This window comes from Aegilops tauschii, chromosome 1, assembly GCF_002575655.3.
Source record: "Aegilops tauschii subsp. strangulata cultivar AL8/78 chromosome 1, Aet v6.0, whole genome shotgun sequence".
Classification (NCBI taxonomy): domain Eukaryota; kingdom Viridiplantae; phylum Streptophyta; class Magnoliopsida; order Poales; family Poaceae; genus Aegilops; species Aegilops tauschii.
The window spans coordinates 124,403,073-124,547,251 of record NC_053035.3 but is presented as its reverse complement, the minus strand read 5'-3'; the positions used below and the strand labels follow the sequence as shown (position 1 = coordinate 124,547,251).

Genomic DNA, 144,179 nt, shown 5'->3' with positions numbered 1-144,179 from the left:
TCTTGTTAAGCCTAATGCATCCCTCGTAGGAAAGATTTGCAGCCAAGCGGGGCGGGGAATAACAAGTTGACCTTGCCTGTGTATTCCTCAAAAAAAAGTATAGCTGGGCTAGCCATTTTCAGCTTGAAAAAAATTAATATCTGGGCTGGATATCTGGCCTGGGCTAGACGGGCTAGAGCCCGCCCAGTTAATACCCTGCTCTCCTCTGAACAACAACGAAAACATCGCTCAAGAAAAACTCTGCAGTGCTCACACCTCAAAAACACAAATACTGCTCGAGTTGCTTGGTCCCAGCTGTCGCCCGCTCCTTGTGCAATTCTCTCATTTATTGACTACATAGGTTGACAATGGTGTGGGACCGTGATGTCAGGAAACCAGGAGGAAGCAAAAAAATATAGTTGTACATAATAAGGAGGCACTTGTGTATGTACGGCTATGGCCCTAGTGGGTCCCTACTGTCATCAAGTCAAAATAAAGTCATCTCCTGAATCCTCATGTTCGTTGACCATGTTGACAATGCTCGACGCCACTGCGAGCGCAACAACTCGAAGGACGACGGAGAGGGCCTTGCGGGCCCTATGGATGGTCTGATATAGCGCCCGCTGCTCATTCAGGAAGCCAGGATCATCGGACACCTATGAGAACCTTCGAGAGACTGAGACGGCATGAAACAGTAAGGCCGCGCTTGGGAGCTCTGGTTTATTTCACACCTGTATTAAGATACAAGTGTAATTTACTACAGGCATAATTAAACCGAGGGCCCGAGGTCTGTAATGAAAACTGGCGAGTTACACGTGTAATTTGAGAGACTAGTGTATATTTTACTAGTCCAAATCGACCAACCAAACGCTTCGCCCGACACCATCTGCTTTTATTTACAAGTGTCAGTTTTACAAGTGGTTTTGGTTGGAAAACAACGATCCAATCATGGCCTAAGATGATGAGTTGGTTGGAAGATCATATGGTTTCACTTCTAACCTACCCGAGTTGTCGTATAGGCTATGAATGAAAGATAAGACAATGAACTTCTTAAGCACAGAAACAACATAAGAGGATGATCTTCTTAATATGCAAATCACAGGCATTAGCTCAACATGCAAAACAATATGAAGCATTATTCTCAGGAGGCATGGTGAACAGCTCGTGATGCCGCATGCCACAGCATTCCAAGCTCAACTTTGCAATCAAACTCACAAGGCCTGGCATTACATAGACAACATTCAGAACAAACTCTTAAAATACCTTACATAAGTTAACATTCATGTGACTATGCATCTCAGCAGAGTAAATATTTATTTCTGAACTGAAGACAGGAATAGGAAAAAAACGATCGACGTTGCTCACAACAAAGGGTGTCCCACTCAAAAATATCAAATTCATGTCTTCTAGCTAACATCAATGAGCAAAATTTGACAAGGTTTTTCAATTCCAATATATTAAACTAATGTCTTCTTGCTAACATCAATGATTAAACTTTGACAAGCTTTTCCCATTCAAAATATGTAATGCCTATGATTGTGGAACGGGCAGGGTTTGTCATCAGTTTGTCATCTGATAGTCCGGTGGCTCAAGGTGACGACGAATGATTAGAGAACCATTCGATGTATTGTGCATTATGAAGTATTATGGAGGACATGAACCATCTAAACATTTTCTTCAGTTCCACTAAAATCAAGCTGAGCATCCCTATGGATTTCGTATTTATATGCTGCAAGAAAACAAAGACACGTCAGCACACACATGAATATTGGTCCCAGTGTCAACCCACAATCAGTGGACTAACAAACTAAAAGTACGGTAAACAGATTACCATACCCAGATGCCCCATCATTGTTGCTTAGAATGACATTGACAGACTTGGATTCCTGTCATGGCTTCTTGTACTTGTTTGGGCACTTTTTGCCCAGTGCACTCCACGTGTTGTAGAGTTGCCTATGCTCTCTGCAGACTAGTCATGTCACCAGCGTCTACTAATACTCTGTAAAGCTTCTCGATCATTCCTTCTATAATGTAGCGCAAACAGTGACTGCTTCTTTCTACAAAGTGGTAAAACCAACTGGACCCACTAATGCAGCAGTTTGCCTTAGACACATTGGCTCCTTTTGTGCAGTTCAACTAAAATTAAAGTCGGAATAAAACCGAGCTTTAATTTTGATATCCCTATAAGCAACAATAGGTATAAGGGAAACAATTACTAAGAAATAACGGTTGATGACTTGTACTCCCAGAAGAAAAACATCTACTGATCTACCTTATCTTAATGGGAAACAAAGCAGGAGAGTAGCAATTCTCCATGCAGAGTTTGTTGTAACAAAGCAACAAGCATCGTGTCTGTGTTGGTACCATTTTTGTTCACTACTTAATGGGAAAAGAGAGCAATACAATAGCTTCAATTCAACATTTATTTAAAACAGTACCAATACAAGTAGCACAGCATCTCAAAGCACATTGCACAATCTTGAGGATGAAGGCCTGTACTGACCTTTCATGAGACAACCAACATAAAATACGAATCTACCAACACGAATAGGAAATCCAATCTCGTTTTGTGCAGTTGCACTGAAATCAAGCAAAGTTGCCGGTGTGACATTTAAGTTTGCTATAGCAACAAGTTGAATAGATATCCCTGTTTTAAAAAAGGAAAAAAAGGAAACAATTACTGGCCAATAAAGGAGGATGAAACATGCGGCCACAAAAAGAAGCATCTACCTTATCTTGATGGAAAACAAAGTATAAGATAGTAGCATTTCTAAAACGGTTGCATTGATTCATATTAACAGAGAAATTCTCTTAAAATAGTTCAGTAGTTAATTCTAAGAGTGGCATTTCTTAATTTTACCAGCGGCATTAGATTAAGAAAAAGCATAAACAGTTCCAGGGGAGAGTGGGCGCAACAACACCATGTGCTTCCATCTACTTATAAAGGGGGTGATGCAGAGTTTGTTGTAACAAAGCAACACGCATCATGTCTGGGTTGGTACCTTTTTTGTTCACTACTTAATGGGAAAAGAGAGCAATACAATAGCTTCAGTTCAACATTTATTTAAACAGTACCAATACAAGTAGCACAGCATCTCAAAACACACTGCACGATCATGTGGATGAAGGCAAGTACCAACCTGTCATGACGCACACAAGATCACCTACGAATCTGCCAACACGAATAGGAAATTCAATCTGGTTTTGTGCAGTTGCACTGAAATCAAGCAAAGTCGCTGGTGTGACGTTTAAGTTTGCTATAGCAACAAGTTGAATAGATATCCCTGTTTTAACAGAGGAAAAAAGGAAACAATTACTGGCCAATAAAGGAGGATGAAACAAACGGCGACAAAAAGAAGCATCGAACTTATCTTGATGGAAAACAAAGTAGGACAGTAGCATTTCTAAAACGGTTGCATTGATTCATATTAACAGAGACATTCTCTTAAAACAACATTTGTTAAGAATGTAATTTACTTTTAACAGTGGCATTGCTTGAATTTTCCAGTAGCATTCTTAGATTAACAACAGCAAAATAGTTGTATGGGACATGCCAGCACCATGTGCGTCCACACGTATAAATGGGTGATGCAGAGTATGGAGCCAAGCAGCATATCTGGGTTGGTCCCATATTTGTTCTCTTTGAACCTTTTTCCTATGTGAGGGCAGCAAATCTAGTCCTGCACAAACTACCCGGCCCCCCAGTTTCTTTCCCTTTTCAACAAAGAGATCGGCTCCTTACAGATGTGTGTACTGGGTTACCCCCTTTTTCCCTTTTCGACCAACAAAGCGGCTGGATAGCCAGTCTATACTACTTTCCCTCCCTCCTTTCCTCATGGAACCACATCCTAGATTCATGCTCCACCCCACCGCACCCTTCCTTCCTCTTCGAACCAAGACCTAGATTCGACTATAGAATAAAAAAAGATCCGCATGCAGCTAGAGCAATGACGGTTTCAAAGAAACTTATACCTCAGGGTCGTCGGGATGTGGCAAGCCATGCGGCGGGAGGCCGGATCTGCCCACACTACATATGGCAGCAAGGAAGAAGGAGTCGGTGGCCCTCCCACAAAGGCGCTGGGTGAAAGAGAACAGCGCAGCCGGCAGTGGATTGCCTCCCTCGCCGAAGGCGATAGAGTGAACGCTGCACCTCCTCCCCTTCCCGGTGCGACGGGATCCGGGCGCCTCCTTCACGAGATGTGAGGGGGAAGAGAGAGATAGAGGCCAACGCAGTCTTGTTTAGATCTGGTGAAGAGGGTGACTGGGTGAGAGACTGTGAATATAGAAAACCCTAGCAAAGGAACGCTGAGCCTCCAGCGTGTATATATATGTAGTGCGGCAAGAGTGTGGAGAGTGCAAACTCTAACGAACAAGCGCTGAGGCTCCAACTTATATAGTACTACATATATACTATAGTACGGACTGAGCTCCAGTGCCTTAACTGCACCTGCTTTTGGCTGTATGACAGGTGGGCCACATTGTGGGCCCACCTGTCATAAACCCAAAGGCAGGTGCACTAAGTCAATGAAGCTGCGTCCATATAGTACTCGTGTATACTACTAATATATAGTGGAGTGATTTTCTTATTCTCTCCATAACAATCGTTTTAAATTGTGTAAGTACGAAACGAAACTCTTAATTTAACGTACCAGTGAAGAAAACTACTACATCCGATGAACTAACGATCCACGCGTCTTGGTCGCACTTCCTGTCTGGGGCGTGCGGTACACTACCCTCTCTTAAGTGAACAACCACACATGCGCCAAATTATCGGAACCGTGTGAGAGTGTGTACAAATAAAGAATTTTAATTTCAATTATCGGAAAGGTTTGAGAGTATGTACAGTTTTCCCTCTCTCAATAATTATGGTTTGTTTTGTTCAACCTAAACTTGGTCAAACTTTACAAAGTTTGACTTCAGTCAAATCTAATATGCGGAGTAAATAAAAATGGAGGGCTACTACGTCCATCCGTGTTTTTAGTCCACACCATTTTTAATCAAAGTTAATAGCTGCACAAATAAAATTACAGGGGAGCTCAAGACAAAGTTGTGAGAAGGCTTAGAAATCAATACAAAAGTTATGCTCGTAGTACCAACGTCGATCCTTCTTCGAGGAAACATTTGGTTCATAGCCAATTGTGTGATAAAATTGCACCAACGTGAAAGACGACTGCGTCTCCAACGCAACCAAGGTGAACTGATGAAGGATATCATCTTTGTGGGTAACAAGCAAAGACCACTGATGGAAGACGGCTTGTTTTTCATGGAAAATCGATCAGCTTCACCAGTCGACGCAACCATGAGGCGCAACCATGAGCATCGATAGGTCATCGTGGTGATGCCTCATCCATTTGGCATCAAGTTTGGGTGAGGAACCTATGAAGTTCGACAAATCCTCACTGTTGTCTGTTTCTTCTCATTAATCAAGCTCGAGCAAGGAAGAACCACGTGGCAGAGGATAGTGAGGCGGAACAACAATGGCCATCCAATTTTGTGCAGTTCTACTAAAGTTGAGGAAGACATGCCCGGGTATGGAGATACGCATCGCTGTTTGCAAAAATATAAAAAAGGCATATAGTGTTGTTATTTTTTTTTGGCAGTGGTACAAGATTAATAACGACATCTCAATTGTCAATAAGAATTAATGAAAAGTACAACAACAAACAGAAGCATCATGATTATCTTGATGGGAACTAAACCAGGATACCTGAGAAAAAAAGCATTTCTTCATTTAACAAGTGATAGTATTAGATTAGCAGCAGCAATAGGAGCATATGGACAATGACCGCACAACAACCATGTACTTTTTGTCGAAACAACATGTGTACCTCCATCGAGGCATAAAACAGGACAACTTTTCGTGTGGCATTTCCCTATAATAGTAGGTGATGTTGGACCAGCCGACGAACCCTAGCTACTATACATGGGGAGCTGGGGAGTAGTTGCATAGAAGAAAACCCGCATGCAGCGACCTGGGGAGCTGGACCAATACAAGAAGTTAAAACTCAGGTGAGCGAGATGTCGCTTAGGCGGGCGGGCGGGATCTGCCCCCACGACGACAGCGAACAAGGGCGAGGACCTTCGTCCGCGCCAGCGCCGGCTCCGAGAGGACGGTGCGCATCGGCTTCCTCCATCGCTGACGGCGATAACGTCAACGCTGCACCTCACCTCCAGCAGCGGACGGGATTCGGCCGGATCTGTGACCACCGATGAGGTGAAAGATAGAGTGGACACTGTCATCTTGTTTTGATATGGAGAGGGTGAGAGAGCAAGACGCGAGAATTGTTGGCCATCAAAGAGGGTTTGTCGCTCGCATTGCAGTGGAGGAATCTTTTTTTTACCCACACACCATAGAACAATCGTTCTACGGTAATTTACATTAATATAATAAAGTACATGGGGGGTCTAAGCTCCAAATATCAATATCAAGACCAACTGCCTTGAAGCTACAAATATGGTGAGGATTAGGAATGAAGATCTGGATAGATCTCGGTTTGGTTTTTTGGTGCGTGAGATTAGATCGCTCATGGCACTCCGAAATACTTGTATTGCTCATGTTCGATGAAACAACAACATTTTCAGTCATACTTTAGCTCATTATGGTAGGACTAGTGGTCGTATCGCTGTTTGGCTAGGTTCAGGCCCTGATGGCATTGTTGAACTTTGTAACTCCAAGTGTAGTCTGGCTACGTGGGTAATACAAGTTTGTTCCCGAAAAAAAATACATCGACATGCATATCCGTGTTTACGTAAAATTCCATCTCCATCTCCATCTCCAATCATATTTGTCCAACTCGCACATTACTTACGTTGTTAATTATATACGCAGCAATATTAACGTACAACATCTCTTGTTTGCGGGCGTCCGGACCGCTGCCACGCCCGCTCTTGACCAACCCAAACCCTCTTCATCACCCGCACGTGCTTCCCGCCCGAAACGGTCAGTGCCGCATTCATGCCCGGCCAGAGCGGACGCGACCTCTCACTGGCGCCGGCATTGAAGCGGCGCGCCGGCCGAGAGAGCATCGCCCGCGCCGCTTCCCGTTGTGCGCGACTGCTCCGCGTTCAAAGGTCGGAATAGCCGGCCACAACATGCATGTAAAAAGTTCTTGGGAGTCCGTGCTATAGCTAGCTGTCCTCCCCCAACTCGTCAATCACTTCCAGTAGTGCTAGTACTCCATGGCGCGATCCATCGACAAGCGGGCGGGAAAGTTATCGTATACTCGGTTTGCGGTGAGTGGCATGCCGAGCGACTGTGTGGGGTCGAGCCGTGGAGGAGGGTGAGACATGAACGCGACAAACGTGATTTAAACGTTGGTTTTGTTCGATGGCGCGATCCAACAAAATGAAACGTTGGTTTCTCTTCGTTTCCATTTTTTCTCCGGGAAAACGGAAAATTTCCACTCCATTTTCATTCCTACTCCAAGGTTGCCCCGTTACAACATTCCATTAAATACAAAGGAAAACTAACACGCATGCTGATGCATCTCAATGATTCACACATCATAGCCAATATTTACTTCACAACTAAAGACAAAAGTTGTGAGAGCGTGTGCAAAAGAAAAACTACTGATGGGGTCACTACGACTTAAACCCTAAACCCTAAACATGATTTAATTTCCTGGCTAGGTAGAACCTGTCGAAGGAAAGATGGCTGGCACCCTCGGATCATACGATGCTTTTGTGCAGTTCCACTAAAATCGAGCTGAGCATCCCTGATGGCAAAGATATTAAAGAAGTGTGATTAGAATAATAGTACTGGCACTAGTTCATGAGAAATAAACTCATCACAAATATAAGCCGGTAGAAGTAAAGAAAGATCGACATGGAGATGGAGCTACGTGGGGAGCTGCGGCAGTGGAGCAAGCCGGCTCCAAAAGGAAGATGTACTACCTGGGACGTCGAGCTGTAGCTAGAAGGGAGGTTGGGAGGCGGCATCAGCCCATACTGCGGGGACCCCCGATTGGGACGCATCGACTGTGGGTTTTCTCCCTCGCCGATGACGACCGCGTCTACGCAGAACATTGTTCCCTTCCCCCAGCGGCGGGATCAGGCCGGATATGTGACCAGCAGTGTGGCCACCGTCGTTCTATGCTTGTGAAGAGAGAAACCCAAGCAAGCAGGCTTGTAGCTTAGGCTCCTTCTAGTGTATATATAGTGGTTTTATTTTTCTCTCCATATCAACCATTTTATATTGCGTGTGTGTCATTGAAGAGTGAAATGATGGTTGCTTCTTCCGACTAACTTACTGTGTGATTTGACTGCTCCTTAGTGGCCTCTACACGTACTCCCCCTACGTGTATGACCGTTCATGTGTCTCACTTCTACTTATCTCTATTTTCTTGCATGACACGTGAGTAGACAAGATGCGCATAGAGGAATTGTGTTACTGCACGTTGTTACGTAGTACTGTACTACTAGTACGTACTCCCTCCTTCCGGTTCACTACCGGTACTCCCTCCGTCCTGGCTTATTGGTCCCCTTTGTACTCAATTCATGGGCTCGTTTTCCTCAAGAAATTGTCTTTACCAACGTATTAATATCGGGAATGCATGCGTGAACAACGAATCATTAAACCTTGCATGCAACATTTTGACAAAACATTGACTTATGAACATGTGAATGTAAGGGACTACAACCTCGTGCATGCATGCAGCAGTCACACATACACATGGACGCAAAAACGCGCGCGACGCCCTAATGGATGCATGTCCAAGCACACGATGGAACACACACGATCACGCTCAAGTGCTCAACCTACACGTGCATGCACACACATACTCAGCCAGGGTTAGCTAGTGACCGTATAAACACCGGAAAATGTATATATTGAGCACAATGAGCGTATTATGAAGTCCACTGACCGTATATTTACAAATATACAGTGACAGACAGTGTATTTATCTCGTTTGAAATTAAGCCATATTAACCGGAAAGGAGGCAGTATGGACTAGCATTACTTTGTTGTGTCCCGTCAACTTGTCGAACGAGGAGAAGCTTGCAGGACGGGAGAAGCTTGCGTACGGTGGCTCGCAGGACAAGGAGAAACTTTTGACTAATGCAAGCTCTCCCTCGCTCAGGCGGTGGACGTGCAACCGTTAATTCGGTGTCAGATTGCCAGAAGCATACACTATACTAGTACTAGTATTATTGTTCTGACTCTCCGAAGAGGCGAACAGCCAAGCGCAAAGTTTACTAGTACTAGTACTACTACTATAGAGGTATGTACTATACTATACTAGGAACCGGATGGAGGAGCGTCTGCACTCTTATTATATTTTAAAAATGTGATAAAGCAATCTTCAACACATTTGGTTCTCTTCGAGGGTTCTCGCATGTGATAATGGAAGTTGATTGTATGGAACACTCACCACAATTCTCTCTTAATTCTGGCTCAGATCCTTTTACAAATAGGAGCGCTCGGTAATATTTCCTCTTTTTTTGTTATTCAGCATGTAAACAGGTCAACAAACCTTGCGGCGCATCTTTGTGCGAACCGTGCGTGCTGCACTTTGAATGTGGCCGAAAGCTGGCTTGATGAAACACCTCGCTTCCTTCTTTTTTTTGTAGGGTACCTCGCTTCCTAGTGACCAGTCTCTTGGCTGATCGTCCTAAGAATGCTTATATATGAATAAAGCTCTCTCATTTACCCGCAAAAAAGATTAAGCCATATTAACCGGAAAGGAGGGAGTATGGACTAGCACTACTTTTTGGTGTGTCCCGTCAACTCGCAGAATAACGAGAAGCTTGCAAGACAAGGTGAAGCTCCCTTACGCCTTTTGACTAATGCAACCTACCCTCGCCCAGGCGGTGGACATGCAGCAGTTCATTCGGTGTCAGATTGCCACAGGCATACACTGTAGTACCCAACATGCGGAGTACCATCATTGTTCGACTTCACAAAGAGGCGAAGAGCCAAGCGCAAGGTTTATAATTGTACGAGTAGTACTACTACTAGAACCGCATGGTGGAGCATCTGTACTCTTATTTTATTTTAACTCTGATAAAGTATACATTTATTCGGGAGAAGGGCGGAAAACGGCGGCCGAATGGTAGTGTTAAAAAACATCGAACATGTAATGATGATATCGATCAACCATGCTCGAATATATCTTGGCCTCCATGCGAGCCCGTCTGTGTGTTCTCGCTCCTAGTCTCTATCAAGGAACGGCGGGTTGGCCATTTTGCCGTCAATTGAGATCGGTTTGCTCACACTCCGGTCCCACATGTTAGTGATATGCCAAGAGGAAGTGCATTGACCGACTGGCCATACGCGTACTTGGTTTTGCACCTTCAGGCCATGCTTGGAATGGTTGTATTTCAATACGGAGGGGTATAACTTACACCTGTAAGTTACTGGCCGTTGTGCAAATTCCAGCCGGAATTGAAACTTCGGGCGCAGGTGTGTATTTTTTACAAGTGTATTCAAAAGAGAAACGGTGATCCAAACAGGGCCTCATACTACTCCTCCCTCTATCACAGTTTACAGGGCGCGCTTCATTCTGGTGCATTTCTCTCCATGCATTTCCACCACCAGAGAGACTTTAGAGCGTATTGATGGTTGCTTCTTCCGAGCAACTTACAATGGGAAAGGTGGGGCTTATGATTTGACTACTCATTACTACTCACAATTGGTGCGGCGCAACAACCGGACTGAGTCTCCCATGTAGTTGTGCACTACTCCCTCCGTTCTTAAATATACTACGGAGTATTTGTCTTTCTTGAGATTTCAACGAGTGACTACATACGAAGCAAACTGAGTGAATCTACACTCTAAAATATGTCCATTTGAAATTTGTAAAAAGATAAATATTTAGGAACGGAGGAAGTATAATTTTGTGCATGGCACATGGACCCGGATGCTCAAGAGGCTTCTGGCAATGCTATCAAGATTCCAGCATTTGTTTACATAATTGACGTACTATATAAATAATTTTCCAACGACATGAAATTGTACAATGCTCTGAGCTTTCAGCTTCTGTTTCGTGTGTCTTGCCATCGATGCTCTTTCGGAAACAATAAAAAACTAACTTCCTTGCTAATGCATCTCAATGATTAGCAGATCAGAGCTAATATTTACATCACAACTGAAGACAAAGTTGTGAGAAGGTGTTAAATTAAAATTGATCCATGCTTTCATTGGCAGCAACGTCCCCCCAGCTCTGTCTAAATCAACAAGGCATGTCGGGAAAAAAGTAGTTGTCTAGAGCATGCAACATTCCGATCATTTTGTGCACTTCCACTAAAATAGAGCTGAGCGTCCCTGTTCCAAAGATATTAAGTGTGATTACGATAATAGAGGACTGCTGATGAAACAATAAACACACAAATAGAAGCCGGTCACCTTTGCAGTCTCTCTTAAGACTAACTAGTTGGAGAAGATTAAGCAAATAGTTGGAGAAGATTAGGCTCGGAGTTGGATGAGGAGGATAGAGCAAAACCAATCTCCCTTTGTGCAGTCGCACTGAAATGTAGACGTTGCCCGTGTGACATTTTAGTACTACTGCACAAAACACTCTTAAGAAAAAAGTGATTTTTGGAGTTCACCAAAAGGTCGCAATAGCAACAAGGTGAAATGCATAGTCCTGTTTGCAAAAAAGAGGTAGAAAGGAAACAATTACTGGCCAATAACAGTTGATGACACATGCGACGACAAAAAAGAAGCATATTCCATGTCCTAAGGGAAGATAACAACCCGGTTGTGTTTGTCTAAAACGGTGTGAGGACGAGATTGCAATATGGAAAGTATGTCAGACGAGCTACGTTTTGGGCAAAGAACTATGTTAGATCCACATGCAAGACTTTCCACATGCAGCGACGTGGGAAGACGGGCAGTGCAGCAAGGCAGGAGGGGATACCTGGGGGTCGTCGGGATGCAACTAGGTGAGTGGCGGCGGGCGGGATCTGCCCATACTGCGGCAGCAAGCAGGTGGCGTAGGCCCTACCGCATCGGAGCTTGGTCAGAGAGAACGACAGGTACCGCAGATCAAGACGTGCTGCCTCGGCGCCGTCGAACGGAGAAACGATGCACATCCTCCCTTTCTGCCGGCGGACGGGATGCGGCCGGATCAGTGACCAACGGTGAGAGAGAGAGAGGCCACTGCCACCTTGTGTGAGATACTCTGAAGAGAGACAAGCCCAGGCAGGCGGGCTCCATTGTATATAGTGGAGCGGACTACCTTTTTCTCCATAAAAATCATTTTATATTCTGTGTATGTGCCATTGAGCGATATAAATTTATTTAAAAATAACGCGCCAACGCATCAAGTTGAACTTTGTTTCGTGCACGCGTGGTACTCGACCTCCGTAGGTAAACAACCGCTACACGCGTTCAAATTAGCACGTGGGCTGCCATTTCGTACAGAAATGAGCTCCATCGTGTACCCGCGTGGGTGTGGCTGGGCACAAAGCATGAGTACGTGCACCTATTCTCTTTGTGTACGTACACCACCTACGTGGGGTTGTGTGAGAGAGATACAAACGTAGAGAGATATAGTGTGTGCGTTCGTGAGTGTTTTGGGGGGGGGTATCAATCAAAAAATGTAACTATGCAATGTGTGTGAAAATAGAGTCCTGCATATATCATATATATAGAGGGGGCGATCACGAGAAGAGAGTGGAGGTATCATCGGCTTGAGGTATCACGGGATGATGTGTGTGTGTGTGTGCGCGCGCGATCGATAAAGAGTGCCATCGAATTTTTGTGTGCCCACGTGAAAGATATAGGGTGGCTGGCCTACTGGAACGTGAGAGGGGACAGGTGTAGTTTGTCTCTGTGGCATGGATACCTACCTACAGCGCTCGACTATCGGTGTGTGGTGGTGGGGGGAGGCCTTATTAACTATAGAGGTACAATGGATGGTATATGTGTGGAGGAGGAGAGAGGCCAACCTTATGTATTAAGGAAGATCGATCGGCATCCATGCATATGTGTAGGAGAGGAATAAGGTTGGGAGAGAGACAGAGCTAGAGTGTTGGAGGGGGTGGTAGTGGAGTTGCTTCTAACAAATGGTGGGAGAGGCTTGCTAGACAAACGGAGGGCACGCCTGCAATATCAATAAGAGAGGGGATGGCTGCCTGTCTATGCGCGTCCGTGTGAGAGACGGGTCAGGAGCCATGCACGAATGATGAGGGGGACGATATGGCTGTGGTAAGCAGACATAACTACATAGGAAGATCAATCGTCCTCTGCCAGAGAAAGGAGAGACATAACTTGTGAGGTACGTTGATCGATGGGTGGGGGGAAATAGTTAAAGTCGACCTAGGTATATGTAGGGAGATCGATCGGTATACATGCATGTATGTGTTAGAAGCAAATAAGGCCAGGGGAGAAGGATAGAGAGAGAGGGATGCATCTAAGAGGTGGTGCGAGAGGCATACTATATCAAGGGGAAGGAGTGTGCGAGTATGAGATCGATGAAAAGAGTGGTGGGAGTGAGGCATGGACGGTGAGAAGAGAAGAGGGGAAGCTTGTGTTTGTGGTAGGCACACCTGGCTAGAGAGGCATATCGATTGATGTGTGCCGTAAAGAAGGAGCTGGGGGCCCTACACACACCGTGGGTGAACGACCTAAAGTGAAAAGACGAATTTGCGCGATGGAGCTAGAGAATGCTGAGGGAGGGTGAGAGGGATGTGGGCGTGTGCATGCACGAGAGAAAGTTGGTGCTAGCTACAAAGATATAAGAGGATTGTGTGTGTGTAAAAGACGAATAGAGATCATAATTCATTATAAAAAGCGAATTCGGATATTTGAAGAATTTATCATAGTGTTTTAAACCGACGCATGCGTGAATATATATATAACGGTGATACACATGGTGTGCTTATGAACATGTTATACTACATATAATATATTTTATCTCTACTCATAAAAAACAGAGTTGTTGATGATGGTGTGCCTGCCATCCTTCAATATAGGCCGTCTAATTTATATCTGACGGATAGGAAGGAAACTATGGCAATTTTGAAAAAAGATACCAACACCCCTCTCCATATTTGCAAATAAGGCCTCCCCTTGATCATGTTGATGTTCCGTGGAACGCATGGGCATCTTGCTAGTACTACATATAATATATAGAGCATTGATTATAGTTTGGGCTAATGTGTGGCTTTTGCAGCTTAGGGCTAAATACTTGTCATAATGTAGGGGGCGGGGCACTATACTTTGTGTGATAAACACGGTGTACGTATGGAACATGGTTTAGATTATGAATATATAGTTAGTACATCAAATGTACTATTATTTGGAATCAACATCAAGTGTATTCAAAAGATTGAATTCGAGTTCATATAGTACACATAGTTCATATCTATCTCTATAGTAATCATGTGGTGTGTTGTTAAGGTAATACACGAATGATGGTTGAAGTTGGCAACAATCATGATTGTAGACTCTTATTGAAATAGATTAACAAATTCAAATTCAGTTCGAATTGCAGCGGTAGTATAAACATTTGGAATGCACTAAAATGTTGGTATGAGTAGGTTACATGCATTATACAGCCAGCGAAAAAATTTAATTGGACATAACATGGATTCAAACTCTCTCTTTGTGTAGCTTTGAATAGCATTTATATAGTAAAACGGGACAAGACTCTCTCTTTGTGTGGTGTGAATAGTTTTTATTTTTTCGTTTTTTCGTTGAGGGAAGTGCGAATTGATTTGGTATGTACAAGTACAATATTACACGTTAGGCTTGTCCCTAAAATTCAACCCACGCCTTGTTATATCCCGAAAATTCTGATATCGTGCTCCCAAAACTGGCGCCTTCACAACCCGCGCCTTGCTATCCCGAAATTACAACGCGCGCGAAAACTCCTTCCAGCTGCCAAATCCCGACACGCGAAATCCCCCTTCTAACCCTGAGCCGAAAGGGCCGCTAGTTCAAATCGGTGGGGGTACTTTTGTAACACACCCTACATTTTGGACAAGCGCGTCCCTAAGTCATGGTTCCCCCCTCCCATTGCCTCCTTTTCGCCATTCAAAATCCCAGGCCGCCATAACCTCTCCGCTCCAGCCGCGAAACCCCACCCTCCTCCGTCCGCCAACTCACCGCTGCCCAGCCGGAGCCTCTTCCCCGACGACGTCGTCCACCGCGACAGCTCGACGTCCCTCATCCACCTCCCCGGATGAGGATCTGTCGTCCATCTCGTCGTCCCGCCGGTTCAGCCGCCCTGTCCTCCACATCCAAGGAGCTGCTCCGACGATCGCCTCATCTATCACGGCTGCTCCATCCCCACAACGCCACCTTAACCTGGTCCACCGGAACCGCAGCATTCTCACCGATTCTTGGGTCGAAGCCGAGGCCTACTCGGCGCCACCAAAGACGTTGTACACTCATCGCATCGTACCTTCTCCTTAACTCGACCTCCCGGCGCCGATGGTGCTCCATCCCGCACTCCCATGGAGCAGCTACCTCGAAGCCGGCGCCGTGGGCGACATCTCCACGGCGGCTCTCCCCCAGTGCGAGGCCCCATCGACGGCGACGTCCATACCAGCCAGATCTGTTGCTTCTGCTCTGGCTCTCGCTTGCTCGTGCTCCTGCTGCTGCTGCTCCGGCTCTCGCTCGCTCGCTCGCCCAGCTGCTGCTTCTCCGGCTCTCGCTCGCGCTGCTGCTCTCCCCCTCGCTCATACTGCTGCTCTGCTCCGATTTAGCTACACTTCAGTCGACTGAATCGACTTCTGGGACAGTCGATTTTCAAGGGGTGGGGGGCTCGTCGGAGTTAAGGAAGAACCACCCGCAGCGTGGAGGGGGGCTCGCCGGAGAGGTACCCCACTATCTATCTTAGGGTTCTGGGTGGGGGCGGTGCTCGCCGGCTGTGGGGGGCGCGGTTGTGGGGCGGTGGCGTGGGGATCGCCGGAGAAAAAGCTTGGTGCGGGCGGGGGGGCTAGAGTGCCGGCTGGGGCGGCGGCGGACCGGCGATGGGGAGTTGTTTCGGGGCAGCGAGGTGGCGCGGGGTTCGGCCGGTGGTGGTTGGCGGCTCAGGGGGGTGCAGGTTGAAGATGAACTGCAGGCCCTCCCTAAACTATCCCATGTGAAGTGCCTCTCTGCTACCATTGCGTTCAGTTTCAACAGTAACATTCAGATTCCACAGTAAATTTCAACTTTGACAGTTTAGTTCAAAGTCAACAGTTTTTACCTCATCTGTTGTAGCCAGGTGGTTTTTGGTGATGTAAATTTTACATCTATCACTTTTTGGTAATGCATTTTACATCATCTATTGGAGATGCTATTAGAATCCTACTTGAGATTAACGATGGCAAACCCTCCCCCCCTCTCTAGATTGTAATCTTGGAGATGCTATTAGAAATATGAGGCAGATTTAGACGCAGCTGACCACTCCTATTTACCCCCAAGATGTTTGCTCTAACTTGGCATCATGATGTTAGTCATATCATGCATATGTTGCCTTGCAGTGCCTACTTTCGACATCATATATGTCATCTGCTTAGTTTAGACATGTTCTGTAATGCCACCTGTTTAGTTTCAATATCATATATGGGAATTATGCAGTCTCATGTCTTTTAGCCAGCCATAATATATGTGAAATGTGCAATGCCATCCTGTTTAACCAGGCATCATATATTTGAATGATATCTAGCCCATCCTTTTCTTCATTAAATTTCCATTTGTCGACAATGTTTGTACATTAAACTACTCTTCCTGTGAATCAGCCATTTGAGTGGGTGATGGAAAAATCTGGAGTGAAAACAAGGCCTTCAGAGCAGACAGTGCTACCTGTCGAAGCAGATCTCTTGTTGGGTCCCGATAGCTCCTCATAGATGGATTCAGAGACAGATGACCAGTCCTATTCCCCCACCGAGGTGTATGCTCTAACCTGGCACGGTTCTACTGCTTTATCATGCATATGGTGTCTTGCATTGCATAGTTTAGACATCATATATACAATATTCAACACCATGTTCTTAGTTCAGACATCATATATGCGAATGCCCTCTGCTTAGCATATAAATCACATATGTGATGCGATCCTGGTTACTTAGATAACATGTATGTGAATTATGTCATGCGATCCTATTTAGTTAGTCATCATATCTTTGAATTATGTTATGCTATGCTATCCAGTTTAGATAGACATCATTTATGTGAAATTATGTCATGCTATCCGTTTTAGTTAAACAATATACATGTCAACTATTTAATGCCCTCTTTTTTCGACACTATCTATTGCATCTGTCTCTCATACAATGTCTGTACATTCAACTATGTTTCCTGTTTATCAGCCATTTGAATTGGAGCGAGTGATGGCAGTATCTAGCCGAGTAAAAACACGGTCTTCAAATAAAACAGTGCTACCTCTTGGTGGAGATAGCACCCCGGTTGTACATGCACGAGAACCAGCCCTACCACACATAACCCAGACTCTCGCAAATTTTACCCCTACTGCGATGGACAGAGAGCCAGCTTCACCCAATCTAACCCCAACCCCAGCAGATAGTAACCCAGCTCCTGTTGACACAGCACCATCACCACCACAGAGCTCCCAAACAAGAGCAGTTGGTTAGGCAGCTCCAGTGCCCAAAGCGCCAGTACTACCACGGTGAACCCCAACTCCACCAGTTAGTACACCTATTCATGTGGAGGAAGCACAACTAGCCATTCATAGTTTAGCATCTATCGCATTTGATGTTGTTAAATCCTATGTGCGTATCTTCCCATCATGGAAATATTATACTGAAGATGAAGGAAAATGCCAGTTGCAGGTGTTTGTCCAGGAGTTATGTGTGAGTAATGTTATTCATGGCAATTACTTTGCTTTGTCCCATACATTCTACCTCCATGATGGTTATAATACAGCAAATTTTCCCATTTTTCTCTATAGAGAAGGACTGATTTGGAAACTCAGGATGAGGTAACCTGTGCTAATACCTCTGCTATCTTCAAGAATGCTTGGTGGCAGTATCTGAATTACCTGAAGAAAACGTACTTCACTGGCAAAGAAACTCATCAAAGTCCCTTACGTTCTCCTGAGACACGTTTACTAGACGATGACTGGGAACGCCTTGTTCTTTACTGGTCCCGAACCAAGAACGTGGTAAGGTCTATGAGCTCATTTTATTTTAAGTACTATATGCTTGCGTCTTACTGTACTCTGTTCATGTAGAACAAGTGCTTAAACCTGAAGAACAACTGTTCTCATTTAAGATTCAATTGCTATCGTGTATACCGCTTTGCTCTTGTATCACTATATTTACTCATACAAACTTATTTTTAAATTGAACGATCCAATGGAAACTCCAATGGTACAACAGGTATCTTTATGCATGTTTCTTTAACAGGTTTCCTCTTATAAATAGCTCTGTTGATTTCAATTTCAATTGTGTATACAGTTGACTTCTCATATCATGCACATTACTAGCATCATAACAGGGCCGATAGTGTTGTTGTACATGTAGACCTGTGGTACCCATCTGAAATCTTGTTATGCCGTGTAGTTTCCCACTCTTTGTATTCTTTTCAGTGCTGCTTTCTCTTGAACTGATATGATTTGAACCGTGTCACTATTTTGATTTGGCAAGACAATGTAGTGACCATAGGACATAGATATATGTTTGTTTGATTCTTTTATAATGTACTACTTGGCAATAGAAGACTTGGTAGTTTAATCTTGTCCACCTTACTAATGAACCGGTTCACCAAAATGAGTTTCATATACTAGTACATGCTAAACCTGTTATGTGTCTGCTTGTTTCTTCTTTTAGAATGCTGACAGAATATTGGGGAAGAGTGCCTTATTAAGCAATGATAAAGGAAGTAATGCAGATAAGGTTCAGGATCGTGAGACATCCTTTTTGATGTCCAACAAAGCTGATAAAACAGCTAAGGAAAACTATCTTGAAGACAGTGAGGCAACCCCAAAGTCTTGTCTTGGTTTAGTGTTCGAGTTACTGGCCACTACCGCTTGCACAAGCTATTCAAACTCACTGTCTGAATCAGTTCAGTTTCTTGAGTCTCAACTACAAGCTGAAAGACATCGACCAGCTGTGCTACGACAAGAAGCGGAAGGACTGCGGAAGTCCCTGGAGCATTCAGACGCATACTTTTTGGTGCAACAGCAAGCGTTGGAGGATTTTAGTGCCAAATAGGACAAAGCTAATAAGCATGCTAAACTTATTGCCAGCATGGTGGATACCCAGGATAACATTTCTTGAGCTCTTCTGAAGTTGTTTCAGTTATCGACTTGTTTTGCTGCCGCGTTTATTTGCACTGGTGGCCAATTTTGACGGCCAATGTATGTAATATGCTGCTTTGTTCCCTATATTTGCACTGGTGGCCAACTTTGATGCCTAGTGGATGTAATATGTGTAATAGCTGTAATAGGCTAGCATAAGTTGCTTGCTTATTTATTTCCTTATTGTCTTGTTTATTTGTTTGCTTGTAGTCAGTGCAGTTCTTTTTCCGCGGTTTGCTAGTGGCCACAATAACCTATTTTTTAAAACTAGGCCACAATAACCATGGGCTACATATTTACTGTAGTTACCGTGGGCCTTCTACGGGCCGTAGAAACAATGGGCCTTCTACAGGGCGTAGAAACAATGGGCCTTCTACGGGCCATAGACACAATGGGCCTTCTACGGGCCGTATCATCAATGGGCCTTCTACGGGCCGTATCATCGATTGGTCAAACATGGGCCAATAACAGACCACATTATGGTCGTAAACGGGCTAGAGTTGGAATCGTCCGTTCATGGGCCGACCATAATAGGCCATAGTTAATCGGCCGTATTTGATGACCCTATGAAAACGGCCCAACATATTAAAGGGCCACAAATGGGCCGACTGTAACCACGGGCTGAATTTGGCCCACAAGCAGAAAATGACAGTAACGGGCCGTAAGCGAATGCTGGAAATGAGCCCAAGAATAAATGGGCCCTGAGAAGGCCGAAAGATAACATGGGCTGGAAACGGCCCAATGGAATAATGGGCCGTTAATTGGTATAAAGTGGTACACTGTTCATTACGGGCCAGTTTCACCACGAGCCGTTAATCGGCCAAGAGTTACAAAGGGCCTCATATGGGCCGAAAGACTTCATGGGCTATACATGGGCCAGAAGTTAAAACGAGCTGCAATCATACTGGACGGCCCAGATGATGCTACTGGGCCTAATTCAGATAGGTCGTAACGGGCCCTGGGTTAGCGGGCTGTAAATGGGTTATATTCGAACAACCTGTTAACAGGCTTTCCATGGGCCGGCCCGCCACCTTTTGACCAAGTCAAACGGGCCGGCCTTTTCACAGGAATGGGCCTCTGTTGGGCCGTGCCACGTGTCGATGTATCATAGGCGCCTTCGGTCCAATGAGTGGATGACATCTGTCCCAACGGTGAGCCGACACGTGTTCCTCTAGCCAATGATGATTTTACACGTGGAAAATCCCCATTGGTCGGGGCTGTTAACGGGTTATCGGATCCAAAATCGGACCCGATAGCGTAACGGCGAGCCGTTATGGTGAATGCCACGTGTCGGTCACCCTTCACGAAAGCACTTCTATGACGAGTGATTTATCGTCATGGAAGTGGACACTTCCGTGATGATATTTCTGTTAATGTCATGGAACACTTCTACGATGTAGCGACCAGACCTCAAACAGTCTGATCTCTGTGCATAAGTGTCATCCCTGGATCGGTAATGCTGACACGCACAGTACTTGAAGGATTTATAACAGAGTAGCAATCACACACTTATTACATCGAATGTCTCAAAAGAGAACTTATTACAATAAATATGGCTTAAGGCCATCTAAAACGATAACAGCGGAAGGCTTGGAAGATAAAGTGAGTCCATCAACTCCAACGGCATCACTGAGTGAAAGACCACGACCTAAGGCTCCTTACTCGTCGTCTGAAAAGTCTGCAACATGATACGTTGCAGCCCGAAAACGGGTCAGCACATGAATATGCTGGCAATGTAACACAAGAGAGTAATGAACAGAATAATGCTATCACTACATGCATATATGGCTGGTGGAGGCTGTATGGTTAATATGTTTTTGCGAAAGCCAATTTTCCCTACAACAAAGGAATATATTTTATTTAACTACAAAGTTTGTTGAAAACATTGAGATTGGTAAACGCCATCTCAATCCCAATTAAAAGATAATTAATAACCCAATCAAAATTAATCTTGTAATAGAGTGATGAGATCCACATGATAATCCAAGAACCAGATACTCAAGACGTCCATAACCGGGGACACGACTAACCACGATTAATTTGTACACTCTGCAGAGGTTTGCGCACTTTTCCCCACAAGACTCGATCTCCTCCGTTGGATTTCTCGCACTACATGATGTTTGAGCAACGGATGACCGAAACACAGTCTTTCAAAAGCGTTAGCACCTTACGATGGGTAGACAGTACCACCTACATCCCCTACATCTGCTAGTCTACCACTGTAAGAGTTCACACAACTTAATCAACTATGCCAGAGCCCATAATGGCTTGTGGCTACACACGGAAGCTTCTAGCATGAATAATCTCATGATCCCTTTGAGCCTGGGTGGCAGTCCATAGGAGAATCACACGGTACCCCGGGATTTCCAAAAATACAGGCAATCACTGGATTCCCCAGGTGCCTCAATCCACCCAGATGTGTATTAAAGTTGCAACCTTAAGTTTACCATTAATTAACAATACTCACAACTGTCATGAATATACTCCAACCCAATCCACGTGTACGAGCATAGCATAGCAGTATAAGCAACGTAGAAGTAACTCCCAAGGTTTGAATGCAGGGCAATAGGTTCCTACCTCATCAACTACTTCCCAATACCCACATGTTATCAATCCTACTCATGCAATGTTTGAGGGTGAAACTAATGCATAAAAACTGGGTATGAAACGGATATGATCAAAGTGTTACTTGCCTTGCTGATGATCCGCGAAACCTAGAGACTCGTAGTAGCACGCTTCGCACTCCGGGTACTCTATCGCAAACAAACAAGCATACAATAAGCAATCAAGAAAGGGCACGGGTAAAACTCAAATAAGAGATCTAACCAGAAAGTTCAACTTAAGAACTCCGGTTTGCAAAAAGAATCAAATCAAACGAAGCAACAAAACTCAAACGATGAAAGAAACAAGCTTCGTTTACTAATCTGGACTAAAGTCAAATTTTACAGTAGCAAAATCTTGTTCAAGTTGGTTAAACAGAAAGAGGGTTTCGAGACGAAACTCTAGGCGCTTGAATCGCCTGATTCCGTTAAATGAGCGAAAAGTTAAACTAAAATGAACATCGGATCAGAAATCGCGATCGAAAATAATCACGGAAAATTCGAGAAAAAGAAAAACTGACGAACAGGCTAACAAACGAACGTTCGCTATCTGCGGCTAAACGATGAAAACCATTCGTTAAAACGAACGTACGAATGGGCGTTCGCTAAATAACTAAACCAAAAAAAAAACCGAACCGATCTAATCTAAAAAAACAAATCGAGGTTTTCTCTAAAAACCAAACGGTTAACCGAACAAAAAACGACGACGAATGGCGGCGGTGGCGGCTACCTCCGGCAGCAGTCCGGCGAGGCGGGGCGGCGGCGAGCGGCGGCGGCAACGGCGGCGGCGGCGGGCGGCGGCTAGGGTTAGGGTTTGGGCGCGGGTGGGCTGGCAGCGGCTAGGGTTAGGGTTTGGGCGCGGGTGGGCTGGCGGCGGCTTGGGCCTCGGGGCGGCGGCTTATAAAGCCCCCCGGGCGGAGTCCCGCTCGGGTACGGTCCGGATCGGTTTCTCTCTTTTTTAAAATAATTCCGACATGCAGAAAAAGAAAGAAAAGAAGTACTAAACTGACTCCAAAAATCCCGAAATAAATTTTCCCCGTCCTGTAAAAATAGGCCGGACAAGGTGAACATTTATTTGGGCCTAAAGTGCAATTTTGAGAAACGCATATTTTCCTAATTCAAATAAAATAACGATAAAACTCCGAATAAAAATCTTATTTGATTTTAATATTAAATCTCCGATATTTCTTTATTTTGAGGAAGTCATTTTATCTTCTCTCTTTTATTTTAATAAAAGAAATATTCAAAGAGAAAAATAATTAAAATCAAACAATGCTCTTTTCAAAATTCGAGAAAAACTCGAATATGAAAATAATGAAATGCCCAACTCTCTCCGTGGGTCCTTGAGTTGTGTAGAATTTCTAGGATCAAACCAAAATGCAATAAAATATGATATGCAATGAGGATCTAATGTATAACATTCCAAATTGAAAATTTGGGATGTTACAAACCTACCCCCCTTAAGATGAATCTCGCCCTCGAGATTCGGGTTGGCTAGAAAATAGGTGAGAGTGATCCTTCCGTAGGTCTTCCTCCCGTTCCCAGGTGGCTTCATCTTCAGTATGGTGACTCCACTGAAGTTTGCGGAACTTGATAACTTTGCTGCGTGTAACTCGGCTGGCAAACTCGAGAATCTTGACTGGCTTCTCCTCGTAGGTCAAATCGCTATCCAACTGTATCGCTTCCAGCGGCACTGTATCTCTCAGAGGAATATCAGCCATCTCTGTGTGGCACTTCTTCAACTGAGAAACGTGGAACACATCGTGAACTCCTGACAATCCTTCGGGCAATTCCAACTTGTAAGCAACTTCTCCCATACGTTCCAAAACTTTGTATGGTCCCACAAAACGTAGTGCTAATTTTCCCTTAACTCCAAAACGCTTCACTCCTCGAAGTGGGGATACACGAAGATACACTCTGTCTCCAACTTCGTAAATTGTCTCCTTGCGTTTAGAATCCGCATAACTCTTTTGCCTAGACTGGGCTACCTTGAGTCTATCGCGAATCAGCTTAACCTTCTCTTCAGACTCTTTAATCAAATCTGGTCCAAACAACTGTCGGTCTCCAACTTGGTCCCACTACAACGGTGTTCTGCACCTCCTTCCGTATAGTGCTTCGAAAGGTGCCATCTTCAAACTAGCTTGATAGCTGTTGTTGTAAGAGAACTCTGCGTAAGGCAAATTATCGTCCCAACTAGATCCATAATCTAGTGCACAAGCTCTCAACATGTCCTCCAGAATCTGATTGACTCTCTCAGTCTGTCCATCTGTCTGCGGGTGAAAAGCTGTACTGAACTCTAGCCTGGTTCCCAAAGTTTCATGCAACTGATTCCAAAACTTTGAGGTAAACTGGGTTCCTCTATCTGATACAGTGGTCCTCGGAACTCCATGTAGACATACGATCCTGGTCATGTATATCTTTGCCAACTTAGCACGGGTGTAAGTGGTCTTCACTGGGATGAAATGAGCTACTTTCGTCAAACGATCGACTACAACACATATGGAGTCATAGCCTGAACGAGTCCTGGGTAATCCCGTAATAAAATCCATGCCTAGCTTATCCCACTTCCATTCGGGTATCGGCAATGGTTGTAGCAACCCTGTTGGCTTCTGATGTTCTGCCTTCACTCTTTGACATACATCACAAACTGCTACATACTCTGCAATATCCTTCTACAATCCGGTCCACCAGAAACTATCCTTCAAATCCAGATACATCTTGGTATTTCCTGGGTGAATCGAATATGGCGAATCATGGGCCTCTTGCAGAATCAACTTCCTAATCTGCTGATATTTTGGCACATATACGCGGTCCTCAAACCATAAAGTATCGTGCTCATCCTCACGAAATCCTTTAGCTTTTCCTTTGCTCATTCTTTCCTTTATTTCGACTATCTCCTTGTCCGTCTTCTGAGCTTCTCTGATCTTATCCATCAAAGTAGACTGAATCTCCAATGCTGCTACATAGCCTTTCGGAACTATCTCCAAACATAGCTCGCGAAGGTCATCTACCAACTCCTTGGGTAACTCTCCGGTCATGAGTGTATTGACATGACTTTTGCGGCTCAACGCATCGGCTACTACGTTAGCCTTTTCGGGATGATAATGCAATCTCATATCATAATCCTTATTGAGTTCTAACCATCTCCTCCGCCTGAGATTCAACTCCTTCTGCGTGAAGATATACTTCAAACTCTTGTGATCAGTGTATACCTCACAATGGTTTCCGATGAGAAAATGTCTCCATGTATTCAACGCATGCACTACGGCTGCTAACTCGAAATCATGCGTAGCATAATTTAACTCATGGGGTTTAAGCTGTCGTGAGGCATATGAAACAACTCTTCCCTCCTGCATAAGTACGGCTCCAAGTCCTCGACGAGAAGCGTCGCAATACACCTCATAATCCTTGCGTTGATCTGGCAGAATCAACAATGGTGATGTAACCAAGCGTCTCTTTAACTCCTGAACACTGGCCTCACATTCCTCAGTCCATTTAAACTTAGTGTCCTTCTTTAACAACTCCATCATGGGCTTTGCAATCTTTGAGAAATTCTCAATGAACCTCCGGTAGTATCCTTCGAGTCCAAGAAAACTCCGAATCTCTCCAACTGACATGGGTGACTCCCAATTTGTCACAGTGACTACTTTGGTGGGGTCTACTGCTATTCCTTCTCCGGATATAACATGTCCAAGAAATCCAACTTCCTTCAGCCAAAACTCACACTTGCTGAACTTGGCGTATAGCTGATGTTCTCTGAGTTTCCCAAGTACTAAACGCAAATGCTCTTTATGTTCTTCTTCATTCTTCGAGTAGACCAGGATGTCATCAATGAACACCACGACGAACTTATCCAAAAACTCCGTAAACACCTTGTTCATCATGTTCATAAAATAGGCAGGTGCGTTAGTCAGGCCAAATGACATAACGGTATACTCATATAGCCCGTACCTCGTGGTAAAAGTTGTCTTAGGTATATCCTGCTCTCGAATCTTCAGCTGGTGGTACCCTGATCGCAGATCGATCTTGGAAAACACCTTAGCTCCTTGCAGCTGGTCAAACAAATCATTGATCATCGGCAGTGGGTACTTGTTCTTGATCGTCACCTCATATTATCCTTGATAATCAACAACCATCCTTAACGATCCATCCTTCTTCTCCACTAGAAGTACTGGGGATCCCCAAGGTGGCGAACTTGGGCGAATATAGCCCTTATCCAGTAACTCCTTAATCTGCTTCTTAATTTCCTCCAAATCCTTTGCGGGCATTCTGTACGGTCTCTTAGATATTGGCCATGTGCCTGGCAAAAGCTCAATCAAAAACTCAATGTCTCTATCCGGTGGCATGCCTGGCAACTCTTCTAGAAATACATCCGGAAAATCCTTCACCACTGGTACTTCCTCCTGTACAACTCCTGATATGGAATTTACTTCAGTCCTATTCGGCACATGCCGGGATACATACTTGATCCTTCTTCCTTCTAGGGTGGTGAGCAAAATCGACTTACTGGCGCAGTCAATGTTCCCTCCATACTTCGATAACCAATCCATGCCTAATATCACATCCAATCCTTGTGACTCCAATACTATTAGGTCTGAGGGGAACAGGTAGTTACCAATCCTTAATGGTAACCGATCACACCATAGGCTGGCCATATACTCTGCTCCTGGCAAGGTTACTAACATGGGTGACCTAAGGGCTTGGGTTGGCAGTTTAAACTTATCCATGAATCCCCTTGATATGTATGAATGCGATGCACCAGTATCAAAAGTACGACTGCAGTAAATGACTTAACCAAAAACTTACCTATTACTGCATCTGGCTGGGCTTCAACCTCCTCCACGTTAACATGGTTCACTTGTCCCCTGGTGAAAGGGTTGGGCTTCTCCCCAGAGCTTCCATTGCCGTTTCCATTCTTAGCTTCAGGACACTCATCGGCGTAATGTCTGGTCTTCTGGCACTTGTAGCAAGTAACGTGGCTTAGATCTTTCTTGGCGGGTGTTGCCGGGTTGGAACGGTTCTGCCCACTACTTCCTCCATTACCATTCCCATTCTTGGGGCCACTATGATTGTGCGAACTTCCTCCATTATGAGTGTGGACTCCATGGTTATGAACAAGTCCTCCCAAGTTCGGGGTGAAACGGGGTCTCTGCTGAGCTCCAGAATTATACTTCCCTTGTCCATACTTCCTCTTGCGGCTGTCAATCTGCTGCTGCTTCCCTTCAAGCATGAGAGCTCTATCTACCAACTCCTGGTAGTTATTGAAATTTGCCACCATCAACTGCATGCCCAGCTCATCATTCAGTCCTTCCAGAAACTTTTCCTTCTTAGCTGCATCTGTAGCGACGTCATCCGGGGCATAACGTGCTAGCTTACTAAAGTCATCCACATACTAGCCAACAGTGCGGCCTCCTTGGCGTAAGTTACGGAACTCACGCTTCTTCATGGCCATAGCTCCTGCTGAAACATGGGCAGTACGGAAAGCCTACTGGAACTGGTCCCATGTCACAGTGTCAATGGGGTAAGTGACTATTAAATTCTCCCACCATGATGCTGCGGGTCCATCTAGCTGATGTGCGGCAAAACGCACTCTCTCCGCATCTGTGCATCCTGCAGTAGTCAACTCCCTTTCAATCTTTTGGAGCCAATCATCTGCAAAATCGGTCGGTGCTACTGGAGAACACCGGCAGATTCAGCCTAAGAAAACGGGCTAAGTGATCAACTGGTGGTGGTGGTGGGTTGTTGTTGTTGTTGTTGTTCCCCTGGTTCTGATTCTGGACTAGTATCTGCATCAATGCATTCTGCTGCTGGATCAACTGAGTGAGCTCCGGTGGGAAAGCAAATCCATTGTCGCGTCTCGGAGTCATCTACTGGGTTTAGAAAAGATGAGAAAACAGAGTAGAATGAGGTCTAGGGGGAAAACACTACCCATATGCACATGAGACAAACACAAACATATCACTCAATCAATCAAACAAGGGCATACAATCAGTCTAGAACTATCGTTACAAAAGTGCTCGGACTATAATATATACATGGTGGAATTCTACTACTGATAGGGTGGTCGACTAGAAAAATTGATCGGTCGAAGACTCCATGATATCTGCTCCAGCTTCATCAACATAGTCATCTTCGCTATCGTCAGGGTCCGAGTCAGTGTCATCGATGATGATGTAGTTCTCAGGGCAAGTGGAACCGTCATCTTCTCCTCCTGGCGCGGGGTCTCCCATGAAAACTCCTAGCTTCCTTGTGGTCGTCATTCTTCTCCACTAGTACGACGATTTCCTCCATGTAATCTTTGCGTGTAGCCTTGAGTTCTTCCTCCAACTCCGTGATCCTTGTCATCGCCTTCTTCAAATCTGTCATGCCTACGCACATCTGGTTCTCCTGGCGACGAATGTGCTGGTTTAACTCCTGGATAAAAGCGGCAATCGATCTATCCCTCCTGGTGCTGATCATCTCCCATTGCTCATCTCGGCGCCCACAAATCTGATAAATAGTATCCTTGAGATCATTGTGGTAAACTTGTCCAATGTGTCCCATGGTAATGTGAGTTGCCATACTCTTTCCTAGACTCCAGGTTGGTGCATCAAAGGAAAACTCTATGGGCTCAGTGACTGGCGTGAATGTCCTTCCTGGAACTTGAACTTGAATCATCCAGCGCTCCTCTTCTGGTAAAGTGGCATTGTAAGTCCCTGTGAAGCTTCGTATTCCGATGTTCAGGTACCTAGTGACTTCCTTCAAGTGGCGTCCAAAAGGGGTGTCTTCATCCGGTTGCGTGAACTTGATCCTTGCATCCGCCATCCTAAAGAGTAGAAAATGGAGAGGAGTCAGAAATGAGATGAGATTAGTGATCTAGGGCTTTAGCTTAGTGGTCGTGTCCTACAGTCAGTGTGTGCTCTGATACCATCTTGTAGCGACCAGACCTCAAACAGTCTGATCTCTGTGCATAAGTGTCATCCCTGGATCGGTAATGCTGACACGCACAGTACTTAAAGGATTTATAACAGAGTAGCAATCACACACTTATTACATCGAATGTCTCAAAAGAGAACTTATTACAATAAATATGGCTTAAGGCCATCTAAAACGATAACAGCGGAAGGCTTGGAATATAAAGTGAGTCCATCAAATCCAACGGCATCACTGAGTGAAAGACCACGACCTAAGGCTCCTTACTCGTCGTTTGAAAAGTCTGCAACATGATACGTTGCAGCCCGAAAACGGGTCAGCACATGAAATATGCTGGCAATGTAACACAAGAGAGTAATGAACAGAATAATGCTATCACTACATGCATATATGACTGGTGGAGGCTCTATGTTTAATATGTTTTTGCGAAAAGCCAATTTTTCCCTACAACAAAGGAACATATTTTATTTAACTACAAAGTTGGTTGAAAACATTGAGAATGGTAAACCCCATCTCAATCCCAATTAAAAGATAATTAATAACCCAATCAAAATTAATCTTGTAATAGAGTGATGAGATCCACACGATAATCCAAGAACCAGATACTCAAGACGTCCATAACCGGGGACACGGCTAACCATGATTAGTTTGTACACTCTGCAGAGGTTTGCGCACTTTTCCCCACAACACTCGATCTCCTCCGTTGGATTTCTCGCACTACGTGATGTTTGAGAAACGGATGACGGAGACACAGTCTTTCAGAAGCGTTAGCACCTTACGATGGGTAGACAGTACCACCTATATCCCCTACGTCTGCTAGTCTACCATTGTAAGAGTTCACACGACTTAATCAACTATGCCAGAGCCCATAATGGCTTGTGGCTGCACACATAAGTTTCTAGCATGAATAATCTCATGATCCCTTTGATCCTGGGTGGCAGTCCATAGGAGAATCACACGGTACCCCGGGATTTCCAAAAATACAGGCAATCACTAGATTCCCCAGGTGCCTCAATCCACCCAGATGTGTATTAAAGTTGCCACCTTAAGTTTACCATTAATTAACAATACTCACAACTGTCATGAATACACTCAAACCCAATCCACGTGTACGAGCATAGCATAGCAGTATAAGCAACGTAGAAGTAACTCCCAAGGTGTGAATGTAGGGCAATAGGTTCCTACCTCATCAACTACTTCCCAATACCCACATGTTATCAATCCTACTCATGCAATGTTTGAGGGTGAAACTAATGCATAAAAACTGGGTATGAAAGGGATATGATCAAAGTGTTACTTGCCTTGCTGATGATCCACGAAACCTAGAGACTCGTAGTAGCCCACTTCGCACTCCGGGTACTCTATCGCAAACAAACAAGCATACAATAAGCAATCAAGCAAGGGAACGGGTAAAACTCAAATAAGAGATCTAACCAGAAAGTTCAACTTAAGAACTCCGGTTTGCAAAAAGAATCAAATCAAACGAAGCAACAAAACTCAAACGGCGAAAGAAACAAGCTTCGTTTACTAATCTGGACTAAAGTCAAATTTTACAGTAGCAAAATCTTGTTCAAGTTGGTTAAACAGAAAGAGGGTTTCGAGACGAAACTCTAGGCGCTTGAATCGCCTAATTTCGATAAACGAGCGAAAAGTTAAACTAAAACAAACATCGGATCAGAAATCGCGATCGAAAATAATCGCGAAAAATCCGAGAAAAAGAAAAACTGACGAACAGGCTAACGAAAAAACGTTCGCTGTCTGCGGCTAAACGGTAAAAACCGTTCGTTAAAACGAACGTACGAATGGGCGTTCGCTAAATAACTAAACCAAAAAAAACCGAACCGATCGAATCTAAAAAACGAATCTAGGTTTTCTAAAAAAACCAAACGGTTAACCAAAAAAATTTAAAAAAAGGGCGACGAACGGCGGCGGCGGCGGCTACCTTCGGCGGCGGTCCGGCGAGGCGGGGCGGCTCCGGCGGCGGCGGGCTTCGGCGCGGGCAGCGGCGACGGGTAGCGGCGGCAGCGCAGGCAGCGGCGGCGAGCGGCGGGGCAACGGCGGCGGCGGCGCGCAACGGCGGCGGCGGCGCATGGCGGCGGGCGGCGGCTAGGATTAGGGTTTGGGCGCGGGTGGGCTGGCGGCGGCTAGGGTTAGGGTTTGGGCGCGGGCGCGGGTGGGCTGGCGGCGGCTTGGGCCTCGGGGCGGCTCGGGGCGGCAGCTTATAAAGCCCCCCGGCAGAGTCCTTCTCGGGTACGGCCCAGAGTCGGTATCTCTTTTTTTTAAATAATTCCGACGTACAGAAAAAGAAAGAAAAGAAGTACTAAACGGACTCTGTTGAGGATATATACCTTAGAGTCACCCGCCAGGAGGGGCCGGGTTACTCATAATGGTCATTGCCAGAAGCCCGGCGCCAAGCTTGAAGACGGTTGGCCAAAGATGGGCTTAAGACCCGGATATGGTTTAAGGCCCGTAAGTTACATCACTATTATGGTAGAACTTGTAGTGTAAGGCAAGAATAATTGAGAGTCCGAGCCGGACACTCTTATGAGCCGGCCGGGACTCTGAGAGCCGCTGGGCGTCAACCTCTATATATAAAGGGACGACCCGGCAGCGGTTTAGGGAGAAGAAAGATCTCATCGAGAGCCAGGCATAGCAGTTTAGCTCCCTGGTCATCGAAACCCCAATCAATACCACCTCAAACTGGACGTAGGCTTTTATCTTCACCGTAAGGGGCCGAACCAGTATAAACCCTCGTGTTCCTTGTCCCGCTTAACCCCTTCAAGCTTCCTAGCGGCGATGGCTCCACGACTAAGTCCTAGCTTGAGGACATCTGCCGTGACAATTCCATGACAGACTCCAAAAATCCCGAAATAAATTTTCCCCATCCTCTAAAAATAGGCCGGAGAAGGTGAACATTTATTTGGGCCTAAAATGAAATTTTGAAAGACGCATATTTTTCCTAATTCAAATAAAATAACGATAAAACTCCGAATAAAAATCTTATTTGATTTTAATATTAAATCTCTGATATTTCTTTATTTTGAGGAAGTCATTTTATCCTCTCTCTTTTATTTTAATAAAATAAATATTCAAAGAGAAAAATAATTAAAATCAAACGATCCTCTTTTCAAAATTCGAGAAAAAGTCGAATACGAAAATAATGAAATCCCCAACTCTCTGTGTGGGTCCTTGAGTTGCGTAGAATTTCTAGGATCAAACCAAAATGCAATAAAATATGATATGCAATGAGGATCTAATGTATAACATTCCAAATTGAAAATTTGGGATGTTACATACGAAAGCACAGGTATGACTATCTCGATTCTGTCATAATATCATCATGGATGTACATGCATGACAAAAAATGTGACCTACTATGACAAACACGTATCATCACGGAAGTGTATCTTTTTTAAGTGTAGGGGGCGCCCCCCTGCCTTGCCGCCTCCCGGCCACTCCTCTGACCTAACCCTTGGCCCTATATATTCACATATATTCCAAAACCACCAGAAGCATCCATGAAAACACTTTTCCACCGCCGCTACCTTCCGTTCCCATGAGATGCCATCTTGGGGCTTTTTCCGGCATCCTGCCGGAGGGGGATTCGATCACAGAGGGCTTCTACATCAACTATATTGCCCTTCTGATGAAGCGTGAGTATTTTACCTCAGACCTACGGGTCCGTAACTAGTAGCTAGATGGCTTCTTCTCTCTCTTTAATTCTCAATACCATGTTCTCCTCGATGTCCTTGGATATCTATCCGATGTAATCTTCTTTTGCGGTGTGTTTGTCGAGATCCGACGAATTGTGGATTTATGATCAGCTTATCTATGAATATTATTTGAATCTTTTCTGAATTCTTTTATGCATGATTTGATATCTTCGTAATTCTCTTCGAACTATCGATTTAGTTCGGCCAGCTAGATTGGTTTTTCTTGCAATGGGAGAAGTGCTTAGCTTTGGGTTCAATCTTGCGGTGTCCTCACCCAGCGACAGTAGGGATAGCGAGGTACGTATTGTATTGTTGCCATCGAGGATAAAAAGATGGGGTTTACATCGTAGTGCTTGAGTTTATTACTCTACATCATGTCATCTTACTTAAAGCGTTACTTTGTTCTTCATGAACTAAATACTCTAGATGCAGGCAGGAGTCGGTCGATGTGTGGAGTTACAGTAGTAGATGCAGGCAGGAGTCGGTCTACTTGACACGGACGTGATGCCTATATGAAGGAAATATGCCCTAGAGGCAATAATAAAGTATTATTTATTTCCTTATATCATGATAAATGTTTATTATTCATGCTAGAATTGTATTAACCAGAAACATAATACATGTGTGAATACATAGACAAACAGTGTGTCACTAGTATGCCTCTACTTGACTAGCTCGTTAATCAAAGATGGTTATGTTTCCTAGCCATAGACATGAGTTGTCATTTGATTAACGGGATCACCTCATTAGGAGAATGACGTGATTGACTTGACCCATTCCGTTAGCTTAGCACTCGATCGTTTAGTATGTTGCTATTGCTTTCTTCATGACTTATACATGTTCCTATGACTATGAGATTATGCAACTCCCGTTTACCGGAGGAACACTTTGTGTGCTACCAAACGTCACAACGTAACTGGGTGATTATAAAGGTGCTCTACAGGTGTCTCCAAAGGTACTTGTTGGGTTGGCGTATTTCGAGATTAGGATTTGTCACTCTGATTGTCGGAGAGGTATCTCTGGGCCCACTCGGTAATGCACATCACTATAAGCCCTGCAAGCATTGTGACTAATGAGTTAGTTGCGGGATGATGTATTACGGAACGAGTAAAGAGACTTGCCGGTAACGAGATTGAACTAGGTATCGAGATACCGACGATCGAATCTCGGGCAAGTAACATACCGATAACAAAGGGAACAACATATGTTGTTATGCGGTCTGACCGATAAAGATCTTCGTAGAATATGTAGGAACCAATATGAGCATCCAGGTTCCACTATTGGTTATTGACCGGAGAGGTGTCTCGGTCATGTCTACATAGTTCTCGAACCCGTAGGGTCCGCACGCTTAACGTTACGATGACAGTTATATTATGAGTTTATATGTTTTGATGTACCGAAGGTTGTTCGGAGTCCCGGATGTGATCACAGACATGACGAGGAGTCTCGAAATGGTCGAGACATAAAGATTGATATATTGGACGACTATATTCGGACACCGGAAGTGTTCCGGAGAAGTTTCGAATAAAACCGGAGTGCCGGAGGGGTTACCGGAACCCCCCGGGGAAGTATTGGGCCTTAGTGGGCCTGAGGGGAGAGAGAGGGCAGCAGCCCAAGAGGTGGCGCGCCCCCTCCCATGAGGAGTCCGAATTGGACTAGGGGAGGGGGGCGCGGCCCCTCTTTCCCTCTCCCTCTCCCTCTCTTTCCTTCCCCCTTCTCTCTTCCTAGTTGGACTAGGAAAGGGGAGTCCTACTCCTACTAGGAGGAGGACTTCCCCCTCCTTGGCGCGCCCCAAGGGCCAGCCGGCCTCCCCCCTTGCTCCTTTATATACGGGGGCAGGGGGGCACCTCTGAACACACAATTGATCTACGATCTTTTAGCCGTGTGCGGTGCCCCCCTCCACCATATTACACCTCGATAATATCGTTGCGGAGCTTAGGCAAAGCCCTGCGTCGGTAGAACATCATCATCATCACCACGCCGTCGTGCTGACCAAACTCTCCCTCAACACTCGGCTGGATCAGAGTTCGAGGGACTTCATCGAGCTGAACGTGTGCTGAACTCGGAGGTGCCGTGCGTTCGGTACTTGATCGGTCGGATCGTGAAGACGTATGACTACATCAACCGCGTTGTGATAACGCTTCCGCTTTCGGTCTACGAGGGTACGTGGACAACACTCTCCCCTCTCGTTGCTATGCATCACCATGATCTTGCGTGTTGCGTAGGAATTTTTTTGAAATTACTACGTTCCCCAACAGTGGCATCCGAGCCTGGTTTTATGCGTTGATGCTATGCACGAGTAGAACACAAGTGAGTTGTGAGCGATATAAGTCATACTGCTTACCAGCATGTCATAGTTTGGTTCAGCGGTATTGTGAGATGAAGCGGCCCGAACCGACATTACGCGTACGCTTACGCGAGACTGGTTTCACCGTTGCGAGCACTCGTTGCTTAAAGGTGACTGGCGGGTGTCTGTCTCTCTCACTTTAGTTGAACCGAGTGTGGCTACGCCCGGTCCTTGCGATGGTTAAAACATCACCAACTTGACAAACTATCGTTGTGGTTTTGATGCGTAGGTAAGAACGGTTCTTGCTAAGCCCATAGCAGCCACGTAAAACTTGCAACAACAAAGTAGAGGACGTCTAACTTGTTTTTGCAGGGCATGTTGTGATGTGATATGGTCAAGACATGATGCTATATTTTATTGTATGAGATGATCATGTTTTGTAACCGAGTTATCGGCAACTGGCAGGAGCCATATGGTTGTCGCTTTATTGTATGCAATGCAATCGCCATGTAATTGTTTTACTTTATCACTAAGCGGTAGCGATAGTCGTAAAAGCAATAAGTTGGCGAGACGAGAACGATACTACGATGGAGATCAAGGTGTCGAGCCGGTGACGATGGTGATCATGACGGTGCTTCGGAGATGGAGATCACAAGCACAAGATGATGATGGCCATATCATATCACTTATATTGATTGCATGTGATGTTAATCTTTTATGCATCTTATCTTGCTTTGATTGACGGTAGCATTATAAGATGATCTCTCACTAAAATTTCAAGATAAAAGTGTTCTCCCTGAGTATGCACCGTTGCGAAAGTTCTTCGTGCTGAGACACCACGTGATGATCGGGTGTGATAGGCTCTACGTTCAAATACAACGGGTGCAAAACAGTTGCACACGCGGAATACTCAAGTTAAACTTGACGAACCTAGCATATGCAGATATGGCCTCGGAACACGGAGACCGAAAGGTCGAGCGTGAATCATATAGTAGATGTGATCAACATAGTGATGTTCACCATTGAAACTACTCCTTCTCACGTGATGATCAGACATGGTTTAGTTGATTTGGATCACGTAATCACTCAGATGATGAGAGGGATGTCTATCTAAGTGGGAGTTCTTAAGTAATATGATTAATTGAACTTGAATTTATCATGAACTTAGTACCTGATAGTATCTTGCTTGTCTATGTTAATTGTAGATAAATGGCCCGTGCTGTTGTTCCGTTGAATTTTCATGCGTTCCTTGAGAAAGCAAAGTTGAAATATGATGGTAGCAATTACACGGACTGGGTCCGTAACTTGAGGATTATCCTCATTGCTGCACAGAAGAATTACGTCCTGGAAGCACCGCTAGGTGCCAGGCCTCCTACAAGAGCAACACTAGAAGTCATGAACGTCTGGCAGAGCAAAGCTGATGACTACTTGATAGTTCAGTGTGCCATGCTTTACGGCTTAGAACCGGGTCTTCAACGACATTTTGAACGTCATGGAGCATATGAGATGTTCCAGGAGTTGAAGTTAATATTTCAAGCAAATGCCCGGATTGAAAGATATGAAGTCTCCAATAAGTTCTACAGCTCCAAGATGGAAGAGGATAGTTCTGTCAGTGAGCATATACTCAAAATGTCTGGGTATAATAATCACTTGATTCAACTGGGAGTTAATCTTCCGGATGATAGCGTCATTGACAGAATTCTTCAATCACTGCCACCAAGCTACAAGAGCTTCGTGATGAACTATAACATGCAAGGGATGGATAAGACAATTCCCGAGCTCTTCGCAATGCTAAAAGCAGCGGAGGTAGAAATCAAAAAGGAGCATCAAGTGTTGATGGTCAGTAAAACCACTAGTTTCAAGAAAAAGGGCAAAGGGAAGAAGAAGGGGAACTTCAAGAAGAACAGCAAGCAAGTTGCTGTTCAGGAGAAGAAATCCAAGTCTGGACCTAAGCCTGAAACTGAGTGCTTCTACTGCAAGCAGACTGGTCACTGGAAGCGGAACTGCCCCAAGTATTTGGCGGATAAGAAGGATGGCAAGGTTAACAAAGGTATATGTGATATACATGTTATTAATGTGTACCTTACTAATGCTCGCAGTAGCACCTGGGTATTTGATACTGGTTCTGTTGCTAATATTTGCAACTCGAAACAGGGGCTACAGATTAAGCGAAGATTGGCTAAGGACGAGGTGACGATGCGCGTGGGAAATGGTTCCAAAGTCGATGTGATCGCCGTCGGCACGCTACCTCTACATCTACCTTCGGGATTAGTATTAGACCTAAATAATTGTTATTTGGTGCCAGCGTTGAGCATGAACATTATATCTGGATCTTGTTTGATGTGAGACGGTTATTCATTTAAATCGGAGAATAATGGTTGTTCTATTTATATGAATAATATCTTTTATGGTCATGCACCCTTGAAGAGTGGTCTATTTTTAATGAATCTCGATAGTAGTGACATACATATTCATAATGTTGAAGCCAAAAGATGCAGAGTTGATAATGACAGTGCAATTTATTTGTGGCACTGCTGTTTAGGTCATATCGGTGTAAAGCGCATGAAGAAACTCCATACTGATGGACTTTTGGAATCACTTGATTATGAATCACTTGGTACTTGCGAACCGTGCCTCATGGGCAAGATGACTAAAACACCGTTCTCCGGAACTATGGAGAGAGCAACAGATTTATTGGAAATCATACATACAGATGTATGTGGTCCGATGAATATTGAGGCTCGTGGCGGATATCGTTATTTTCTCACCTTCACAGATGATTTGAGCAGATATGGGTATATCTACTTAATGAAACATAAGTCTGAAACATTTGAAAAGTTCAAAGAATTTCAGAGTGAAGTTGAAAATCATCGTAACAAGAAAATAAAGTTTCTACGATCAGATCGTGGAGGAGAATATTTAAGTTACGAGTTTGGCTTACATTTGAAACAATGCGGAATAGTTTCGCAACTCACGCCACCCGGAACACCACAGCGTAATGGTGTGTCCGAACGTCGTAATCATACTTTATTAGATATGGTGCGATCTATGATGTCTCTTACTAATTTACCGCTATCGTTTTGGGGTTATGCTTTAGAGACGGCTGCATTCACTCTAAATAGGACACCATCGAAAACCGTTGAGACGACGCCTTATGAACTATGGTTTGGCAAGAAACCAAAGTTGTCGTATCTTAAAGTTTGGGGTTGCGATGCTTATGTGAAGAAACTTCAACCTGATAAGCCCGAACCTAAATCGGAGAAATGTGTCTTCATAGGATACCCAAAGGAGACTGTTGGGTACACCTTCTATCACAGATCTGAAGGCAAGATATTCGTTGCTAAGAATGGATCCTTTCTAGAGAAGGAGTTTCTCTCGAAAGAAGTGAGTGGGAGGAAAGTAGAACTTGATGAGGTAACTATACCTGCTCCCTTATTGGAAAGTAGATCATCACAAAAATCAGTTTATGCAACACCTACACCAATTAGTGAGGAAGTTAATGATAATGATCATGAAACTTCAGATCAAGTTATTACTGAACCTCGTAGGTCAACTAGATCAAGATCCACACCAGAGTGGTACGGTAATCCTGTTCTGGAGGTTATGTTACTAGACCATGACGAACCTACGAACTATGAAGAAGCGATGGTGAGCCCAGATTCCGCAAAATGGCTTGAAGCCATGAAATCCGAGATGGGATCCATGTATGAGAACAAAGTATGGACTTTGGTTGACTTGCCCGATGGTCGGCAAGCCATTGAAAATAAATGGATCTTCAAGAAGAAGACTGACGCTGATGGTAATGTTACTGTCTATAAAGCTCGACTTGTTGCGAAAGGTTTTAGACAAGTTCATGGGATTGACTACGATGAGACCTTCTCACCCGTAGCGATGCTTCAGTCTGTCCGAATCATGTTAGCAATTGCCGCATTTTATGATTATGAAATTTGGCAAATGGATGTCAAAACTGCATTCCTGAATGGTTTTCTGGAAGAAGAGTTGTATATGATGCAACCGGAAGGTTTTGTCGATCCAAAGGGAGCTAACAAAGTGTGCAAGCTCCAGCGATCCATTTATGGACTGGTGCAAGCCTCTCGGAGTTGGAATAAACGCTTTGATAGTGTGATCAAAGCATTTGGTTTTATACAGACTTTTGGAGAAGCCTGTATTTACAAGAAAGTGAGTGGGAGCTCAGTAGCATTTCTGATATTATATGTGGATGACATATTGCTGATTGGAAATGATATAGAATTTCTGGATAGCATAAATGGATACTTGAATAAGAGTTTTTCAATGAAAGACCTCGGTGAAGCTGCATATATATTAGGCATTAAGATCTATAGAGATAGATCAAGACGCTTAATTGGACTTTCACAACGCACATACCTTGACAAAGTTTTGAAGAAGTTCAAAATGGATCAAGCAAAGAAAGGGTTCTTGCCTGTACTACAAGGTGTGAGATTGAGTAAGACTCAATGCCCGACCACTGCAGAAGATAGAGAGAAGATGAAAGATGTTCCCTATGCTTCAGCCATAGGCTCTATCATGTATGCAATGCTGTGTACCAGACTTGATGTGTGCCTTGCTATAAGTTTAGCAGGGAGGTACCAAAGTAATCCAGGAGTGGATCACTGGACAGCGGTCAAGAACATCCTGAAATACCTAAAAAGGACTAAGGATATGTTTCTCGTTTATGGAGGTGACAAAGAGCTCATCGTAAGTGGTTACGTTGATGCAAGCTTTGACACTGATCCGGACGATTCTAAATCGCAAACCGGATACGTATTTACATTGAACGGTGGAGCTGTCAGTTGGTGCAGTTCTAAGCAAAGTGTCGTGGCGGGATCTACGTGTGAAGCGGAGTACATAGCTGCTTCGGAAGCAGCAAATGAAGGAGTCTGGATGAAGGAGTTCATATCCGATCTAGGTGTCATACCTAGTGCGTCGGGACCAATGAAAATCTTTTGTGACAATACTGGTGCAATTGCCTTAGCAAAGGAATCCAGATTTCACAAGAGAACCAAGCACATCAAAAGACGCTTCAATTCCATCCGGGATTTAGTCCAGGTGGGAGACATAGAAATTTGCAAGATACATACGGATCTGAATGTTGCAGACCCGTTGACTAAGCCTCTTCCACGAGCAAAACATGATCAACACCAAGACTCCATGGGTGTAAGAATCATTACTGTGTAATCTAGATTATTGACTCTAGTGCAAGTGGGAGACTGAAGGAAATATGCCCTAGAGGCAATAATAAAGTATTATTTATTTCCTTATATCATGATAAATGTTTATTATTCATGCTATAATTGTATTAACCGGAAACATAATACATGTGTGAATACATAGACAAACAGTGTGTCACTAGTATGCCTCTACTTCACTAGCTCGTTAATCAAAGATGGTTATGTTTCCTAGCCATAGACATGAGTTGTCATTTGATTAACGGGATCACCTCATTAGGAGAATGACGTGATTGACTTGACCCATTCCGTTAGCTTAGCACTCGATCATTTAGTATGTTGCTATGGCTTTCTTCATGACTTATACATGTTCCTATGACTATGAGATTATGCAACTCCCGTTTACCGGAGGAAAACTTTGTGTGCTACCAAACTCCACAACGTAACTGGGTGATTATAAAGGTGCTCTACAGGTGTCTCCAAAGGTACTTGTTGGGTTGGCGTATTTCGAGATTAGGATTTGTCACTCCGATTGTCGGAGAGGTATCTCTGGGCCCACTCGGTAATGCACATCACTATAAGCCTTGCAAGCATTGTGACTAATGAGTTAGTTGCAGGATGATGTATTACAGAACGAGTAAAGAGACTTGCCGGTAACAAGATTGAACTAGGTATCGAGATACCGACGATCGAATCTCGGGCAAGTAACATACCGATGACAAAGGGAACAACGTATGTTGTTATGCGGTCTGACCGATAAAGATCTTCGTAGAATATGTAGGAACCAATATGAGCATCCAGGTTCCGCTATTGGTTATTGACCGGAGAGGTGTCTTGGTCATGTCTACATAGTTCTCGAACCCGTAGGGTCCGCACGCTTAACGTTACGATGACAGTTATATTATGAGTTTATATGTTTTGATGTACCGAAGGTTGTTCGGAGTCCCGGATGTGATCACGGACAAGACGAGGAGTCTCGAAATGGTCAAGACATAAAGATTGATATATTGGACGACTATATTCGGACACCGGAAGTGTTCCGGAGAAGTTTCGGATAAAACCGGAGAGCCGGAGGGGTTACCGGAACCCCCCGGGGAAGTATTGGGCCTTAGTGGGCCTGAGGGCAGAGAGAGGGTAGCAGCCCAGGAGGTGGCGCGCCCCCTCCCATGAGGAGTCCGAATTGGACTAGGGGAGGGGGGCGCGGCCCCTCTTTCCCTCTCCCTCTCCCTCTCTTTCCTTCCCCCTTCTCTTCCTAGTTGGACTAGGAAAGGGGAGTCCTACTCCTACTAGGAGGACCCCCCCCTCCTTGGCGCGCCCCAAGGGCCAGCCGGCCTCCCCCCTTGCTCCTTTATATACGGGGGCAGGGGGCACCTCTGAACACACAATTGATCTACGATCTTTTAGCCGTGTGCGGTGCCCCCTCCACCATATTACACCTCGATAATATCGTTGCGGAGCTTAGGCGAAGCCCTGCGTCGGTAGAACATCATCATCGTCACCACGCCGTCGTGCTGACGAAACTCTCCCTCAACACTCGGCTGGATCGGAGTTCGAGGGACGTCATCGAGCTGAACGTGTGCTGAACTCGGAGGTGCCGTGCGTTTGGTACTTGATCGGTCGGATCGTGAAGACGTACGACTACATCAACCGCGTTGTGATAACGCTTCCGCTTTCGGTCTACGAGGGTACGTGGACAACACTCTCCCCTCTCGTTGCTATGCATCACCATGATCTTGCGTGTGCGTAGGAATTTTTTTGAAATTACTACGTTCCCCAACATATATTTCATAATCATTGCCTTGGATATCGTCATAACTTTGCGCTTTTCTATCAATTGATCGACAGTAATTTGTTCACCCACTGTATTATTTGCTATCTTGAGAGAAGCCTCTAGTGAAACCTATGCCCCCCGGGTCTACTTTCCATCGTATAAGTTTCTGATCTACTATTTTGCAATCTTTTACTTTCCGATCTATAAACCAAAAAACCCAAAAATATTTTATCTTTTGTTTATCTATCTCTATCAGTTCTCACTTTTGCAAGTGACCATGAAGGGATTGACTACCCCTTTATCACGTTGGGTGCAAGTGTTTGATTGTTTGTGCAAGTATTGGTGATTTGTGCGTTGTCTCCGACTGGATTGATACCTTGGTTCTCTAACTGAGGGAAATACTTATCTCTACTTTGCTGCATCACCCTTTTCTCTTGAAGGGAAAAACCAACGCAAGCTCAAGAAGTAGCATCTGCGGAGACCTCGCTAACGCCCGCGGCTTCCAGCTCTGCAATAGTGCTTGGCGACTAGCCCGTCATTGCTACGGGGATGGGAGCTGGGATTGGTGCGCGGGTAGCAACCGCTCCGGCCAGCTCATTCAGGGCCATGTCCATGAGGCCCCATTCCTCCTTATTTTCTATCTCGTTCGGCTCGGAGTCGACTTCACCAAACTGGAAGACTACTGGCAAATGATCTTTCTGCGCCATGGCATTGGTGGAGGTCTGCGAGAGGGGAATGGGAAGCGAACAGTAAGGCCACCCGTATTAAACAGCGTCTCGGGCGCCATTAATGGAGAGGATGCGAGCAAGGCGGGCGGAGATGGAAGTCAAAGGTCTCACTTCCCAGTAAGCCTGTGCAGCGTACAGCTCGCACGCTTCCCGATGAGCCTGCAAATTGGAGGACAGCTTGCACGCCTCTGGTCAGCCTGCGCAGCGGACTGCGCTCGCACGCCTCCCGTTCAGTCAAGTAGCTGTCCGCACGGCACCTCCTAGCCATTAAAAGAGTGACGTGTGGCGTCATGTGAATGGTTAACAGAATGCACACGATTTAAATTATACAAAATGTTTGCGATGTTAAAGTGGCAGCTATTTGTTTCAAAAATGCCTTTGTTGGCTGTTATTCGAGTGCGCCTTCTCTCAAAATGGACACGAAAAATACCACATCATGTCGGGTGCCATTCCATGATAGCATGCCAAGTTTCATGAATTTCAGACGAGTTTTGGATTTACTAGAATTTATAAACAAAGTATCTCAATGTTTTGCGGGCAATGAACAGGGCCCTAGTGTTTGAAATTAATTCCCATTTCTTGCATGAGACCTAAGCATGCACCCAAGGACACACATTTGATATGTCAAGCCATTTTTCTGCACTGGAGGATGTGCATGTAGTTCAAATTTGAATTATGCACATAAAATGCCTAGAAAACTCAGTTAATGTATAAAAATGTCCAAACGAACTCCGAAATAGCAAATTTTAACACGACACTCCTGTGGCTCGATGTTGCCACTAGGAAAAAAATTGAAAAAAGGAAGAGGCAACGAATATCGTTTCATCGACCAAGGAGGCACATTCCCTACCGGAACCATGAGTCTTGTTGTCAGAAGCTCTGGTATGTGAGAAGCTTACACCCAGACCTGCCCCAAATGGGACAAAAAATTTACCACGACATGTTGATGCCGTTCGATGATAGCGTGCCTAGTTTCATGAATTTCAGATCTATTCTTCTCGATACAAATTGTTATGCGGATGCCATTGTTATGCTTGTTCATATTCATCCTGCTTTGCAAAAGGTGTTTTATGAACTTCCCAATATTAATCATCCAATAGCTAAAAAGATTGCGACCATTATCCTTATGCGGGAATTTGATTTTATAATACAAGAAGCTAGGGATATCTTTGCTTTCTATAAAAAAATATGTTGAACACCCTTCGATTGAAGATATACTCCGTGATAAAGAAACTATGCGTAGTTTGGAATCTAGGGATTATCAATCTTATAGTGAAAATCTTAGGAGGAGAGTTCCTTATTCAGAAATCTCTAAAGCTTTGTACCTTGAGGCTTATGAGGAGTTTGATTGGATTACTAGGGGAACTTATGTAGGATTTAATAGGGATTGGTTGAAAAATATGATGAAGGAACCCGTTAGAAACGAGATACGTGTTTTATATATGGTGATGATCCCGACTATGGGTTTATGAATGTTAAAATTACCAATCAAAGTCCTTTTCATGATTTAAGTTCATCTACTAGGACGGAAATAAAGGAAAGGATAGATTTGCTAAGGTGAGTTTTGGAGAATTTGTTGAGAAAAGAATTGCATACTGAAGATGACAATACCTAGATCTATCTGTGTGTTTGTATGCCTAGCTAAGGGCGTTCAACAATAGCGCTTGTTGGGAGGAAACCCAATTTTATTTTTGTTCTTTGCTTTTTGGTTCTGTTTTTCAATAAATAATTCATCTAGCCTCTGGTTAGATGTGTTTTTGTGTTTTAGTTAGTGTTTGTGCCAAGTAAGACCTTTGGGATGGCTTACGGTGATAGTTGTTTTGATCTTGCTGAAAAACAGAAACTTTTGCACCCAAGTAAATAATTTTCATTTATTACAGAAGCGTGCTTTTGATCTGATACTTTTTGCACAAGATTGGTACAGAAATTGCTGAGGTTTCCCTAAATTTTCAGAATTTTTGGAGTTACAAAAATATTCGAGAGTTACAGATTACTAGAGACTGTTCTGTTTTTGACAGATTCTGTTCTCTATGTGTTGTTTGCTTATTTGGATGAATCTACGGGTAGTATCGGGGGTATGAACCATGGAAAAGTTGGAATACAGTAGATATTACACCAATATAAATAAAGAATGAGTTCACAACAGTACCAAAAGTGGTGATTTATTTTCTTATACTAACGGAGCTTATGAGATTTTCTGTTGAGTTTTGTGTCGTGAAGATTTCTAGTTTTGGGTAAGGATTTGATGGACTATGGAATAAGGAGTGGCAAGAGCCTAAGTTTGGGGATGCCCAAGGCACCCCAAGGTAATATTCAAGGACAACCAAGAGCCTAAGCTTGGGGATGCCCCGGAAGGCATCCCCTCTTTCGTCTTCGTCTATCGGTAACTTTACATGAGGCTATATTTTTATTCACCACATGATATGTGTTTTGCTTGGAGCGTCTTGTATGATTTGAGTCTTTGCTTTTTAGTTTGCCAGAATCATCCTTGTTGTACACACCTTTTGAGAGGGACACGCATGAATCGTGATTTATTAGAAAACTCTACGTGCTTCACTTATATCTTTTGAGCTAGGCAATTTTGCTCTAGTGCTTCAATTATATCTATTTAGAGCATGGCGGTGGTTTTATTTTATAGAAATTGTTGAACTCTCATGCTTCACTTATATTATTTTGAGAGTCTCTCTAAACAGCGTGGTAATTTGCTTTGGTTATGAATTTAGTCCTAATATGATAGGCATCCAAGAGGGATATAATAAAAACTTTCATATAAAGTGCATTGAATACTATGAGAAGTTTGATTCCTTATGATTGTTTTGAGATATAGAGATGGTGATATTAGAGTCATGCTAGTGAGTAATTCTGAATTGGAGAAATACTTGTGTTACGGTTTGTGACTCCCGTAGCATGCACGTATGGTGAACCGTTATGTAACGAAGTCGAAGCATGATTTATTTATTGATTGTCATCCCTTGTGTGGAGGTCGGGATCGCGTGATGGTTAACTCCTACCAACCCTTCCCCTAGGAGCATGCGCGTAGTACTTTGTTTCGATGACTAATAGATTTTTGCAATAAGTATGTGAGTTCTTTATGACAAACGTTGAGTCAATGGATAATACACACTCTCACCCTTCCACCATTGCTAGCCTCTCTAGTACCGCGCAACTTTTGCCGGTGCCATACACCCACCATATACCTTCCTCAAAACAGCCACCATACCTACCTATTATGGCATTTCCATAGCCATTCCGAGATATATTTCCATGCAACTTTCCACTGTTCCGTTGCATGGCCATCCTGATACGTCTCCAACGTATCTATAATTTTTTATTGTTCCATGCTATTATATTATCTGTTTTGGATGTTTAATGGGCTTTAATATGCTCTTTTATATTATTTTTGGGACTAACCTATTAACCGAAGGCCCAGTGCCAGTTTCTGTTTTTTTGCCTATTTCAGTGTTTTGCAGAAAAGAAATACCAAACTGAATCCAAACGGAATGAAACCTTCGCGATGATCTTTCTTGGAACAAAAGCAATCTAGAAGACTTGGAGTTGAAGTCTGGAACTCCACGAGGCAGCCACGAGGCAGGGGGGCACGCCACCACCCTCGTGGGCCCCACGGAGCTCCACCGACGTACTTCTTTCACCTATATATACTCTTATACCCTAAAAACATCATGGGGAGCCAGGAAACCACTTTTCCACCGCCGCAACCTTCTGTACCCGTGAGATCCCATCTTGGGGCCTTTTCCGGCGATCTGCCAGAGGGGGAATCGATCACGGAGGGCTTCTACATCAACACCATAGCCTCTTCGATGAAGCGTGAGTAGTTTACCACAGACCTTTGGGTCCATAGTTATTAGCTAGATGGCTTCTTCTCTCTCTTTGGTTCTCAATACAAAGTTCTCCTCGATGTTCTTGGAGATCTATTCGATGTAATATTCTTTTGCGGTGTGTTTGCCGAGATCCAATGAATTGTGGATTTATGATCAAGTTTATCTATGAATAATATTTGGTTCTTCTCTGAATTCTTATATGCATGGTTTGATATCTTTGCAAGTCTCTTCGAATTTTCGGTTTAGTTTGGCCTACTAGATTGATCTTTCTTGCAATGGGAGAAGTGCTTAGCTTTGGGTTCAATCTTGCGGTGTCCTTTCCCAGTGACAGTAGGGGCAGCAAGGCACGTATTGTATTGTTGCCAATTAGGATAAAAAGATGGGGTTTATATCATATTGCTTGAGTTTATCCCTCTACATCATGTCATCTTTCTTAATGCGTTACTCTGTTCTTGTGAACTTAATACTCTAGATGCATGCTGGATAGCGGTCGATGTGTGGAGTAATAGTAGTCGATGCAGAATCGTTTCGGTCTATTTGACACGGACGTGATGCCTATATTCATGATCATTGCCTAGATATTCTCATAATTATGGGCTTTTCTCTCAATTGCTCGCCAGTAATTTGTTCAGCCACCGTAATACATGCTATTTTGAGAGAATCCACTAGTGAAACCTATGGCCCCCGGGTCTCTTTCTTATTATATTGCATCTCTTTTATTTACATCGCATCTCATTTACTATTTTGCAATCTTTACTTTCCAATCTATACAATAAAAATACCAAAAATATTTATCTTACTATCTTTATTAGATCTCACTTTTGCGAGTGACTGTGAAGGGATTGACAACCCCTTTATCGCGTTGGTTGCAAGGTTCTTGATTGTTTGTGCAGGTACTTGGTGACTTGTGTGTTATCTCCTACTGGATTGATACCTTGGTTCTCAAAAATTGAGGGAAATACTTACGCTACTTTGCTGCATCACCCTTTCCTCTTCAAGGGAAAACCAACACATGCTCAAGTGGTAGCAAGAAGGATTTCTGGCACCGTTGCCGGGGAGATCTACGCTCAAGTCAAGACATACCAAGTACCCTTCATAAAATCTTCTCCCTCGCATTACATTATTTGCCATTCGCCTCTCGTTTTCCTCTCCCCCTCTTCTAAAACGATTTTTGAACACCTTTGCCTTTTCTTTGCCCTCCTTCCATTCGATCTTGTGTTACCATGTGCCTTCTTTTTGCTTGCATCTTTGCTTGCCAAAAGTTTATGGATCCTCATCCCCTTCCTAATCTTTTTGAGAGATCCAATTATTATGAAACAATTTCTTGTCGGGACCCCGATTCCAAGTCACACCGATCTAGCCTGTAACACCTCATATCCCTTTGCGGCCTCACGCACGATACTCCCACGGGTGTCGCCTTACCATGGCCCGGGACCGTTTGCGCCTTTTGGCTCACGTATATGACAATGTCGCTAGCATCCATATGACAGAGAACCCGGGCCGACATGGCTAGTCGTGAACCCAAAGCGGCACTAACGTATGGGAACAGGCATACATGAATCAACATCGAACGTGTCGGTCAGCAGCGTGCGAATCCGGGCTGTAGCACTGGGCTAACAGGACTCCGGGAACCCGGGCTGTAGCAGGCTAGGCAGGACTCCGGATGTCACCGCATGACATTTCCCGAAGGGACAGACACAGGAACGATATGAAACACATGCCGGCCAGTCAAGTGTCCAGAGCAGTAGTGCTGGGCTAGCAGGACTCCGGTGAACCGGGCTGTAGCGGACTACTATGGCTCAAGGAGGCACTAGACTACATTTCCCCATAAGAGAGGCTGCTAAGGATAGACAACTAGATTGTCGGATCCCACACATACCAAGCATTTCAATCATACACACAATATGCTCAATATGTGCAAATACAACATGGCATCACAACAAGACTCTACGACTCAGAGTATTTATTCATTAGGCTCCGAAGAGCCAGATATTACAAACATGGGTCTCATGACCCAACATTCAGAGCATACAAGTCAAAGCACATGCGGAAGCTTAACATGTCTGAGTACAGACAACTACAAATGAAAAAGGCTGAGAAGCCTGACTATTTAGTAGATCCTGCCGAGGGCACAAGATCGTAGCTGAGGTAACAAGCTAAACGTCGAAGTCCACACGGAACTACTAGCGAGACTGACGTCTCTCTGCAAAACATAAAATAAGCAAACGTGAGTACAAATGTACCCAGCAAGACTTACATCAGGACTATCTATATATGCATCGGTATCAACAAAGGGGGTGGTGGAGTTTAACTGCAGCAAGCCAGCTTTGACTCGGTGGCTATCCTGAACTATGACTGCAAGTAACTCTTTTGAGGTGGCGCACACGAGTCCACATATTCACCATATCAATACACCACTATGGATCCGCTCCCGTCTCCCTACGAGAATGCCATCCATAGCACTCACGCTTATTTTGCGCATTTTAGAGTATCCACTTTCACTTGTCTATGAACTGTTATAGGCAACCCAGAAGTCCTTTACCGCGGACACGGCTATTCGAATAGATCATATTAACCCTGCAGGGGTGTACTTCGTCACACACGCTCTCGCCACTTACCACCATGTACACGTCGTGTACCTCGGCAACCTTCAAGCGGAAGCCTGGCGAGGGAGTCGGCCACGACCTGACTAACCACACAAGTCTCTAGTCCAGGTTTATCGCCTATTCGGGTTCCATCCGCAAGGAGATCCGGCCGGGGTGTCGCTCACGGCCCCAAACGATGTGTGCAGGGTTCCCGAGCCCACCATCCGGGTGCCACTCGGTACACCAGGCCACGTGTGCCTAGTCTGTCCCAAGCCCACCTGTACCGGGTGCCACTTGGTAGACTACTAACACTACCTACAAACACCAGAAACTAGTTGCAACTCCTGGACAGAGATCAGGTTGATTAATAAGTCGAGAGGGGCACTTAAGCATTCCAATGCGTGGTAGTAACTGTTCATGGATCACAAACACAGAACTCAGTTCCTGAGGACGGTTTCAATGAGACAACCCACCATGTACTCCTACATGGCCTCTCACCGCTACCTTTACCAAATCGTGTTCACACACTTAGCTCTCAACAGTAGGACATGTTCACCAAATTCCAATTCATTCCCGATGAATCAGACCTGACTCAACTCTAAGCAATAGCAGGCATGACAAACAAGCATGAATGAGTAGGCACATCAGGGCTCAAACAACTCCTACTCATGCTAGTGGGTTTCATCTATTTACTGTGGCAATGACAGGTCATGCAGAGGATAAAGGGGTTCAGCTACCGCAGCAAGTAACAGATGAATCGTTGTTGTCCTAATGCAGTAAAAGAGAGCAGGAGCGAGAGAGCGGGATTGTATCGGAATGAGCAAGGGGGTTTTGCTTGCCTAGCACTTCTGAAGATAGCATTGAGTCTTCAGTAGTGTCAACGATCACAACGCCGGAACATCGTCTATCGAGAGGGGACAAATACCGGCAACAGAGAAGAAATACAATCAATGCAATGCGCAATATGATGCATGATCATGACATGGCAATATGCTGTGGTTTGGGCTAATGCAACTAGCAGCAAGTTAAATGGAGTTGGCTTGAATCAAAGATTCAAATTCAAACTCCATATGTGATTTCTTAAATGCCATTTAATTGAATTGTCCTAAACAGTAGTCATAAGTTGTTCTAACATGCATGGAAATGGTACAGATGGATAGATTGGATTTTTCTGATCATTTTTCATATATAAATGTTTTCCATCTGAGTTATAGATTATTTTCTATGATTTTTAGAAGTTTATAGGATTTTCTGGAATTCCTGAATTATTTTAAATCCAGAAAAAGATTAACTGCGTCAGCACTGCGTCATGCCTGTGTCAGCAGGTCAGCAGCGCTGACCAGGGTCAAACCTGACGTGTGGGGTCCACACGTCAGTGACACCTGGTGCTAACCCGCGTTGACTAGCACTTTGACCTGCTGCGGGGCCCATTGTCAGTGGCTAAGGGCGGCTGAGCTGGCAGGGATTAGCGCTAATGACTGCGCCACGTCGGTCCTCGCCGGAGTTTCGCCGGCGACAACCAAAACTGCAGCGGCAACTCGCCGGACTTGAGCTACAGACGGCGGCTGGACGCGCGAAACCCACCAGGAGGTAGCCCATGCTCTTCCGCATCCAGAGGAGGTGTCAGAAGGTCGCGGGGTGGCCTGGTTCGCCGGCAGCGAGCACGAATGCGGCGGCCGGAGTTCGGGCACTGATGGTTTAGGCGCTACAGCGCGTTTCGAGGCGAACTGGTGGGGTCTGCGGCTTCCTGAGGAAGCGCTGAGCACGCCTACGTGCTCTGGTGCGACGTGCGGGTGTTGCAACCGCGGCGGCGACATGGCCGGCGGCGGGGAGCACTCGGCTCCGGTGGTTGATGCGGCTAGGGGGCAAATCAGGCAACGAGGCATGGGGGAAACGGTGCAACGGCTCACCGCGGTTCTTCTGGTGCTGCTGGCGGGGCAAGGGAGGCACGGGGTCCGGCGAAACGACGGTGGGGATCACCGGCACCCGAGGTCGAAATCGGCGGCGTTGGAGATGCAGCAGAGCTTCTGGCGCCGTGTGACTCGATGGAGAGGACGACGACGTCGTGGCGGAGCTTCTGGGCGCGTTGGTGAGGCGAGGGGAAGGCGGTGGCCGCGGTGGTGGCGATCGGCGGCGACGGGCTCGCTCGGGTGGCTGCGGCGCGAGCGCTGGGGGGAAGAGGGAGGAACCAGAGAGAGGGGGGGAGATGCAGGGGTGTCGTGGCGCTCTTGGCGCCCTCCAGCAGCAGCGGCGGCAAGCAGGAGGTGGCCGCGCGCGTGCTGGCGTGCGGAGGCCACGCGCCCCTGCCTACTGGCGTGAGGTAGGGGATGACTGGCATCTCCAGTGGGCTGGGCTGCTGCAGTAACGGGCCAAGGTAACTCTCTCTCTCTCTCTGCTTTCTGTTTCTGTTTTCTATTTATTTCTCTGTTTTGAATTAGTAAAAATACTAATTCATTTTGTAAGATCCTGAAAATAATTGTGGGCACTTTTGGAACTATTTCCAACAGCCCTCAAATGCTTTCAAGATTATTTGGACAGTTAAAATATTTTATAGAATTTAAATGTCCACATTCAAATACTTATGATTTAATTCAAAAATCCAGAATGTCCTAGAAAAAGTGTGCACCATTTTGCCAGGGGTTTTAGCCCAATCCAGAAATGATGAACATTTTATGAAGGCATTTTGGGATCATTGAAAATATTTCATTGTGACCCTAGTTGGATTTCATTTGGTGCTAGGGTTTGAACATCCCCATTTCAAGTTTAGGCAAAATTTAAACATGATGCACCAACCAAGCTAGTCCAAGTGCATAGCAAGGTTAGGGATGTGACAACTCACCCCCACTAAACAAAAATCTCGTCCCGAGATTCAAGCGTAGGGTAAGATGAAAGGGGAACACAAACTAACATAATCTTCACGATCCAATTGTTCTTCTCGAAGATGTTAATTCATTGCATCATCTTGATCTTGACATCTTTTCTTTCGGGAGCTTCATCCAACTATGATGACGGAAGAGAGGGAAACTCTACAGGATTGATCTTCTCGAAGATCGAGCTATGCAAGATCAACTCGCGGAATGAGATGCTGAAACATCTCGCGTTGAGACACAAAACACATCGAGAGGGATGGAAGAACAAACGATGAGATTTGACTTGGTGGGCAACAATCCTACGCTTAGGTAGGATGGTGCATGGGTTCCAAAGCAGCGAGGAGTTAATTGCCATGACTCCATAACGGGGCACCTTAGGAAAGGTGACTCGTAGAATTCTTCCCTTAAGTGGCAAAAAGAATTACTTTTGATTCAGAGATCATTGAAACTCTTTATACCAGCCCAAGGCAAAACGCAACAATCGTTTGGCGGAGTACGAAGGATGGCACAATGGCGGTGCAAGCTGGGAACAAAATGCAAATGATGGGAATGATTCTAGTAACTGGGGAGAAACCCAACAGTAGAGAGTGATTCCACTATTGGAAAGGTTATAACATAACCGAGGAGATTGGGGCCAATCCCAGTTAGTGCTGACGATGACACCTAATGCTTGCGCGTGCTCTCAAGAACTTGAGCATTTCCATATTCATCAAGTTTTACCAATATCCGTGCCGAGGATCCTGGCATCCTTACTTCCATGATGAATAGTGATGGACAATGCGGATACAAATGAAGATAACACCTTCTCAGACTTCCCCTTAGTGAGGCTAAGGAAACAGAATCTGGATGATCGACCAAGAGACATTTAGCACTCCGCTTCTAATGTTCTCCTCGATGTGCTAGTGCAACCCATTTGTTAAAATGGTTTGGTACGTAGAACATCAAGTAAAAGGTCGGACTTCGGGAGCACAAGAGTCCATAAGGAATATCTACGGAAGTAGAATCTTATGAAATCCTTATGGAGAGGTGGCCAACTTCCTCAATCAAGATACTATAATAATAGGTCTTCCGGTTGGGTGTGTTGGCCACGACATCCACTCTACTGGTTACCGAGAGACCAATATTATAGCTCTTGGGAAACGTTCCAACCATCACATCTGCCCGAGATTCAGATCTGGTTGGTGGTAGGATATTCCAGACTCATCGAGTCTAGGAAGAAAAATGAAGGTCTGCAACACCAACTGACGAGATGACGTTGCGAGATTCTCAGGGGATGAACTACGATAGCAAGCTCCAAAACATGAGCTGGTTCTGCTACAACATGTGAACACGCTGTCCCAGACAAGCATGACCACATAGTAGTCTTACAAGAAAACACTACCGAGCTCTGGTTGGGAACCATCATTAAGATAACGAAGTCTTGTGCACGTCCGTCCGGGCCCTTCAGGAGTAGCGCATGAACTTCTTTTCTTTGAACAAATCAATCAGTGGCTTGGTGTGCTAGGAAATACCGATGGGATGGAGGTAGCTAATCTCTCAAGCCATGGTATACTTCGCATGTGCATGACTGACTTGAGATGATTCCAGAGGAAGCAAAACTAACTTTCTCGAATTCACGACGGCAACTTGCACCTAATGCACGTGAACTTGGAGAAAGCCACTTCTTGCACCAAACATATACCTCATGAACAACATGAAGGCAATGGTTACAAAGTTTTCAACACTAGGTTGATGTTCAACATGAATTAAGGAGGGGACAAGATGTTGTTGATGGGCTCAATAGCCACTCATCGGAGTTTCCATATCACTGGACTTCCACCATCATGTGAACACGGTGATAGCATTGGTCAGACCAAAGATGTAATGGTGGATGCTCGAGGAATCAACCACGAGTAAGACAACATTACGAACATCGTTGGTTCTGGTTTGATTTGGTAATAGCCCATACTCAAATCAAAGTTTGGTTAAGAGGATAGGTCCATTAATTGATCACGAGGACCAATCGTTGAAGAAATCATCTTTCTACAACAAACACACACAAGAGATATCCTTTGGAAAGAACTAAGTCAGGCAAGCTTTTATCTTCCAACTCTCCAAGTTGTTGTTTAGCTTAACCAACTAGCTCAAGGTATCCAACACAGATTCTTGGAGAAAGAGTGGTTTATAGGAAAACCATTTGATCACGAGCTCAACATAGCGGTCAGGTGTCAACCTGGTAACACTTCCGAGAAGATATTCGAGAAATCACGAACCACCGATATGTTACTAAGCTCGAGAACAAACTTGCTTTTCAGGGCAAAACGATGTGAACAAAAAGAGCGAGGAATTGATACAATCCTAACTCGTTGACCAAAGAGTGCACCAGGAAAAATGGACTAGGTAACATGATCAATCTCAGGATGATGATTGAATAACTGGCACGCTAAGGATGAGAGTATTGTCATTAACTACCAAGCAACGAGTTGCTCAGAGTATTGATTTCACACATCACGGTTCACTTGTCGGTATTCCGGTTGTGACAACACGGAACCGAGGAATGAATAATGATGGCGAGAAGTATCACTTAATCAAGAATTCATAAGAGGTGGTGCAATTCTCATGACACTCTTGACATAAAGATGGTGACGCTCCAAGGTAGAGGAGAGCAAAAGCTGGATTGGCATTTTGGCCTGCGGAATACACTTGCTTTGACCCAATCCTAGATATGGACGAGGTACTGGAGTTTGTTTCTCCTAGTCATTCCGGATTAGAATGGCTTGACAGACCACAAGAATAATAGGCATCGATAACACAAATGCACAATTACTCCTGACTATCAATTGATAGACGAGGGCCGGAATACAGCTAAAGAGGGACAACCCAAAAGAACATATGATTATCTGAGTTGTGGATGCATGGATTAGTATGTCGAACAAGTTCAACATATTTCTTCCGGATAACCCATGCAGAAGGAGAAGGACTGGCAGATTCACAATGTGAATGGAGAACTCGTCATGAGCACTCTGGTTGTGATCTTTCGGTTCAAGAGAACTTCTGCCATAAGCAGTTCGTGGTATTGGCAGAACGATATACCACGGACCTCGAGGGCTAAAGCAAAGGTTACTAATATCTTAAAGGAACTAGCAACACTATCAACATGAAGTAAGTAGGTGAATCTCGAGTTCAAGAACCCAGGAGTAGAATACCTACTACTAAATAGCATCATACGGGATGCTTTCGAGAATAATGGCCAGAATCATCACACTGGGGATGCAAGCATTGCTAGATTACTAAGTGGTCCTCTAAGACACCTAGGGTCATAATAATAACTCCAACATATCTGTCAAGGCAACAGAGTACCTCAACTCAACGATTAGTGTGGTTAATCTGGCCCAAAGGAACATCGAGAACGGAAAGAAGGAATTTGCAAATGCATCAGATTATTTAGAAACCTGGGATGACTCGGACAGTATAACGGCTGTAAAAGCTCAAAAGATTTGAGACATCCTGCAAAAATGGTGGCATAACCATTCAGAATCACAATATCAAGGTTCTGGGATGAACTGTCAACTCATGGAAGTAGTAGAAACTGAACTGAGGCTTGAAACCAACAATCCTACGAGTCTACGGATTAGTAACACGTGATCCTGATAGAAAGATGAGAAGCCTAGTTCTTAATCCCCGCAGAAGAGAAGAGGGTGACTCAGATCAGAAGGGCATAAGGTAAAGCAGTAAAAAGAGCCTTACGTTCCCTTCCACAATCAATTCCCTTATATAACTAAAGCATTTCTAGACTCAACTTCGACCAGTTTGGCTTCGTAAACCTACAGGCAGTCAGGCTCTGATACCAAAGCTGTCGGGACCCCGATTCCAAGTCACACCGATCTAGCCTGTAACACCTCATATCCCTTTGCGGCCTCACGCACGGTACTCCCACAGGTGTCGCCTTACCATGGCCCGGGACCGTTTGCGCCTTTTGGCTCACGTATATGACAATGTCGCTAGCATCCATATGACAGAGAACCCGGGCCGACATGGCTAGTCGTGAACCCAAAGCGGCACTAACGTATGGGAACAGGCATACATGAATCAACATCGAACGTGTCGGTCAGCAGCGTGCGAATCCGGGCTGTAGCACTGGGCTAACAGGACTCCGGGAACCCGGGCTGTAGCAGGCTAGGCAGGACTCCGGATGTCACCGCGTGACATTTCCCGAAGGGACAGACACAGGAACGATATGAAACACATGCCGGCCAGTCAAGTGTCCAGAGCAGTAGTGCTGGGCTAGCAGGACTCCGGTGAACCGGGCTGTAGCAGACTACTATGGCTCAAGGAGGCACTAGACTACATTTCCCCATAAGAGAGGCTGCTAAGGATAGACAACTAGATTGTCGGATCCCACACATACCAAGCATTTCAAACATACACACAATATGCTCAATATGTGCAAATACAACATGGCATCACAACAAGACTCTACGACTCAGAGTATTTATTCATTAGGCTCCGAAGAGCCAGATATTACAAACATGGGTCTCATGACCCAACATTCAGAGCATACAAGTCAAAGCACATGCGGAAGCTTAACATGTCTGAGTACAGACAACTACAAATGAAAAAGGCTGAGAAGCCTGACTATTTAGTAGATCCTGCCGAGGGCACAAGATCGTAGCTGAGGTAACAAGCTAAACGTCGAAGTCCACACGGAACTACTAGCGAGACTGACGTCTCTCTGCAAAACATAAAATAAGCAAACGTGAGTACAAATGTACCCAGCAAGACTTACATCAGGACTATCTATATATGCATCGGTATCAACAAAGGGGGTGGTGGAGTTTAACTGCAGCAAGCCAGCTTTGACTCGGTGGCTATCCTGAACTATGACTGCAAGTAACTCTTTTGAGGTGGCGCACACGAGTCCACATATTCACCATATCAATACACCACTATGGATCCGCTCCCGTCTCCCTACGAGAACGCCATCCATAGCACTCACGCTTATCTTGCGCATTTTAGAGTATCCACTTTCACTTGTCTATGAACTGTTATAGGCAACCCAGAAGTCCTTTACCGCAGACACGGCTATTCGAATAGATCATATTAACCCTGCAGGGGTGTACTTCGTCACACACGCTCTCGCCACTTACCACCATGTACACGTCGTGTACCTCGGCAACCTTCAAGCGGAAGCCTGGCGAGGGAGTCGGCCACGACCTGACTAACCACACAAGTCTCTAGTCCAGGTTTATCGCCTATTCGGGTTCCATCCGCAAGGAGATCCGGCCGGGGTGTCGCTCACGGCCCCAAACGATGTGTGCAGGGTTCCCGAGCCCACCATCCGGGTGCCACTCGGTACACCAGGCCACGTGTGCCTAGTCTGTCCCAAGCCCACCTGTACCGGGTGCCACTTGGTAGACTACTAACACTACCTACAAACACCAGAAACTAGTTGCAACTCCTGGACAGAGATCAGGTTGATTAATAAGTCGAGAGGGGCACTTAAGCATTCCAATGCGTGGTAGTAACTGTTCATGGATCACAAACACAGAACTCAGTTCCTGAGGACGGTTTCAATGAGACAACCCACCATGTACTCCTACATGGCCTCTCACCGCTACCTTTACCAAATCGTGTTCACACACTTAGCTCTCAACAGTAGGACATGTTCACCAAATTCCAATTCATTCCCGATGAATCAGACCTGACTCAACTCTAAGCAATAGCAGGCATGACAAACAAGCATGAATGAGTAGGCACATCAGGGCTCAAACAACTCCTACTCATGCTAGTGGGTTTCATCTATTTACTGTGGCAATGACAGGTCATGCAGAGGATAAAGGGGTTCAGCTACCGCAGCAAGTAACAGATGAATCGTTGTTGTCCTAATGCAGTAAAAGAGAGCAGGAGCGAGAGAGCGGGATTGTATCGGAATGAGCAAGGGGGTTTTGCTTGCCTAGCACTTCTGAAGATAGCATTGAGTCTTCAGTAGTGTCAACGATCACAACGCCGGAACATCGTCTATCGAGAGGGGACAAATACCGGCAACAGAGAAGAAATACAATCAATGCAATGCGCAATATGATGCATGATCATGACATGGCAATATGCTGTGGTTTGGGCTAATGCAACTAGCAGCAAGTTAAATGGAGTTGGCTTGAATCAAAGATTCAAATTCAAACTCCATATGTGATTTCTTAAATGCCATTTAATTGAATTGTCCTAAACAGTAGTCATAAGTTGTTCTAACATGCATGGAAATGGTACAGATGGATAGATTGGATTTTTCTGATCATTTTTCATATATAAATGTTTTCCATCTGAGTTATAGATTATTTTCTATGATTTTTAGAAGTTTATAGGATTTTCTGGAATTCCTGAATTATTTTAAATCCAGAAAAAGATTAACTGCGTCAGCACTGCGTCATGCCTGTGTCAGCAGGTCAGCAGCGCTGACCAGGGTCAAACCTGACGTGTGGGGTCCACACGTCAGTGACACCTGGTGCTAACCCGCGTTGACTAGCACTTTGACCTGCTGCGGGGCCCATTGTTAGTGGCTAAGGGCGGCTGAGCTGGCAGGGATTAGCGCTAATGACTGCGCCACGTCGGTCCTCGCCGGAGTTTCGCCGGCGACAACCAAAACTGCAGCGGCAACTCGCCGGACTTGAGCTACAGACGGCGGCTGGACGCGCGAAACCCACCAGGAGGTAGCCCATGCTCTTCCGCATCCAGAGGAGGTGTCAGAAGGTCGCGGGGTGGCCTGGTTCGCCGGCAGCGAGCACGAATGCGGCGGCCGGAGTTCGGGCACTGATGGTTTAGGCGCTACAGCGCGTTTCGAGGCGAACTGGTGGGGTCTGCGGCTTCCTGAGGAAGCGCTGAGCACGCCTACGTGCTCTGGTGCGACGTGCGGGTGTTGCAACCGCGGCGGCGACATGGCCGGCGGCGGGGAGCACTCGGCTCCGGTGGTTGATGCGGCTAGGGGGCAACTCAGGCAACGAGGCATGGGGGAAACGGTGCAACGGCTCACCGCGGTTCTTCTGGTGCTGCTGGCGGGGCAGGGGAGGCACGGGGTCCGGCGAAACGACGGTGGGGATCACCGGCACCCGAGGTCGAAATCGGCGGCGTTGGAGATGCAGCAGAGCTTCTGGCGCCGTGTGACTCGATGGAGAGGACGACGACGTCGTGGCGGAGCTTCTGGGCGCGTTGGTGAGGCGAGGGGAAGGCGGTGGCCGCGGTGGTGGCGATCGGCGGCGACGGGCTCGCTCGGGTGGCTGCGGCGCGAGCGCTGGGGGGAAGAGGGAGGAACCAGAGAGAGGGGGGAGATGCAGGGGTGTCATGGCGCTCTTGGCGCCCTCCAGCAGCAGCGGCGGCAAGCAGGAGGTGGCCGCGCGCGTGCTGGCGTGCGGAGGCCACGCGCCCCTGCCTACTGGCGTGAGGTAGGGGATGACTGGCATCTCCAGTGGGCTGGGCTGCTACAGTAACGGGCCAAGGTAACTCTCTCTCTGCTTTCTGTTTCTTTTTTCTATTTATTTCTCTGTTTTGAATTAGTAAAAATACTAATTCATTTTGTAAGATCCTGAAAATAATTGTGGGCACTTTTGAAACTATTTCCAACAGCCCTCAAAGGCTTTCAAGATTATTTGGATAGTTAAAATATTTTATAGAATTTAAATGTCCACATTCAAATACTTATGATTTAATTCAAAAATCCAGAATGTCCTAGAAAAAGTGTGCACCATTTTGCCAGGGGTTTTAGCCCAATCCAGAAATGATGAACATTTTATGAAGGCATTTTGGGATCATTGAAAATATTTCATTGTGACCCTAGTTGGATTTCATTTGGTGCTAGGGTTTGAACATCCCCATTTCAAGTTTAGGCAAAATTTAAACATGATGCACCAACCAAGCTAGTCCAAGTGCATAGCAAGGTTAGGGATGTGACATTTCTAATGACGTGAGTGCACTAGATTATATTTATGAGGTTTGCTTGAAATTCGTGAATCTAAAAATTGTGGTGAAGTGTTGAAAGAATAAATTTATAAAGTGATTCACGCTAGCTCCTTGAATAAAAAGCATGATTGCAATGATTCTACTATAAATTCTATTAATGTCAATTGTGCTAATAATATGCAAAACCCTAAGCTTGGGGATGCTAATTTTGCTATGTCTACTACTTGTTGCAATGATCATGATTGGGGTGATTCTTCTTATGATCTTGAAAATTTATTTAAGCCCCATGAATAATATGAGATTGATAATAGTGTTTGCACTAATATTGAAAGTGGGTTTGGAGAGGTCATGACTTTAGTTAATGTTAATTCCACTATTTTGGAAGATTGTCAACTTTGCATGCATGTGGTTCATAAAGAGAATATTTTATGTGATAGCTATGTTGTTGAATTTTCTTATGATCCTACATGTAATTATTATGAGAGAGGAAAATATGGTTGTAGAAATTTTCATGTTACTAAATTACCTCTCTTCATGTTGAGAATGCTATTGTTTCTTTCTTCTTCCTTGCATATGCTAGTTTTTGCTTGTCTTGATAATTTGTTTGCTTATATGATGCCTGCATAGGAATCATGTTAGACTTAGATGTGTTTTTCACATGCTTCATGATGCTTTCTTTGTGTTTCAATTATTATCTTTCATGTGAGCATCATCGAAATCTTATGCCTAGCTAGGGGCGTTAAACAATAGCGCTTGTTGGGAGGCAACCAAATTTTATTTTTGTTCTTTGCTTTTTGCTCCTGTTTAATAATAAATAATTCATCTAGCCTCTGTTTAGATGTGGTTTTATGTTTTAATTAGTGTTTGCGTTAAGTAGAACCTTTGGGAAGACATGGGTGAAGTTTTTGCGATCTTGCTGTAAAAAACAGAAACATTTGCGCTCATGAGATTAGCTGCTATTTTTTACTGGAGAGCGATTTTCGGTTGATTCTTTTTGCAGATGATTAATAGACAAATTCCTCACGTCCACCAATTTATTTCAGAATTGTTGGAGTTACAGAAGTATTCGAACATATCATATTGCTACACACTGTTCTGTTTTGACAGATTCTGTTTTCGTTTGTTGTTTGCTTATTTTGATGAATCTATGGGTAGTATCGAGGGGTATGAACCATAGAGAAGTTGGAATACATTAGGTTTAACACTAATACAAATAAAGAATGAGTTCATTACAGTACCTTAAAGTGGTGGTTTGTTTTCTTATACTAACGGAACTCATGAGATTTTCTGTTAAGTTTTGTGTTGTGAAGTTTTCAAGTTTTTGGGTAAAGATTTGATGGATTTTGGAATAAGGAGTGGCAAGAGCCTAAGCTTGGGGATGCCCAAGTCACCCCAAGGTAATATTCAAGGACAACCAAAAGCCTAAGCTTGGGGATGCCCCAGAAGGCATCCCCTCTTTTGTCTTCGTCTATCGGTAACTTTACTTGAGGCTATATTTTTATTCACCACATGATATGTGTTTTGCTTGGAGCGTCTTGGATTATTTGAGTCTTTTATTTTTAGTTTACCACAATAATCCTTGCTGTACACACCTTTTGGGAGAGACACGCATGAATCGGAATTTATTAGAATACTCTATGTGCTTCACTTATATCTTTTGAGCTAAATAATTTTGCTCTAGTGCTTCACTTATATCTTTTTAGAGCACGGTGGTAGTTTATTTTATAGAAATTATTGATCTCTCATGCTTCACTTATATTATTTTGAGAGTCTTTTAGAACAGCATGGTAATTTTCTTTGGCTATAAAATTAGTCCTAATATGATGAGCATCCAAGATGGGTATAATAAAAACTATCATATAAAGTGCATTGAATACTTTGAGAAGTTTGATTCCTTATGATTGTTTTGAGATATGAAGATGGTGATATTAGAGTCATGCTAGTTGAGTAAATTGTGAATTTGAGAGATACTTGTGTTAAAGTTTGTGATTCCCGTAGCATGCACGTATGGTGAACCGTTATCTGATGAAGTCGGAGCATGATTTATTTATTGATTGTGTTCCTTATGAGTGGCGGTCGGGGACGAGCGATGGTCTTTTCCTACCAATCTATCCCCCTAGGAGCATGCGCGTAGTACTTCGTTTCGATAACTAATAGATTTTGGCAATAAGTATGTGAGTTCTTTATGACTAATGTTGAGTCCATGGATTATACGCACTCTCACCCTTCCACCATTGCTAGCCTCTCTAGTACCGCGCAACTTTCGCAGGTTCCATACACCCACCATATACCTTCCTCAAAACAGCCACCATACCTACCTATTATGGCATTTCCATAGCCATTCCGAAATATATTGCCATGCAACTTTCCACCATTTCATTTATTATGACACGCTCCATCATTGTCATATTGCTTTGCATGATCATGTAGTTGACATCGTATTTGTGGCAAAGCCACCATTCGTGATTTTCATACATGTCACTCTTGATTCATTGCACATCCCGGTACACCGCCGGAGGCATTCACATAGAGTCATATTTTGTTCTAAGTATTGAGTTGTAATTCTTGAGTTGTAAGTAAATAAAAGTGTGATCATCATCATTATTAGAGCATTGTCCTAGTGAGGAAAGGATGATGGAGACTATGATTCCCCCACAAGTCGGGATGAGACTCCGGACGAATAAAAAAAAGAGGCCATAAAAAAATAAAAGCCCAAATAGAAAAATGAGAGAAAAAGAGAGAAGGGACAATGCTACTATCCTTTTACCACACTTGTGCTTCAAAGTAGCACCATGATCTTCATGATAGAGAGTCTCCTATGTTGTCACTTTTATACTAGTGGGAACTTTACATTATAGAACTTGCCTTCTATATTCAAATGATGGGCTTCCTCAAATTCCCATGGGTCTTCGTGAGCAAGCAAGTTGGATGCACACCCACTTAGTTTCTTTTGTTGAGCTTTCATACACTTATAGCTCTAGTTCATCTGTTGCATGGCAATCCCTACTCACTCACATTGATATCTATTGATGGGCATCTCCATAGCCCGTTGATACGCCTAGTTGATGTGAGACTATCTTCCCCTTTTTCTCTTCTCCACAACCACCATTCTATTCCACATATAGTGCTATATCCATGGCTCACGCTCATGTATTGCGTGAAGATTGAAAAAGTTTGAGAACATCAAAAGTATGAAACAATTGCTTGCCTTGTCATCGGGGTTGTGCATGATTTAAATATTTTGTGTGATGAAGATAGAGCATAGCCAGACTATATGATTTTGTCGGGATAACTTTCTTTGGCCATGTTATTTTGAGAAGACATGATTGCTTTATTAGTATGCTTGAAGTATTTTTATTTTTATGTAAATATTAAACTCTTATTTTGAATCTTATGGATCTGAACATTCATGCCACAATAAAGAGGATTACATTGATAATTATGTTAGGTAGCATTCCACATCAAAAATTCTGTTTTTATCATTTACCTACTAGAGGACGAGCAGGAATTAAGCTTGGGGATGCTTGATACATCTCCAACGTATCTATAATTTTTGGTTGTTCCATGCTATTATATTATCTGTTTTGGATGTTTAATGGGATTTAATATGCTCTTTTATATTATTTTTGGGACTAACCTATTAACTGAAGGCCCAGTGCCAGTTTCTGTTTTTTTTGCCTATTTCAGTGTTTTGCAGAAAAGGAATACCAAACGGAATCCAAATGGAATGAAACCTTCGCGATGATCTTTCTTGGAACAAAAGCAATCCAGAAGACTTGGAGTTGAAGTCTGGAACTCTGGGTGGCAGCCACGAGGTAGGAGGGTGCGCCCAGGGGGGTAGGCGCGCCCCCCACCCTCGTGGGCCCCATGGAGCTCCACCGACGTACTTCTTTCGCCTATATATACTCTTATACCCTAAAACATCAGGGGGAGCCAGGAAACCACTTTTCTACCGCCGCAACCTTCTGTACCCGTGAGATCCCATCATGGGGCCTTTTTCGGCGATCTGCCGGAGGGGGAATCGATCACGGAGGCAACACCATAGCCTCTCCGATGAAGCGTGAGTAGTTTACCACTGACCTTCGGGTCCATAGTTATTAGCTAGATGGCTTCTTCTCTCTCTTTGGTTCTCAATACAAAGTTCTCCTCGATGTTCTTGGAGATCTATTCAATGTAATATTCTTTTGCGGTGTGTTTGCCGAGATCCAATGAATTGTGGATTTATGATCAAGTTTATCTATGAATAATATTTGGTTCTTCTCTGAATTCTTATATGCATGATTTGATATATTTGCAAGTCTCTTCGAATTATCGGTTTAGTTTGGCCTACTAGATTGATCTTTCTTGCAATGGGAGAAGTGCTTAGCTTTGGGTTCAATCTTGCGGTGTCCTTTCCCAGTGACAGTAGGGGCAGCAAGGCACGTATTGTATTGTTGCCATCGAGGATAAAAAGATGGGGTTTATATCATATTGCTTGAGTTTATCCCTCTACATCATGTCATTTTGCTTAATGTGTTACTCTGTTCTTGTGAACTTAATACTCTAGATGCATGCTGGATAGCGGTTGATGTGTGGAGTAATAGTAGTAGATGCAGAATCGTTTCGGTCTACTTGACACGGACGTGATGCCTATATTCATGATCATTGCCTAGATATTCTCATAATTATGCGCTTTTCTATCAATTGCTCGGCAGTAATTTGTTCACCCATCGTAATACATGCTATTTTGAGAGAAGCCACTAGTGAAACCTATGGCCCCCGGGTCTCTTTCTTATTATATTGCATCTCTTTTATTTACATCGCATCTTGTTTACTATTTTGTAATCTTTACTTTCCAATCTATACAACAAAAATACCAAAATACTTATCTTACTATCTTTATTAGATCTCACTTTTGCGAGTGACCGTGGAGGGATTGACAATCGGTCCCTCTCTTTGTTGCCTGTTGCAATTATTTGATCTCATCGAAATATGCAATCGGTCCCACCGAGTTTGCCTGAACAACTCTCTGTTTGCAATAGGTCACCGAGATGAGGTTTTGCCATCACCCTAGCACATCGGTCCCACCAAGAATCCTAACGTTCACATTTTTAAACTGAATCGGTCTCACTGAGTTCTTATATTCGGTCTGACCGAGTTGGGTCATTTGTGTGTAACGGTTAGATTTTGTGTGGAGGCTATAAATACCCCTCCACCCCTTCTCTATTCAAGAGAGAGCCATCAGAACGTGCCTACACTTCCACTACTCATTTTCTAAGAGAGAACCACCTACTCATGTGTTGAGACCAAGACATTCCAATCCAACCACAAGAATCTTGATCTCTAGCCTTCCCCAAGTTGCTTTCCACTCTAATCATATTTCCACCATAGACAAATCTATGACAAAGAGTTGAGTGTTGGGGAGACTATCATTTGAAGCACAAGAGCAAGGAGTTCGTCATCATCACACAATTTATTACCTTCTAGAGAGTGGTGTCTCCTAGATTGGTTAGGTGTCACTTGGGAGCCTCCGACAAGATTGTGGAGTTGAACCAAGGAGTTTGTAAGGGCAAGGAGATCGCCTATCGTGAAGATCTACCCAAGTGAGGCAAGTCCTTCGTGGGCGATGGCCATGGTGGGATAGACAAGGTTGCTTCTTCATGGACCCTTCGTGGGTTGAAGTCTCCACCAATGTGGACGTACGATAGCGCCACCTATCGGAACCACGCCAAAAATCTCCGTTTCTTCATTGTGTTTGCACACTCCAATCCCATCCCTTTACTTTCTTGCAAATTGCATTCTTTACTCTTTCGGCTGCTCATATTCTTGTCATGCTTGCTTGAAATGTATTGAGAATGCTTAAACTTGTGCTAAAACTCCACCTCAACTTAAAGAACTAAAAAACTTCTACTTTTACTTGTTGAGGGTCTAATCACCCCCCCCCCCTCTAGACACCTCTTCTCGATCCTTCCAGCTTGTTGTCAGAAGCTCTGGTATGTGAGAAGCTTATACCCAAACCTGCCCCAAATGGGACAATTTTTTACCACAGCTTGTTGATGCCGTTCGATAATAGCATGCCAAGTTTCATGAATTTCAGACGAGTTTTTGGTTTACTAGAATTTAAAAACCATGTATTTTAATGTTTGCGGCTGAGCGACGGTGGCAAGGTGTTTGACATTCATTCCCATTTATTGCATGGGACCTAAGCATGCAACCAAGGACACAGATTTGATTTTTCAACCAATTTATATACACTGGGGCATGTGCATGTAGTTCAAATTTGAATTATGCACATAAATGCATAGAAAACTCAGTTAATGTATAAAAATCTCCAAATGAACCCCGAAAAATTCCAAAATTTAACACAACACTCATGTTGTTCTATGTTGACACTAGAAAAAAAAATTGAAATCAAGAAGAGGCAACGGATATCGTTTCGTCCAGAAAGGTGAAACATTCCCTACCGTAACATGAGGCTTGTCGTGAGAAGCTTATACCCCAACCTGCCCCAAATGGGACAATATTTTTACCACGACCTGTTGATGCCGTTCCATGATAGCATGTCAAGTTTCACAAATTTTAGACGCGTTTTCGACTTACTAGAATTTTAAAACCATGTATCTCAATGTTAGCGGCCGAGCGACGGTGGCAAGGTGTTGACATTCATTCTCATTTCTTGCATGGGACCTAACCATGCATCCAAGGACACACATTTGAATTTTGAACCCATTTATATGCATTGGAGCATGTGCATGTAGTTCAAATTTGAATTATGCACATAAATGCATAGAAAACTCAGTTAACGTATAAAAATGTCCAAATGAACCCCGAAAAATTCCAAAATTTAACACGACACTCCTGTTGTTCTATATTGACACCAGAAAAAATTTGAAAGCAAGAAGAGGTGACGAATATCGTTTTGTCCACAAAGGTGACACGTTTCCCTATCGGAACCATCAGGCTTGTTGTGAGAAGCTCTGGTTTGTGAGAAGCTTATACCCAAACCTGTCCCAAATGGGACAATATTTTTACCACAGCATGTTGATCCCGTTCCATGATAGCATGTCAAGTTTCATGAATTTCAGACGAGTTTTCGATTTACTTGAATTTTAAAACCATGTATCTCAATGCTAGCGGCCGAGCGACAATGTCAACGTGTTTACGTTCATTCTCATTTCTTGCATGTGACCTAAGCATGCAACCAAGGACACGCATTTGATTTTTCAACCCATTTTTATGCACTGGAGCATGTGCATGTTGTTCAAATTTGAATTATGCACATAAATGCATAGAAAACTCAGTTAACGTATAAAATATCCAAACGAACCCCGAAAAATTCCAAAATTTAACACGACACTCTTGTTGTTCTATGTTGAAACCAGAAAAAATTTAAAGCAAGAAGAGGTGACGAATATCGTTTTGTCCGCAAAGGTGACACGTTTCCCTACCGGAACCATGAGGCTTCTTGTGAGAAGCTCTGGTTTGTGAGAAGCTTATACCATAACCTACCCCAAATGGGACAATATTTTTTATCCCAGCATGTTGATGCCATTCCATGATAGCATGCCAAGGTTCACGAATTTCAGACGAGTTTTGGATTTAGTAGAATTACAAAAACAAGTACCTCAACGTTTGCCGGAGAGCCACAGTGTCGTGGTGTTTGAAATTCATCCCCATTTCTTGCATGGGACATAAGCATCAACCCATGGACACATATATGATTTTACAACCCATTTTGGTGCACGAGAGCATGTGCATGTAGTTTAATTTTTAATTGTGCACCTAAAATGCCTAGAAAACGAAGTTAATGTATAAAAATGTCCAAACGAACCCTGAATAATTCCAATTTTTTTGACGACACACCTATAGTTGCCTGTTCACTGCAGATAAAAGTTCTAGAAATTCAAATCAAGAGGAAAAATCAAGTAGATCGCACATAATTTATTATCACCAACTGTGTGAGATGCAGCACAAAAGATCTTGGAGCACCGTCGGAGTATAGTACGCATATGGCTTACACGAGAAGGTGTGTCGGCTACAGTCCACAGCCGGTGTGTCAAGCACACTAGCTCACTCCCCCAAATATCATTTCACTGTTCAATCATCGCCGGTGAAAGATGGGGACGTGGACCCGCGTCATGAGGGCAAATTCGGCGGCCCACTCCGACGAGAGCGCGGCCGCAGTCGCCATGCGCGTGCTAACAAGCTGCATGAGCGCGGCCGCAATATGCGACCGGGCGGCCAAGGCAGCCCAAACGGCCGCAGTTGCTTCTCAGGTGGCGGCAGCAACATCTACCTCAGGGATAGAAACTAGAGAGCGGCACAGTAGCTGTCTGTTCTGCAGCGGCGGCCTTAGTCCTGATGGAGGCCGCCCACGACCATGTCGATGCCGCCCACGCCCAGCTCGTGGCGGTCACCTCACAAATCGAATGAAGCTTCTCCGACAACGGTCGGCAACCCATGGCCGAAGAGTTGGCAATCGCCGAGAGATTTCGAGCCTGTCCAAGCCCAGACCCACGCCCAGCTAGTGGTGGCCTTTTCCAAAGAGATGGCGGATGCGGATGGCGAGATGCTTGTCGAGCATGATGCGATTGACGCCATGGAGCCCCTTCCCCAGGAGATCGTCGGGCTGGAGCTGGACATGGAGGAGGCGGCGGAGATCGATGAGCGCCAGCCGGAGTACTACTCTTTGTTTAATTTAGAGTGTCATTCTCTAATTTCTGAGGTTAATGTTTAGGTCAGCTAGCTCTGTTTAATTTCTGAACTTGCTCGATTAAGAAGTGTGGGTGTGTTGTAGGCTCCTTTGTGTACCCAAATTATGCAATGATGTGGATGACCACTGTAACCAGGGATATTCGGACCAAAATTTGCACGTTCAAACTCATCACACACGGGGTAAGCTATATGAATTGTTTGTGATGTTCACATATCATACACAGTGCTGAATAAGGGACCATGTCTGATGACACTTTGCACGCCAGTTTTTTCGCTGCACCGATCCAAAAATTTTGGCTTCCGCGAAAATATCTACCTCCCCCCCTACCAAAAGCCAAATTTCCCTTTTTTCCGCCTTCCTATACAAGTTGAAACCTTTACTCCTTGCTTGCAGCGCCGCCTCCTCGTCAGCGACCCTCCTTCACTTTGCTCAGCCTCGTCGATCCAGGCAGGTTATTCACGCCCGACCCCCATCCTTCTCCTCCATCCACATCCCACATGTCCCGACCACCGGTGCGACACCTTCCACCCAAATCACCGACCCCTCCCCAAAATAAGCGCCGCCCTAAGCCATGGTACACGCAGTATAGCCAGGACCTCAAGGAGCATTTGGCAGCGGAGAAGCAAATCACGGCCGCACACGCGGATGAGGTCGCGATGGCTGCCATTCATGCCGACCCCCAGATTTTGGAGGAGCACCTCGCCGTCGAGGCCACCGTCGAGGCCTCGCGCGTCGTCGTCGCGACGCGGTTGGCTTCTTTAAATAACAGTTCATGGCGTTTTCTCGAGGCCACCGTCGGTGCCTTCGACGAAGACTATAAGGTGTTTTCTCAGCGTGCCCATGCTTACTCAACTCGAGAGCCAGTAGGTTGGTGCCCGGAGCGGCTCAGGCAACTCACCACTACGACGAGGGCACCCAAGATGTGGAGGCCTCGCCCTCTTCCATGTCCAAGGAGCCAACCATCATCGATATCTCTGACAATGAGGAGTAGCTTGTCTTATTAGCTCACTGTAAGGACCTATGTCTAGTTTGCTAGCTACGCCGGTTAAGCATGCTCGGTTTACCCATTGCATGTGCTGCTCCTGCCTTTCCTTAACAAATTCTGGTGAATTTTCATATCTACTTTTACCATGAAATCTGTTGCTCTAGTGTATATGTTCTATATGTCGTGCAATGTGGTGCTCACTTATTAACTGTTTGATTAATTAGTTATCGTGTTCAGTTAACTGTTTGGTTCAATTATGCAAATGTGATGTTCAATTCTTCAGGATGCAATTTTGTATTGTCTTCCATGTGAGAACTAAATCGAATTTACCTGTTCAAAATACATGAGAAACAAATACAATTGCTATATTTCCAAGTGGTCAAGCATGTTTGGTTTGGTTAACTGTCTGATCTTCTAGTATGTTATATATTGTGCAATGTGGTGCTCAGTTAATGTTTGGTTCATTTATTGTGGTGTTTAGTTAACTTTTTGGTTCAATTCTGCAATGCAATGTTCAATTGTTGTGGGTGCATTCTTCTTTGTATACCATGTGAGAAATAAATTGAATTTGGCTGTACTAAATACGTGAGAAATAAATACAATCGCTATATTTCCAAGTTGTTAAGCATGCTTGGTTCGGTTAACGGTCTGATCTTCTATTAGGAGTATGTTATATTGTGCAATGTGGTGCTCAGTTAATGTTTGGTTCATTTGTTGTGGTGTTTAGTTAACTGCTTGGTTTGATTCTGCAATGCGATGTCCAATTGTCGTGGGTAGAATTTTGTATTGTTGTGCATGTGAGGAATAAATCAAATATGGATGCACTTAATACATGAGAAACATATACAGTTGCTATATTTCCTAGTTCTTAATCATGCTTGGTTTGGATAAATGGGTTTTCCATGTGGATCGAATTAATCTGATGAATCTGCAATGTGCTTATTTTTCGTCAACATATTTTACTGATAGCATGCGAACCCTCACTTAACCTAATCACTAACTAGTGTATATGTGTTCCAGGGAAACAATGGGAAGCACTGAGGTTTACGATCGAGGTTTGCACATGCATGGCCCTTTGTCTAATAGCACATTCTTGTCAAATTGCAGGAACCATTCTAATATTTAGGTTTTTAACAATTTGGTCTTGCACATGTTGGTCCTGTTGTCAGAGGTTTTGATCCACTGTTCGACCCTTTTTGCATATGGGGAAATGAGTTGTCCATGGATATCAGTCAAGTCAAGAAACTCAGAAAGATTGTTAGGATAAAGAAATTAGCGACAAAAACAACAAGATCTTTGTCTGCACAATGAAGAAGACATCAGTTCACTATAGGATGGTACTAACTATTATACCTTGGCTTTTTTACTCCCTTGCCCCATTTCCAGTCTAGAGAAGATATTTATGCACATCCTTGTTTTCAGGCCTTTCGAAAGCAGTTCACTGATGATTACCTCTCAAACCACCTGTATGGTCAGGAGGCGAGGAAGGTATTCATACAACACCCACGGTTCAATATTGAAGTGTTCTTGAAGAGGACGAAGGATGGACCGTCAATCATCCACAGGCACTGGCCTAAAGTTGCAAAGACCTTCAACATCAATGAAGGCTCAATATTTGCCTTCCGCTTCATCTGTTTTCCAGATGAGATTCATCTGTCTATGTACCGTCTATGATGCTAATCTGGAAAGGTTATAGATGTTCATGTGAAACTTGGTGCTGGTGCAATTGTGTAATGGGGTATCTGAGTGCTGAAGCTATATGATGTTGTACTCTGATGTATTTCAATTTTGAAATCCTGCTTCCTTAATACAAAAACGAAATATATTGTGTGCTTAATATGAAGTGTCAATTAGATTAATAAATGGATTATTAATAATAGGACAATTAGCCTGCTAATGGCCAATTGGGTTTTTCTATTGCAAACGGTTATTGAGAAAACACCGTGGGCGATGACCTTAGACAACACACACAATTTCTAGGAATAAAATGTGTTGGATCAATGAACAATCACACATGACTTCCTCTTGAAAATTGTTTGCGTTAGGCTACCTTGCGCAAACGTTTATCACATAAAAAGTGTGTGTGATGGACAGTCTATGCCACACAGTTTCTTCTACACACCGTGTGTGATGCATTCAATAACGCAAATGATAAAATTGTTAATGTCGTCTGTAATGGCAACGCTATCACAAACGGTTTAATGGGGAAAATTGTGTGTGATGTACCTGTGAACAGAAACATTTTTGGAGTGACTGTGTGGGATGTATATACGAACAGAAACGTACTTCTTGGATTGACTGTGTGGGGTGTACATACTAACGGAAACGAATTCCTTGGATTGACTATGTGGAATGTACATACGAATGGAAACGTTTAGCCAGGACTGACTGTGTGGGATGTACTTACCACTAGAAACGATTTGGCCTGTATAATTGTATTTTTAGCACAACTTTACGTGTAATCGTATTTGACCGCTCACCTGTCGCACACGACCTCATTTTGCCGAGCATGTGTGATCGGAGGGCCTATCCCCGATGGTTTCTGGGTTGTGTGGGAAGGACCCCCCTATCGCACACACTCACTAGGTGACGGTTCAAAATGCTGTCACGGAAAGGGGTTAGAACCGTTTGTATAGCACCTCACTGTACCAGTGATGAAACACCAAAAGAATTAGTTGTACTTGCTACTCATGGAGATGGGGAACTTCCTAAAACCATTGATGCTCGTTATGTGGAAATATTGAACACTACTTTGATAATCCTGATAAATCCTCATTCAACTTGACAATGGGAGATAATTTGGATCACTGGGAATACTTTAGGGATTATCGCTTGTCTCAAAAAGGGAAACTCTGATGGGATCAAATTGATTATTTGCAATGATATGCTTGGAATTCACGCTTAAGGTATGATTATACTTATTGTTCTAAGATGAAGGCTCCACACCTTCCCTTTCAATGTGAATTTGATGATAATGAAACCTTGGCTTCTTATCCTAATGGTGTATATGATTACTATGATGTGGAACAAGTAGAAGAATTTGTTGCTTTTAAGGGTGCTTATGAAACTGAACCTTTGTTTGAAAAGTATGAAGATTGTGATGATGCTCTTTACAGATCTGGAAATTATTCTATACTTAAATATTGGTATGAGAATTATAAATACAAAGCCCATATTGATGAATTTATTGAGAAAGTCTCCGCTGTCCAAGAAGAGAATAATATTTTGCAGGAATCTATGGAAGAATAAATTGCTAAAACTGTGAGCTCATTAGATGAGGAGGAGAGTGAAGAACAAAAGGAGGAAGAGAAGATTAGCTACCCATGCCCATCTTCTAATGAGAGTAACTCTTCAACTCGTACATTGTTTAATTTTCCTTCGTGCTTACCCAAAGATGAATGCTAGCTATGCTTGTGGCCATGATGCCAATTTGAATTATGCTTATGGAGATGAATTTGCTATAGTTCCTTATGTTAAGAATGAAATGGTTGCTATTGCACCCACACATGATAGTCCTATTATCCTTTTGAATTCTCCTAACTAAATTATATCGGAGATGTTTGCTCTTATTAAGGATTATATTGATGGGTTGCGTTTTACTATTGCACATGATGATTTTGATAATTATAATATCCATATGCTTGCTGCTCCTACTTGCAATTATTATGAGAGAGGAACTGCATCTCCACCTCTCTATGTTTCCAATACGATAAAATTGCAAGAAACTGATTATGCTATGTATCGGCCTTTATTGTGTGTGCATGAATTGTTCTATTATAACATGCTGATGCATAGGAAGAGAATTAGACTCCGTTGTTATGTGTATATGTTGCTTTGTGCTCAGTACTAAATTAAAAATTATTGTTAATTAAAACTGGCTTTGATATACCTTGGGATCGGGGTGTATCAGTTACTTGAGCACTATATGCCAAGCTTAATGCCTTTAAAGAAAGCGTTGCCTTGATAACCCACAAGTATAGGGGATCGCAACAGTTTTCGAGGGTAGAGTATTCAACCCAAATTTATTGATTCGACACAAGGGGAGCCAAGGAATATTCTCAAGTATTAGCAGTTGAGCTGTCAATTCAACCACACCTGGAAAACTTAATATCTGCAGCAAAGTATTTAGTAGCAAAGTAGTATGGAAGTAACGGTATCGGTGGCAAAAGTAACAGTAGCAGTTTTGTAGTAATTGTAACAGTGGCAACGGAAAAGTAACTAAGCAAGATCAATATGTGAAAAGCTCGTAGGCATTGGATCAGTGATGGATAATTATGTCGGATGCGATTCCTCATGCAACAGTTATAACATAGGGTGACACAGAACTAGCTCCAGTTCATCAATGTAATGTAGGCATGTATTCCGAATATAGTCATACGTGCTTATGGAAAAGAACTTGCATGACATCTTTTGTCCTACCCTCCCGTGGCAGCGGGGTCCTATTGGAAACTAAGGGATATTAAGGCCTCCTTTTAATACAGTACCGGACCAAAGCATTAACACTTAATGAATACATGAACTCCTCAAACTACGGTCATCACGGGGAGTGGTCTCGATTATTGTCACTTTGGGGTTGCCGGATCATAACACATAGTAGGTGACTATTGACTTGCAAGATAGGATCAAGAACTCACGTATATTCATGAAAACATAATAGGTTCAGATCTGAAATCATGGCACTCGGGCCCTAGTGACAAGCATTAAGCATAGCAAAGTCATAGCAACATCAATCTCAGAACATAATGGATACTAGGGATCAAACCCTAACAAAACAAACTCGATTACATGATAAATCTCATCCAACCCATCACCGTCCAGCAAGCCTACGATGGAATTACTCACGCACGGCGGTGAGCATCATGAAATTGGTGATGGAGGAAGGTTGATGATGACGACGGCGATGGATTCCCCTCTCCGGAGCCCCGAACGGACTCCAGATCAGCCCTCCCAAGAGAGATTAGGGATTGGCGGCGGCTCCGTATCATAAAACGCGATGAATCCTTCTCTCTGATTTTTTTCTCCCCGAACGTGAATATATAGAGTTGGAGTTGAGGTCGATGGAGTCTCAGGGGGCCCACGAGGCAGGGGGCGCGCCCTCCACCCTCGTGGACAGGGTGTAGGCCCCCTGGTGTTTATTCTTTTGCCAGTATTTTTTATTTATTCCAAAAATATTCTCCATGAAGTTTTAGGTCATTCCGAGAACTTTTATTTCTGCACAAAAATAACACCATGGCAATTCTGCTGAAAACAGCGTTAGTCTGGGTTAGTTCCATTCAAATCATGCAAGTTAGAGTCCAAAACAAGGGCAAAAGTGTTTGGAAAAGTAGATACGTTGGAGACGTATCAACTCCCCCAAGCTTAAACCTTTGCTTGTCCTCAAGCAATTTAGTTGACAAACTGAAAGTGATAAAGAAAAACTTTTACAAACTCTGTTTGCTCTTGTTGTTGTAAATATGTAAAGCCAGCTTTCAAGTTTTCAGCAAAGATTATGAACCAACCATATTCACAATAACACTTAGGTCTCATGTTTCCTCATATCAATGGCGTAATCAACTAGCGAGCAATAATAATAAATCTCGGAGGACAACACTTTCTCAAAACAATCATAATATGATATAACAAGATGGTATCTCGCTAGCCCTTTCTGAGACCGCAAAACATAAATGCAGAGCACCTCTGAAGATCAAGTACTGACTAAACATTGTAATTCATGGTAAAAGAGATCCAGTCATAGTCAATATAAACTAATAGTAATGGATGCAAATGACAGCGGTGCTCTCCAACTAGTGCTTTTTAATAAGACGGTGATGACTCAACATAAAAGTAAATAGATAGGCCCTTCGCAGAGGGAAGCAGGGATTTGTAGAGGTGCCAGAGCTTGATTTTGAAACAGAGATAAATAATATTTTGAGTGGCATACTCTCATTGTCAACATAACAACCGAGAGATCTCGATATCTTCCATGCTACACACATTATAGGCGGTTCCCAAACAGAATGGTAAAGTTTATTCTCCCCCACCACCAACAAGCATCAATCCATGGCTTGCCCGAAACAACGGGTGCCTCCAACTAACAACAATCCTGGGGGAGTTTTGTTTGCAGTTATTTTGATTTGAGCATGGGACTGGGCATCCCGGTTAGCGGCCATTTTCTCGTGAATGAGGAGCGGAGTCCACTCCTTGTGAGAATAACCCACCTAGCATGGAAGATATAGACAACCCTAGTTGATACATGAGCTATTCGAGCATACAAAACAGAATTTCATTTGAAGGTTTAGAGTTTGGCACATACAAATTTACTTGGAACGGCAGGTAGATGCCGCATATAGGAAGGTATGGTGGACTCATATGGAATAACTTTGGGGTTTATGGAAGTGGATGCACAAGCAGTATTCCCGCTTAGTACAAGTGAAGACTAGAAAGAGACTGGGAAGCGACCAACTAGAGAGCGAAAACAGTCATGAACATGCATTAAAATTAATCAACACTGAGTGCAAGCATGAGTAGGATATAATTCACCATGAACATAAATATCGTGGAGGCTATGTTGATTTTGTTTCAACTACATGCGTGAACATGTGCCAAGTCAAGCCACTCTAATCGTTCAAAGGAGGATACCACCCTATCATACCACATCACAACCATTTTAATAGCATGTTGGCACGCAAGGTAAACCATTATAAACTCCTAGCTAATTAAGTATGGCATGAGCAACTATATTCTCTAATTGTCATTGCAAACATGTTTCATCCATAATAGGCTGAATTAGGAACGATGAGCTAATCATATTTACAAAAACATGATAGGTCGAGTTCATACCAGCTTCTCTCATCTCAATCAGTCCATCATATATCGTCATTATTGCCTTTCACTTGCACAACCGAACGGTGTGGATAATAATCATAGTGCGTGTGCATTGGACTAAGCTGGAATCTGCAAGCATTTAATACAAAGGAGAAGACAAGGTAATATGGACTCTTGGTTAAATCAACAATAATGCATATGAGAGCCACTCAATATTTTCATTATGGTCTTCTCCTCTCGACCCCCAAAGAAAAGAAAAGAAATAAAACTATTTACATGGGAAAGCTCCCAACAAGCAAATGAAGAACGAGAAATCTTTTTGGGTTTTATTTTAATTACTACTGCTACATGCATGGAAAGTAAACTAGCTAAAAGCTACAACTAATTTTTTTGGTTTTTCATAAGGTTATTCAAACACACAACAAGACGCTTAGAAAAGAAAATAAACTAGCATGGATAGTACAATGAAAAAGTATGAGCACCGACAACTAGCATGAGTGTGTGAACATGAATGTAATGTCGGTGAGAAATACGTACTCGCCCAAGCTTAGGCTTTTGGCCTAAGTTGGTCTATGCCCACGGATGGCCTAGCGGATATCCAAAGTTGTAACTAGGGTCGTACTGAGATGCAGCAGCTACTGCCTCAAGAGCTGCAGCTTGGAGGCGAGCTGCTTTCGTCCTCCTCTCATACTCGTTTGCATCCTCCCTGGTTATGACATATCTCCCTTTTGCCTGAAAGTTAAAGAAAGTAGAATCTGGGAGGGCAATGTGAACAGTGCGCCGCCTGTCAAAGATTAGTCGGTACTTGAGGAACTGTTTATTCCTCTCAATAAACTGATGGCGAATCATAGCATTATAATCTAAATAAGCAGGAGGTAACTCCATATCATTTTCATGAATGGGTACCTCAAGATAGTTAGCTAAACGTGTAGCATAAATGCCACCAAACAAATCTCCACTTATATTGTTATGATGCAGCCTACGTGCAACAATAGCCCCCAAGTTATATTGTTTATCTCCTAATACAGCACTCTTGAGAACACTAAGATCGGGAACGCACATGTGACATGCCTCATCCTTACCGTTAATGCATCTACCTATAAAGAGAGCAAAATAATGTATGGCAGGAAAATGGATGCTCCCTATGGTAGCTTGCGTGATTTCTCTAGATTCCCCCACAGTTATACTAGCAAGAAAGTCTTTATATTCGGATTTGCAAGGTTCACTAGCATTACCCCACTGCGGGAGTTTACAAGCAGTATTAAAATCTTCTAAGTCCATGGTATAAGATTTATCATAAAGATCAAATAGGACAGTGTGAGAATTGCGTGATGATGTAAATTTAAACCTTCTCACAAGGGAATCAGTTAGGTAGTAATATTGGGGGCACTTATCTGACACGAAGCCCTCAAGTTCAGCATTACGCACATACGCGTCAAATTCCTCCTTAATTCCTGCTTGGACCATAAAATCTTCTGACGGCCATTCACAAGGCCGCACTTGAGCTTCTCTTGGTAGTTCATTGTCCGGCTCACGTATCGCGAGCCTTGGTGCTTGCTTCCTTGAGGAACCACCTTGGTACATTTTCCTAAACATATTTCTTCCTCTGAAAGATTTCTGAAATTTTTAGTGACTCAAAATAAAAGTGAACCAAACTCAGCAAGATTGATAGCAACTACTCCCACAAGTGCCTAGAGACCATATCATGCATTAGAACTACTTGGGACCATATAAATTTGACATGCAAGCTCAAGAACAGGGTCACCTAAGCAGCAAAAATTTGAAATAAATAAAGCACTAGAACAGAAACTAATTGGACATTGGAGGAGTCACACACCGAAGAACAATCCCCCAAAGCAGTTTTGTGAGTGGAGCTTTGAGCAAGGAGATCGAAAATCGCAGCAAAACGAGCTAGAACACGAGTTTGAGCTGTGTGGGGATTTTTTCTAGAGGAAGACGAAGTGTATGGGTGCAGGAATAAGTGGAGGGGGGCCAAGTGGGGCCCACGAAGCAGGGGGCGCGCCCCAGGGGCCTCATGGCCAGGTGGTGGCCCCCTCTGGTGTGTTCTTAGTGCCAGATATTCTTAAATATTCTACAAAAAATCATATTTCATTTTCGGGACATTTGGAGAACTTTTATTTTTGGGGTATTTTTTATTGCAAGGATAATTCAGAAAACAGACAGAAAATACTATTTTTGCTTTATTTAATCTAAATAACAGAAAGTAAAAAGGAGGGTATAGAGAGTTGTGCTTTCTAACTTCATCCATATCATGCTCATCAAAAGGAATCCACTAACAAGGTTGATCAAGTCTTGTTAACAAACTCTTTCCGAATTGCATGAAACCAGAGAATTCTCGAATAACACTAAGTTACCTCAACAGGGATATGCATGTCCCCAATAATAAGAATATCATATTTCTTCTTGACAGTAGGAAGAGGAAATTCAAAACCTCCAATAGTAATCGTTGAAATTTTTCCAATAGAATTTATACTGTGGACTTGAGGTTGTTTCCTCGGAAAGTGTACCGTATGCTCATTACCATTAACATGAAAAGTGACAATGCCTTTTTTGCAATCAATAACAGCCCCTGCAATATTCAAAAAGGGTCTACCAAGAATAATAGACATACTATCGTCCTCGGGAATATCAAGAATAACAAAGTCCGTTAAAATAGTAACGTTTGCAACCACAACAGGCACATCCTCACTAATACCGATAGGTATAGCAGTTGATTTATCGGCCATTTGCAAAGATATTTCAGTAGGTGTCAACTTATTTAAATCAAGTCTACGATATAAATAGAGAGGCATAACACTAACACCGGCTCCAAGATCACATAAAGCAGTTTTAACATAGTTTCTTTTAATGGAGCATGGTATAGTTGGTACTACTGGATCTCCAAGTTTCTTTGGTATTCCACCCTTAAAAGTATAATTAGCAAGCATGGTGGAAATTTCAGCTTCCGGTATCTTTCTTTTATTTGTAAAAATATCTTTCATATACTTAGCATAAGGATTTATTTTAAGCATATCAGTCAAACGCATACGCAAAAAGATAAGTCTAATCATTTCAGCAAAGTGCTCAAAATCCTCATCATCCTTTTTCTTGGATGGTTTAGGAGGAAAACGCATGGGTTTCTGAACCCATGGTTCTCTTTCTTTACCGTGCTTCCTAGCAACGAAATCTCTCTTATCATTACGTTGATTCTTTGATTGTGGATTATCAAGATCAATAGCAGGTTCAGTCTCTACATCATTGTTATTGCTAGGTTGAGCATCAACATGAACATCATCATTAACATTATCACTAGGTTCATGTTCATCACCAGATTGTGTTTCAGCATCAGAAAGAGAAATATCATTGGGATTCTCAGGTGTGTCAACAACAGGTTTACTAGAAGCATGCAAAGTCTTATCATTTTTCTTTTTCTTCCTTTTAGAAGGACTAGGTGCATCAATATTATGTCTCTGAGAATCTTGCTCAATTCTCTTGGGGTGGCCCTGAGGATACAAAGGTTCCTGAGTCATTTTACCCCCTCTAGTCATAACTCTAACAACATTATCATTTTTCTTATTATTTAATTCATTGATAAAATCATTCTGAGCTTTAAGCACTTGTTCTACTTGAGTGGTAACCATAGAAGCATGTTTACTAATAAGTTTAAGTTCACCTTTAACTCTAGACATATAATCACTCAAGTGTTCAATCATATAAGCATTGCGTTTCAATTGTCTACCAACATAAGCATTGAAGTTTTCTTGTTTAACCATAAAGTCATCAAACTCATCCAAGCATTGGCTAGCAAACTTAGTAGATGGGATTTCATCTTTATCAAATCTATAGAGAGAATTTACCTTTACTACCTGTGTCGGGTTATCAAGACCATGTATTTCTTCAATAGGTGGTAAATTCTTAACATCTTCAACTTTAATTCCCTTTTATTTCATAGATTTCTTTGCCTCTTGCATATCTTCAGGACTGAGAAATAGAACACCCCTTTTCTTCGGAGTTGGTTTAGGAGTTGGTTCAGGAAGTGTCCAATTATTTTCATTACTCAACTTATTCAATAGCAATTCAGCTTGATCAACAGTTCTCTCCCTAAAAACACAACCAGCAGAACTATCCAGGTGGTGTCTGGAAGCATCGGTTAGTCCATTATAAAAATATCAAGTATTTCATTTTTCTTGAGAGGATGATCAGGCAAAGCATTAAGTAATTGAAGAAGCCTCCCCCAATCTTGTGGGAGACTCTCTTCTTCAATTTGCACAAAATTATATATTTCCCCTAAGGCAGCTTGTTTCTTATGAGCGGGGAAATATTTAGCAGAGAAGTAATAAATCATATCCTGGGGACTACGTACACAACCAGGATCAATAGAATTAAACCATGTTTTAGCATCACCCTTTAATGAGAACGGAAATAATTTAAGGATATAGTAGTAACGAATTTTTTCCTCATTAGTAAATAGGGTGGCTATATCATTTAATTTAGTAAGATGTGCCACAACAGTTTCAGATTCATAGCCATAAAAAGGATCAGATTCAACCAAGGTAATTAACTCAGGATCGACAGAGAAATCATAATCCTTATCAGTGATACAGATAGGTGAAGTAGCAAAAGCAGGCTCATATTTCATTCTAGCATTCAAAGACTTTTCTTTCAGCTTAGCTAATAATTTCTTAAGATCATATCTATCATTGCAAGCAAGAAAATCTCTAGCGGTTTCTTCATCCATAACATAACCCTCAGGCACAACAGGCAATTCATATCTAGGGGGAGAATCTTCATCATCACTTTCATCAATATTATCAGTTTCAATAATTTCATTCTCTCTAGCCCTAGCAAGTTGTTCATCAAGAAATTCACCTAATGGCACAGTATTATCAAGCATAGAAGTAGTTTCATCATAAGTATCATGCAAAGCAGAAGTGGCATCATCAATAACATGCGACATATCAGAATCAATAGCAGAAGCAGGTTTAGGTGTCGCAAGTTTACTCAAAATAGAAGGTGAATCAAGTGCGGAGCTAGATGGAAGTTCCTTACCTCCCCTCGTAGTTGAGGGATAAATCTTGGTTTTTTCGTCTTTCAAGTTCCTCATAGTGACCAGCAGATATAAATCCCAAGTGACTCAAAGAATAGAGCTATGATCCCCGGCAAGAGCGCCAGAAAATAGTCTTGATAACCCACAAGTATAGGGGATCGCAACAGTTTTCAAGGGTAGAGTATTCAACCCAAATTTATTGATTCGACACAAGGGGAGCCAAAGAATATTCTCAAGTATTAGCAGTTGAGTTGTCAATTCAACCACACCTGGAAAACTTAATATCTGCAGCAAAGTATTTAGTAGCAAAGTAGTATGGAAGTAACGGTAACAGTGGCAAAAGTAATAGTAGCAGTTTTGTAGTAATTGTAACAGTGGCAACGGAAAAGTAACTAAGCAAGATCATTATGTGAAAAGCTCGTAGGCATTGGATCAGTGATGGATAATTATGTCGGATGCGATTCCTCATGCAACAGTTATAACATAGGGTGACACAGAACTAGCTCCAGTTCATCAATGTAATGTAGGCATGTATTCCGAATATAGTCATACGTGCTTATGGAAAAGAACTTGCATGACATCTTTTGTCCTACCCTCCCGTGGCAGTGGGGTCCTATTGGAAACTAAGGGATATTAAGGCATCCTTTTAATAGAGTACCGGACGAAAGCATTAACACTTAATGAATACATGAACTCCTCAAACTACGGTCATCACCGGGAGTGGTCCCGATTATTGTCACTTCGGGGTTGCCAGATCATAACACATAGTAGGTGACTATTTACTTGCAAGATAGGATCAAGAACTCACATATATTCATGAAAACATAATAGGTTTAGATCTGAAATCATGGCACTCGGGCCCTAGTGACAAGCATTAAGCATAGCAAAGTCATAGCAACATCAATCTCAGAACATAATGGATACTAGGGATCAAACCCTAACAAAACTAACTCGATTACATGATAAATCCCATCCAACCCATCACCGTCCAGCAAGCCTACGATGGAATTACTCACGCACGGTGGTGAGCATCATGAAATTGGTGATGGAGGAAGGTTGATGATGACGACGGCGATGGATTCCCCTCTCCGGAGCCCCGAACGGACTCCAGATCAGCCCTCCCGAGAGAGATTAGGGCTTGGCGGCGGCTCCGTTCGTAAAACGCGATGAATCCTTCTCTCTGACTTTTTTTGTCCCCGAACCTGAATATATATAGTTGGAGTTGAGGTCGGTGGACTCAGGGGGCCCACGAGGAAGGGGGCGCGCCCCAGGGGGGTGGGCGCGCCCTCCACCCTTGTGGACAGGGTGTAGGCCCCCTGGTGTTGATTCTTTCGCCAGTATTTTTTTATTCCAAAAATATTCTCCGTGAAGTTTTAGGTCATTCTGAGAACTTTTATTTCTGCACAAAAATAACACCATGGCAATTCTGTTGAAAACAGCATCAGTCCGGGTTAGTTCCATTCAAATCATGCAAGTTAGAGTCCAAAACAAGGGCAAAAGTGTTTGGAAAAGTAGATACGTTGGAGACGTATCATGCCTCGGAGACAACCCAGAAGTTTTAGAGAATAATTTTCTTATGTTGTGTGCTTTTAAAAATAAAAAACTAAAAAATATATAGAGGGGAACCTAAAACTGTTTCAAAAGAAAAGTAAAAGTGAGAAAGACGAACATTGTTGAAGTGGGGGACGTCCTTGAACTTGGTTCATGCCCATGGAGACTTTATGAATCTTGATATAGAAACTTTTCAACAAAAATAATTATCCCCTTGTATAAACCCCTTGTATTATAAAAATAACGTGCCAAGATTTACCTTTAGGGTGTTTAAATTGCTTGTTTGGTGTGTGGTGTGAAAAAATGGAAAATTTTGCTGTAGTGTTTGAATTTTGATAATTTACTGGAACATGGAAAATTCTAGAAAAATTATACAGTACTGCTTTGCAAATTTTTGATCATGTCCTAATTTTTCAGAATTGTTGGATTTACAGAAATATATGTTCCGTCTGCATCTTAGCGATTGTCGTATTTTCACAAATTGTTGGTTTAGTTTCTTTATCTGCTTATGTTTGAAATCTTGTTGAGCCTCATTGATTTTGGAGCCATAGAATTATGATAGCATACAGTGGGTACTGTTTGATTATAATTATACAATAATATTACAGTAGGACATGATTGGATTTAATGTTATATGCACAAACCCCTCTAATAAAAAGTTCAGTTAAGTTTTGTGTGGATGAAGTGTTGAAGATCGAGGAGGTGTCGATATAAGAAGAATAAGGAGAGGCAAGAGTTCAAGCCCTGGGATGCCAAGGCAACCCGAGTAAACATTCAAGGAGACTCCAGCGTCTAAGCTTGGGGACGCCCCGGAAGGCATCCTATCTTTCTTATTTGAAAATTATCGGTATGTATCGGTTTTTGTTTTGTTCACATGATATGCGTAAATTCTTGGAGCGTCATGTGCTTTTTATTGTTCTTTTAGTAATGCACCATGCTGGTAAGAGATAGTCGTTGGTTAATTTATATAATGCTCTATTCACTTCACTTATATCTTTTGCATATGACTTTATAGAATGCTTCATGTGCTTCACTTATATCTTTTGAAATTTGGATGCTTGTTTCTCTACATTAGGAAAATCGTTATTTGTAGAATGCTCTTCTGCTTCACTTATATTTATTAGAGCGTGGTCTTTTGTAGAAATAATTAAACTCACGTGATTCACTTATATTTATTTAGAGAGTTAACAGGAACTAGTCATTCACATGGTTAGTCATAAAATCCTACATGAAACTTCTAGATTACTGAATATGATATTTTTGATTCCCTGCAATAGTTTTGCGATATTAATGGCCTGCGCATCAACATGAGCCATGTAATGTAATTTACTTTCATAGCTATTAGTTTGTAATAATATAGTATCTTATGTAACACTTGACGGTTGACATGGGTGGCGTGGAGATGGAGATCACCACGAGGACAACCATGCATGGAAATATGGATCACCATGTGTCAGGGGATTGATTTGTGCTATGGGAAATCCTCGAAAACCCTGGTTCAAACTCTGGGGCCCTGTTTTGCAACCTAGCAACTAGATGGCGAGCGAGTCATGACGGAGGGATGCAAGGCACGATAGGGACACAACGAGCTACCCAGGTTCGGACCACCGTGCGGTGTAAAACCCCACTCCTGCTTGGTGGGATTGCTTGTGGAGATAGTGCTCGGGAGCAGCAAGGTGAAGCTCTCAGGGGTTGATTGCATCATCCCCTTCTACAGTGGCAACACTGCCGCTTTTATAGCTGCCTTCGTCCTCTTCCCCTGAAAATATTGGCAGGAAGGGTTGCCACACAACGGTGATTCAAAGGGGGACAGGCGCTCAGTCTTATCCTGACAAAAGTGGTCTTCGTCTGCTAAAGACGCTATCCTGACATGCGGGTGGGCTCGGCGAAGACGCCTACCCTAGCGTGTTGTGCCGTCCTGATCATCTTGCACTGAAGTGGTAAGCTTTGGAGCTTGCTTTGGGGCCGCCTCTTGAGATCTTCTCCAAGTGTCGCTTCCTGGGTCGTAGGCAGTGGGCCCGTGGTACCCTGGTTTCCACTAGGCCGAGAATAGCCCCTGGGCCCACGACACGCACGTATCCGCGCGTTAGGAACAAAACGACGCGGGGCCTAAGTGGACTGTCGAGCCCGGAATGGACGCGTGGCAGCAGGACGCCCCCACTTCGCCCATGACGCCTCGGTAACCGTCGACCCTGCCATAAAACTGACCCGCGCAGGGTGCGGGCATCATCATCGTCTTCCATTGCATGCCTCGCCTCCCCTACACATTCCTCTTTGCTTCCTCTTCCTCCAACTCCCAATCTGCTTCTGCCGCCATGGCCCCCAAGACAGACAAGAAGCCAGCTACCGACAAGCCAGAGCATACCTTGTTGAGGTCCACCATCGTCAACTAAGAGGGGCTGGACAAGGTGCCCCTATGGTGGCCTACGACCACAACGAGTGGAAGGCCACGCGAATCTGGCCAGGCTAGCGCGCGCCCCACGACCTGGAGGCCATGACAATCCCGTCTTCTCTCACTCCATCTTCGCTGGCTTGGTCCGCCTTCTCCGATTTCCTCTGCGCCTTCCTCGGCCATTACCAGATCCACCTGCTCCATGTTCAACCCAACTCCATCCTCCTGCGCTCCATCTTCTCTTACCTCTACGAGGCCTTCCTGGGAGTGATGCCTTCAGTGGCACTCTTCAGGACCTTCTATAGCCTGCGGATATCCGCGGTGAACTAGCACGTGGGGTGCGCCTCATTCCACTCATCGACGGGATGGCCGACAACATCATCAACATGAAGATCCTGAATAAGGTGGAGGCCTTCAGGTCACGGGTCTACGTGGATGTAGGGCAGTTCAGCCCCCTCCTCATGATTTTGACCACCCATACTATGAAGAGCTCCGGGTGGGAGCACGCCAAGCTCAACGATAAGTGGATGGCACTGCTCGTGGAGAGGATGAGGGAGCTGCAGGGTGCCAAGCTCACGGTGGCGATGGTCGCCAAGGAGTTCCTGCGTCAACGCATCGCACCCCTCCAGAAGCACTCACGCTCGGTGTGGACGATCACTGGCATCTCGGACTAGATGCGACTGAGCATCGACATCCTCTGCGGGGAGGTGTTGGAGCAGGTCCTGAAGATATTGTTCTCCCAGGAGGTGGAGGGCCTGCTCAAGGACGTGTACCCCATGTACAATTACTCCAACAAGGACGAGCTTGTCGCGGACATGCCACGGTTCGACCAGTGGGGACCAGTTCCGCCAGGCCACGAGGGGCCTCGCGAGAACCCCCTCGTGGTGGTGCCCGGCTTGGGAAGTCGCGACAGGCCCGAGGCCTCGGCGGGCATTGAAGAGGATAGTTACGAAGGGATTCCCCCGCCAACCCACCACAAGTTGTTGATGGACACTAGCAACGACAACAACGATGGCGACCAATTCGTGGTCATGCCCACCTAGCCCGTGAGCGCGGGGGTGGGTGCGGAGGAGACTGGCGCGGAGGCCAGCAAGCCTCACGCGAAGGAGACCCGCACCGAGCCGGAGGGTGGAGATGCTGGCAAACCGGAGGCTAAAGAAGAGTCGTTGGGATCCTACTAATGAGTAAGTCTCCGCACCTTACTCTTTTCTCTTGATTTCTGCCTCTTGCCTCCTGAGGCCCAGGCTGAGCCCGCGCCTCACACAAGGTGCTGGAGAAGAAGAAGAAGAAGAAGAAGAAGGCCCCGCCTCAAGGGGGGCCACGACGCCCGCAGCACCCCCGCAGGCGACCCAAGACGAGGGGCGCAAGGAGGCCGAACGCCGCCCCAAAGCAGAGACGGGGCGCGAGGCAGCGGAGGACGAGCATGCGGCCTCTCCTGCGGTGCATGTGGACTTGCCTCCCCAGCCGGGGGGAGCGAGCCTCGCGAGGGGGTCTCCACAGGCGAGGTGGTGCCTCCCGATGCACCCGACGCGGGAGCGCGATGTGAGGAAGGAGGGGGCTGAAGAGCCAGCCCCTCCGCAGCACTCTGCGCCCGCCGAGGAGGCCAACACCAACAACGGGGCCACGACTAGCCCCCAGCACTCACCCATGTGCCAAGCCCCAATGCCGCCACCACGATCCCGGAGCGCGCGCCAGCGCGGCAAGCTGAGGAGGAGGAGGCCGCGAAGAGCCCCCAGTGCTCGACGGAGGGCACTGCCCTGCAAGGCATGAGGGCATGGAGCCTAAGAGGGGGTCCGACCCCGGGTCCTGCACGCCATGACAATGGAGGGAGGCACAGAGGCGCACCCCGGCTAGGCCTTGCCACTGGTGAGCGACAACACCGTGGTCAAGCGTGGGGCCATTAGCAGTGCTAGGGTGGCCCTCGACGCGCTCGAGGAAGATCTTCAGGCGGAGGAGACGTGCATCATGGAGAAGCGCCAGCACCTCGCGGAGGGGTGGAACCCGCTCAATGTGGCCATCACGCTCGGTCACCGGCGGGACGACGCCGCGCAGGAGCGGCACGACAGGATCGTCAGGGATGCCAAGGAGCTCTTCGAGAGAGCCGTTGAGGATGCCACGGAGGCTGACCGGCAGCCTGAAGAGGCGGAGGCCCACGAGAAGGTTCTCCTGGATCAGGCCGCCCTCCGGGAGCAAAGGCTCCAAACGCGCGAGGAGGCCGAGGAGACCCATGAAAGCCAACTCGCCTCCCACGCCAAGTGCGAGGAGACGATTGCCACCCGCAAGGTAGATGTCGGGATCCGGGCGTGAGAGCTCACGAGGACAGCGTCCGAGCAGGAAGCAGAGCGCGAGCGCCTGGCGATGCTGGACCACGTGGTGGCGGCCACCCAAGCCTCCTAAGACTCCCGCATGGCCAAGGCCAACACCCAGCTGGAGGAGCGGGAGAAGAAGTACAAAGAGGACGCCGAGGCCAAGTCCAAGACAGAGCGCGAGGCGCTTGTCAAGGACCGCCGCGAGAAGCTGAAGTTCCAACAGCACTACTTCACGCAGAAGCAGAGTGAGCTCATGGCCGAGAACTCCCGCCTCACGAAGCAGCTGAAGGACATGGAAGACGCACGACAGCAGGCGCTGGCGGTGAAGGCAGACATCGAGGGAGGGGTGGCATCCCTCTGGATGCAGGTGGGCGGCGTCACCGACATCGTTGAGAAGGCCAGCGATGACGCCGTGCATGCGCTGGGGCAGCAGCACGAGCGCAACAAGATGTTCCGTGCCCTTGTGCAGCAGGCGCGTACCGCTGTCGCCCGCTTCACCAATGAGTAGACCGCGGAGCCCTTGGAAGATAACGACGCCAGCTACTTGGAATTCTTCACCAAGTTCGTGGGGAAGATGGAGGAAGGGGCCGCGAGCGTGGACGCCACCATCGAGGAGGAGTGCCGTGACCTCCTGAGCCAGGCGACGCACGGCTCTTCAGCAACCTCTTTCGCGATGACGCCAACTTCGACTTTGACAAGGTGATGAACCCAGTCCCGGCGGAGCTTCGCAACGACCTCGAGAAGGAGGTGCGGGACCACGTGGCGGACTTTGTCCAGCGGTTCGCACACGTCAGCGAGGGCTGCGACGGGGACGTCAACATCGACATCAATGGCGAGGGCACCAGCGAAAGTGCCTCGTCGGCTTAGGCCTTCTTGTTTTTACCCTATAATAGAGCAGACGTGGCCCCGTGGGGGCGTTAAGACGTTGTTTTTGTACTGACTTTGCAAGTTTATGTTTCCTGCGATTTTCGTTCCCTGTGAGGTTTGTTTTCCCTTTTTACGTGCCTTCGTGCTCTATGTTGCTAGGACCCAGCCCCCGAGCATGCTACAACCGTCGATGGTATGTTAGGGCGCGTGCCTAACAAGGCCAGAGGGTGTAGGGCCCCGCGAGGAGGTAAGGGCTCCCGAAGCGCGATGCTCGAGGAGCCCCCTTTTGACGTGCAAGCGGCTTGTGTCTAGGAAAGACTGAAGGCACTTAGCGAGATTGCGAGTGAAATAGTGTTCAAGAGGCACTAAGAAAGGCTCATAAACCGATTGTGACTTAGCTTTTTCAAAGTATACGACTTGGCGTTTCGCCGCCTACAGGATGTGCCTCGGGAGGTGCTCGCTCGTGAAGCCCCCTATGGGTACTTGGTGGAAACGGTGCCACAGGCTGCCTCGCGAGACAGCGCACGCGAGGCCTCTCATGCAGAAGTGCTCATGAGGCTTCCTGTGCCCTGCATCAGTGACAGTGATCGCCAACAAGTTTTTCTAAGTAATGCAGCATGCGCACTCGTGAGGTTGCTTGTGGGTGACACGCGAGGAGACAAAAGTACCAAGGACCTTGGTGAGGTGACATGCACGGGAGCAGATCCGTGAGCCAGAGCTCTGTCACTTGGGTTTAGCGGCGCTGTCGGGACTGACCCAGGCGCAGGCAGTGTGTGCAACCTCCGCTCGCGTGATACGCAAGAGGGAGATCGCGAGCATGCGCGTGCCTCCCCGAGCCAATTTTCACCAAGCACACATAATACTTAGGAAATAAAATTTACTGATGCCTCAAGAGGTCTCATTACACAACCAAAAGATACATGTTGCCGTGATGCACACGGTTCAGCCTGAGGATGTGATGGCTAGGCGGCCCCTCAAGTAAACAGTCCGCCATGTCTGAGCAGGGTGAAGAATCGTCAATTCATGTGTGATCATCTATCTAGATTGCGAGCTATATCACATGACCCATGGTTTGTGTGTGGCGATTTTAACGAGGCAAACTGGAAACACGAACACCTATCAAGTTGTACGAGATCGGAGAATAAGATGTTGGCATTCAAGGATTGCTTCGAGGTGTGTGAACTGAAGGATCTCGGGTTCTCTGGGTATCCTTATACATATGATAATGGACAGACTGGAGTTCGCAATGTGCATGCGAGGCTTGATCGGGCAGCCGCGGACGAGTCATGGCGGGATCTATTTCCATCGGCCAAAGTGTTGCTCCTAGCTTCACCATGTTCGGACCATTGTCCACTCCTTGTTCAGTTTGAGGTTGTTGATAATTCACATAGACAACGTACAACACCCAGATATGAAATTATGTTGGAGCGGCATTCAGCGCTCCCTGAAGTGATAGTTGAAGCTTGGGCGAAAAAATACCTGTTGGTAACTTGGGGGAGGTTGAGAATTCTCTGAAGCCTGTCTGGCCAGTTTGCGGTCTTGGAGTGCAGAAAACTTCGGCCACGTTACTAAAAAGATTGAAGAATTACGTATGAAGCTAGATGAGTTGAAACTGAGTTCGGCGGACCATGTACTCATTCATGCTAAGATGAATGAATTACTATATCTGGAGGAAATGTTATGGCTGCATCATTCACATATTACATGGCTTAAAGAAGGTGACGGAAATACGAAATACTTCTTCTGTCGAGCTGTTTGGCGGGCACGACGGCATTATATTCAGCGTCTGCGTCGGTCAGATGGCACTTGGTGTATTGCTCCGTCGGATATGGGGCGTGTCGGTGCAAAAAACCCAGGGTCTGTTGCCCAACTGTGCACAGGCACAAGATCAAGATTGAAGCACCAGCTCAAGACAGAGATTGAAGAGCCAAGAGATTTGAAGAAACGAGCAGCTCAAAGAGACCATGATTGAGCCATAAGAGCAAGATATCGGCAAGAGAAGGTCCTCCCTTGCCGGGGAGGCGAGCCCGGCAAGGAGCGAGGCCATCACCAGAAGAAAGCAACCAAGGATCCCGAACAGAGCCTGCTAGGGCTCGCGGGGGTTGAACCACCCCGCCAACTACTCAGGCATGACCCACGTCGTCAATCAGTGCGGAGTCAAGCCGCAAGATGATTAAGTGGCGGCCATTCGCCACATGGCAGCCATTTCCTATAGGAGAAACCCATAGATGACACCCGTCCTGCGACGTGTCAAGGGAACAGGCGCGGAGCTAGCAGGATAGCTCGGCAGGCCTTGCCGGGCAACCAGTGATGTGACACTAAGTGGCGCATTTAATGTACCCTGTTAGCCCGCAGAGTTAGGTATGATAGCATTGTTTGCTATCAAATCAGTGGATAATGACCACTTGCCACTGTGGTGACCCCTTAATCTATAAAAGGAGGCCCATGGCACTCGTAGGAGGGGTTATAAGGTTGGAAAGTCGATGAACCCAAGCCACCAGAGGCGCGTAGTCGCTACGGCCCCGAGGCAAACCCTGCCGGGCAAGTGTACTACGCAACACCTCACTCATTCCACCATCAATCTACCAAAGCAGGAGTATGGCCTTACGCCTCGCGACGGCCCGTACCTGGGTAAATTGCTTGTGTGCTCTCTGTCGTGCTGCTGTGCACTGATCTGCTCTTTGTGCAATGTGACGTCCCCCCGCTGAACCAGCAAGGGACCGCCCGGTCCCATAGGTGCCCGCGGACATCCCGCGACATCTTTGGCATGCCAGGTAGGGGGCTCGCTTGCGTGAACCTGAAAGCGTACGCAGCGCATCATTTTCATTGCCATCTTCATCTTTGATGACGCCATCGACCATGGCACCCAAGAAGAAGAAGTTCGGCCCTTCGGCCCATCCGTCCACCTCGAAGGCTCCGCCGCCCGCAGCCTCTGATGCTGCGGGGGATGTAGAGACAATCGAGGATGTGAGTGCTGCTGGGGGCGTGGCTGGAGTAGGTGGCGCCATCACCTCTCCCCCCGCGGCTGACACGGGGGCTGGAGATGTCAGAGGAGAATAGCATCAACAGCGTCTCGGCGGTCACGCTCCGCGAGGTGCGGATGAGGGGGTCACTCCGCTCGCTCCACCTCCTCCCACTAGCTCGCACAGCCGCAGCAACGGCGCTCGGTCCGGGGTGAGCCATCGTCCACCAGCCGCCCCCGCCACGGGGGCGGTCACGGCGCATGTGCCTCCTCCCGGGCGAGCTGACCAGACCGCCGCGCCCAACGGAGTCACTGACCCTCGAGCACCACCGCCGCGCAACACCACTGCCCAAGTGGATGTTCCACAGCTGCGTGGATGCGGCACTACCGCCGTCGCCGCCGCTAGCACCATCAGGAGCCAGGCGACGGTGCGGTCGACATCATCAACATCTATGCCAAGCACAGCTACGGAGGCCATGGCGTGAGCTCAGCTACTACTTAGGTTTCCGCCGGCAGCCGAGCAGATGGATGAATGGCGTGCCACCATCCAGAACCTGCTCGGTTTTGCTAAGGTTGGGGGCTCGTGACGAGCTGGCCCGCCATGACCTCCCCAAGCGACAGCGACCGCCTGCACTGCTGGCCGAACGGAGGGGGCTGTCCCCACGGTGCAGTCCCCACCATGACAGCCGACGCCGGCACAGCAGAATCAAGACCCGGACGGCGTCTCGATGGCCTCTTCTGACCCCCGAGCACGTCCAGACCAACGTCGAGCCCCGGAGGATAGGTGGCGGGGAGACCCGCGCGTCGTCATGGATCGATGCACCGACGACCTCCGCCAGACCGACGGGTGCGGCGGCCTCAACGTCGACGAGCTTGCGCTCGGTGCTGGCGGGTTCCTGCCCTTCGAGGTCGGCTGCCCTGCCTTTACACGGGAGCTGTGGCAAGTCCGTTGGCCGTCTGTTCACACGTTCAAGCCAGAGATACCTGAGAAGTACTACGGGAGGCTGAACCCGGCAGAATTCCCAAGCATCTACACCATCGTTGTTCAGGCGTCCGGGGGAAGAGACGAGAAGGTGTTCGCCAACTACTTCCCTTTGGCCCTCAAGTCCAATGTGAGGTCTTGGCTGATGCACCTGCTAGAGAACTCCATTTCGTCATGGGAAGATCTGTGCCACGAGTTCATCGGTGCCTTCACCAGTGGCCACCAAGAGCCCGGCAGGCCCAGCGACCTGCAGCTTCTCCAGTGTAAGGAAGGAGAAACCCTCCATAAGTATTTACAGAGATTTAGTAAAGTTCGTAGAAATATTCCAAATATCCATCCGGCAGCCGTTATAGCAGCCTTCCAGTCCAATGTGCGCAACCGTTGCATTTGTTCTAAGATGAATGTGTGGTTGCCCAAGACTGTGAAGGAGCTATACACACTGGTGGATAAGTGTGCTCGGATGGAGGAAGTAAGGAAGTTGCCCGGAGAGGAGGATTGCATCAATGTTGATTGAGAGGATGAGGATGAATCAGCCAGTCAGAGAAAGGGCAAGAAGCGCAATAAGAAGCCTAGAGATAAGGCGGTGATGACTGTAGAAGGTTTGGGCACACCTAGTACCGCAAGAAGGCCAAGGCTGAGGCCCCCGGCAAGGAAGCTGTCGCGTGCGCTGCCTTCCGGGAAGCCACTGCCGCTGAAAAAGTTGGGAAAGGTGATGGGTCGTACTGCAAGATCCACCGGACCAAAGGACACGGCCTTCAAGAGTGTTACCAAGTTGAACAGCTTGTTAAGAAACAGAGAGCAGAATATGATAAGCGTGATAAGGAAAAAGGACAGAATGCTACTGGCGGTAAGGGCCGAGGCGGTGGAGCAAACCGCCCCGGCAAACCCTTTCGGAACCAAGGAAAACCCGCCAGGGGCCAAGAGAAGGAAATCTGTGATGATGTGAGTGACAAAGGGAATGAAGAGGAAACCAGTGAGCAGGAATTTCAGAAGGCCACTGACGCCCTATGCATTGATGGAGGTGCATCTTTGCACACCTCTCATCACTAACTCAAGCGATGGGCACGAGAGGTCAATGATGTGGAACCAACGCCAGAGGCCCGGAAGCTGCTCAAGTGGCCCCGCACGCCCATCATCTTTGATGAAGAGGACCACCCTGGCCGCACCACCGCGGTAGGGTATTTGCCTTTGTTGGTCTCCCCAACAATTCGCAACCTCAAGGTCACAAAGATGTTAGTGGATGGCTGGGCCGGGTTGAATCTGATTTCCCCGACGGTCATCAACAGGCTTCAGATAGGAGAAGAAGAGCTAGAGGTTACCGGCACGTTTCAAGGAGTCAATCCCGGCAGGAGCCATCCCAAGGGGAAGATTACGTTGCCGGTGACATTTGGGGGAAAACTGAACTATCGGACTGAGAAGATTGTGTTCGATGTGGTTGATCTCCCCCCGCCGTATAATGGGATTCTGGGATGCCCGGCCCTGGCTAAGTTCATGGCAGCATCTCACTATGCTTATAACACTTTGAAGATGCCTGTGCCACTCGGAGTCATCACTATCCCATCAGATGAGAAGGATGCAATTATCTGCGTGGACAAGATGTACCGGGATGCAGTTGCGGCAGAGGCTGAAGTAGCAGCAGCTCCCGCCAAGGAAAGTAAAGGAAAGATGAAGGATTGTAGGGACTCCAGCAAGGAGTCCGGGAAGCGTGCCCCCTTCGAGTGCACAGAACCCGTTGACGACGTGCCGGAGTGTTCCAACAGCAAGAGATCCAAGGTTGCTGCACCCCAAGTGAAGTAGGTCCCGGCAGGGCTGGCTGGCGTTGATGGTACTTTCACTATCAGCGCCACCCTTGATGACAAATAGGAAATCACGCTCCTTGCCTTCCTGCGGGCGAATATCGATGTGTTTGCCTGTCAACCATCTGATATCCCAGGTGTTCCCACGGAGGTAATCGAGCACCACCTTGCTATCTGCCCACACGCCCGACGCGTCAAGCAGAAAGTCCGGAAGCAGGCCTTGGAGCGGCAACAGTTCATTGCCGAGGAAATCAAGAAGCTAGAGGAAGCTGGATTGGTTAGGGGAGTACTGCATCCTACATGGTTAGCCAGTCTAGTGGTGGTCCGGAAGGCGAATGGGAAATGGAGGCTTTGCATTGATTTCACAGACCTCAACAAGGCTTGCCCGAAGGACCCATTTCCCTTGCCGCGCATTGACCAGATTGTGTAATCCACTTCAGGTTGTGATTTGCTCTCCTTCCTGGATGCATACTCCGGATATCATCAGATCTTCATGTCCAGAGAAGATGAGGAGAAGACATCATTCATCACTCCATGTGGTACGTACTGCTTTGTCCGCATGCCTTTCGGATTGAAGAGTGCCGGGTCCACTTTTGCAAGAGCAGTTCAGATTAGTTTTGAGCCACAGTTGCACAGAAACATAGAAGCCTATATGGATGACATCATGGACAAAACCAAGGATAAAACCACCCTTATCTACGATTTGGAAGAGACATTTGCTAATCTGCGCAAGATTAACTTGAAGCTTAATCCAGAGAAGTGCGTATTCGATGTTCCCTCCGGCAAGCTACTTGGATTCTTTGTATCCCATCGGGGGATTGAAGCCATCCCCGACAAGATCAAGGCCATTGAGCAGATCCAAGCGCCAAGGACAGTTAAGGATGTAAGGCACCTGACGGGATGCATTGCCGCGTTAAGCAGATTCATTTCCAAGTCTGCCGAGTGTGCCATGCCGTTCTTCAAAATTTTGAAGAAAGCAGGGCCCATGAAGTGGACCCCGGAAACAGGTGCAACTCTGCAAGAATTGAAGGCCTACCTATCGTCTGTGCCTACCTTGGTTGCGCCCAAACCCCAAGAGCCGTTGTTGCTTTACTTGGCGGCAACCAACCAAATGGTCAGTGCGGCCTTGGTAGCACAACGAGAGGTGGATGAGGCAGAAAGTGGCCAGATCACGGCAGAGTCAGAAAAGGATCAGAACAGTAGTGAGCACGGCAACGAGAGCAACCCCAAGGACACAGCAAGGAAGAAAGTGGTCCAGCGCCTAGCGTACTTCATCAGCTCCTTGTTGCAAGGGGCTAGATTGAGGTACTCTTGCATGCAAAGGTTGATCTTTGGCCTCATCATGGCCTCAAGGAAACTGCGCCACTACTTCCAAGCCCATGAGATCACGGTTGTCACTCATTTTCCGTTGCAAAGGATACTCCGAAACCTAGAGGTCACCGGCAGAGTAGTGGAGTGGGCTTTGGAGTTATCCAGCTTTGGTTTGAAGTTTGAGAGCACATCAACTATTCAGAGCAGGGCACAGGTAGAGTTTATTGCAGAATGGACGCCAACCCCTGATGAGGAAGTGGCAGAAACAACTCTCCCCGGCAAGGAATCACCCCAAGAATGGATTATGTATTTTGATGGTGCTTTTTCCCTACAAGGTGCAGGGGTTGGTGTGCTTCTTGTTGCCCCCTCCGGGGAGCACTTTGTAACGCCCACGATGCGGCTATATCTCCCACGTGTCAAGGCACGACTTAGAGGCATAACCGCATTGTAGGTATTGTCGCAAGAAGGGTCATCTTCACACAATCTCATGTAATGAACAAGAATGGGATAACGAGAGTTGGCTTACAATCGCCACTTCACTCAGTACATAAATTAATTCATACATCATCCAAAATCCACACATAGACCGACTACGGTCAAATCCAAATGAAAATAAGATAACCCCAAATGCTAGATCCCCGGTCATCCCAACTGGGCTCCACTACTAATCATCAGGAAACGAAACATAGTAACGACCACGTTCCTTGTCGAACTCCCACTTGAGCTCGGTTGCGTCACCTGCACTGGTATCGTCGGCACCTGCAACTGTTTTGGTAGAATCTGTGAGACACGAGGACTCAGCAATCTCACACCCGCGAGATCAAGACTATTTAAGCTTATAGGAAAGGATGGTGTAAAGAGGTGGAGCTGTAGCAAGCACTAAGCATATATGGTGGCTAACATACGCAAATGAGAACGAGAAGAGAAGCAACGCAACGGTCGCGAAGCTAGAAATGATCAAGAAGTGATCCTGAAACTACTTACGTGCATACATAAACCAGACCGTGTTCACTTCCCGGACTCCGCCGAAAAGAGACCATCACGGCTACACACACGGTTGATGTATTTTAATTAAGTCGAGTGTCAAGTTCTCTACAATCGGACATTAACAAATTCCCATCTGCCTCATAACCGCGGGCACGGCTTTCGAAAGATAATACCCTGCAGGGGTGTCCCAACTTAGCCCATTATAAGCTCTCACGGTCAACGAAGGATAAACCTTCTCCCGGGAAGACCCGATCAGTCTCGGAATCCCGGTTTACGAGACATTTCGACAATGGTAAAACAAGACCAGCAAAGCCGCCCGATGTGCCGACAAATCCCGATAGGAGCTGCACATGTCTCGTTCTCAGGGCACAACGGATGAGACATCCTACGAGTAAAACCAGGCCTCAAGTTTCCCCGAGGTGGCCCGCAGTCTACTCGGTTCAGACCAACACTCGAAGGAGCACTGGCCCGGGGGGGGGGGGGGGTTAAAATAAAGATGACCCTCGGGGTCGCGAAAACCCAAGGGAAAAAGGCTTAGGTAGGCAAATGTAAAATGTAAAACCAAGGTTGGGCCTTGCTAGAGGAGTTTTATTCAAGGCGAACTATCAAGGGGGTCCCATAAATCACCCAACCGCGTAAGGAATGCAAACTCAAGGAACATAATACCAATATGACGGAAACTAGGGTGGCAAGAGTGGAACAGAACACCAGGCATAAGGCCGACCCTTCCACCCTTTACCAAATATATAGATGCATTAAATAAATAAGAGATATTGTGATATTCCAAAATATCCATGTTCCAAAATGGAACCAACTTCAACTTCACCTGCAACTAGCAACGCTATAAGAAGGGTTGAGCAAAAGCGGTAACTTAGCCAAACAACGGTTTTCTAGAAAAGGATGGTTAGTGGCTTGACATGGCAATATGGGAGGCATGATATAGCAAGTGGTAGGTAGCGCAGCATAGCAATAGAACGAACCACTAGCAAAGCAAAGATAGAAGTGATTTCGAGGGTATGGTCATCTTGCCTGCAAGGTTCTCAGAGTTGTCGAAAGCTTGATCCTCGTAAGCGTACTCAACAGGTTCCTCGTTCACGAACTCATCTCCCGGCTCTACCCACAACAAGAACACAAGCAATCGAACCACAATCAATCACGGGGAATGCACAAGCAACATGACGCAATACATGCATGATATGCGAGATGTGATATGCGATGCATATGCGTGCTCCGGAAGAAAAAGGATGAACAAGGCAGTAACTTGGCAAACCAAGTATGCCACTGGAAAGATGAGATGATTTCGGTCCAAATCGATATAAAGATCACCGGAAACGGATGCACGGTTTGCAAATGGCAAGCAAAACAAGAATGACACGATTCTGCGATTAACAGCATGATAGCACTTAGAATACATCAAGTCACTATGCTACAGCAACCCCAATATAGCAACAAAGCATATGTGAGTGATCTAAAGGAGATTATTTACAAAAGATGAACACTGAGCTACGACTAGATCACACAATAACAGGTTCAAACAAGCAGGGCAAAAGTGCAAAAGATATCAGCTTCACAGACTTAGTGAAATTACTGGACATGGCATAAACAGCATCAGGTAGCAATGTTCAGAGCAAGCAAAACACATGCTACAGGAACTTAACATAGCAAAGCAAAGTACGGCACGAATATACTAAATGCATAGAACACAAGTCCCTTACTGACCATGACCCAAAAAGGATGAGAAGATAGGATGGCACCCATGTAAACATAGCAAGTTGCGATAATAGGTTTCAGACATAGCAGAAAACAGAGCATGACATTAACAGAATTATGAAGGTATCTTTGTGAGCTTGATTCACTCATCACAAAGCAATGCATGACAAAACAAGCATACCTACAGCAAGATGGAATGTTTCTGAAGCTAACCATGGCAAGAGCAAGTTCATAGCATGTATGGATCAACTACGACAACCATGGCAAAATTGAGTATCATGTTAACATTCTGCCAGAAACATTTTATAGCAAAAGTAGAGTAAGATTAAGACATGCTAGGCACTCCATAATTGCAAAGAGGGGCATGGATGGATAGAGTACAACTATATCTACAAAACATCCTTAGTGAACATGCCCAAAAGAAGCATGGATCTCACTGTAGACACATGGATACATGGCAACAAAATAACAGGAGTAACAGACAGCAAAATTCTAAGTCCCTGGAAACAGAAACATCACGAAGCCTAGTTTGCATGCTTGTGCTAGTCACCAAATAGATCACAAAAATACATGGCATAGACCTCTGTAAGGATGGCATGGCATAGATCAAAACACCTGTAGAGCTTATGCCTATACGATGCACACATCAAATGCAACAAAAATAACAAAACCTCAAGTTCTGATAAGTAACAGCAGTAAACATCATATAGCACTCTTGCACCAGACATTTGGGCATTAAGATAGACTCAAACGAGCATGTCACAATAGAACAAAATGAAGAGCATCTCGTGATGAACATTTCAATATATCATGCACGCAAAACGGAGAAGTATGCAGTGAGATATGCCATGAGGAATAGAGCAACATATTGCAATATCTTCGGGACTTGGAGGAAAAAATGGGGTCAACCTCTCCAGATCTGGCACGCGAACCGAGGCAGGGCGGCTCGCCGGAGTCGGGTGGCGCGGCGGCCGGAGTGGACGGGCGAAGGTCGCCGGGGTTGGAGGGGACCGGATCCGACGAGGGGGAGCACGGCGTCGAGGGCGGCGCGGGCGGTGGCGCGCGGGAACAGCGGCGGATGGCGGTCAGCGGCGGATGCGGGCGGAGCCGCGGCAGCGGGAAGACGAGGCGGCAGGGCGCGGGCGGAGCCGCGGTGCTCGGGCTCGAAGGAGGATCTCGGGCGCGGGAGGAGCGGAGGCGCGGGCCGCGGCGGCCAAGCACGGGCCTCGCGGGGCGGCGGCGGTGGGGCGGCGGCGCTGCCACATGGCGGGCGGTGATTGGCTCGGGCGCGGGCGCGGTTCGTCCGGCGCGGGACGGACGCGTCCGGCGGCGGAGAGGGAAGGGGTAGGGTTTGATCTGCGCGAAAAATTCCGGGGGAAGCACATATATATAGGTAGAGGGAGCTAGGAGACTCCAAATGGAGTGCGGTTTTCGCCCACATGATCGTGATCGAACGACCGAGAGCATGGAGGGGACTTAGGTGGGTTATTGGGCTGTTTGGAGGTGGTTTTGCTGCAATACACAAAAAGCCTTTGCGGTTACCCGGTTAACCGTTGGAGCGTCAAACGACCTCCAAATGGAACGAAAACTTGATAGGTGGTCTACCGGTGGTGTACCAAGGCCACTTGACAAACCTCGGTCCATTCTGAGAACGTTTAACACCCGCTCACGAAAGGAAACAAGAGGGGGTGCGCCGGTGCATGTGGGAGTGTCGGATTGCAAAACAGACAACGGGGAAATGCTCGGATGCATGAGACGAACACGTATGCAAATGAGATGCGCATGATGACAAGATATGAGATGCATGACATGAAAAAAATGCAAAACGAAAGACAAAAACCCAACCACGAAGGGAATATCATAACACATAGCCGAAAATGGCAAGAGTTGGAGTTACAAATATGGAAAGTTACATCCGGGGTGTTACAACACTCCACCACTACGAGAGGATCTCGTCCCGAGATCTAGGACTGAAAGCACTCCGGATATTCGGAACGGAGGTGGTCCTCGCATTCCCAGCTGGCTTCTCGGTCGGAATGGTGCGACCACTTCACTTTCAGGAATTTGATTGACTTGTTGCGAGTCTTGCGCTCAGTTTCTTCAAGAATAGCAACGGGGTGCTCATGATAAGACAGATCTTCTTGGAGGTCAATCTCTTCGAAGTTGATGGTGCGCTCAAGAGTCTTGAAGCACTTGCGAAGCTGTGACACGTGGAACACATCGTGCACATTCGCGAAATTGGAGGGAAGCTCAAGTTGATAGGCGAGGTCGCCTCTTTTGCCAATGATCTTGAAAGGACCCACGTATCTAGGGGTAAGCTTCCCTTTGATACCGAAGCGACGAGTGCCTTTCATTGGAGAGACGCGGAGGTAGACATGGTCTCCGATCTCGAAAGCCAAGTCACGGTGCTTACTATCATAGTAACTCTTCTGGCGCGATTGCGCGGCTTTGAGATTCTCACGGATGACTTTACACATTTCTTCAGCCTCTGTGATTAAGTCATTGCCAAGAAGTTGGCGTTCACTAGTCTCTGACCAATTGAGAGGAGTACGGCACTTTCTGCCATATAGAATCTCGAATGGGGCCTTGCCCGAACTCGCTTGGAAGCTGTTGTTGTAGGACAACTCGGCATATGGAAGACAATCTTCCCACTTCATGCCAAAGGAAATGACACAAGCCCTGAGCATATCTTCAAGGATTTGATTGAATCGCTCGACTTGGCCACTAGTTTGAGGATGGAAAGCTGTGCTGAAGCGAATGTTGGTGCCCATGGCCTTTTGGAAGGAGTCCTAGAACTTAGAAGTGAAGATGCTTCCATGATCTAAAGATATCAATTGTGGAATGCCGTGCAAGGAGACAATCCTGGAGGTGTATAGCTCTGCCAACTGAGCTGCTGTGATAGATTCTTTGATTGGAAGAAAATGAGCCACTTTAGTAAGCTTGTCGATGACAACGAAGATAGCATCATTTCCGCGCTTGGACTTGGGAAATCCAGTCACGAAGTCCATTTCGATATGATCAAACTTCCATTCTGGAATAGCAAGAGGTTGGAGGAGACCAGCTGGTCGTTGGTGTTCCGCTTTCACCCTTCGACAGACATCACATTCATTCACGAATTGAGCGATTTCTCGCTTCATTCGAGTCCACCAATACGACTGCTTGAGGTCATGGTACATCTTCGTACTTCCAGGATGAATGGAAAGAGAGAATTGTGTGCTTCGTTCATAATGACTTTCCTTAGATCACCTTTAGGAACCACAATCCGGTCCTCGAAGAATAAAGTGTCTCTGTCATCAATGCGATAGCACTTGTATTTGGAAAGACCCTTGTCGATAGCACGTTTCACCTTCTTCACCATGGTATCTAGGAGTAGTGCCTCACGAATTTGATCTTCCAAAGTAGGAGAGACTATGAGGTTGGCAAGAAAGCCTTGAGGAACAACTTGGAGATTCAGCTTGCGGAAAGCTTCACAAAGATCTAGTTGAAATGGCTTGAGGATTAAACTGTTGCAATAAGCCTTCCTGCTCAAAGCATCTGCAATGACATTGGCCTTGCCTGGAGTATATTCAATACTCGGATTGTACTCTTGAATCATTTCGACCCATCGAGTTTGTCTGAGGTTGAGGTTGGGCTGAGTGAAGATGTACTTGAGACTCTTGTGATCGGTGAATATGTCCACTTTTCTTCCCAACAAGAGATGTCTCCATGTTATTAATGCATGGACAACTGCCGCCAACTCAAGATCATGAGTGGGTAGTTCTTTTCGTTGGGCTTCAACTGACGAGAGGTATAGGACACAACTTTCTTCTCTTGCATTAACACAGCACCGAGACCTTGAAGAGAAGCATCACAGAAAACTTCGAATGGCTTGGATTCGTCAGGAGGAGTTAAGACAGGAGCTGTGACGAGTTTCTCTTTGAGAGTGTTGAAGGCAACGTCACACTCAGGAGTCCAGACATACTTCACATGCTTCTGGAGGAGGTTGGAAAGAGGCTTTGCAATCTTAGAGAAATTCTCAACGAATCTTCGGCAATAGCTTGCAAGACCAAGGAAACTGCGGAGCTGCTTGACATTCTGAGGAGGTTCCCAATTCACAATTGCGGACACCTTCTCAGGATTAACAGCGATGCCCTTGGCAGAGATGATATGACCAAGGTAAAGAACTTCATCGAGCCAAAACTCACATTTGGAAAACTTCGCATAGAATTGATACTCTCTGAGCTTGTCGAGCACCAATCGCACATGTTTGGCATGATCCTTCTTATTCTTGGAGAAGACCAAGATATCATCGAGATACACCAGGACGAATTCATTGGTATAGGGGTTGAAGATGAAGTTCATCATTCGAGAGAATGTTGGAGGAGCATTGACAAGGCCGAAAGACATGACAGTATATTCATAAGAACCAAAGCTTGTTCTGAATGCTGTCTTGGGAATATCTTCTTCACGAATGCGAATCTGATGATAACCCATTAGAAGGTCAAGCTTGGAGAAGCCTTTAGCACCTTTGAGTTGCTCGAATAGCTCATTGATGTTGGGAAGTGGATACTTGTTCTTGATAGTCTTCTTGTTCAATGGACGGTAGTCGACACAAAGTCGGTCCGTGCCATCCTTCTTCTGGACAAAAAGAACACCACAACCCCATGGAGATGAACTCGGTCTGATCAGACCCAAACGCTCTTGTTCATTGAGCTGTTTCTTCAATTCCTTCAGCTCCTTGGATCCAAGCTTGTATGGACGCTTGCAAACGGGTTCAGTGCCGGGCTCAAGATCGAGAACGAACTCAACTGGCCGGTGAGGAGGCATACCCGGAAGCTCTTCTGGAAAGACATCTTGGTACTCACAAACGACTGGAATTTGAGAAATAGCATCCAACTCGCCCTTCTCATTGAGAGAAAACAACCGAATGGTTTCATCACGAGCGGCATAGATGATAACATCCTCAGAAGAGTGGGTCAATTGAATTTCCCTGGCAGCACAATCAAGTTGAGCCTTGTGCTTAGAAAGCCAGTCCATCCTGAGAATTAGATCAATATCCGAGTCACCAAGAACAACTGGTTTGGCCAGAAACTTATAGTTGCCCAAGTTGATAGAGACATCGGGAGCAACCAAACTAGAAGTCATAAGCTTTCCCGGAGAAACAACTTGCATAACTTTGCATAAAATCTCTGTGTCAACATTGTGCTTCGATGAAAATGGGTATGACATGAAAGAATGCGATGCACCAGTATCAAATAAAACTTTTGCAAGAATATCATTAACTGAGAGATTACCCATTATCACATCAGTAGATTCCCCCGCTTGAGCTGCATTCATCATGTTCACCTTTGCAGACTTGGGATTATGCTTGACCACTGCATTGCTGGAAGATCTCACAGGAGGAGGAGGTGGAAGACGACTTTGGTTGAAGCACTTGTTAGCATAGTGACCTTTCTGCTGACACTTGTTGCAAGTCACCTCTGAGAGTGGACAATGATAAGGAGCATTCGACTTTGGAGCTTGATTCTGAGACTTATTCTGATAGCCAGGGTTGGATGAGTGGGAAGATCCATGGCCACCTTTGTTCTTCTGCTGGAAAGGCTGACGAAACGGAGGAGGAGGAGGCAACCAGAACTTCTGTTGCTTAGCAGCCACTAGTGAGGAAGAAGAAGACTGAACTGCATCCCTGACTCTCTTCTTAGAAGCCTCACACTTGAGTTGAGCAACCTCTTGCTTCAGTGCCATATTGTAGAAATCATCGTACTTGGTCGGCTCAAAAAGCACGAGAGGTAATTGCAGATCTTCTCTGAGGCCACCTCTAAATTGATAGATCATGCTCTTTTCATCAGGAACGTCTTGCTTAGCGAAGCGAGCGAGTTTCTGAAACTGGGTATTGTATTGATACACGGACATGCTGCCTTGCTTGAGATTGCGGAACTCCTCACGCTTGCTCTCAACAACACTTTGTGGAATGTGGTGAGCTTTGAAGTCTCGGCGGAAATCATCCCAGGTAATCACACGACCTCCTCTGGAATCTTTGTATTATTGATACCACTCGGCAGCTTGATCCTTGAGTTGAAAAGAAGCGAACTTGACAAAGTCCTCAGGCCTGACATTGCTACATTCAAAATGCTTGTTGATGTCCACGAGCCAATCATCGGCGTCTGTGGCCTCGGCACAGCAGCTGAAAGACTTCGGCTGATTTGCGAGGAACTGGTTGAGGGTGGCGAAGTGAGGCTGATTGTTGCCTTGGCCTTGATTTCCTTGATTGCCTTGCCCTTGGGTGCGCTCTTGCAAGAGTTGCAAAATCATCTGAGCATTGGCGTTGGTGGCTGCCATGATAGCTTGCCATGCCTCCGGAGGCGGAGGTGGTGGCAGAGGGTTCGCCTGACTCCCCTCATTGCGTTCCGGATTCTGACGCGTTGGCGGAGCCATCCTGAAGAGGGTGACATCCGTTAGCATCTTGATAGACAAATAGACAAGTTGAATCAGCGGATAGAAATTGCAACATATAGTCTTCACAATAAACATTCGAACGAGGATGAACGAATGAATTCCATAGTAAATCATCACACTTCCATTAAGGTGAGAAGCCACTTGATAAAGGGTTGATGAATAAAATAACAAGGTGCAACTGGAACAAATAAATGGTAAGGATTACCCAATCACAAACCAAATATCTGCGGGAAGAAAATGCTAAGAGATACTTGAATCCCACCTATAAACTCCCGAAACTTTCTGGTTATGCAATCTGGTGTTGGGGATATAGGGGACACAAAATATATCACCCAAACTAGCAATCCCTAGATCCAGCTGTATCCATCCGTCAACACATAACCAAGAAACCTTCGGAAGCGTGTACCTCAACCTTCGAAAAGCATCCGTTATACTAGTTATGGCAATACTCCCGAACTCCCGCCCCAGTACTGTGTGGCGTCGAGGTGATCCCACCAACAACTGCATAAAAGAGATTTTCGATGTCGGCGAAACTCAGGTATTCCAGAACTGCAACGATAAAATTGTGACGACAACACCTCGGAGCTCAACTCCCCGGGACACTGCCAAAGCCCCTAAATGTCAGGAGGCACCAAGAACAATGTTCTCGTCACAAAACCATCGGAATGATTCCAAGATACCCGCGTGATCCTAAAAAAAATTAGTGAAATTTGAGGAGAGAAGAGTCAAAACTTCTACGTCAGGAGGCCTCACCAGAGCGACGAAGAGACTGAGGAGTAAAAAGAATCCTACTCTCCAATATATATAATCCTAAGACTCAAAACATTTTTGTTCTAGACTCAACAACGCCAGCGATTCGATCAAGCAGGAGGCTCCTAAGTCGGGGATGGCTCTGATTACCAACTTGTAACGCCAACGATGCGGCTATATCTCCCACGTGTCGAGGCACGACTTAGAGGAATAACCGCATTGTAGGTATTGTCGCAAGAAGGGTCATCTTCACACAATCCCATGTAATGAACAAGAATGGGATAATGAGAGTTGGCTTACAATCGCCACTTCACTCAATACATAAATTAATTCATACATCATCCAAAATCCACACATAGACCGACTACGGTCAAATCCAAATGAAAATAAGATAACCCCAAATGCTAGATCCCCGATCGTCCCAACTGGGCTCCACTACTGATCATCAGGAAACGAAACATAGTAACGACCACGTTCCACGTTGAACTCCCACTTGAGCTCGGTTGCGTCACCTGCACTGGTATCGTCGGCACCTGCAGCTGTTTTGGTAGAATCTGTGAGTCACGAGGACTCAGCAATCTCACACCTGCGAGATCAAGATTATTTAAGCTTATAGGAAAGGATGGTGTAAAGAGGTGGAGCTGCAGCAAGCACTAAGCATATATGGTGGCTAACATACGCAAATGAGAGCGAGAAGAAAAGCAACGCAACGGTCGCGAAGCTAGAAATGATCAAGAAGTGATCCTGAAACTACTTACAAGCATACATAACCCAGACCGTGTTCACTTCCCGGACTCCGCCGAAAAGAGACCATCACGGCTACACACACACGGTTGATGTATTTTAATTAAGTCGAGTGTCAAGTTCTCTACAACCGGACATTAACAAATTCCCATCTGCCTCATAACCACGGGCACGGCTTTCAAAAGATAATACCCTGCAGGGGTGTCCCAACTTAGCCCGTTATAAGCTCTCACAGTCAACGAAGGATAAACCTTCTCCCGGGAAGACCCGGTCAGTCTTGGAATCCCGGTTTACAAGACATTTCGACAATGGTAAAACAAGACCAGCAAAGCCGCCCGATGTGCCGACAAATCCCGATAGGAGCTGCACATGTCTCGTTCTCAGGGCACAACGGATGAGACATCCTACGAGTAAAACCAGGCCTCAAGTTTCCCCGAGGTGGCCCCGCAGTGTACTCGGTTCGGACCAACACTCGAAGGAGCACTGGCCCGGGGGGGGTTAAAATAAAGATGACCCTCGGGCTCGCGAAAACCCAAGGGAAAAAGGCTTAGGTAGGCAAATGTAAAACCAAGGTTGGGCCTTGCTGGAGGAGTTTTATTTAAGGCGAACTGTCAAGGGGTCCCATAAATCACCCAACCGCGTAAGGAACGCAAACTCAAGGAACATAATACCGGTATGACGGAAACTAGGGTGGCAAGAGTGGAAAAAAACACCAGGCATAAGGCCGAGCCTTCCACCCTTTACCAAATATATAGATGCATTAAATAAATAAGAGATATTGTGATATTCCAAAATATCCATGTTCCAAAATGGAACCAACTTCAACTTCACCTGCAACTAGCAACGCTATAAGAAGGGCTGAGCAAAAGCGGTAACTTAGCCAAACAACGGTTTGCTAGGAAAGGATGGTTAGAGACTTGATATGGCAATATGGGAGGCATGATATAGCAAGTGGTAGGTAGCACAACATAGCAATAGAACGAACAACTAGCAAAGCAAAGATAGAAGTGATTTCGAGGGTATGGTCATCTTGCCTGCAAGGTTCTCAGAGTTGTCGAAAGCTTGATCCTCGTAAGCGTACTCAACAGGTTCCTCATTCACGAACTCGTCTCCCAGCTCTACCCACAGCAAGAACACAAGCAATGGAACCACAATCAATCACGGGGAATGCACAAGCAACATGATGCAATACATGCATGATATGCGAGATGTGATATGCGATGCATATGCGTGCTCCAGAAGAAAAAGGATGAACAAGGCAGTAACTTGGCAAACCAAGTATGCCACTGGAAAGATGAGATGATTTCGGTCGAAATCGATATAAAGATCACCGGAAACGGATGCACGGTTTGCAAATGGCAAGCAAAACAAGAATGACACGATTCTGCGATTAACAGCATGATAGCACTTAGAATACATCAAGTAACTATGCTAAAGCACCCCAACATAGCAACAAAGAATATGGAAGTGATCTACAGGAGATGCTTGACAAACAATGAACACTGAGCTACGACTAGATCACAAAATAACAGGTTCAAACAAGCAGGGAAAAAGTGCAAAAGATATCAGCTTCACAGACTTGGTGAAATTACTGGACATGGCATAAACAGCATCAGGTAGCAATGTTCAGAGCAAGCAAAACACATGCTACAGGAACTTAACATAGCAAAGCAAAGTACGGCATGAATGTACTAAATGCATAGAACACAAGTCCCTTACTGACCATGACCCAAAAAGGATGAGAAGATAGGATGGCACCCATGTAAACATAGCAAGTTTCGATAATAGGTTTCAGACATAGCAGAAAACAGAGCATGGCATTAACAGAATTATGAAGGTATCTTTGTGAGCTTGATTCACTCATCACAAAGCAATGCATGACAAAACAAGCATACCTACAGCAAGATGGAATGTTTCTGAAGCTAACCATGGCAAGAGCAAGTTCATAGCATGTATGGATCAACTACGACAACCATGGCAAAATTGAGTATCATGTTAACATTCTACCAGAAACATTTTATAGCAAACGTAGAGCAAGATTAAGACATGCTAGGCACTCCATAATTACAAACAGGGGCATGGATGGATAGAGTACAACTATATCTACAAAACATCCTTAGTGAACATGCCCAAAAAAAGCATGGATCTCACTGTAGACACATGGATACATGGCAACAAAATAACAGGAGTAACAGACTTTACAAAATTCTAAGTCCCTGGAAACAGAAACATCACGAAGCCTAGTTTGCATGCTTGTCCTAGTCACCAAATAGATCACAAAAATACATGGCATACACCTCCGTAAAGATGGCATGACATAGATCAAAACACCTGTACAGCTCATGCCTATAAGATGCACACATCAAATGCAACAAAAATAACAAAACCTCAAGTTCTGATAAGTAACAGCAGTAAACATCATATAGCACTCTTGCACCAAAGATTTGGGCATCAAGATGGACTCAAACGAGCATGTCACAGTAGAACAAAATGAAGAGCATCTCGTGGTAAACATTTCGATATATCATGTACGCAAAACGGAGCAGTATGCAGTGAGATATGACATGAGGAACAGAGCAACATATTGCAATATCTTCGGGACTTGGAGGAAAAAATGGGGTCAACCTCTCCAGATCTGGCACGCGAACCGAGGCGAGGCGGCTCGCCGGAGTCGGGCGGCGCGGCGGCCGGAGTGGACGGGGGAAGGTCGCCGGGGTTGGAGGGGACCGGATCCGACGAGGGGGAGCACGGCGTCGAGGGCGGCGCGGGCGGCGGCGCGCGGGAACGGCGGCGGACGGTGGTCGGCGGCAGATGCGGGCGGAGCCGCGGCGCTCGGGCTCGGAGGAGGAGCTCGGGCGCGGGAGGAGCGGAGGCGCGGGCCGCGGGGGCCGAGCACGGGCCTCGCGGGCCGGCGGCGGTGGGGCGGCGGCGCTGCCATGTGGCGGGCGGTGATTGGCTCGGGCGCGGGCGCGGTTCGTCCGGCGCGGGACGGACGTGTCCGGCGGCGGAGAGGGGAAGGGGTAGGGTTTGATCTGCGCGAAAAATTACGGGGGAAGCACATATATATAGGTAGAGGGAGCTAGGAGACTCCAAATGGAGTGCGGTTTTCGCCCACACGATCGTGATCGAACGACCGAGAGCATGGAGGGGACTTAGGTGGGTTATTGGGCTGTTTGGAGGTGGTTTTTCTGCAACACAGAAAAGGCCTTTGCGGTTACCCGGTTAACCGTTGGAGCGTCAAACGACCTCCAAATGGAACAAAACTTGATAGGTGGTCTACCGGTGGTGTACCAAGGCCACTTGAGAAACCTCAGTACATTCCGAGAACGTTTAACACCCGCTCACGAAAAGAAACAAGAGGGGGTGCGCCGGTGCATGTGGGAGTGTCGGATTGCAAAACGGACAACGGGGAAAATGCTCGGATGCATGAGACGAACACGTATGCAAATGAGATGCGCATGATGACAAGATATGAGATGCATGAGATGAACAAAATGCAAAACAAAAGACAAAAACCCAACCACAGAGGGAATATCATAACACATAGCCGAAAATGGCAAGAGTTGGAGTTACAAATATGGAAAATTACATCCGGGGTGTTACACACTTGAAGTACGTACTCCAAATGCACTTTGCCCTGGAAGAAGCCACCAACAATACAACTGAGTATGAAGGGATCCTTGTCGGGCTCAGGATTGCAGCAGAACTGGGAATCGAGAAGTTGATCATTCGAGGAGGTTCACAGCTTGTGGTGAGACAAGTCAACAAGGATTACCAAAGTCCATTGATGGAAGCATACGTTGAGGAAGTGAGGAGATTGGAGGAGCACTTTGATGGGTTGCAAACAGAGCACGTACCCCGTGCAGAAAACAGCATAGTTGATCACCTGTCAACGTGTGCTGCGCAGAAGCTTCCTGTGGAACCAGGAACTTTTGTTCTCCGTCTCTCTCAGCCCTCCGTATCACCAGCCACAACGACCCGGAAAAGGAGAAAGTTGGACTACGGTAAGCCTCTCCCGGTCGAGCCATCCGCCCCGAGCAGAGACCCTATCGGAAACAACTCCTCACAGCCTGCCGGACCACCCCCTCCAGCCGGGCCTATGGACCCCGCGAACGAGGCTGGTGCTCCCGCAGCAGAGGAGGTGCCGCTAGTCCTCGTTGCCGAGCCCCAGGCTCCAACTTGGGCAAGGCACATCCTCCGCTTCCTCCAAACCGGAGAACTTCCCGACAACCAAGATGAAGCTGAGAAAGTAGCCCGAAGGGCCAGTATGTATCAGTTTGTCGATGACACTCTGTACAGAAGGCGGCTCAACGGTGTGAAATTGAAGTGTGTCTGCCGGGAGGATGGAAAGGAAATGTTGGCTGAGACTCACCGAGGAATTTGCGGCTCACACATTGGATCAAGGGCATTAGTTGGGAAAGCATTCCGGCAAGGATTCTATTGGCCCGTAGCCCTCCAAGATGCAGTTGAGCTCATCACAACGTGTGAAGCCTGCCAGTTCCATTCCAAGAGAACACACCTGCCTGCCCAAGCCCTTCACACAATCCCTCTATCATGGCCATTTTCGGTCTGGGGCTGGATATTCTCGACCCCTTACCCCAAGAAATCGGGGGCTTTGAATTCTTGTCCGTTGCCATCGACAAGTTTACAAAGTGGCCGGAAGTGACTCCCGTGAGAAAGGTGACTGCTCAGTCAGCTATCAAATTCTTGAAAGAATTGGTGTGTCGTTTCGGAGTTCCGGCAAGGATCATCAGTGACAACGGCACCCAGTTCACGAGCCACGCCTTCATGCAATACGTTCATGCCCTCGGATGCAAGATCCCATTTGCTTCTGTGGCACCCCCCAGAGCAATGGACAAGCTGAGAGGGCGAACGCTGAAGTGCTTCGTGGACTCAAGACAAGAACTTTCGATACTCTGCAAAAGCACGGCAGGCGGTGGATCGAGGAGCTGCCTGTAGTTCTCTGGTCCCTCGGAACGACACCTAATCGAGCTACCGGGCGGACTCTGTTCTGCCTGGTCAACGGGGAAGAAGCAGTTATCCCCATGGAACTCATTTACGGGTCCCCTCGAGTGCTTGCCTACGATGAAGTAGCGCAAGATTAGCACCGGCGTGACGACGCTATGCTACTCGAGGAGAACCATCTCCGGGCTGCTACGTGTGCTGCACGCTACCAGCAAGCCCTGCGTCGCTATCACAGCCATAGGGTTCATGCCTGGTGTTTTGAGGAAGGTGACCTTGTCCTTAGGCGCGTTTAGTCCACCAAGGGTACAAACAATCTATCACCGAAGTGGGAAGGCCCTTACTGGGTGGTACGAGTCACCAGACCCGCCGCAGTCCGTCTGGAGACCAGAGATGGCACTCGGCTGCAAAACTCATGGAATATTGAGCATCTCCGTAAGTACTACCCGTAAGGCGCGAGGCTGCCGGGCACTGCCCGACAACCACCCTTTTGTACAGGCCTTGCTTGAGCTGCATGTAACCCCTTGTACAAAGTCGGGGCGATGGCCCCGTGCAAGATAAAATAAAGAAGCGCTGTAGGGGGGCCCCAACTAAGATTGCATGCATGCACAAGCACACCCAGATCATTGCATAAGCATTTCATGAGCATTTGTATATGCATATAGATAGGATTGCATCCTGCATTCATTCTCATCTGCATGGAGTTGCAGATTCCTACCGTGAACTTGGCTTCGACAAAGGACGAGAAGATTGCACGGCGCAGCGGTCCCCGGCAAAGCCAAACAGATAAGTTTACCTCTTGTCCATTAGTGTTCTATAAAGCTATAACTTCGCATGAGAAAACCTCATCTCTCTCTTGAAATTTAGGTGCTCCCATCCATGACTCGAACGTTGCTTCGGTCAGGATGGTCACAGTGGCCTTTGATAAAAAAGGAGTTGGCGGGGGGCTGGCCCCTCTCTCTGTTCCCCGGCAGATGTAGCTCTCCGGCAGACAAAGAGGGTGCCGGCAGGATATCCTGCCAGAAAAAACTCGTTTGTTTTTACTAAAGAGGCACTCCACCTCTGCATGGACATACACATGCACAGGCTCCCGGCAAGGTTAATCTTTTTCATTCATATGTTGATACAAGTACAAGCATTACAGAACACAAAGATGGACTTGAGAGATTACATTATTTGAATTAAAATTTGGCGATTGCCTACTAGTTTAAGATTGAAAAAAGATAAGTGCTCCATAAACTCCTCTCCCTGTCCCTCTTATCCCAGGTATTGCGGTGGGAAGAGAAGAGGACGGGCGCCACGCCGGCACAATGCCACCCCGATGCTTGTCAGGAACTCGCGACCCAGCCTGACAAGGTCGGGAGTGGCGAGGCTACGAAGGAGGAACAAGTGCGGAGCACCTCGACGGCCCCTTGGTTACCGCCCCTAGGACCAAAAGGGGGGCTCTAGCACAGGCACCGGCAGAGGGAGGCACCGGGGCCCAGTCAGAAGACCCCAAAAGTAAGCGGAAGCACCAGGGGGACGAGCCTTTTCCCGGCAGCCGGAAGAAATGGTGATGACGGCGCCGGGAAAAGGGGGGAAGAGCCAGGCAGAAGGACAGCACGTCGCCAGTACAAGACGAACGCGTCGATTCAGTCGTGCTCCTACTGGACGGCCTGCCTCCCGTCTTCTCCTTCTCCCCAGGCTTCATATCCATCAACACCGTTCTGGAGGGAGGCCGAAGCTCAGGTCCGGCACCTCCGTCGGGGTGATGGCGAGTGGCCAGAGCGGCCAGGGGGCTAGAGGTGCACCGCTCCCCTCTTTCGCGGGCAGGAAGGCACGCCTCTCGTCGACAATAGCCCCAAGGCCTCCGGGAGGGGCAATGGTGGGATTACCAACGATCTACAGCCCCGCCTCCCGGCCGAGCCTTGAAGAGACCAAGAAATTCACCACGCCAAGGACCAGGCTCACTCCCCGAGCGCCAGCACCAGCATGGGGCAGCAATAGCCCCAAACAGGGGCTCGGGGGCTGGCCCCAGGCCCCTCTCTTCGGCATCGCTGGCGGAAGCAGAAAACATGAGAAGAAGAAGAGGAATGTAGAATTGGATGGCTTTGCCCTCCTCCACCCCTCCCTTTTATAGGCCGGGCGGGGAGGGGCAGCTGCTCCATCAACGGGTGACCACCCCCTCCTCCACCAATTCAAGGCGGGCGGGCCCTCTCCAAGATGCTCTCCCGTGCCACGCGCCTCCGTTACCTACCCCGCGCGATGCATGCAGCATACGTGGCCAAAGGATAAGGGTGCGATGTGGGAAGAGTAAATTGGTAGTTTCTACCTCATGCGTTAAAGTCATTCACGGGCCATCACTGGAGCAGCCCCACCACTATTGGCTTTACACCGCGCGCGGGGAAATCGGAAACTGCCCCAAGGTCAAAACTAATGAAGCAGCAACGAAAAACCTCAAGGGGCCAACCCCTTCAGCGATCCTGCATATGCACTTATTAGGCCCTACCCCGACGACGCTCAGCAGCATGTTCGGGGCAGGCCCGGGGACTTCTGTCGGTGCAACAAACCCTAGGTATGTTGCCCAACTGTGCACAGGCACAAGATCAAGATTGAAGCACCAACTCAAGACAGAGATTGAAGAGCCAAGAGATCCGAAGAACCAATGTGCAGCTCAGAGAGACCATGATTGAGCCATAAGAGCAAGATATCGGCAAGAGAAGGGCCTCCCTTGCCGGGCAGCCGAGCCCGGCAAGGGGCGAGGCCACCACCAGAAGCAAGCAACCAAGGATCCCCGACAGAGCCTGACAGGGCTCGCGGGGGCTGAACCACCCCGCCAACTACTCAGGCACGACCCACGTCGTCAATCAGTGTGGTGTCAAGCCGCAAGATGATTAAGTGGTGGCCATTCGCCACATGGCAGCCATTTCCTATAGGAGAAGCCCACAGATGACACCCATCCTGCAAAGTGTCAAGGGAACAGGCGCGGAGCTGGCAGGATAGCCCAACAGGCCTTGCCGGGCAACCAGTGATGTGACACTAAGTGACGCATTTAATGCACCCTGTCAGCCCGTAGAGTTAGGTATGATAGCATTGTGTCCTATCATATTAGTGGATAATGACCACTTTGCCATTGTGGTGACCCCTTAATCTATAAAAGGAGGCCCATGGCACTCGTAGGAGCGGTTAGAAGGTTGGAAAGTCGAGGAACCCAAGCCACCAGAGGCGCGTAGTCATTACGGCCCTGAGGCAAACCCTGTCGGGCAAGTGTACTACGCACCACCACACTCATTCCACCATCAATCCACCAAACAGGAGTAGGGTCTTACGCCTCGCGGCGGCCCGAACCTGGGTAAATTGCATGTGTGCTCTCTGCCATGCTGCCGTGCGCTGATCTGCTCTTTGTGCAATGCAACGTCCCCCCGCCGAACCAGCAAGGGACCGCCCGGTCCCATAGGTGGCCGCGGATATCCCGCGACAGGGCGTATGGCAGCCTCATATTTCAAAGACGTATATACTAAAGATCTTACACTTTCCCCTAAGCCGGTATTGGAATATATTCTACCTAAGGTGACCAATGAGATGAATTTTGTGTGATCCTTATATGGAGAAAGAGATATCTGATGCATTATTTCAAATTGGGTCTCTTAAGGAGCCAGTTACAGATGGATTCCAAACGTGCTTTTTTCAACATAACTTGGTTGTCATTAAGGTGGAAATAACTGCAACGGTACTTGAGTTTTTTGAAACAGGAGTTATGCTGGAGGGCGTGAATGACACGACAATTGTCCTTATTCCTAAAGTTTGGCATCCTAAAGAACTAAAGGACTTTAGGCCGATCAGTTTGTGTAATGTAATATACAAAGTAGTTTCTAAGTGCATGGTGAATAGGCTACGCCCTTTGCTCACGGATCTTATTTCAGATAATCAGAGCGCTTTTATTCCTGTAAGGTTGATATCTGATAATGCTATCATTGCATTCGAGTGCATTCAACATATACAATCTTTGTGTCAGGAATCCCCGGCTTTATGTGTGTACAAGTTTGATTTATCCAAGGCGTACGATCATGTTGACTGGGTTTTTTCCTGGAGAAAGCTCTTCTCAAATGGGGCTTTGGTTTGGTTTGGGTTGATCACATTATGGCTTGTGTTTCTTCAGTTAAATATTCGGTCAAGTTCAATGGTAAATTATTGGAGTCATTCTCACCGTCAAGAGGGCTGCGACAAGGTGATCCATTGTCTCCCTTTCTATTCCCATTTGTTGCTGATGCATTATCTGCTCTAGTCATTTAGTCCATGGCTGCGGAGGGATTGGAAGGGATTAAGATTTGTCGGAGAGCCCCAGTTATTTCACACCTACTTTTCATGGATGATTATTTGTTATTTTTCTGTGCTTGGATACAATAGGCAACATTGGTGATAGGTTTGTTGAACACTTATGCTTTGGCGACAGGGGAACTCCTAAACCCTTCAAAGTGGTCCATCCTATTTTCCGACAATTGTTTGGTGACGGAGGCCAGGGGAGTAAAGTCGATATTGGGGGTGACTCAAGAGGTTTTTGATCCTAAGTATCTTGGTCTGCCAGTTCTTGAAGGAAGAATGCACAAGGGAAAGTTTGAAACATTGCAGGAAAGACTGAGTAAGAGAATTATTGACTGGAGTGAACAATATATGGCCTCTTCTAGCAAAGAATTATTAATAAAACCTGTTGCACAAGCTATACCCACCTAAGTGATGAGTGTATTGCGATTGCCGGTGTCAGTACTTGATGATCTTACACGGTTAATGCATCAACAATGGTGGGAAAAGGAAAATGGAAGATGGCATGGTTGTGTTGGGATAAAATGAGATTACCAAACTCCAAAGGTGGTATGGGGTGACATGTGAGCTTTTAATAAAGCACTGCTTGCGAAGCTGAAAGTGCGTTAAGTCGACTAGAGGGGGGTGAATAGGCTATTTTTATGAATTCTTCAATGAGGAATTTTAGGGTGAGGAAATTCCTAAGAGAAGAACTACTTGCAGCGGAATAAGTACTCAGATGCAAACATAACAGAACATAAGCATGGTCATCATGATGAAATGAAAACACGCACAGAGTACAGAAAACGTAAACACAGGATAAACAGAATGAAGAAAAACAGACTGAAGAAATTGAACTGAGGAAATTGAGAAAGTCTTCAGTCAAAGTCTTCGAACAGATATGAACAAGAACACAACACAGTAATGAGGAAATGAAAGAGTTGAGGAAATAGAACCAGTAGGCTTGGTGAAGACAATGATTTGGTAGACCAGTTCCAAATGCTGTGACAGTTGTACGTCTGGTTGGAGTGGCTAGGTATTTAAACTTGTGGACACACAGTCCCGGACACACAGTCCTCACCACATCCTCCTTTAGCTAAGGTCACACAGACCTCGCCCAATCACTCGTGGTAAGTCTTTAGGTGACTTCCAAACCTTCACAAACTCGGACACTCGGCGATCCACAATTTCCTCTTGGATGCTCTAGACCATGATGCCTAACCGTCTGGAAGATGCATAGTCTTCAAAGGTAACAAGTGTCGGGTCCACGCAGGATCAATCTCTTTAGTGATGCTCCATCACTTTGGGTTTGTAGGTGTTTGGGTTTGGGTTTTCCTCACTTGATAATTTTTGCTCAAAGTCCTCGGAGGATGGGATGCTCTCAAATGACAAGTGTCAGTTTCTCTCGGAGCAGCCAACCAGCTAGTGGTTGTAGGGGCAGCTATTTATAGCCTAGGGAGCAGCCCGACATGATAAGACATAAATGCCCTTCAATGATATGACCGTTAGGTGGGTAGATATTTTGGGACAGCTGGCGCGTAGCACAGCAACGGTCGAAAATTTGACTATCAAATTCCTCGGGGCTATCATGTTCCTCACTTGTAGGCAATCCGCACTGGCGAATTCCTAACTCCTCAGTCAGAACAAATTCCTCAGAGACCAGAAGAACTTCGTCTCTGTCACTGAAGAAATTGACTGAGCTGCATGAGATTTCCAATGGCTTCACTCGAAGGGATTGGTAGGTGTAGGATTTTTAGATGAGCATCACTTGGAAATTTTTCCTTAGTTTTTCCTCGACCCCCTTTGACAGTACGGTGTTTCCTATGACTCAAGAAAGAGAAAATGAAACTACGAAAACAAAAGTCTTCACGCTTCATGTTCCTCATATGAATGCCAAGTCTTCATGGTCACACCAATTTCTTCACTCTCAAACTCTTCAGAAATCCAAAGTCTTCAGTCGAAGACATTCAGTTTTAGGGGTCGACTTTTTCTGTAAATATCAAACTCCTCATAGAATTATAGACCTGTGTACACTCACAAACACATTAGTTCCTTAACCTATAAGTCTTCAATACACCAAATCACTAAGGGGCACTAGGTGCACTTACAATCTCCCCCTTTTTGGTGATTGATGACAATATAGGTTAAGTTTGCAACGGGGGTAAAACATATGAAGTGTAAATACTAATATTGAGGAATTTGATTCCAAGATAGAGAAGAACTCCCCCTGAAGATGTGCATAGTGAGGAATTTGCTTTTGTAGCAATGCACGTTTGAAGAGTAGAATCATGGAGATCTCCCCCTATATCTTGTAATTCATACACGCATTTAACATATAATATGAAGAATTTGAAATGCATGATGAAATATGGTGACTGATGTAATTCAGCATGCGTGCATTAACATATATGAGGAATAAGCATGCAGAAGAACACAACAAAAGTATCAGACCACCATCAGGTTTAAGTTTACAGCTCGATCCAGCAAAGTCTTCAAAAGAACGAGAGTTGTAACTTAGCAAAACAAAACGCCCATATATGGAGACCCGCTTTGAAAACTAACTCAAATTTCTCCCCCTTTGTCATCGAATGACCAAAAGGGTCAAAAATTGAGGACTAACGCCCCTGAAGAATATCATGATGATGGAGGAGCGCCAGTGTTGTTGGGGTCGATTGTTGTAGTAGGGCCTGCTGCAGTGTCATCCAAATCTTCATGCTCATCAGTGTCGCGTGATGAAGAATATGAGCTGGCCACCAAGGAGGGAACTTTGACCTTCTTGAATTTCTTCGCTGGTGGTTGAGACCAGTCAAAGTCCTGCTTGAAACCCATTTGCTTCAGATCTTATTTACCATAAAGATGTGACAGAACAGCCCAGGTGCGGCCGAAGACTTCATGGAGGTAGTAATGGTTTTTCTTCACTGCATTGTGTGTAGCAGTCATGTTGTGAAGAATAGAACCAAACTGACACTTAACCCAATTGTGGTTGCGATCGACCTTCTGGTGAAGACTGAGAGAAGCTCATGATCAGTCATCACCCTTGGAGCTATGCCTTGAGGATTTTGCTTTGAAGCATTCGCGGCAGAGTCATGAGTGGCAGAGTCATCATTGGTGGAGTAAGATGCAGCTTTGCGGAACTGACCATCCAATGGACGAATGCCTTCATCAATAACAGAAGTGGCCTTGCCCTTTTCATCAGCTGAGGAAAATGTCCGTTTGAGGACTTCAATGGGCAGCTGAGATGATTTTGAAAGTCAGCCTTGTAGTTGAGTGAAGACCTTGTTCTGAGGAATCTCATAATCCAAGGAGCGTAAGGCTTCAACTCAAATGGAGATAATGCAACATTGGCCAGAGTCCTCATGAACAAATCATGGTAGTTGACAGGAACGCCATGAATGATGTTGAAAAGCAGATTCTTCATGATGCCAACGACTTCTTCATCATTCGAGTCATGGCCTTTGATTGGACTCAAGGTCTTCGTCAGAATGCGATAGACAGTCCAAGGCACATACTGAAATTCCTTCACGAGGAATTTGGTCCTTGGGGCTTGACCGGGCTTCAGCGGCTTCATCACTTGCATGTAGTGATCTGTAAGCTCAGGTTCATGGTATATACAATGAGCACCTTCAAGGGGAGGACTGATAGGCAGGGCATGAAGCAATTCAGAGGCCAGTGCTTTGAAATGAGTATTATCTGTCATCCAGTCCAATACCCAAGAGTTCACATCTTCAGCATTTCCTGTGATGTGCAGCATTGGATAGAACTGAAGAATTATTGTAGCGACCAGACCTCAAACAGTCTGATCTCTGTGCATCAGTGTCATCCCTGGATCGGTAATGCTGACACGCACAGTACTTGAGGATTTATAACAGAGTAGCAATCACACACTTATTACATCGACTGTCTCAAAAGAGAACTTATTACAATAAATATGGCTTAAGGCCATCTAAAATCGATAATAGCGGAAGGCTTGGAAGGTAAAGTGAGTCCATCAACTCCAACGGCAACACTGAGTGAAAGACAACGACCTATGGCACCTTACTCGTCGTCTGAAAAGTCTGCAACATGAATGTTGCAGCCCGAAACAGGTCAGCACATGGAATATGCTGGCAATGTAACACATAGAGTAATGAACAGAATAAATGCTATCACTACATGCATATTTGGCTGGTGGTAAGCTCTATGGTTACAGTTTTGCATAAAGTCAATTTTTTCCTACAACAAAGGAATAAGTTTTATTTAACTATCATGGTGATTATTAAACATTGAGAAGGTTCCTCCAACTCAATCCCAATTAAGCATCATCATTAAACCCAATCAAATTATTTTAAGAGTGATGAGATCAACATGATAATCCAAGAACTAGATACTCAAAACGTCCATAACCGGGGACACGGCTAACCATGATTAGTTTATACACTCTGCAGAGGTTTGCGCACTTTTCCCCGCAAGACTCGAATACATCCATGGTCGGAAATTCGAGACACAGTCTTTCTGAAGCATTAACTCTCTACTCTGGATAGACAGTACCACCTACAACCCACTACATCTGCTAGTCTACCTCTTCAAGAGCTTCACGCAACTTACTCAACTATGTCAGAGCCCATATTGGCTTGTGGCTGCACACGGAAGTTTCTAGCATGAATAATCTTATGATCCCTTTGAACCTGGGTGGCAGGCCGTAGGATGATCACGCAGGTCCTCCGGGATATCCTAGGACAACACTGGATTCTCCAGGTGCCCACAAGCAATCCACCCAGATGTGTATTAAAGTTGCCACCTTAAGTTGAACCATTAATTAACAAACTCACATTTGTCATGGATACACTCAAACGCAATCCACGTCTACGAGCATAGCATAGCAATATAAGCAACGTAGAAGTTACTCCCATAGGTTTGATAATAAACAGGTAAATAGGTACTACCTCATCTACTTCCCAAAACCCACAAGTTAATCAGATCCTAACCATGCAATTGTTTGATGATTGATCTAATGCAATAAAACTGGGTAGTAAAGAGGTATGATCAAAGTGTTACTTGCCTTGCTGATGACCCGTGAAACCTAGAGACTCGTAGTAGCACGCTTCGCACTCCGGGTACTCTATCGCAAACAAACAAGCATACAATAAGCACTCAAATAGAAGCATGGGTAAAAATCAAATAAGAGATCTAACCAGAAAGTTCAACTTAAGAACTCCGGTTTGCAAAAAGAATCAAATCAAACGAAGCAACAAAACTCAAACTGCGAAAGAAATAAGATCCGTTTACTAATCTGGACTTAGGTCAAATTTTATAGTAGCAAAATCTTGTTCAAGTTGGTTAAACAGAAAGAGGGCTTCGAAACGAAGATCTAGGCGCTTGAATCGCTTGATTGCGATAAACGAGCGAAAAGATAAACTAAAACAAAAATCAGGGCAGAAATCGCGATTGAAAATAATCGCGGAAAATCCCTGTAAAGCGAAAAACTGACGAACAGGCGAACGAACGAACGTTCGCTGTCTGTGGTTAACGGGTGAAAACCGTTCATTAAAACGAATGTACGAACAGGCGTTCGCTAAATAACTAAACCGGAAAAAAACGATCTAAAAAAACGCATCTAGGTTTTTGTATAAAAACCGAATGGTTTTTAGAATAAAACCGACGGCTACCTCGCGGATCGGGACGGCGGCGGCGGCGTACTCCGGCGGCGGCAGGCTCTGGCGACGGGCGGCGGGGTGGCGACGGGGCGGCTGGGCAGCGGAAGTGCGGCGCGGCGGCGACGGCGAGACGGCGAACTCCAGCGGCGGCGAAATCCGGCGGCGGCGGCACGGACTTCGAGATGGCGGGGCGGCTAGGGTTTGGGGCTGGGGTGGCTCGGGCCTCAGCCTTAAAAATGCCGGCCGGGTGCAGTTTCCTAGTTGGACACGGCCCGGTAAGGCGGTTGACTTTTTTAAAATAATAATTCTGCGCGCAGAAAAACAAAGAAAAGAAATACTAAATGGACTCCAAAATTTCTGAAATAAATTTTCCCCGTCCTCTAAAAATATAGCGGACAATGTGAACATTTATTTCGGCCTCTAATGCAATTTCCAAAAACGCATATTTTTCTAATTCAAATAAAGTAGCGATAAAAACTCCGAATAAAGTTATTCTTTGATTTTAATATTAAATCTCCAATATTTCTTTATTTTGGGGAAGTCATTTTATCCCCTCTCTTTTTATTTTCATAAAAGAAATATTTGAAGAGAAAAATAATTAAAATCAAACGATCCTCTTTTCAAAATTTGAGAAAACTCAATTATGAAAATAACGAAATCCCCAACTCTCTCCGTGGGTCCTCGAGTTGCGTAGAATTTCTAGGATCAAGCCAAAATGCAATAAAATATGATATGCAATGATGATCTAATGTATAACATTCCAAATTGAAAATTTGGGATGTTACAAACCTACCCCCCTTAAGATGAATCTCACCCTCGAGATTCGGGTTGGCTAGAAAATAGGTGAGGGTGATCCTTCCGTAGGTCTTCCTCTCGTTCCCAGGTGGCTTCATCCTCGGTATGGTGGCTCCACTGACCTTTGCAGAACTTGATAACCTTGCTGCGTGTGACTCGGCTGGCAAATTCGAGAATCTTGACGGGTTTCTCCTCATATGTCAAATCGCTATCCAACTAAATCGCTTCCAGCGGCACTGTATCACTCAGAGGAATATCAACCATCTCTGCATGGCACTTCTTCAACTGAGAAACATGGGACACATCGTGAACTCCTGACAATCCTTCGGGTAATTCCAACTTGTAAGTAACTTCTCTCATACGTTCCAAAACCTTGTATGGTCCCACAAAACGTCGTGCTAACTTTCCCTTAACTCCAAAACGCTTCAGTCCTCGAAGTGGGGACACACGAAGATACACTCTGTCTCCGACTTCGTAAACTGTCTGCTTGTGTTTAGAATCCGCATAGCTCTTCTGCCTGGACTGGGCTACCTTGAGTCTATCGCGTATCAGCTTAACCTTCTCTTCAGACTCTTTAATCAAATCTGGTCCAAACAACTGACGGTCTCCAACTTCATCCCATAACAACGGTGTCCTGCACCTCCTTCCATACAATGCTTCGAAACGGGCCTTCTTCAAACTGGCTTGATAGCTTTTGTTGTAAGAGAACTCTGCATATGGCAAATTGTCGTCCCAACTAGATCCATAGTCTAGCGCACAAGCTCTCAACATTTCCTCCAGAATCTGATTGACTCTCTCAGTCTGTCCATCTGTCTGCGGGTGAAAAGTTCTACTAAACTCTAGCCTGGTTCCCAAAGTCTCATGCAACTAATTCCAAAACTTTGAGGTAAACTGGGTTCCTCTATCTGATACAATGGTCCTCGGAACTCCATGCAGACATACGATCCTGGTCATGTATATCTTTGCCAACTTAGCACTGGTGTAAGTGGTCTTAACTGGGATGAAATGAGCTACCTTCGTCAAACGATCGACTACAACCCATATCGAGTCATATCCTGAACGATTCATTGGCAATCCCGTGATAAAGCCCATGCCTAGTTTATCCCACTTCCATTCAGGTATCGGCCATGGCTGTAACAATCCAGCTGGCTTCTGATGTTCTGCCTTCACTCTCTGACATACATCACAAACTGCTACATACTCCGCAATATCCTTCTTCATTCCGGTCCACCAGAAACTATCCTTCAAATCCAGATACATCTTGGTATTTCCTGGGTGAATTGAATATGGCGAATCATGGGCCTCCTGCAGAATCATCTTTCTGATCTCAGGGTCATTAGGCACATATACGCGATCCTCAAACCATAAGGTATCGTGCTCATCCTCACGAAATCCTTTAGCCTTTCCTTTGCTCATTCTTTCCTTTATCTCAGCAATCTCCTTGTCTGTCTTCTGAGCTTCTCGGATCTTATCCATCAAAGTAGACTGAATCTCCAATGCTGCTACATAACCTCTTGGAACTATTTCCAAACATAGCTCACGAAGATCCTCTGCTAACTCCTTGGGTAATCCTCCGGTCATGAGTGTGTTGACATGACTCTTGCCACTCAACGCATCAGCTACTATGTTAGCCTTTCCGGGATGATAATGCAACTTCATATCATAATCCTTAATGAGCTCCAACCATCTCCTCTGCCTGAGATTCAACTCCTTCGTGAAGATATATTTCAAACTCTTGTGATCCGTGTACACCTCACAATGTTTTCCGATGAGAAAATGTCTCCATGTCTTCAACTCATGCACTACGGCTGCTAACTCCAAATCATGGGTAGCATAATTCAACTCATGGGGTTTAAGCTATCGTGAGGCATATGAGACAACTCTTCCCTCCTGCATAAGCACTGCTCCAAGTCCTCGACGAGAAGCGTCGCAATACACCTGGTAATCCTTGCGTTGATCTGGAAGAATCAATACTGGAGCTATAACTAAACGTTTCTTCAACTCCTGAAAACTGGCCTCACATTCCTCAGTCCACTTGAACTTGGTGTCCTTCTTTAACAACTCCGTCATGGGCTTTGCAATCTTCGAGAAATTCTCAATGACCCTCCGGTAGTATCCCGCGAGTCCAAGAAAACTCCGGATCTCTCCAACTGACTTGGGTGCTTCCCAATTTGTCACAGTGACAACCTTGGTAGGGTCTACTGCTATTCCTTCTCCGGATATAACATGTCCGAGGAATCCAACTTCCTTCAACCAAAACTCACACTTGCTGAACTTGGCATATAACCGATGTTCTCTGAGCTTCCCAAGTACCAAACGCAAATGCTCCTTATGCTCCTCTTCATTCTTCGAGTAGACCAGAATATCATCAATGAACACCACGACGAACTTATCCAAAAACTCCATAAACACCTTGTTCATCATGTTCATGAAATAGGCAGGTGCGTTAGTCAGACCAAATGACATAACGGTATACTCATATAGCCCATACCTTGTGGTAAAAGCTGTCTTAGGTATATCCTGCTCTCGAATCTTCAGCTGGTGGTACCCTGATCGCAGATCGATCTTGGAAAACACTTTAGCTCCTTGCAGCTGGTCAAACAAATCATTGATCATCGGCAGTGGGTACTTGTTCTTGATCGTCACCTCATTCAATCCACGATAATCAACAACCATCCTCAACGATCTATCCTTCTTATCCACTAGAAGCACTAGTGATCCCCAAGGTGACGAGCTTGGCCGAATATAGCCTTTATCCAGTAACTCCTTAATCTGCTTCTTAATTTCCTCTAAATCCTTTGTGGGCATCCTGTACGGTCTCTTAAGTATTGGCCCTGTGCCTGGTAAAAGATCAATCAAAAACTCAATGTCTCTATCCGGTGGCATGCCTGGCAACTCTTCTAGAAGTACATCCGGGAAATACTTCACCACTGGTACTTCCTCCTGTACAACTCTTGATAAGGAATTCACTTGAGTCCCCTTCGTCACATGCCGGGATACATACTTAATCCTTCTTCCTTCTGGGGTGGTAAGCAAAATCGACTTACTGGCGCAGTCAATGTTCCCTCCATTGTGGTTGTGACCTCCATGGTTATGTTGAAGTGGCCCTCCCGAGTTCGGGGTAAAATGGGGTCTTTGCTGAGCTCCAGAATTATACTTCCCTTGTCCATACTTCCTCTTGCGGTTGTCAATCTGCTGCTGCTTCCCTTCAATAATGAGAGCTCTATCTACCAACTCCTGGTAGTTGAAGGTTGCCACCATCAACTGCATGCTCAGCTCATCCTTCAGTCCTTCCAGAAACTTCTCCTGTTTAGCTGCATCCGTAGCAACGTCATCTGGGGCATAACGTGCTAGCTTACTAAAATCATCCACATACTGGCCAACGGTGCGTCCTCCTTGGCATAAGTTGCGGAACTCGCGCTTCTTCATGGCCATAGCTCCTGCTGATACATGGGCAATGCGAAAAGCCTGCTAAAACTGGTCCCGTGTGACAGTGTTGATGGGGTAAGTGGCTGTGAAATTCTCCCACCATGATGTTGCGGGTCCATCAAGCTGATGTGCGGCAAAATGCACTCTTTCCGCATCTATGCATCCTGAAGTGGAAAACTCCCTTCCAATCTTGCGGAGCCAATCATCTGCAACTATCGGCTCGGTGCTACTGGAGAACACCGGCGGATTCAGCCTTAGAAAACGGGCTAACTGATCAACAGGTGGTGGTGGTGGGTTATTATTGTTGTTGTTCCCCTGATTCTGATTCTGGACTAGTATCTGCATCAATGCATTCTGCTGCTGGATCAACCGAGTGAGCTCGGGTGGGAAAGCAAATCCATTGTCGCGTCTCGGAGGCATCTGATGGGTTTAGAAAAGATAAGAAAACATAATAGAATGAGGTCTAGGGGGAAAACACTACCCATATGCACACGAGACAAACACAAACATATTACTTCAATCAATTCAAACAAGGGCATACAATCGGTCTAACTATCGTTACAAAAGTGCTCAGACTAAGCTATATACATGGGGAAATACTACTACTGATATGGTGGTCGACTAGAAAAATTGATCGGTGGAAGATTCCATAATATCTGCTCCAGCTTCATCAACAAAGTCATCATCGCTATTGTCGGGGTCCGAGTCGGTGTCGTCGATGATGATGTAGTTCTCCGGGCAAATGGAATCGTCGTCTTCTCCTCCTGGCGCGGGGTCTCCCATGAATTCTCCTAGCTTCCTTGTCAGATCGTCATTCTTCTCCACGAGTATCTTGATTTCCTCCTCGTATCCATCGCGTGTAGACTTGAGTTCTTCCTCCAGCTCCATGATCCTGGTCATTGCCTTCTTCAGATCTATCATGCCTGCGCACATCTGGTTCTCCTGGCGACGAATGTGCTGGTTTAACTCCTGGATGAAAGCTGCAATAGATCTATCCTTCGTGATGCTGATCATCTCCCATTGCTCATCTCGGTGCCCACAAATCTGGTAGATAGTATCCTTGAGATCCTTGTGGTAAACTTCTCCAATGCGTCCCATGGTGATGTGGGCTGCCATGCTCTTTCCTAACTCCAGGTTGGTGCATCAAAGGAAAACTCTATGGGCTCAGTGACTGACATGAACGTCCTTCCTGGAACTTGAACTCGAATCATCCAACGCTCCTCTTCTGGTAAAGTGGCGATGTAGGTCCCGGTGAAGCTTGGTATTGTGATGTTCAGGTATCTAGTAACTTCCTTCAAGTGTCGTCCAAAAGGTGTATCTTCATCCGGTTTAGTGAACTTGTTCCTTGCATCTGCCATCCTATAGAGTAGAAAAGGGAGAGGAGTCAGAAATGAGAAGAGAGTAGTGATCTAGGGTTTGAGCTTAGTGGTCGTGTCCTTCAGTCAGCGTGTGCTCTGATATCATCTTGTAGCGACCAGACCTCAAACAGTCTGATCTTTGTGCATCAGTGTCATCCCTGGATCGGTAATGCTGGCACGCACAATACTTGAGGATTTATAACAGAGTAGCAATCACACACTTATTACATCGAATGTCTCAAAAGAGAACTTATTACAATAAATATGGCTTAAGGCCATCTAAAATCGATAACAGCGGAAGGCTTGGAAGATAAAGTGAGTCCATCAACTCCAACGGCATCACTGAGTGAAAGACAACGACCTATGGCACCTTACTCGTTGTTTGAAAAGTCTGCAACATGAACGTTGCAGCCCGAAACGGGTCAGCACATGGAATATGCTGGCAATGTAACACATAGAGTAATGAAAAGAATAAATGCTATCACTACATGCATATTTGGCTGGTGGTAAGCTCTATGGTTACAGTTTTGCATAAAGCCAATTTTTCCCTACAACAAAGGAATAAGTTTTATTGAACTATCATGGTGGTTGTTAACCATTGAGAAGGTTCCTCCAACTCAATCCCAATTAAGCATCATCATTAAACCCAATCAAATTATTTTAAGAGTGATGAGATCAACATGATAATCCAAGAACTAGATACTCAAAACGTCCATAACCGGGGACATGGCTAACCATGATTAGTTTATACACTCTATAGAGGTTTGCACACTTTACCCCACAAGACTCGAATACATCCATGGTCGGAGATTCGAGACACAGTCTTTCTGAAGCATTAACTCTCTACTCTGGATAGACAGTACCACCTACAACCCACTACATCTGCTAGTCTACCGCTTCAAGAGCTTCACGCAACTTACTCAATTATGCCAGAGCCCATATTGGCTTGTGGCTGCACACGAAAGTTTCTAGCATGAATAATCTTATGATCCCTTTGAGCCTGGGTGGCGGACCGTAATATGATCACACGGGTCCTCCGGGATATCCTAGGACAACACTGGATTCTCGAGGTGCCCACAAGCAATCCACCCAGATGTGTATTAAAGTTGCCACCTTAAGTTGAACCATTAACTAACAAACTCACATCTGTCATGGATACACTCAAACCCAATCCACGTCTATGAGCATAGCATAGCAATATAAGCAACGTAGAAGTAACTCCCATAGGTTTGATAATAAACGGGTAAATAGGTACTACCTCATCTACTTCACAAAACCGACAAGTTAATCAGATCCTAACCATGCAATTGTTTGAGGATTGATCTAATGCAATAAAATTGGATAGTAAAGAGGTATGATCAAAGTGTTACTTGGCTTGCTGATGATCCGCGAAACCTAGAGACTCGTAGTAGCACGCTTTGCACTCTGGGTACTCTATCGCAAACAAACAAGCATGCAATAAGCACTCAACTAGAATCACGGGTAAAACTCAAATAAGAGATCTAACCAGAAAGTTCAACTTAAGAACTCCGGTTTGCAAAAAGAATCAAATCAAACGAAGCAACAAAACTCAAACTGCAAAAGAAACAAGATCCATTTACTAATCTGGACTTAGGTAAAATTTTACAGTAGCAAAATCTTGTTCAAGTTGGTTAAACAGAAAGAGGCTTCGAAACGAAGATCTAGGCGCTTGAATCGCCTGATTCCGATAAACCAGCGAAAAGATAAACTAAAACGAAAATCAGGGAAGAAATCACGATCGAAAATAATCGCGGAAAATCCCTAGAAAAAGAAAAACTGACGAACAGGCTAACGAACGAACGTTCGCTGTCTGCGTTTGACGGGTGAAAACCGTTGTTAAAACGAACGTACAACGGGCGTTCGCTAAATAACTAAACCGGAAAAAAATAAAATCGATCTAAAAAACGCATCTAGGTTTTCGTTTAAAAACCGAACGGTTTTTAGAATAAAACCGACGGCTACCTCGCGGATCGGGACGGCGGCGGCGGTGGCGTACTCCGGCGGCGGCGGGGTGGCGACGGGGCGGCGGCGACAGCGAGACGGCGACGAACTCCGGCGGCGGTGGCGCAGACTTCGAGGCGGCGGGCGGCTAGGGTTTGGGGCGGGGGCGGCTCGGTCCTCGGCCTTAAAAAGGCCGGCCGGGTGCAGTGTCCTAGTTGGACACGGCCCGGTAAGGCGGTTGACTTTTTTACAAAAAAAATAATAATTCCACGTGCAGAAAAACAAAGAGAAGAAATACTAAACGGACTCCAAAAATCCTGAAATAAATTTTCCCCGTCCTCTAAAAATATAGCGGACAAAGTGAACATTTATTTGGGCCTCTAATGCAATTTTGGAAAACGCATATTTTTCCTAATTCAAATAAAATAGCGATAAAAACTCCGAATAAAATTCTTATTTGATTTTAATATTAAATCTCCAATATTTCTTTATTTTGGGGAAGTCATTTTATCCCCTCTCTTTTATTTTCATAAAAGAAATATTCAAAGAGAAAAATAATTAAAATCAAACGATCCTCTTTTCAAAATTTGAGAAAACTCAATTATGAAAATAACGAAATCCCCAACTCTCCCCGTGGGTCCTTGAGTTGCGTAAAATTTCTAGGATCAAGCCAAAATGCAATAAAAATATGATATGCAATGATGATCTAATGTATAACATTCCAAATTGAAAATTTGGGATGTTACAATTAGCTCTTCATTCCAATCAACAATATCAGTGCAGAAGTTGAGCAGTCCAGCGTCATGAAGAACACTGAGGACTGGCATGAAGCAAGGCAGTGATTCCATGCCCACGTGATGAATATGCTCATGGTCGAAGACTTTGTCTTTGTTGAAAAGCAGTGAAGAATAGAAATTGGCTTGGCTGCCAGTCCAGAAACGCTTCCTTCTAAGACGAGCAGAGTCATATGGGTTGTAATCCGTGAAGAACACATGCTCATGGAAGAAGTCATCAGCCTTGAAGTTTTGCTTCTTGGAGAAGGGATCCTTTGGCTTGGGCTAAGGAGTGTCAGTCAATTGCATCACAACCTCAGGAATCGCAGTCTCAGGAACCACAGGCTGAGGAATTTCAGTTTCTTCTTCAGTTGCAGCCTGATTCTTCAATTCTTCAGCAGCTTGTTCATCAGCATTAGTGGCTGGAATTTCTTCATGAATAGACGGAGTGGTGTGAGGTTCATCAAAGCCCATTTGAACTTCAGTATGCACTGGGGACTGAGGAATTTGTTGCAGAGGAGTGAACATAGGAGAATTGGGGTGCTGACTTTCCCAAAAGTCATCATTCATCACTGGTGTTGTGCTCCCAATGTCCACATCCTCATCTTCTTCACTTAGTTCTTCAACCCCTACCTCTTCGGCTGTGAACTGAGGCACGAGCGATGAGACAACTGGGGTTGAAGGGATTGTATCCACTTCAATTTCTTCGTCCAACTGCTCTGAGGAAGCAGCAGAAGGAACATCTTCATCGGATCCGCTTGGGATCGCATAGTCTTCACCAAATGGAACGACTTCCTTTGATGGCATGCATGAGACTGGAACATCATCAATTGGATTCTCAAAAGAGCTTGTCAATTTCTTCATCTTCTTTGGAGCTGAAGATTCTGATGAAGTTGATGCTTCCCTTTTCTTCACTGTTGCATGCTCCGCAGCCTTGGTCTTCTTAGCTTCTGATGCAGAAGGAAGAACTGGACTTGGTGTAGGTGCAGGAGGAGCAGAGGAAATCGGTTCATTTTCTTTAGGCACAACTGATGCAGTTGCCCTGGCATGATCAGTTTCTTCAGGCACAGCGGTTGAAGCTTCAGCTGGCCTGACTATTTCTTCAGGCGCAACACTAGTGGTTGCCCTGGCAGTTTCATCAGTGGCTGGAATGCAGTCATCAGCCCTGGTACTAGCAGTTTCATCAGTAGCCTGATTTTCATCAGCGGTGCTGGCATGTTCTTCAGTCGGCTGGGCAGATGCTTCAGCCTGAGGAATTTCAATGTGCGTTGGAGCAACATTTGAAGAAAATCCTCTCGCCAATTTGACAAATCTGACTTTGGCTCCAAGCCAGTCTGCATGGTAGGTGTCACATTCATCACTGAGGTTTTTGATTTCAGTTTGAGCAGCAATGAGTTCATCAGTGGTCATTTTCACAATGTTCTTCTTCAGAAGGCGCTCCTTCTTGTACTGCGCTTTCTTCAACTGCCTGGCCTTCTCGAATTTCCATTTTTCTTCGCCTATGAAGGTGAAAAGCACGTGACTTTGACCAGGAGTAAGATTGAAGTCAGGCACAGGAGTGTTGGGGTCCTTGTGCTAGAGATCAATGTACTCAAGGATCAGCTTTGGATCCAAAAGCAGAGGTACATTTGAGCCTTTGGCTCTAGCGGCCCTCTGCTGCCTGTCTCTGATGATTTCAGCGAGTTCCTCATCATTAGCTTCGTCGTCATCAGACAACACTTGGAAGGCGACCTGCTTCTTGTGAGGACTTGGTCGAGAACCTCGTCCAGCAGTGGCCTTAGTCTTCAGCAGAGTGGGGCCAGTTGAGGAATGTGGAGGAGCCGAAGAACTTGTAGAGGATCCAGAGGCAATAGAGATACTTGTTGTCCTTTGGCACGAGGCGGGATGCACAGGTGCTGAGGATTTGGAAGGAGGAGCTGAGGACTTTGGAGGAGGTGGTGCAGCTTGAGGAATTTGCCATGAGGGCTTTGTGGAGTTGGGCCGTGTGGGCATTGTAGATGAGCTTGGCTGTGAGGACATTGGTGCAGAAGCCTTGGGCTTGTATGCGGGCTTCTTGGGCATAGCCTTCTTACGCTTGCTAGCAGAGGCCTCAACAGCAGCAGCAGCAGAATCTTCATTGAATTTCTTCACTGCTTCTTTTGCCATTTTGGCCAGCTTGGCTTGACGCTTGGCCCATTCCTTTGGAAATTCTTCACCTCTTCTGATGCTAGAGGGATCAGCTTCTTGGTCTGGTGCCAATGGAGGTCTTGGGCATGGAGGGTGTACAGCGAATTTCTTCATGTACTTGGGAGTGACGTAGCGATATTCCCTCCATTCTCTGGCCCATCTGCTCTCTATCCTCTGAATGCGCACTTTGCGCTCATTCTTGGTCTCCTTGCCATGTTTGGCCTCATCAGGAGTGCAATATTCATGATAGATATCCTCAGGGATTTCAAACGATGTGTTAACTTCCAATTTCTTTCCTCCCTTCTAAGGTTTCTTGCCGTCAGCCATTATCTTCAGCTGAGGAATCTGAACAATAGAATTCTCTGAAGAGGTATGCAACTTTTCTTTGAGGAACGCTGCAAATGAGTTAAGTTGATGAGAACCTAGAGATTCAGCAGCGGACATGTGTACCTGTGAACATAACATAGTTGCGAAGAATTTGGAGAGGTCATATGCGTTCTCAGAAGTTTTTGCAAAAAGAACAAGTTTGAGGAATTTGACCAGATGAGTCTTGAGGAATTTCACTAAGCGTTCTTTGACTTAGGTTCCAGAGTTGTACAGATTGAAAATCCACACAATTGAGGAATCTTGAAGAAAAATGTTGCTTAGGGAAACAGATCAAGAACAGATGTTGAGTGAGGTGTTTAGTGTGTGAAGATTTGAAGAATAAACACCTTTTGAAGATTTTGTAGAAAACATCAGAATCAATAATTACCCTTGACGAAGAACACGACGAACTGTGAAGTGTGGATTTAGAAGTTCGTCAGTTCAGATCTTCCACACCCTAACTTGGCAGAGGAAGACAGCTACGGCGGCGGCGGAGTGAAGAAATCCGCGGCCGGCGCGAGTACGACGGCGATGAGGTCGAGGCAGTGAAGCTCTTCCTCACCGGCGACGATGGAAGTAGCGGCGGTGCTAGGTTTTGAGAGCTCGAGCGAGGGAGTGAGGTCGAGCGGAGTAAAAACGAAGTGAGGAAGGGAGGGGTATTTATAGCCGAGGTGAAAAATTGCTCGCCCGAGGAAATTGGACGAACGTGCCCCTGACCCTTCTCATTCGCGTGACATGTGTCACCCACGTACTGAGAGGTGGCGATTGTGCGAGATCGTGGGTGAATAGATAAGTCCATCGTGGAATGTCGAACGTTTGAGCGGCAAAAGCCGAAAATTCAGATAAGATATTTTAATGTTTCGTTCACAAATTCTTTAGCTGACAAGGACACAGTGAAGATTTTGAACGAGTTTCTAATAGAACGCATATGAAGAATTTTTGAATAGACTCGGTTGAGTTTAGCATAGAGGGGGAAGGGTCCGATCACATTCACTTAGCAGAAAAGGCAAACTGAAGAATTAGCACTAAGTGAATGTTGTAAAGGACATAAACTCATATGTATATAGCCAATGAAGAAAGACGATGGAATCAGTGAAGATAATGCAAAATTGAAGAAATTGAACAACTGAGGAATTTCAAAAATGAGGAAAAACTCAAATTGAAGATTTTCAACTTTTGGTGGTGGCGTGACCCACCGTATAAGAATGATGATTTCAGACACCGCGTACAATTGTTGTAGGGTTCTGAGAATCAAATTCTTCATTAATTTCTTCACACTTAGAGTGTTAGTCTTCATTGATTGAAGAAAAGCGTTTCTTCATGTGTTGCACATCTAAGTCATCAAGTTTGCATAAGTGTTAGGATGTGTGTCCTTTTCAAAGGACATTCGAAGATTCTAGGATATTTAGCTCACACCGCAACTTGCTAAATCTCTTCTCATCCAAGGGCTTTGTGAAGATATCGGCTAGCTGTTCTTCAGTCTTCACATGCTCAATAGAGATGTCGCCCTTCAACACATGATCATGAAGAAAATGATGAAGAATCTGAATGTGCTTTGTCTTCGAGTGCTGAACTGGGTTATGAGCAATCTTGATGGCACTCTCATTGTCACAGTAGAGAGGCACATTCTTCACGTTGATGCCGTAGTCCTTGAGGGTTTGCTTCATCCATAGCAATTGAGCACAGCACGAACCAGCAGCAATGTACTCAGCTTCAGCAGTAGAGAGTGATACGCAGTTCTGTGTCTTCGAGGACCAACAGACCAAGGATCATCCGAGGAAATGGCATGTGCCTGATGTTGACTTGCGGTCCACACGATCACCAGCATAGTCAGAGTCTGATTATCCAATGAGATCAAAAGCCTAGCCCTTGGGATACCATAATCCAAGTGTTGCTTTGTGAGCTAGATATCAAAGAATATGCTTCACAGCCTTATGGTGTGATTCCTTCGGTGTAGCTTGAAGTCGGGCACACATGCAAACACTAGCATAATATCTGGCCTAGATGCACATAAATACAATAAAGACCCAATCATGGAGCGGTATACCTTTTGATCGGAGTGAATACCATTTTCATCAGTGCATAGATGGCCATTTGTGGGCATAGGGATTTTGACGCCTTTGCAATCTTGCATGCCGAATTTCCTCAATACATCCTTGAGGTATTTCTCCTGAGATATGAATTTGCCATTGCGCTGTTGAAGAATTTCAATTCTCCCATCATAGACATTTGATATTCTTCACTCATCATATATGCAAATTCATCACTGTAACGTTGGTCAGTACAGCCAAAGATAATATCATCAACATATATTTGGCACACGAATAATTCATCATCATAGGTTTTGGTGAAAAGAGTTGGGTCAAGTGAACCGGGTTTGAAGCCTTTCTTCATGAGGAATTCCTTCAAAGTATCATACCACGCCCGAGGGGCCTGCTTGAGGCCATAGAGGGCCTTATTGAGTATGAAGACTTTGTAAGGATGCTTTGGATCTTCAAAACCTGGGGGTTGAGCAACATATACTTCTTCCTCATGCTTACCATTGAGGAATGCACTTTTCACATTCATTTGATATAAAGTGATATCATGATGGTTAGCATAAGCAAGTAATATGTGAATAGCCTCAAGTCTAGCTACAGGTGCAAAAGTTTCATCGACATCAATTTCTTCAACCTGTGTGTACCCTGGAGCTACAAGCCGTGCCTTATTCCTCACCACAAGGCCATTTTCATATTGCTTGTTGCGGTAGATCCACTTTGTGCCAATGATATTGTGCTTGCGAGGATCTGGACGTTTGACCAGTTTCCAGACGTTGTTGAGCTCAAACTGATGTAATTCTTCTTGCATAGCTTGAATCCACTCAGGCTCCAGAAATGCTTCATCTACCTTAGTGGGCTATTGGGTTTCTTGTCAGTGAGGAGTTCGTATGCAGTCTTCTTGAAGAATTTGTGAAGATATACCTTGTTGATGATGTGTCACGCAGTATCAATTGCCTCAATCCAGAAATTATGAGGCGTCTTGTATTCATCAAGCATAGTGCGAGCGATCTCAACAAGAGTCCTGTTCTTGCACTCCACGACGCCATTCTGCTGAGGAGTATAAGGAGCAGATAACTCATGAGTAATACCAAGTTCATCAAGATAGTCATCAAGACCAGTATTTTTAAACTCAGTTCCATTGTCACTTCTGATGTGCTTTATCTTCACACAAAAGTTGGTTGAAGCCCTCGAGGAAAATCGTCTGAAGACTTCCTTCACTTCACGTTTCTAAGTGACAATATGCACCCATGTGTAACGAGAGTAATCATCAACAATAACAAAGCCATATAGAGATGCTTCATTAGTGAATGCAGAATAATGGTCAGGGCCAAAGAGATCCATGTGAATCAATTCAAATGGTCAAGTGGTAGTCACGATAGCCTTCGCGGGATGCTTGGCCTTGGTCATCTTTCCAGCTTCATAGGCTCCGCACAAGTGATCCTTGAGTAATTTTACATTCTCAATGCCAATGACATGCTTCTTCTTCGCGAGCGTGTGCAAGTTCCTCATGCCAGCATGACCAAGTCGTCGATGCCATAGCCAGCCTTCTGAAGCTTTTGCATGTAGACATATAGCTGGTTGTGGTCCTGTAGAGAAATCAACAATATACAGATCTCCTCTCCTAAAGCCTTCTAAGACTTTGGAATGCTCAGCTTCCATAATCACAACACAACGATACTTGCCAAAGATAACAACCATATCAAGATCACAAAGCATTGAGACTGACATGAGGTTGAATCCTAAGTACTCGACAAGCACGACTTTGTCCATGTGTCGATCCTTTGAGATCGCAACCTTACAAAGACCCAATACCTTGCTTTTTCCTTTGTCAGCGTAGGTGATATGCTTCAGATGTGATGGAGATAGGGGAGCGTCCACCAATAGATTCTTGTCACCAGTCATGTGATTTGTACATCCACTATCGAGGACCCACTCAGTGGCTTTGGGTTGATCATCCTGCAGATGAATTAGTGCAGCTTACGAACTCATATACTTCATCAGTGAAGAATATGACATCAATTTCATGAGATCAATTTCATCAAGCAATGGAACAGATAAAACAGAATGAGGACGTGAGAAATGAAAATTCATTTCTTCATGATTAGCTTGCGTCCTTTCAAGCATATTCAGGTCTCCAGCAAATTCTTCAGACGCTTAAGTACGTCTGGAGACCTGACCCTGCATAAGAAATTAGTTCTTTTTCTTCACCACCCACATCTGAAGGGGTGGCAAAGAGTTCATCATTCTGTGAGCTCCATAAGAGAAAGGTGGCATCGAAGCGAGTCCACTTCGTTTCACATAAGAGAAGTTAGGGTAAGCATAAGAATAAGCAGAGAAATTCTTCGAGGACTTATGAACATAATGGTTAGAAGAATAATGCACATATTCATAGCCCTTAGTTTTTCCCTGCGAAACAGAGGTGTTAGCACGATGATGTTCATATGAGGACTTTGATCCTTTTGAGGAATTTGATCCATGTGAGGAATTCAGTCCATATGAGGACTTGGATCCATATGAAGAATTTGGTCCATATGAAGAATTTGATCTGGGGTTCCTATTCTTCACAGGTGGTGTCATGATGACATTCACCTGAAGACTTTCAAGGCACCTTTTGGGAACCCAGATTTTCTTCATAGGAGAACCGTTCCTGCAGTTAGTGCCAACATATCTAGCAGATACTTCACCATTCTGCTTTTTGAACAGTTTATAGTTTGAGTCAAATGACTCATCAGAAGAATGAGGAGATTCACATGTAAAGCCAGATAGAGTAGATGGATCTACTGGAGGTCCCTTTGCAGCAACCCATGAGATTTTGGGGTACTACTCAGGCTTCCAGTATGTTCCATCAGTATTGAGTTTCCTCTCAAAGGCAATACCCGCTTTCCTAGGGTTCCTGTTGAGGATCTGCTTTTTAAGCACATCACAAAGAGCCTGATGCCCTTTGAGGCTTTTGTACATGCCTGTCATATACAATTCGTTCAGCCCTGCATCGTCAGTGATACTAGCAATATCCTCATATGAGGAATTAGTGATACACAGACAGGTGCAGAATTTGTAGCATTAGAAGCATTTGAACATTCAGGTGAAGAATTAGCAGATTGACGTTCATTGCACTTCAAACATGGAGGAATGAATTCTTCCTGAGAAGCGCTGATTTGTTGAGCAAGTAATGAATCACGCTCCTTCTGAAGATCTTCATAACTTCCCTTAGCTTTTCATGATCTTGCTTTCTTTGAAGAAATTCATAAGAAAGCTTCGCATGATCAGATAAGAGAGTGTTATGATGACTTTGAAGTTTGTCAAACTTAGTCTAAAGTCTCTGAAGACTTTCAGCCAAAGCTTTCGACTGATCCATTTCTTCACCCAACATATCGTCGCTCTTATCCAGCATGTATTGAACTTTTTCCAAAGCTCTTTGTTGTTTAGTGGCAAGGGAAGCAATTGGTATAGTTGGGTCCAAATTCATCACCAGATTCATCATCACTGGACTCAGATAGATAACATTTAGTTACCTTGGCACCTTTTTCCATAAGGCATGGTGCAGAGGATGATGATTCTGGCTCAAAACTCATAACCTTGCGCGATACCATGAAATCCTCAAACCAGGGATCACGATCAGATCTATGACCTTCATAGACCTTAGAGAGTCGGTCACATATGAGCTTTGCATGGCTGAGATGCATAACGTTCCTGGACTCATTTTGAGACAGACAGGAGTAGATGATGTCCTTCACCGTGAGGTTGAGAAGAGTGTACTTGCGAATGTCATCAGCTTCCGCCATCTTGCACAGATCGGTAAGACCAATCTCAGTGACGTTCCACAGCTCGCTGTTCACCGCCATGAGTCGCTTCTTCATCATGGCCTTCCACTTGGGATGATCATGGCCGTCAAAGATGGGGCATGACACAGTCTTCATTCCTGCGGTCGACATAACTAAAACTCCAGGCGGTTAAACCAAAATCACACAGAACAAGGGAGTACCTTGCTCTACCAATTGAAAGTGCGTTAAATCGACTAGAGGGGGTGAATAGGCAATTTTAATGAATTCTTCAATGAGGAATTTCAGGGTGAGGAAATTCCTAAGAGAAGAACTACTTATAGCGGAATAAGTACTCAGATACAAACATAACAAAACATAAGCATGGTCATCATGATGAAATGAAAACACGCACAGAGTACAGAAAACGTAAACACAGGATAAACAGAATGAAGACAAACAGACTAAACAAATTGAACTGAGGAAATTGAGAAAGTCTTCAGTCAAAGTCTCCGAACAGATATGAACAAGCACACAACACAGTTATGAGGAAATGAAAGAGTTGAGGAAATAAAACCAGTAGGCTTGGTGAAGACAATGATTTGGTAGACCAGTTCCAACTGTTGTGATAGTTGTACGTCTGGTTGAAGCGGCTAGGTATTTAAACCTGTGGACACACAGTCCTCACCGTATTCTCCTTGAGCTAAGGTCACACAGACCTCGCCCAATCACTCATGGTAAGTCTTCAGGTGACTTCCAAACCTTCACAAACGCGGTCACTCGGCGATCCGCAATTTCCTCTTAGATGCTCTAGACCATGACACCTAACCGTCTGGAAGATGCGCAGTCTTCAAAGGTAACAAGCGTCGGATCCATGCAGGATCAATCTCTTCAGTGATGCTCAATCACTTTGGGATTGTAGGTGTTTTGGTTTGCGTTTTCCTCACTTGATTATTTTCGGTCAAAGTCCTCGGAGGATGGGATGCTCTCAAATGACAAGTGTCAGTTTCTCTCGGAGGAGCCAACCAGCTAGTGGTTGTAGGGGGCGGCTATTTATAGCCTAGGGAGCAGCCCGACATGATAAGACATAAATGCCCTTCAATGATATGTCCGTTAGGTGGGTAGATATTTTGGGACAGCTGGCGCGTAGCACAGCAACGGTCGGAAATTTGACTATCAAATTCCTCAGGGCTATCATGTTCCTCGCTTGTAGGCAATCCGCACTGGCGAATTCCTAACTCCTCAGTCAGAACAAATTCCTCAGAGACCAGAAGAACTTCGTCTCTATCACTGAAGAAATTGACTGAGCTGCATGAGATTTCCAATGGCTTCACTCGAAGGGATCACTACTAGGAAAAGGCCTACTAGTGGCGCACCAGTTTTGCCTACTAATGGCGCACTACTGGTGCGCCAGTAGTACCACGCCACTAGTATTAAATACTAATGGCGCACCACTGGTGCGCCATTAGTATCTGGTATACTAATGGCGCATCACGCCGTGCGCCATTAGTATAGACCAACATGCGCCATTAGTGTGCCTCCCAGGGGGCGATATTTACACATGTGCTTTGCCATACTAATGGCGCACTGCGGGGTGATGCGCCATTAGTATCCTTTGGCATACTAATGGCGCACGTTGGGGTGATGCGCCTTTAGTATGTATATTAGGGATTATTATTTTTCTTTTCTGATATTTGCACAGATTACAAAATATATTATTGGACAGAATATAGACAGCACCACATAGCAACAGCAGATTCATCGAATACAATAGAAGATTAGTCTCCGAATACACTTCATCATATTAGTCTCCGAATTCAAAAGACCGAACAAAGATAGAACATTACAAGTCTCGAGACCGCGAGTAGCGAGTTTGTCTTCACATTACAAGTCGATATCGATCATCTAAACTACCATCACATAGAAGAGAGCTGCGGTCATCACGATGAGCATCATCGCGATGAAACTGGTCTTCATCCGGTTCCTCCAACGCTCCCTCCTCTCTCCCGCTAGATAGCGCGCGTATCTAGATTTCGCCTCCGCCCTAGTGGTGTACCCTTTGTAACTGTTACCGCTGAAACGGTGAACCTGTCTCCGACACTCCTCCCAGTCGTCGTACACTCCGGGAACCTTACCCTTGTACACGACATACGACGGCATCTCTATGCACTAGCCAAACAACATACAATACATAAGCAATATATAAGTATGCAACAAAAGGATCGGAAGAGAAAAGCAAGACATTAATAGCACGATTCATGGTCCTACTAATAAATAGCATCGATTACATCTAAGTTGAACGACTGTCCAAACCAAAGAGACATACAAGTTCATTAAAGTTTAATTACAACATGAGCTAATCAATGTTTCAGAACTACACATAGCATCACTACTTTCGACTCGACTCATGGGACCCGAGCGTGGATGAAGCCGCCGTCTGTCGTGATGGTCATGAAGTCGCGGGCGTTGTCAGCCTGCATTTGTAGCGTTGTGTCTATCTCACTGTTGGATGGTTGATATTTGAGGTAGAACTACCCCGAGGTACGAAGGACATCTTGATGGATGATTTCTGCAAACTCCGACTGGATGCGAAAGAATTCTTGTCGGATGTCCGCGTCCTGGATTGCCGCCAAGCTTGCGGCCCAATCTTTGAGATTATTTGGTAGCAGAAGGTGATTATGGTCCCGTACGATCGCCCGCATGTGATGGAGGGCGTAGTAGGCATCCTTCTGACCGCCAGGCGGCTGCTTGACGCAGGGGAACGTCGTATTATGGGTGAACACGTGCGTACCGTACCTACGAGCTGGCCTCTTAAAGGTGCCTCCAGATGCGGCGTAGCCGGGGAGAGCATCATCAAGAACTTTCTTGATATCTGTGTAGTCTATCTTGGAGTCACGGTCCGGGTCGAAATACGTGGCCATGGAATATTTCGGGCTTAAGAGGATGAGTGTGCAATGTGTGTCACTGCACAGAACACGGAATGTTAGAAAAAAAGAACGATCGAAATCTAAGAAATCATATGTTACGGGGTGGTTAGGGGATGACTTACTCGGGAAAGTAAGGCACGAGGAAGTTATCCTTATCTGGGTTTGCCAGAATGACGCCTTCGAGGTGTAAACTCGTGACTTGCCGGTCCCCAGCGCTGCCCAAGATCTTGGCACGCATGTAGAAGGGGTCGACTATCACAATGTCCGGGTCTTGTCTCTAATGATCCGCATCTCCATACTCACCGAAAACAGCCGAACGAAGGTGTAGTGCAGCAGATGAAGGTTAAACATAGCAAAGATGTCATCAAACCGCAGGACGATCGTACCCCCGACGGCGCTATCCACAAAGCCCTTGCCCTCTGGCACCTTGGCCACGAAAACCGGGTATGCCACATCATTCTCTCTGAGACGCCGCTTCTCCAAAGAAAGAACACTGTCATGCAGACTCCGCATAGCACCGGTTGCAGCATTGAGCATATTTGTCGGTAGCATCGCTCTACCCGCCACATGCACCCTCCTCGAGATATCCTTAGTGAAGGTGGCCCGTCCTGAGCACGGATCGTACTCGGTGCCGGCTGGCTCGCACTGGCGCCCTTGTTAGTCTTTCGTTTCCGTCCCTTCTTCCTGATCTGCTGTAATGGGATCGAGTTCTGCTCACAGACCACCTTATTGAGCGTGTTGGGGCTGATAATATTTTGCACCTCAGCTATCTGAGGCTCGGTGAAGGCGGCAGCTGGAGGCGTCTCCTGAGAACTGAACGCCAGACGACGCCTGTTGCAATTGGGTTTCTCCGCCGTACCAGCTAGATCGCGGTCGTCTTTTTCAGGGTTGGGTTCTTGAGAAGGAGGCCCGCAGAACTCGTCACCATACCCATGTTTGGCAAAGTACTTATCGACGTTGGAAAATGTACCGTCGTCGTTGTCGTCGTCGTGCGGATCCTGTGCCATATGCATGTCCGGATCCTGTGCCATAGGGATGTCCAGCATGTCCGGTAGCGTTGCGGCGTTCTTGCCATGGCTTGGCGCTAGCACGACTGGCGGTCTTGTCTGTGGGGTGGTGTCCCCCGCCCCCAAATGAATCTGGCTCTTCGGCCAAAGCAGGGGCCAGCTTACGCAGGCGCTGAGGGTCATCACATCATCTTCGTCGGCCCCAGCGGGTCGAATCGGAGGTAACAACTCGTCGCAGCCTGGCAGCACCCGAACCAGTTCAACCCTATACAAGGTGGGTGGCATCGGATTACCGTGGAACACGCGGTTTCCCGGTTGAACGATTCTGACCTTGGCGACATCGACCAACTCGCCGCCCACGAAGTGCAGGAGAGTGCAAGGAACGTCAGCGGCACCCTGTGAAAACATGTAGGGCGTCAGGGATGCCCAGTCAAAGGCAAGGAGATGAAGTCATGGGCCGAGAGGCTTAGTTACCGTGATGCCGTCGAGCTCGGCTAATGTCGAGGCACCGCCAACGGCGGGCGTGCAACTGACGGAGGGGCCGCTTGCTGGCGAGGTGCCGACCGGCGTACACCCGGGTGCATTAAGCTCCAATGCCCGTGCCGGCGCCGGAGACACGAACACCGCCTCCGACGGAGACACCAATGGCGCCGTCTGCGCGTTGTGCGAGTTGCTGGCCGTGAAGCTGGGAACCGGGGGAGGCCCCTGTTGGCCGCCCGCAATCCACGTCGTCAGCCCCTGAATCAAGGTAGGCACAATGGCGGTGAGCGTCGTTCCCAGTTGTTGTTGCACTTGCTCTTGGACAATCTCCGGAATCCGCGGCACTTGTGCCTTGAGTTCTTGAACCTCGCGCGACTGGCTTTCCGAGCTGGTCTTTTTCTCCTTTCGCCCACCAGCGGTATAGTATGACGACCATTTTGTGGACAAGCCTTTGCCGGCCACACGACCAGCTGACGACGGCTTACTGAGCTTATCCTTGTTTTTCATTACGTTCAACACCCTATTTAAAGGGGTGTTAAAAGGGGAGCTCTGAGACGACCCCGCGCTACTGCTTTCAGCCTCCTGCGGAAGGAATGTGAACCATTTAGAAATTTGGCTTCATTAATTCGAATGCAACCATATGGAGCTAATTACGCGGGGGTGTACTTCTTACCAGAACAAGCTCAAGCGCCCTGGTCTTCGGATCCGTGGTAAGCTCCTTTGTTACCGGGTCCTCCTTGTACCGGGCCCTGACAAAGTTCCTGGTCTGCTTGTCACGGAATTTCTCGAAGCAGGGCGGTAGGCCTTGCTCGGCACGCTCCGCGTCCTCCTTGTCCCATATAGGCTCCGCCACTCTGTAACCGCCGGGACCGAGTTGGTGGACCCCTAAGTTCAACTGCCGCATTTCTTTTCCCCACTGACTTGATTCGGAGGTTGCGCTGCTCTCGCACTTGATCTTGAACTCCTTGTAGTCATCTTCGCTCATCAAAGGATATTTCGCCTTGATCTTCTCATAACTATCACCTTTTTCAATCATTGCCTTCACCGTGCTTCTCCATGTAGACAGGGCCGTGCTCATCCTCGTGAGGGCGGCACTGTTCACTTTATTCCCTGAGAGGCGTGTGTTTGCAAACTCAGCGGGGAACTTGTATCGTTCGTGCAGCTTCGTGAAGAGGAGGCTGCGCAAATTCCCTCGGTCCTTATGCCTTAGGTTCTCGGTGTTGATCGAGACGGTGCTCCGGAGAATGCACCCGAGCTGAACCGAGTACCCCTTGACTACTTGTTTGGGCACCGTTGGATGCCCGTCGGAGTTCACTTCAGTAAATTCCTCCTTGACGGTGCCGAGCACGCTCGGGCGCCGGTCCTTCCGTTGCCTCTTCGGTTGGCTGCCATTTGTGCGTGCGCCTCCATCATCAAGGGTGGCATCCTCGGCGGCACCATCAGTGGTGTCATCCCCGACGCCACTAGGGGTTGTGTAGTCAGGATCAGTGTCTTCCGCGGTGTCGTCCTCATAGCGGTGAGGTTCTTCCTCCAGCTCCTGGGACAGCTCCCAGAATTGCTTGCCGCCCGAACCGCCGGCCTCATCGTTGTGGGCCATGTTTCGCTCTAAATAGGAAAAAAGTTTGGTCAAAAAGTTGGTTATTGTCAAGGAACAAGATCTTTAAGTTGACCAAATAACCTAATTCTCGAGGAATGTCGCCAAAAAGTTGGTTATTGTCAAGGAACAATTGAGAGATGTTTGTGATATTGCCTAGGTGTTTTGGGATGGAACCTGTTAGTGTGTTGTTGCTAAGGTCCAAGTCCACGTTCTCAAGGTCTAAGATAATTTAATCAGGGCAGTGGCAGTGGATTTGTGCACAAGCTAAGCTAGCTAAGACAGTAGCTTCCTTGCAACCCACGAAAGACAAAGGAAAAGGGGTGAAAAGGGGGAGATGGTTAGCTTTGATGAGCAGGCAACATCTTCCTAACCCCCTTCTTCTTGTCTCCTCTCACTATCTCTCTCACACACATGGCAAGCAAGGGTGTGTGAGTGTGTGAAAAAATACTAAACAAATCCAACCACTAATGTGTGCCACAGCAGAGCACAGATCTCCATCTAGCTAGTAGGAGTAGCTTTCCAAGGCCTCTTTCGGTTGAGAATCGGGCACCTTCTAGGTCAAGAAAATTGGGCATGACCTTTGCTAATTTTCTTGACCTAGGAGTGCCCCAATCTCAACCGAAACGGAAATTAATCAACATTTCAGGAGAAAGGGGTAACGAAGTGATGGGGCAAATGTGCCAGGCACCACAATGTGATCATAGAAACAAAGCAGCACCACAATGTGCCTCTG

General features: G+C 45.6%; 1 pseudogene; it reads right to left on the bottom strand.

Annotated features, from left to right (window-relative positions):
• Positions 1-88,671: 88,671 nt before the first annotated feature.
• LOC141027803 (uncharacterized) lies at positions 88,672-142,356 on the bottom strand (annotated as a pseudogene).
• Positions 142,357-144,179: the final 1,823 nt, after the last annotated feature.